Below are 141,376 nucleotides of genomic sequence, written 5' to 3'. Positions count from 1 at the left end.
TTGGCGTCAGTTTCCATTTTCCTCCTGGCTAATCGTGCTGGGCGTTGTCCCAGCACCTGTTTGTCAACCCCAGAACCTCTCTGGTGAGGCGTCTGCTCAAACCCCGTGCCTAATTTTAAAACTGAGTTGTTTGTTTGATTATTATGTAGATTTCAGAGTTCATGTTATATTGTGGATGTGAGCCCTTTGTCAGCTCTAGGATTTGAAAATACTTCCTTCTGGGTTGCAGCATGTCTTTTTATTCTCTTAACAATGTCTTCCAAAGAGCAGAAGTTATTTATTTTAAGGAAACTCATCTGTCTTTCTCGTATGGGTTGTGTTTTTAGTATTTTATGCAGGAAATCTTTGTTTTACCCAGGGTCACGAAGATTTTCTCCCAAGTTTTCTTCTAGAGTTTCACAGTTTTCAGTTTTATACCTAGGTCCATGTCTCAGTCAATTTAGGCCACTATAATAAAGTCCCACAGACTGGGTGGCTTATAAACAACAGACATGTATTTCTCACAGGAGGCTGAAAGTCTGAGGTCAGGGAACCAGCGTGATCAGGTTTTGGTGAGGATCCTTCTCAGGCTGCAGGTTGCCAACTTCTTTTTTTTTTTTTTTGAGATGGAGTCTCGCTCTGTCGCCCAGGCTGGAGTGCAGTGGCCGGATCTCAGCTCACTGCAAGCTCCGCCTCCCGGGTTTACGCCATTCTCCTGCCTCAGCCTCCCGAGTAGCTGGGACTACAGGCGCCCGCCACCTCGCCCGGCTAGTTTTTTTTTTTTGTATTTTTTAGTAGAGACGGGGTTTCACCGTGTTAGCCAGGATGGTCTCGATCTCCTGACCTCGTGATCCGCCCGTCTCAGCCTCCCAAAGTGCTGGGATTACAGGCTTGAGCCACCGCGCCCGGCCGCCAACTTCTTGTAGCCCCCAAGGAAGGAAAAGGGCCATAGAGCTCTTTGGGGCCCCTTTCATTAGGGCACTAACCCCACCAATGAGGGCTCCACCCTCATGGCCTCACCGTCTCCCAGACCCCGCTTCCTGATGGCCTCACCACCTCCCAGACCTCGCTTCCTGATACCATCACACTGCAGGTAGGACTTCAGCATGGGAGCTTGGGGGTGGAGAGAAATAGTCAGTCTATGACAGCCCATGGTCTATTCTGAATTCATTTTATATGGTGTATTATATGGAGTACTACATACAGATACTCAGTTGTTCCAGAACCACTTGATGGAAAGGTCATCCTTTCTAGGCTCAACTACCTCTGTGCTTTTGTCAAAATTCAACTGGGCATGTATCCATGGTTCTATTTCGAATCTCTTCATTATTTCCCACTGGTCTACTTGTCTATCTTTATGCCAATATCACACTGTCTTGAGGACCATAGTGTCTCAGTCCATTTTCTGTTGCTATAACAAAATACCCGAGACTGGGTAACTGATAAAGAAAAAGGGTCTATGTCGCTCATGGCTCTGGAGGCTGGAAGTCCAAGATGGGACAGCCTCAACTGGCAGAGGCCTTGCACGTATCATAACATGGCTGAGGACATCCCACAGTGGGAACGGGTGTGAGCCTGGTAAACGGCTGTGTGAAAAGCAGACAAAACACAAGGGGCTACCTTGATTTATAGTAGCCTGCTCTACTAGTAGCTAATCCAGCCCAGTGAGAGTGAGAAGTCACACCTTCCTGGGAGATGGCATGAATCCCTTCATGAAGGTGGGTCCCTCATAACCCAAATGCCTCTTACAGGTCCTACTACCTCTCAACACTGTGACACTGGGGACTAAGCATCAACATGAGTTTTGGTGGGGACAAGCCAGCTGCGCGGGCCTGTGGTATGGTTTGGATCTGTGTCTCCACCCAAATCTCATGTTGAAATGTAATCCGCATTGCTGGAGGTAGATCTCTGTCCCCACCCAAATCTCATGTTGAAATGTAACCTGCATTGCTGGAAGTGGATCTGTGTCCCCACCCAAATCTCCCGTTGAAATGTAATCCACACTGCTGGAGGTGTGGTCTGGTGGGAGGTGATTGGATCATGGGGTCAGCTTCTAATGGCTTAGCACCACCCCCCTAGTGCTGTTCTAGTGAGTGAGTTCTCACGAGATCTGGTTGTGTAGCACCTCCCCCACCTCTTCCTCCTGCTGTGGACCTGTAAGATGTGCCTGGTCCCCCTTTGCCTTCTGCCATGATTGTAAGTTTCCTGAGGCTTCCCCAGAAGCAGAAGCTGCCATGCTTCCTGTACAGCCTGCAGAGTCATGAGCCAATCAACTCCCTTATCTTCATAAATTCCCAGTCTCAGGTATTTCTTTAAAGCAATGTGAGAGCTGACTAACACAGCCTCTGCCCAACGGGAGGGCAAGAGAGAAGAGGGCAGGGTCTGAGTGCCTGGGTGGAGCCCTGGGTCACCCTTGGATCTGGGGAAAGTGACTCTCCACCATCTCTTTGATGACTGTCCTTTCCCATGTCACTTGAATACATGGCCAACACACAGTCTCAAACTTGTTTAGATGCTTCCTTTTGTTCTCGGGTGTTCATTACTTGTTTTTGCCTCTCCAACTAGACTAGAATATTCTTATGATCAGGACCCAGGTCTGGTTCCTACCACACACCAGCCTTGCAGGTGGGGAGTACAGTATGTGCTAGGAAATATCCATCCAGGAAGAGAGTGATTCGTGGCTAGTGGACTGTCACTGACAGAGGCCATTGTCCTCCTCGCTCTGTCGCGTCAACAGCATGTGCTGTCTCCACTGAACTTCAGGATGTTTGGTCTTAGGTGGCCAAGGGCATAGACTGTGGTGCTGTGACACACGGGAGCAGCTGTGGTTCATTCCTTTGGTCAGGATTTGAGGAGATGCCGTGGTGTTTCCTATATTTTGCAAGGATTTTCACAGCACCAAATGACATTAACTCCCTGTTTATTCATCCCACAGTCTCCAAGCACCCCCCACTGCTGAGCAACACACTGGATTCTCACCCACCAGGCTGGCAAGCCCTGGGCACAAGCCTGAGGGGTCTGCGGGGGCTTTGGACCCATTGACTTCTGAATATCTGAGGACATCAGCCAAAAACTGTTCCCAGGGAGAATAAAGAGGGTGAAAAGGAAAGAGCACAGGCCACCCCAAGGGAGAGCAGCATCAAAGGGACAGCAGAGGACAAAGGGCAGCCCCAGAGGTGGGGGGCGGGAAGTGGGAGGAAAGTGAGGGGGGCCGTCTGAGAACCGAGGGCAGGGCAGTGCACCACACTGTGCTCCCCTGGGCTGGCTTCAGCTCATTGCTCGGTGGCCCCCACAGCTCCCCCGTGGTGTGCAGGCAGCTCTCACCACCCCCAGTGGTTATCACCTGCAGAGAGCAGCTGCTGCGGGCACTGTCTGTCCTCACACACTAGAGCTGGCCCATGGTAGACAAGGTGACCGGCCCGAGGCCTTGCAGTGAGGAGTGGTCTGGCCCTCCTCCCAGTTTTGCAGGTGCCTTGTGAGGGATGGATGAGCACATCTTTCTGCGAGGGCAGTGGAGCTGGCAGGCTGACCCTCGACTGTGCAACACGCTGTGGCCATCTTCCTCTGTTAGGTGCTGTACGAGAAGGCCACGTGCACCCTGGACCTGCTGCTTCAGAGCTTCCTCTCTGAGAAAAAGAGCATGGACGAGGTTTCCTTCCTCCTGCAGGTAAGGGGCAGGGAGGGGAGGTGGAGGCCGGGTGCATACATACGTACGTACATACATACGTACATACATACATACATACATACGTACAGACATACATACATACGTACATAACGGTGTGGTGGTGCACGCCTATAGTCCCAGGTGTTTGGAAGGCTGAGGTAGAAGGATGTCTTGAGCCCAGGAGGTCGAGGCTGCAGTGAGCTGTGATTGCACCACTGCACCCCACCCTGGGGAGAGTGAGACCCTGTGTGAAAAAACACATTTTTACAAAGGCACCCTAACTTCTGCCTTCCACGTGCAACACTTGATGGCTGTCTCGAGGGCCTCCTGTGTCTCGCCCTCTGTCTCCCGTGGCGTACATGCTGACTCTCCCTGGCTGCCGTCATTGACTAGTGAGCTAACTGTGCTGACTCTCCTCAGTTTCTCAGCGGCCCGGAGGTCTCCCAGTGTGCATCTCGGAGAACTGTGACAACATCCTGAGCATGGGCCTGAATCATCCCAGCCAGCTGGTGCAGGTCAGGAGCCTGAGGGGCCTCAGCAGTGCCTCAGTGCACCCTAAGAAGGTGAGAGGAGACGGGGTGCTCCAGGAGGACACGCACTTCTATCCTAGGAAGCGGGGAGGAGGTGGCGCTGGGAACAGTCTCCACTGCAGGCATCGCATTGGAAGAAATGGGTGGGGAAGGCAACCCCTACAGCACCGCACAGGGCTGGGGAGCCCAGAATCTCTGAGCTGAGGGGAGCCCTAAGGTCAGTGCCTCTGGCCTCCTTTGTGGGTGGGAAGGAACCCCCAATGAGCAGCCTCCTGCTGGGGCTGGGGCTCAGCTGGGGCTGAGGTTCCCAGGCGTTTCTTCCCTCTGATAAGCGGTGTGAAAGGAGGCACGGAGTGGCCGGCAGCCAATCTCTGCTGGGGGCTCAATCGTCCACCCTCTGCCCACTCAGCCACCTCTGAGGCAGTGCACTGTGGGCTGGGCTTGGGGCAGAGCAGATACAGTCCCCGCTCAGGAAGCTCACAGCCCGCTGGGAATCAGAAGAGCCCTGTGGCCAGCAGGCAGGGAGCCGCCCCGCTAGGGGAAGCCTGGGGAGGGTTCCTGCACAGAGCAGCTGAACAGGGGTCCCACGTGCAGGGCCGGGTCTCCCGTAGGTGGTCCTGCTCCGGGCCCAGCTGATGGGGCTGCCAGACAGCTTCCTGAAGCCTGAGTCCGAGGACCTCACAGACCTGACGGAGATCCTGGGTGACATTCTGCACCATCTGGGCACCCAGGGCTTTGGCGCTGCCAGTGTCACGATGGCCCAGCACCTGCTGCCCTTGTTCAAGGACGTGAGCAGGCCTGTCCTGGGCAGGGGTGGTGGGTGGGCCCCAGGGGACCTCAGGCCCTTTGACCCCTGGCTGTCCCGGCTGAGGGGGACCCCCTGACAGCAGGGTGCTTACATGGCCTCACCCAAGCCCACCCCTGGAAGAAGCCAGAGCTGCCCACGGGCTGGTGGAGCTGCTGGGCGGGGACCATGGGAAGGAAGGGGGTTTCTGCCGCCGGCGGGGCTAATGCACTCCCACTCTAGAGGAACGCTGGGGGCCAAGGGGCGGGTCCTCCAGCTGGGAGGACGAGTGGGCTGGGGTTTAGAAAGACCCTTGGGTCGACCAGGTAAGAATGGATGGGGGCTTTGAATCACTTAGGGGAGGTACGGAATGAAGGGCAGAGGGCTGAGCCAGGGTCGGGCAGCCGCATAAGGGGGTCGTGAGCCCACAGCTGCCAGGGACTGACCAGACCCTAGGGAGGTGGAGATCTGGGAGCGGCCCCAGGTGGGGTTTAAGAGCCAGGAGGGGCCCTAGGTGGGATCTGAGAGCCGGGAGTGGCCCCAGGTGGGGTCTGAGAGCCGGGAGTGGCCCCAGGTGGGGTCTGAGAGCCGGGAGTGGCCCCAGGTGGGGTCTGAGAGCCGGGAGTGGCCCCAGGTGGGATCTGAGAGCTGGGAGTGGCCCCAGGTGGGGTCTGAGAGCTGGGAGTGGCCCCAGGTGGGGTCTGAGAGCGGGGAGTGGCCTCAGGTGGGGTCCGCAGGTGGGAGATGGTTGCTGCCTTCCAGAGCTGGATCCCACGTGGGGAAGTCAAGCTGCTGCCTTTTGCAGAGTTGTCTGGGGGTGTCGGATACAGAGTGACGAGGATATAACGAAATGGGAAACTGAGGGATGCAGCCATACGTTCAGAAGGAAGAGATGGCTGAGGTCACCAGGGTACCCTGCTGGGGGAGGCTGACCCCTATCCAGACCTCAGTTAAAAAGTTGCGCGGAGGCCGATGTCCACTGCATTCTCTGAGCAGATGGGCAAAGGCAGGACGGCGAGGCTGAGGCCTGGCAGGGAGCAGAAAATCCCCCTTGCTCTGTTGATATCCATGGATTTGTCAAGCACCTGCTGTGAGTGGGGCCTCCTCGTGGGTGTGGAGAGGAGGCAGCCCCTCCCCATGAGGAGCACAGTGCTATGGGGACAGATGTGTGAGCCCCAGAGCACCAGGCAGGGGCCCTGGCAGAGTGGACTCGGGAGGAGGCTGAGGGTTTTGGAGAATGAAAACCCGATGGGCCAAGTCCTCCCAGCTCAGCAAGGGGCGGGGAAGCCAGGCCTGGGATGGGGACTGCGAGGATGGCCAGGGCCACCTGTGGGCGGGCGGAGGGGGACAAAGCAGCAGGCATGTATTGTCTCTGAGTTCGGAAGCTCGGCGATAAGGCATCGAAGGGCTGGCTCCTCCTGGGGTCTCTCTCCCTGGCTTGCGGACGGGTGCCCTCTCCCCGTGTCCTCACGAGGCTGTCCCTCTGTGTGCCTGTATCCTACTCTCCTCCTCTCAGAAGGACACCAGGAATCCTGGATTGCGGCCCACTTTAATGACCTCATTTTACCTTAGTCACCTCCTTTTGTTTTGTTTGTTTGTTTGTTTTTGTTTTCGAGAAAGGGTCTCCCTCTGTCGCCCAGGCTGGAGTGCAGTGACACAATCTCAGCTCACTGCAACCTCCGCCTCCTGGGTTCAAGTGATTCTCCTGCCTCCGTCTCCCGAGTAGCTGGGACTATTTGCACATGCCACCACCCCCGGCTAATTTTTTTGTGTTTTTAGTAGAGACGGATTTTCACCGTGTTGGCCAGGCTGGTCTCAAACTCCTGACCTTGAGTGATCCACCCACCTCAGCCTCCCAAAGTGCTGGGATTGCAGGCGTGAGTCACTGCACCTGGCCCTTAATCACCTCTTTAAAGATCCTGTCCCCAGTCACAGTCGCCCCTGATAGCTCAGTACCAGGGTTCAGAGACTCAGCACATGGATCTGGTGGCCACAGCTCAGCCTACAGCAGGGGCTTTTCTAAGGGAGGCCTGAGCCTGGGCCAGCAGCTGTGGTGCTGGTGGCCTCTGGCCCTCCCTTGCACCCTTGTCCCTCATCCCTCTGGCCCTCGAGAGAGGCCCTCAGGTCCAGAAGGAGGCCTGCACAGCCAGGGTGACCACTGGCCTCCCTGGGAGCTCGGTGTGAATTACCTCAGGACACCCATGGGACTGGGGTGGACACAGTGCTGCGGGGCCTCCTCCTCCTCTGGCAGGCCAGCCCCTCCAGGGCACTGGCAGACTGTGCAGCCGGGGACAGCAGGGCTGTGGAGGCCCCTGGGCTCTTCGAGGGAGGGGAATGGTGATGGGGAGGGGAGCCCAGACCTCCTGGTCCTATCTTTCTGCTGTGCACCCACAGAAGACCAAGCTCACCTTCCCACGCCGCGCCATCTTGCTGAAGCGCATGTTCCGGGAGGAGCTGTTTAGCATGTTGGCGTGGGGCCACAGGCTGGGCGCCGAGAACCACATTTTTATCTTCGTGGTAAGATGTGGGCGCCCTCTCGGAGGAGGACCAGCAGGGCCGGGGAGGAGGGGAGGGCTGTGTGCGGGAGCCCAGCACCCTGAGGGGTGTCTATGTGAGGATGGAGCAGCTGCTGGAGGGTCCAGGCGGCAGTGGACACGGTGAGGGGAGCCTTGCGGGCCTCAAGTCCCAGGGCTGACCTGAGGAGGGCCCTGAGCTCACAGAAGCCCACCCCACAGACCCTGCTGAGCCCAGTTCTCTGGCCAGGAGCACGTCCTCGCAAGAGGCAGATGAAGGGGGAAGGGGCGAGTGAGAAACACCACTTCTCTATTTTCCAGCTGCCAATTTCATCTCTGACTGCAGTCTCTCATTCTGTCCTACAAGTGGGGAAGCCAGGGTGGCAGCGCCAGGCTCTTTAGCAGGGCCAAGGTCACTGGTGGGCCCAGCAGGCCTGATCTCCACCTGCACTGATCTCGGCCCACACGGGGTCCCTTTGTTTGGGTACTGGGTGCCGTGCCCAGTGCTGGCTGCGGGCCCTGCCTCATCCAGCTGCTGGGAGAACTCCTCTGCCTGAAAGCCCCACCAGGCTCCCAAAGGGCTGGGGAGGAGCCCGAAAGCTGGAAGGTTTGCTGTTGTCTGCATTCTTGACCCTGTCACCTCCTTCCTGCAAGGGGATGAAGGGAAGAGCCACTACCAGTTTGAATGCAGAGGGAGGGGAAATCCCAGGGGGAAGCTCCTGAGGCTGCCGCAGCCGCAGTGGCAGAGGTGAGCAGTTAGAGGTCAAAGAAGGCCATGTTTCTGTGGACAGGAGCAATCAGGGAGAGCTTCCTGGAGGAAGCAGAGGCTGGCGCTGGATGTGGGGAAAGGAACAAACATTTCCTGAGAGGGTGGGGATGTAATTCTCAAAGGCAGGGGAGGGCGGGAATCTGATGGAGCAAAGATTCCCAGGAAGAGATACATTTAGCTTCTGCCGGGAACCCTGAAAGCTGGTGAGCCAGAGCTGGCCGGGCCAGGCTCCTCTGCTGCGAGCTGCCTGTGCACATGCTCTCCGAGTCCTATATGAGGTTGTCTGTTTCACTTGGAAAAGTGTGGGAATTCTTTCTATGCTGTGCCTGCATCCTTAGCCAACTATTGGCGTTGCAAATATTTTTGCACAGTTAGTGACCTGTCCTTTGACCTTGCTTATGGTGTTACTGGTTGGACAGAAGTTTTTGGTTTTAATGGAGCCAAATGTATTCCTTTTCTGTGCTTCGTGCTTTGGAGTCTTTTTTATTCTTTTTGAGACAGGGTCTGTCTCTCTGCCCAGGCTGGAGTGCAGTAGCTATCCACAGGCACAATCCTAGCTCACTGCACCCTCAAACTCCTGGGCTCAAGCAATCCTCTCACCTCAGCCTCCTGAGTAGCTGGGACCCCAGGGGCCCGCCACCACACCCAGATGATTTTTGTACTTTTTGTGGAGACAGGGTTTTGCGATGTTGGCCAGGCTGGTCTTGAACTGCTGAGCTCAAGTGACCCTCCTGCCTCAGCCTCGCAAAGTGCTGGGATTAGAGACGTGAGCCACCGCGCCCGGCCGGGATCTTATTGAGAACTTCCTCCTTGCTCTGTGGAATTGTGCTGGTACTGGGAGGGGTCCAGGAGATGGATCAGCAGTGACAGGCTCGGGGCTGGGAGGGGCTATGCCTTAGGATGTGAGTGTGGGTGGCGCCAAGCTCCCTGCCGTGGGAACGGGATGCTGGCTGCCCACTGTGTGCCGTGGTGCCGTCTGTCCTCAGGCTGTCACCCCTGGCGGATGACAGTGACAGTGGAAACATTGACCTTGGGAGCCCAAGGTCTGCTGCCCTTAACCGCTAGAGCATAATTGGGACGTGAGTATTCTGTATCGCTCGGAGCCCATTCCTGAGATGGGCACCACACAGCAGTGTGAGCAGGCAAGTGCGGTGTGAAGAATGACTCAGTGCCACGGGGAATGAGAGTTCGAAGGGGCTGGCTGGTAAGAAGTAAAGAGCGCTCTGAAGAATGCAGCAGCGGCAGGAATGGCGCGTCTGTCGGACATTAGGTGTGTCCTGTCACGGAAGGCGGAAGAGCCCCTCCCTGGGCTGAGGCAAGTGCCCAAAGCAGACCTCCTCTCCTGGGCGACCGGCTCCTGTAGCAGAGATGCCAGCGGGTGCAGAGACTGCTGTACACGAGCCCTCTGAGGTGCAGGAGAAGTCGCTCACAGGGAGGCGTCGTGTGGGTGATACTCCCTTGCCAAACCGCCCCAGGGGGTTCGGGCACAGCTGCCCCTTCCCGTGGCTGGCTCCATGCTCTGCAGGAGCTGAGTGTTGGGGCAGTGGTCACAGTGCAGGAGCCTGGCCCTGGAGATCCTGCAGCTCACAGAGCAGAGGGGCTGCCTCCTGGGGTGCCTCTCACTGCTGTCTTCTGACCACACCCCAGGACCCACCAGCAGAGGAAGGTATTCAGGGGCTCACATCCATTTTCACACACCAGGCAAAACGGGTGAATTTGAAGAGGCAAAAGAACAAAAACCATGTGAGGGGCACAAAGGTCTCATACGTTTGCTGTGAGTGACCTTCTCAGCCTGTTCCAGTCCGTGTGTCTTAAGCCCGGTTTCACATTTTCCATCTCTTTTATCTCTCGATGGTGCATTTTGGGTTATTTTCCCCCGGGTTTATCTCCCAGTTCATTTTTTCTCTATCCCTGATTCACTCTTAAAACATCCGCCAACTTCATCGCATCAACAGTGATGGTCTTCACTTTGTCTCCTGCGCTGTGTTCCAGGTGCACCTGTTCTTTCTCTGTAGTGTCTTGCCTTTTTCTTAGGAGTTCCTGTTTCCCACAAATGTAATCATTTAAACAACACCTTGTCATCTCTTCTGCATGGCTCGCTTCTGGGACATTCTCAGGGTCTGGCCTTGCCGTTGCCTGTGCTTTCTGTCTCTTGCTCATGATGGCTTCTCCCCTGCTCACGTTGCTTCTATGTATCCTGAGCTTCTCTGTGAAGCCCTGGCATTGGGCTCAAGGCTATGCGGCCAGGGTCTTTGTGTTTGCTGCTGATATGGGATGAGTTTCTGCATTAACTCCCCAGCTCTGGGGTCCCCACTGAAAGCCGGCAGTGGAAACTGAAACCCTAAATCCTCCTGTGGGGCTTGACCATGGTTATCAACCCTGAAGAAAACATCTTTTTCCATAGGCCGAGACAGACACAAACCTTCTTTGGTTCTCTCTGCCTGCCCTCAGAGTCTTTCCGGTCCAGTTCTTAAGGTGCCTGCTTTAGGCCCGGGTCCCTCTTCCTCCCGACTCCTGGGCCTCCAGGCTGGTCCTTCCCCGGGATACCTGGGTGGTGGCCTTGACGTCTGGCCTCAGCCTGGGAGATTGCCTGGTGCCTGGGGCAGCTGGAGCTCAGTGTGCACCTGGGGCCCTGGCTCTGTCTCTCTGTCCAGCTCTGCCCTTTTATTTTAGTGGCTTCAGTTGAAGATTTTATGAGAAATTTGTTGTTAACAGATTCTTTCATTTTGGAGGTATTTTTGTGCGTGGAGAGGTATATGCACCACCATTTATATTTTATTTAAACTCAGTTTATAGGCTGGGCACGGTGGCTCATGCCTGTAATCCCAGTGCTTTAGGAGTCCGAGGTGGGCTGATCACCTGATGTCAGGAGTTCGAGACCAGCCTGACCAATATGGTGAAACCCCGTCTCTATTAGGAGGTCAGGAAATTGAGACCATTCTGGCTAACACGGTGAAACCCCATCTCTACTAAAAAAGATACAAAAAATCAGCTGGACGTGGTGGCAGCGCCTATAGTCCCAGCTACTCGGGAGGCTGAGGCAGGAGAATGGCGTGAACCTGGGAGGCGGAGCTTGCAGTGAGCCAAGATAGTGCCACTGCACTCCAGCCTAGGCGAGGAGCAAGACTCTGTCTCAAAAAATAAAATAAAATAAGATAAACCCAGTTTATTAATCTTATTAATTTATGAAACAGTCCACCTTCTAAAGCATTGAACAGCCAGCACTGCTAGCATTACAATTACCCTTACTAAGACAATTGATCCATGAAAACTTACAGAATTAACAAACTTCTCAACATTTACATATTGCTTACAACTCTAAAAGCTTAACTACAATCCTAGGTTTAAACATCACATCCTCCTGCGTTTCAGGCACTGCGGACGAGGAGCCGCACGGCGGCGTCGGGACTGTGCGGGTCATTGGGGTGTGCGCCTTCCTTGCCGGATATTTGCGTCCTCCTTCCTTATTATTATTCTTTCTTCCCTGCACAGGCCTTCCTGGGTTTTCAGGGACGTACCCATTTTCACACCTCCCTAGAATTTCCATAGCTTTAAAGATCAGACCCAACAGAAACCAGCTGCCCCCCTGGGCCATCGTGGGTGTTGGGAGCTGGTTGTCCACCAGTGCCCCTGGGTGAGCGTGCCACTAGGTGTCCCTGGCTGCAGGGGCCCTGACCACCTGACCATTCACCTGCCCCATCACATCAATTCTACTTCTCAAAAGTCAGCGTCTTTCCCTGACATCTCACCTTGTTTAAGTTTCGGCCGGCCGGCATCCCTTTCCGGATGGAATTCCATTCCTTTCATGGTGCTCAGGTGGCCCCTGACCCGCAGGTGTTACTGACAGCAGGTTATGTGTTCATGACCAGTATTTTAAAATAGGCAGCTCATCGCTGTCTAACGCCAGGCTGCTGTCTCATGCTGCACATGGGGGCCCTGCAGGCTGCTTGGGAACATGGGCTGAGCCTTGGCCACGGCCGACCACTCCCTCGAGTCCGCACAGCACCCCGAGGCCCCCACCCTAGCCCCCAGCCCCGGAGGCAGGGTGGTTTATTCTCAGCCCCGCCTTTATTCTTTCTTGACTCCACTGATGGGAGCAAGTTGATGTCATACCACGAGTAGAAGAAACACAAGACATGCATTTAAACTCTTCTGTTAGTACCCAATAGGTAGTTTTACAAAAGAACAAAAAATGCTTCCCTCCTTTTGAACACCAGTAGAAATTAATGTGTGTAGTGTGTAGTCTCCCTTCTCTGTGGTCTTCTCCTTCCTGTTTACTTCCTGTGAACCCCGCTCTTTGGAGTGATCTCGAGGTCAGGGCCTGCATGTGCTGGCCAGACCTCTGTCACCCAGAACCACATGCCTGGTGGCTCACATCATGAAGACGCACCCTCTCACGGTTCTGGAGGCCAGGAGTCCAGACGAAGGCACCAGCAGAACCCTGTCCTCGGGTGGCGCTGGGGTGGCATCTGCCCGCCTCTCTCCTTACTTTCGTAGGTCCTTGGCCTGGGGCGGCGCCGCTCCCATCTCCGCCTGGCGTCCTCCCTCCACGTGTCTGTGTCCCAAGCTCCTCTTCTTGTAAGCACACAAGTCCTGCTGGACCAGGGCCCACCCTGACAACCGCACTTCACCTTGATCACCTCTTCAAGACCCTACCCCAAATACAGTCACATCTGAAGTACTGGGGTCAAGGCTTCCACATTTGAGTTTGCGGGGACACAGCTTAGCTCATGAAGACTCAGCTTAGTCCCAGGAAGCGCCACCCCTATGGTGACCACCCCGGAGTGAATGTGCGGGGGCCACAGCCTGGCCAGCAGCCCCTGAAACCCACCCCTTCTTGCTGTGAGCATTGCTCCCGGACCTCAGTTTGTGCTTTTGCCCCTGGGCGTTTTTTAAAGCCTCCTTCCTTCTGGCAACATTAGAAGGTTCCAAATCCTTCCTAATTTTTTTTCCACTCCGAGACACAGGATCAGCACTTGCAGGGCCCCTGGAGCCTTTGAGTGGGAGGTGTCAAGGTAGGCCAGAGTCTGGGCCCCCAAGAACGTGTGAGGTCCGGTGGGGGCCAGCGCTGCCGTCCAGCCCCTAGAGCGGCCCAGAGCAGGGTTGTGGGTCTCTCTAAGGTCATGGGTTCCTGACCGAGTTTCCAGCGTGTGGGCTTGCTGGCGACTGGGATGCTCTTCTGCATGGACAGCAAATTGGATCTCGTGTGTCCGGAGTGTGGAGACCCCAGGGCACCTTGTGGCTGAAGCTGCAAGTCCAGGCTGCGTCTGGGGCTGTCCCCTGTGGAAGGAGAGTGGGAAGTAAGCAGGCTTGGGTGGGAAGGGCCACAGACCAGGCAGCTCTGAGCCAGCCTAGCAGCCGGAAGCAGGCAGGTGGGTCCCAGGTTGGGCAGGAATGGCCTGGTGTCAGTGTCCCCACTCTGGGAACAGCCCAGGAGCCCATGCCTGGGCATGGCAGTGGTAGTAGCCCAGGGGCCTGTCTGAACTGCAGGGGATGTGGTGGCCTGGGGGGTAAGGGCCAAAGTGAGGCGGGATTCCTGGTGTGCACGTGGCAGGAAAGCCAGTGCAAATAGGCTCAGACAACAAGACAAGCTCGTTTCTAAAACCCAAAAGCCTCAGAGGATGCCGGTCACTGAAGAGTTTGTTCTAGCAGGTCCCATGAAGCTCTCAGCACCCCTGCACGCCCACTGCCCCCTCCTTCAAGTTGGCTTTGTCCTCGGGGTTCCACGGTGCCCCCTGTCCTGGACGTGCTCTCCTCTATTGGAAACCTGGGGCCCAGTACACCCCAGGAGGGCGAGAAGCCAGTGAGCCACACCTGCTGTGGGGGCCAGTGTCCTAGGCCCCCCATGGGCTCTGACGGGGCTGCAGACCCAGCGTGGAGACAAGCGTGACCGCCGTGGGGTGCTATGGGCACAAGGCATGGGTGGAGGGTGGAGGCGACTCTCAGAAAGGATGACTGGGCCCAGCTCCCTTGACCCGGACTCCCACCCGGGGTGGGGCTGAGTCTTGAAGCTGGTCCTGCAGAGCTCAGCTCTTCCTGCCTCTGACCCCACAGCCTGCTGGAGCCCAGGTGCCAGCTCTGGCTCCTCATGTCCAGGCCATGATCAGTGAGAGGTAGGGGCTGCCAGGGGAGCCTAGGCAGAGCCAAGTCCCAGAGGTCAGGGAGCCCAGTGGGCCCCCAGCCTGGCCACAGACCATCTGTTCTCTCCTCCCCAGGTAGAGAGCAACTTCAACAACTACCACCAGTTTCTCATGCAGGCCTTACTTTACCTGGAGAGCCCCCACAGGAACGTGAAGCTGGTAGCCGTGAAGTTCATTGGTAGGTGCCGGGCCGATGGCCACGCTCACGTCCCCCGGGGCCTGCTCTTGGGATAAATGGCTCTAGGCCCAGCAAGGTGAACAAGGTTGACCCTCGAGTCAAGCACTGCTTTCCTAACCCCTTGAGCCAGCCCAGCTCCCCCAGTGGGCAAGGGACTTCCCCACCAGGCTCGGGGGAACAGGGCCCTGGTCCACCGCTGCTCCCCACAGTTCACCGCTGCTCCCCACAGTTATCCAGGGAGAATTCTGCAGGGCTACTTTTCCAACCTCTGCTTCTACCTGAACAAAGGCGACGTGAGAGTCTTTAGGAGACTTAAGCTGGGAACTCCACCCTGGCCCGCGGGCTGTATGGCCGAGGGGGGCTCCCCTGGCCAGCCTGTCCTGAGAACGGGACATTGTCCCCTCCTTCACACTGGAGGACGGGACAGGGCTGTGCTCCTCATCAGACGTGGCTCCCGGCACAGGGCAGTGACCCCTCCCCACCCCTCTCAGTGGGACGCCCGAGACAGGAGGGCCCCAGCTGGTTCTCAGCTCCAGGGCAGGTGCCCACCCCTCCCAGGCTGGGGCTGGGCAGGCTGTGGCCGTGCAGTCAGCCCCGAGGTCTCTACTGCAGACTCAGAGGCCCTCAGGCAGGACGAGAACGCCGTGTGCCGCGAGTTCTCCCTGACCTTCTTGGAAGACGTCATGGGATGTCCCAGTATGTAGCCTGAGCCCTGGGCTTGTTGCGGTTGTCAGCGGCTGGTCGTTGTGTTGATTTCTATCTTTATTAAATGCTGACAGAGTTCGCCACGGCCCCTCCTCGGTGTATCCAGGGCCCGGCTGGGCTCTCCCCTCCAGATTCACACAGCTGTGGGGGTTGGAAGGGCCCTGTCAACCCAGGGCTTCAGGAGCTGCTGGGATGGCTCTTTTGGCCAGTGTGAGCTGAGGGCTCACCTGCTGACACTGGGCCATAAACAAAAGGATCCCAGGACCTCGGGGCCATTCTCACAGCCCCTTCCCCACTCCTCCCTCCCCAGCAGGGCCGTTACCCTTCCTCCTGCATCCACAATCGTCCCTCCCACATGCCTGCCCTGCTCCAGGCTCCCCCTGCGTCCCCTCCACCCCGCATTCTTCTCCAAGCGATCTCAGGTCCCTCCCACCCTCGGGGCCTGTTTAAGCCTGGAGTGGCCCTGGGCCCTGTATCTGTGCCTGGCCTATATCTCCGCTCCAGCCATTGAGGGTACCCCTCACACTTGCCACATCCAGGCCTACAGAGACCCCCTCCCTGGCCACCCCGCCTCGCCTCCAAAGGGCTGCATCTGCTCTGCTGTCTGAGCTCCTGGTGCAGACGTCACTGCGCCCTCTGCAATGCCTTCCGTCCCTCCCCACGCCTTGCCCAGGGGGCTTTCAGCTGTGCCCATGGCCCTGCTGTCTGTGGTGGCTTTGGGGCCATCTCCGCGGAGGGCATCCAAGGCTCCTCCTAGAGTCTTTGGCCCATGGTCACCACTCAGGGAATGTGCATCGCATGCCGAGTGCAGGCGTTGCTGGGAATGCGGTGCTCGTCCTCGGGGCGCTCTGGGGAGAAGAGCAGATGCATCCTAGGCCGCAGGCCAGGGCATGGGGAGGGTCACCCGGAGACCTCCACCTCCCAGCCACTGCCCCAGGAAGGGAGCTTCCTGGAGAAGTGGTGCTTGAGCTCAACCCTGGAGGACATCAAGACTGAGATGGAGGTGGGAGAGGGAGGGCACCACACCCAGAGGCCATCTGGGCTGGAGGAGCTGCCCAGGCAAAGGCAAGAGGCCGGGGCATGGGAGGAAAGCCAGCTGAGGGGCCACCGGGGGCCCGGGCCTGAGCCTGCCCGGGCTGTGGAGCCAGTGGGCATGCCGGGCAGGAAAGCAAGAGGGAAGTGCCGTTTGTCCTGGGCCTTTCCCAGCAGGCTGAGGGTAGAGGCCTGAGGCCCGAGCTCTCCCCTGACAGCGCCCGCCTCTCAGTGCTCACCCGGCGCCCCCCGTCCCAGCTAAGCACTATATGATGGGAGGACAAGCGGCCAGGAGGAGGACAGGTCCGGGGACCAGGTGCATCTGGCCCAGTCAGAGAGGCCAAGGACAGCAGGTGTGGGCCTGGGCACAGGGTCGGCTGAGCCGTGGTGATGGGTGTGCAGCGTCAGCAGACAGAAGATGAGGAAGCCATGGTGTGGAGGAGGCTGCTGGGAGATGAGGGGGCCAAGGACTGCACCTTGAGGAATTCCAGCGTTTCATAGTTGGATGGAGGAGAATGTCCCAGCAAGGGATGCTTAGAAGCAGCAGCCGCCGAGAAGGGGGGCACTGGGGCGGTGTAGACTCACAGGAGCCAAGAGGGTTCAGCTGTGAGAAGGAAGGGGCGGCGGACTAGGTGGGGTGCTCCCCAGAGGCCCTGATGAGGAAGGTGGGAAGGGACCCACATCTGTCCTCAGAGTACTGTGGGAGTGGACAGGTGGACAGGGGTGGGGACGGAGGCAGCACTGTGGGAGTGGGCAGGTGGATAGAGGCTGGGACAGAGGTTTCCAACCTTTGCAGTGTGCAGGCTAGGTGCTCCAATGATCCCCCCACCAAAATACAACTAGGTCTTACATAAATGACAAGAAATGCAGCTTTTAATGTATCCCCAGCTCTCAGAAAAAGCAAGGGAAATCTCTAAAGGCTTAAAAATGAAAGACAAATGGAAGAGCCCAAAACAACTGACACTAGAATAGCGAGTGAAAAACAATGAAAAACTCGGGGTCACTGTTGGGAGCAGGAGCTGAAACTGGGGCTGGGTTGGAAGACAGGTCTTGGTTTCCCAAGAGGAGGGATGGTGAAAGCTGGACCCCAAGGCTGCAACAGGCCAGGACTCTGGAAGGGGCCTGCAGGGCAGTAGCACCCACTGATTCCAAGCAGAAGCAAGTACCAAGCGGCTCTGGAGGGGGCGCTCCCACCCAGGCCCTCTACAGCAGACAGGCTGGGTTAAACCACAGGTGAGCTCCCAGAAAAAGCTGGCAGACGTGAGCAAAGGAGCCCCCCAACTGAGAGTCAGCAAAGAAGTCACAATCACTTTCAGGGGCGGTGGCATGCATGGAGCTGTCCCCTCCTAGGGCAGCAATAGCGTTCCAGGAACTTCAGCTACTGGCATTCACAAATACAGCACACAAAATAGCCATGTATGAGCTCTTCAAAGAAGCAAAAGACAGACCCAAACAATGAGCAAGATGAGGAAATATCGGAAGTGACCAAGCAGATGTGAAAAAGCATCAAACAGGACTTCTAGATAGGAAAAATGCAAGTGGTAAATTTTAATGGCTAAATGAGATGGCATATTAGACACAGCTGAAGAGAGAATTAATTAGCTGAAGGCTAGATATGAAATTACCAGGAATTCTCCAAAATTGATAAAACACAGAAATTCAAGCACAACCTGTATCTAACAAGATAAACAGATTCCATATGCAGACATATTGTGTAGAACGCAAAAGAAAAATCTTAAAAATAGGCAAGAGGAAGAGATTCCCCCCACCCCACGCCCCCACCCAGGGATGACAAACCAGCAGTAGAATCAAGAATAGCAACCATGGAAGCCAGAAGAGGATGGAACGAGATTTCACAACTGTGTCTGATCCTGTCTCCTGGGTCAAAAGCCTGGGAGGTGGGCAGACTGCTAGAGGTGGCAATGAGAGGGCAGCTTGAGGCCAGCTTCTTAAGTTCCATTCATGCTGCCCCCACCGCTGCCACACACATCTTCCCTTGGGGGTAGTCAGTGTCTGCCCCTTCATTGAAGAACTTGGGGGCAGCAGCCCAGGTCCTAGTGCAGGGGTCCTTGGATGACACTGAGGACTAATGCAAGATGTTAATGATAGAGGAGACTCTGGGGGTAGGGCGAAGGTGTGTGTATGAAACATGATAAAAATAGAATTTAAAAAATGAAAAGTAAAAATGTAAAAAGGACCACATGGAAATTTTAGAACTGGAAAGTACAATAACTGAAATAAGAAAAATTCACTGGATGGTCTCAATAGCATACAATGGAGATAAGAGGAGAAGAGTGAACTTGAAAATCAATAGAAATTATCAGGTCTAAACAACAGAGAGAAAAGTGATGGACCAAAAATGAATGGAACCTTAGGACCCACAACACTAACATTCATATTAAGAGGAGACAGTGAATGGTTTGGGAAAATTCAATAAATAGGAGCTCAAATTGCTTGAATCTTAGCAAAGACAGAAACTTACAGATTCAGATATGAACACAAAACAGGATAAACGAAGAGAAATCCATGCCAAGAAACATCCTAATCAAGCTGCTGAAAGACAAAAACATCTTGCGGCCAGCCACAAAACAATGCCGTAGACATATGAAAGAGCAAGGATTTGAAATACAACGGATTTCTCACCAGAAACCATGGAAGTCAGGGAGCAATGGAGCAAAATTTTTTAAATGCCAAAGAAAAAGGAATGGTCAATATGAATTATCTATCTAGTGAAAACATTCTTTGGGAATTTAGCTGGAATAAAGGCATCCTCTGATGAAGGAGGACTTGGATGTAATTCTTATACCTTATATAAAAGCTAGCTCAGATGGGATGTAAACATAAAATGCAAACCTATCACACTTTTAGAATGAGAGAAAAATCCTTGTGACCTGGCAAAGAGGTCTTACATATGACACCAAAAACTCAATCAATGGGAAAACAACTTTGTTCTGCAAAAGACATTCTTGAAAGAATTAGAAGAACAGCTATGACAATAGCCAGCAAGGAATTCTTGAACCATTGTTGGTGAGAATGCAAAATAGAACAGCTGCTCTGGAAAATCGTTTGTCATTTTCTTACAAAGTTAGAGATACACTCACCATATGCCCTAGCAGTTCCACTCCTAGGCATTTGCCCTAGAGACATGGAGATATTTCTACACAAACTCAAGCATGAATGCTTGTGTCAGCTTTTTTCATAGTTGTCAAAAACTGGATATAACTCAAATGTCCTTCTATGGGTGAATAGATAAACTATAGTGTGCCCATACAATGGAATTCTACTCAAGAATAAGAAAGAAATAGGCTGACCATGGTGGTTCACGCCTGGAATCCCAGCTCTTTGGGAGGCCAAGGCAGGAGGACCGCTTGAGCCCAGAGGTTTGCGACCAGCCTAGGCAACATAGCAAGACCCCATGTCAAAACAAAACAGGCCAGGCACAGCTGCTCATCCCTATGATCCCAGCACTTCAGGAGGCTGAGCTGGGAGGATTGCTTGGGCCCAGGAGTTTGAGATCAGCCTGGGCAATAGAATGAGAGCTTGTCTCTACAAAAACCTTAAAAAAATAAGTTGGGCAGGGTGGTGTGTGTCTATAGTCCCAGATACTAGGGAGGCTGAAGTGGGAGGATCACTTGAGCCTGGGAAATAGAGGCTGTAGTGATCTGTGACTGTGCCACTGCACTCCAGCCTGGGCAACAGAGTGAGACCCTGTCTCAAAAAAAGGAAGGATTGGTGCACAGCACCGGGATGGATCTGAGCAGCGTGAATGCTGGGGGGAGGAGGTCATCCCAAGGGGCTGCAACCCTGTTAGTGATGGACCATGTGACATGGCACTCCCCTCACTGTTAAAGCGCAGTGCACGTACCATGTGCTGCATCCTCTCCTGTTAGCCAGTGATGGACCATGTGCTGCATCCCCTCCTGTTAGCCAGTGATGGACCATGTGCTGCCTCCCCTCCTGTTAGTGATGGACCATGTGCTGCATCCCCTCCTGTTAGCCAGTGATGGACCATGCGCTGCATCCCCTCTTGTTAGCCAGTGATGGACCATGTGCATGCATACCCTCCTGTTAGCCAGTGATGGACCGTGTGCTGCATCCCCTCCTGTTAGCCAGTGACGTACCATGTGCTGCATCCCCTGCCTGTTAGTGATGGACCATGTGCTGCATCCCCGCCTGTTAGCCGGTGATGGACCCCATGTACAACGGTGATCTCATAAGATTGTAACAGAGTTGAAAGTGTCTGTCACCTAGTGACATGCTAGTGGCCATTTCTCCCACGTGTGGTGACGCTAGTGTAAGCAACCCTACTGTGCTGCCAGTCTATAAAAGTCAAGTTCATACAGTTATGTACATTACATAATACTTAGTAATAAATGACTCTGTTACTGGCTTATGTGTACAATACTTTTGTTATTTTAGAGTGTACTCCTTCTACGTATATAGACAAAGGTGAACTGCAAAACAGCCCCAGGCAGGGCCTTCAGGAGGGGTCCAGAAGACGGTATTGCTGTCCTGGGAGGGGACAGCTCCATGCATGCCACCGCCCCAAGGACCTTCTAATGGGACAAGACTTGAAGGCAGAAGACAGTGAGGCGGGTGATCCTGACCCTGTGCAGGCCTAGGCTACTGTGTGTGTGTATGTTAGTTTTTAAGAAGAAAGTTTAAAAAGTAAAAATAAAAATAAAAATAAATTTTAAAATAGAATAAAGCTTATAGGATAAGGATACAATAAAGGAAAATATTTTTGTACAGCTGTACATGTTTGTGTTTTAAGGTAAATGTTATCACAAGAGAGTCAGAAAGTTATAAAAATTAAAAAGTTTATAAAGTAAAAACGTTACAGTAGGATATCGAGGAATGAAAATATTTTTAAACAAACTTGGTGAAGCCTACATGTACAGTGTTTATAAAGTCTCCAGTAGTGCACAGGGACATCCGAGGGCATCCCATTCACTCGCCACTCAGACACTGGCTCACCCAGAGTAACTGCCCGTCCTGCCAGCTCCACACATGCCAAGTGCCCTATGCAGATGGGTCATTTCTAATCTTTTATTTATTCTAAAAATACTGTATTTTTACTGTACCTTTTCTATGTTTAACTATACAAATTCTGTGCGTTTTTTTTTTTTTTTTTTTTTTTGAGATTGGGTCTTACTATGTTGCCCAAGGTGGTCTTGAACTCCTAAGCTCCAGTGATCCTCCCAAGTAGCTGAGACTATAGGTGCAGCCACTGCACCTGGTTTGGATACACAGTTTCCTACCATTGTGTTATAGTGGCCCACAGTATTCAGTACAGTCACAGGCTGAGCAGATTTGTAGCCTAGGGGCAACAGGCTGTACCATACAGGCTCAGTGCATCAGCTCGGCCAGCTAGACCTGTGTGAGTAGACTCTGTGATGTTCATGCAAGGAAGAACTCATGTAAGAACACATTTCTCAGAATGCATCCTTGTCGTGAAGTGACACACGATTGTACAGGGACGAAGCATACAGCAGTGGCTGCCCCAGGGGGAGGATGGGGAAAGGATTTCACTAGAAAGGGACCTGCTGAGGGGATGTTGGGGGCTGGTGGCACTGTCCCACTCATGGTGACAGTTGCATGGGTCTGCCAGAGCTGTGCACCGTCTGATGGTGGCAGTGGCTGAGTGTATACATATGGCCAAACTCATCCAACACTTAAAATGGACGAATCTTGGCCGGGCGCGGTGGCTCAAGCCTGTAATCTCAGCACTTTGGGAGGCCGAGACGGGCGGATCACAAGGTCAGGAGATCGAGACCATCCTGGCTAACACGGTGAAACCCCGTCTCTACTAAAAAATACAAAAAACTAGCCGGGCGCAGTGGCGGGCGCCTGTAGTCCCAGCTACTCGGGAGGCTGAGGCAGGAGAATGGCGTGAACCCGGGAGGCGGAGCTTGCAGTGAGCTGAGATCCGGCCACTGCACTCCAGCCTGGGCGGCAGAGCGAGACTCCGTCTCAAAAAAAAAAAAAAAAAAAAAAAAAAAAAAAAATGGACGAATCTTGGTATATTTAAGTTGTACCTCCAAGTTAAACCAAAAATGCAAAATTCAAGTACGCACACCAATATTAGTTGCCATACACAGAGAATGTCATTACATACGGCTTCGTCTCATCTGTGGTATACGTTTGGCTGTATTTTATATTAAAATAAAACACATCAAGAAAAAAATGAAAAAGAACAGATGAGATGCACACATAGCAACCCAGATGGATCTTTTTTTAAAAAAAAGTGCTTATGGAAAAAAGTAAAAAACAGATTGAGATCTATAACGATATAGTTTAAATAAATAGACACTTTGATAATTGTGCCATGGTTACATAAGATGTTAATGATGGGGGAAGCTTATAGGGGGTAGAGCAATGCTTTCTATAAAATCTTTGCAACTTTCTGTTGCCTGAAATTATTATCAAATAAAAAGAACACTTGCAAAAAAAAAAAAAAAAGACACATTAACTAAATTAGAGTAGCTGCTTATCAGTTGGGGGCGGATTATGGAGATTCAAGAGAATAAGTAAGCAAGAACGGGGCTTCCCATGGGCCAGCATGATGCCAGGCCATGAGTGGGATTAACTCGGCCTTCTCCATGTGGACGACAGAGTTACAGTCAACGGGTGTTTGCCAGCAGGACTTGGAAAGCCTGTACTTTGCGAAGAAGGACAGCATGAAGGAATGGTGACAAAGGAATGGCTAAACGCATAAGTACATATAACCAGGGCTGTCTCCTGACGAGAATAATCCTGTCTCACGCATAGGGTTGTACATACACAGCTCAAATCACAGAAGCCCAAAGATCATGAGTAAAGTCTTCCGAGGTCCTTGTACTGTTTGAAAGGGAGTTCATAGATTGACTCATTTTAGACCCAGTTAAATAATGGGTAAAATTTCAAAGGTAAGCTGAAAAGGAATAGAAAGAATCTGTAAGATTTCCATGTGAATAAAAGGTAAAACTGCATTAAAAATAAATACTTTAGGTCAGGCACGGTGGCTCATGCCTGTAATCCCAGCACATTGGGAGGCCGAGGCAGGAGGATCACTTAAACCCAGGAGTTCAAGACCAGCCTGGGCAACATAGTGAGACCCCCATCTCTGCTAACAAACAAATAAACAAACAAACAAATTATCCAGGTGTGGTGGTGCACACCTGTAGTCCCAGCTACTCAGGAGGCAAGGGCAGGAGGATCACTTGAGCTCAGGAGTTTGAGGCTGTAGTGAGTTATGACTGTGCTACTGCACTCAGCCTGGGTGACAGAGTGACCTCCTGCCTCTAAAATAAATAAAGAAAGAAATACTTTAAAAATGCAGTCACTTCAAAAAATCAAAACAGGAGTTTTGTGGTTCTCTGTTTTTTTTTTTTTTTTGGGAGACATGATCTCACTATGTTGCTCTATCTGGTCTCATACTTCTGGCCTCAAGCAACCTTCCCACCTCAGGCTCCCAAAGTGCTGAGATTACAGGTCTGAGCCACCACGCCCAGCTGAGAAAGGATCATTTTTTTAAATAAAAACAAGATGTTGATGGGGCACTAAGACAGAGTACCAGATCCAAATACAGCAGCCATCACCCAAAAATGGGAAAAAAAAGGGTAAAAGCCAGATTCTCTGATTGGATTATAAAAGTCCAGTTCTATGCCCTTACATGAGACATACCTAAAATTTGAGAATAAACCCACAACAATGTTATTTAATAAAGGATGATGAGGGTATTTATATTAATATCAAATGAGATAGACTTTAAGTCAAAAGCAAAAAACATTATTGTGTAGAGAAATGGTTACTTCAAAATGACAAAAATTCAAATATCCAGGAACATATAATAATTCTAAACTCATGTTCCTCAAAATATACAAAGCAAAATTGGGTAGAATTACGAAGAAAAAAGAGACAATCTGCTATCATAGTGGGAGATTTCAATACTTCTTTCCAATTCTTGACAGGTCAAGCAGATTCAAAATAATTGAAGGTTGTAAGAGATGAGAAATCCGAACTGAAGTGCTTCTCTTCCTCCCTCTCACATACTCAATATGGCACAGGGCACTTCTGTGACCAGCTGCGAGGTCGCTTCCCCACACACTGAGCGACACTGCAGAGGACACCGGCTGGGTGTCCTCAATTCAATTCCAACGCCATCCACCTGATCCCGCAAGTAGGGGCTCAGTCTCACGCGACGGCCCCACCTTCAATGCTAGTGCTTCTGACCAACCTGCCATGAATCAGGGTTCCTATGACCCCCTCCTCGGGTTTGATGATTTGCTGGAGCAGCTCACAGGACTCAGGGACACACTGACCTGCATTTACCCATTTATGGCACAGGCTGTGATGAAGGTATGGATGCACAGCAGGTGGAGGAGACGCGGGGGGCAGGCATAGGGAGGGGCACGGAGCTCCCAGGCCCTCCCAGCAGCATCCCCAGGCACCTGCATGTGTTCAGCTATCTGAGGACTCCCTGAACCCTGTCCTTTTGGGGTTTTGTGGAAGCTTTATTAGGAATGCATGATTGATTACATCATTGGCCATTGGTGATCAACCTTCAGCCTCTCTCCCCTGCCCGGAGGAGGGGAGTGGGGCTGAAAGTCCCAACCCTCTACTGCTTCCTTGGTCTTTCCAGTGACCAGCCCCATCTTGAAGCTATTTCAGGGCCACCAGTCATCTCATTAACATACATAAGAAATGCTTGTCACTCTGAAGATTCCAAGAGTTTCAGGAGCTGTACGTCAGGAAATGGAGATGAAGATTAAATATACATTTCACAATATCACAATGAGGTAGGAAGCGGGACTCAACTCTGGAGGTGGGGCTCAGGCACAGGACCAAGTTGAGGACTAGCTAAAATAGGGGCAGGGTAGAAAGACCTTTCCAGAACACACACACACCAGGGTGCCTAACGGTTTACTATTGCCATGGCAACACCAGAAGTCAGTGCCCCTTTCCATGGCAGTGACCCACTGACCTGGAATTTACCACTCTTTTTCTTGAAACTTCTGCATAATCTGCCCCTTAATTTGCATACAATTAAAAGCGGGTATAACTATGACTGCGGGAGTGCCTCTGAGCTGCTTCTCTGGGCTCACTGCCTACGGGGTAGCCCTGCTCTGCAAGGAGCAGTCCCTCTGCTGTTGCTGTACACGGCCACTTCAATCTAAGGTGCTTCTAACACCACCAGCTTGCCTTCAAATTATTTGCTGAACAAAGCCAAGAACCCTTCCAGGCTAAGCCCCGCTTTGGGGGTCACCTTCCCTGCATCCACAAGGGTACAGAGGATTTGAGCAATAGAATTGACCAGCTTGGTTTAACTAACATATAAATAACTATGCACTCAGCAATTGTAAAAGAGGTGTGAAATATTTATAAAAATTGGTCACATACTATGCAACAAAGCAATTCACATACAGATTACATTTTATGACAACATAATTAGAAATCACAAAAAGACAAGTTTCTTAAATCCCATGGTTTGGAACTTTAAAAACACATATAAAACAACATATATCCAAGAAAGCAATCATAATGGAAATTTAAAAACCAATACAACTGAATGGTAATGAAAATAATACATACAGAAACCTTCAGCGTGGAGCTAAAGTAATGCTTTGAGGGAAATTTGTAGCCTAAAATGCTTATATTAGACAATAGCAAGGGCTAAAAATGAGTATGTTCAGCATTCAGCATAAAAAGTTATCTTCATTCCTAATAAAACCAAAGAAGAAGGAAGGAGGTTATAAAGATAGGAGCAGGAATGAGTGAAGTGGGGGGCATAACACAGGGGAACCACAAAGGCAAAAGTTTGTTCTTTGAAGTGAATGATAAAATAAACAAGTTGAATAACATAAAGAGAAAAGGCACAATTCAAACGGTGTTAGGGGTGACAAAGGGGACCCGACTACAGACACATCAGAAATAAGAGAACGTTAGGAGCAATGTGATTCCAACACATTCGAAAACTTAGTTGAAGTAGTTGGATTTCAGAAAAGCACAATGCACTAGAAGTGACTCAAGAAGAAATAAAAAGCCTGAATAGCTCCATAGTTAGTTGCTAATGAGAAGGACTCTTAAGGAGAAAGGCTGGAGAGTGTGGAGAGAGAGAGGGAAAGGCCTCGTGTAAAAGACCCTACGAGGAGCTGATGGGGAGGGAGGTAGGCTGGGGCTGGAGGTGCTGGACCCAGCAGAAGCAGAGAGCACAGCTTCTCCACTACGAGCTCTAGGAGAATGTGAGAGGTGGGGCACGTGGAGCCAGCGCAGCTTTGAAGACGCTGTAGGTGCCTCCCACCTGAAATCTGTGTCAGGGCCTGGTCTGCACTTAAAATTTATTTGACCAGCACTTCGAATAGTCCAGGCCCAGATAATACATCAACATGGGGTCTTACTTCTTGCTTTGTTTTTGGAAATGGAAATTGCTCTATTTTTTCCCTGATAATACTCCTTCGTTACAAATACGTCATGCACAGGTGCTCAGTGTAGACCAAAAATAAAATTCTAAGTCCCCCAACCGACTGAATGGACTGCGCTCTTAGCCAAGGAGATTCCAAAGAAACCTAAAAAGAAAAAACGAGTTCAGGTTATGATGAGAAGGAGGGATCAGACATGCCTCATTATACTCTCCTTTCTTGGGAATTCAGACACAAAATTGATCAGCATTAACATTAAACAGAAATCTTAAGACAGACCAAACAGACTTTTTGTAGAAAAAACATACCAAATTCCAACCTGATCCCAGCAGAGCATCACATGATACTAGGCTCTGAAAGAAATCAAAGGATTTTACCCCAAAGTGTATTTCTTTGACATGTTTTGAAGTGGCCCTGCAAGGCTGTCTCTTGTGGGGGAAATTTACATTCCATAGAGAATCCTCTTCCATTTCCAGGTCTTTTTCTGACCTTGAAGAGATTAGCTGAGAGTGTAGCCTAACATCTTTTAAAGGTTGAATAGCAAACATTTGCCATCTACTGCCTCTAAAGGTGGCCACCTATGAGACTTCATCTACAAACTAACTTTGCTCTCCACAACCTCTTATCTAACTTAAACACCGTTTCTATTGATTCCAGGTCTTTAGAAAATAACTCTTCCAACCAATTGTGAATCGGAAAATCTTTAAATCCACCTATGACCTGGAAGCTTCTGTTTCAGGGTGTCCCACCTTTCTAGAACCAATATATATGTCGTATGTATTGATTGATGTCTTAAGTGTCCCTAAAATGTATAAAATCAAGCTGTACCCCAATGACTTTGGGCACAGGTCCTCAGGCCCTCCTGAGGCTGTGTCATGGGTCATAATCCTTAAACCTGGCGAAGTAAACCTCGAATGATGACGCCTAAGTACACCACCACGACAGCCTGGATACCTGGGTTTGAATCCCACCACTGGTTTAGCTCTGTGACTGGGCAAGTCACCTACTCGCTCTGTGCCTCAGTTTCCTCTTCTGTGCTGGGTGGTTGTTACAAAGGCCTGCATCACTGTCCCTCATCCCCTTCATCAGTGCCATGGGTAAGGGCACGTGTCATTCTGTGCTTCTCTGGTCTTCACTGAGGTCCCTTCTCTGGGAGCTTCCACTAGGAGTCCCTGAGCCACCAGCATAATCTCTACAAGCCTGGCGCATACCCGGGAGGTGCTGCATCGAGACCTGTGGGCCACGAAGACCAACGGGACCCATGAGATGTGAACAGCCACTGCCCTCCACACATGGCTGCTGTTCCTCAGCCTGGACCCCTGGCCTGGCCTCCACCTCGCCCCCCCTCACCAGGCCTGCTCGGCTCAATCTGCCCTCTTCTCCTCCTACGGCTGCCTGTTCCTGGTGCATTGCAGGCACGCACCTGGAGGCAGGGGCAGGTGGCCCCTTCCCAGAACACTCTGGGGCCTCTTTCCCAAGCCCCTCAGACCTCTCAGCAGTCAGATGCTGACAAGCGCCTCCTCTGAGCACACCCCATGTGCATGCCAGGTTCGGGGGAACCGCTGTCCTGCAGGAAACTGCCTGCCTCCCCGCCAAAGCCTGCTATAAGGCACATGGCTTTGGGGAGACTCAGAGGCAGGGGTGTTGTGAGGCCAGGACAGTGGAGAGGGAGGCACCACCGAGGTTTGGGGCCAGGAGTGCTTCTGGCAGCCACAGGCACAGATTGCCTGGAGGATGGCAACAGTCGGGTGGGGGAAGGGGTTGGCCAAGCGGTGGTCCAGGCCTGAGCTGTGTGACCCTGGCCACACCCCATCCTAGTGACCTGTTAGTGACCTGGGGTGGGCCCAGAAAGAAATCCCCCGCAGCAGCCCCAGGGTGGGGCCTGAGCGCTGAGCCCCTCTCTCCACACCAGCAGGCAGTGGGCTCTGGCGGCAAGCCTGAACCTCCTGAACCTCCTAAACCTTCAAGGGGTACAGGCCCTGGCCCATGCTGCCCATGCTCCCCATGCCGCCAGCCTTGGCTCTGCAGCCACTGGTGACATCAGCAGCCTCCAAGGCTGGCCCTACATGGGTGCCGACCACCGTCCGCCTCTGCTACCTCCGGGCTCAGCCAGGTCCCTGCCTCCAGGAAGCCTTCAAGAGTGGGAGGTCCAGTCCCTGCCCTGCACCCTCCCTGCCTACCCTCAGGGTCCTGTCACCAGACTGTGCCCACCCCTCTCCTCCAATAAAGCAGCCCCTGCAGACCTGTCCCTCCCTCCTCTTCCCTGCCCCGGTGCCCAAGGCACACCCTTGTCCTTCAGGAGGTTAAGCGTTACCCAGTGGAGGAACGGGGCGGAGTCCATCAGAAGCTTCCCCTCTAGGGGTGGGGGTCCCTCGGCTTCAGCAGGGGCAGGGAAAGATCAAGAAGGACACGGAGGAGAGGTCGGGGGCGTGCAGCGAAGGACCACCTCACCCCTGTGCACACTGCAAGGCAGGAGGGGATGGGTTCCTGGGGTCCCCAGCACCTGAGCAGCCCTGGAACCCGGGCTTGTAGCCCACCCTCACCCCGGAACTCCTGGGAGGGGCTGAGGAGGTTGCTGCTGGGGGTGCTGTCTCCTGCCTCCCCCCACCTCTCCTTCCTGGACAGGGTCCATATGGTGTTCCCAGAGAGCCATATTGAGCCCAGCGACACCGCCTCTGCCTTCCTGGGAGAGCTGGGAGCCATCCGCCATTCCCCCAGAGGCTGGCCGAGAGGCCACCATGCTGCCCCTAGCCCCAGGGGGGGTCCCTGCTTCTCCTGGGGGCTGGGCAGGGCTTTGGAGCCAATGTCTTCTGCGATTTGGGGGAAGGGTCTGAATTTGATTATCCTAAGATTGCGTACGTTTAAATACAAGTTTCTAGGCTGGGAAATGCTTCAATTCTGTAATTATAAATTTCAGGACCTCTAATGGGAAGGGCTGCCATCTCTTAATGGGCTCTGGGTGCCTAGAATGATTCAGGCTGCCCAGGCCTCTGATCCGGCTGCCGGCCCTCTGGGAGAGACCCTGTGGCTCTGGGAGGGAAGGTTCTGGAACACAGCTGACATGAGTGGTGATGGTTCAGGCTTCCGGCTCTGCCAAGGCCTTATTTGGAGGAGTTTCCGCTGTGCATGGGGTGGGCGGCTCGCACGTTCACCAGCTATTCGTAGACGTTCCTCCCTCCCGATTATTTTTAGGACCTGACAAGATACTCCAGAGCCCGCTGCTTCCGACACCTTGAGAAGCGCCAAGTCACAGACTGCTGGCCCTGGAAGGACCCTCAGCTGGCACCCGTGGGGAAACTGAGGCCCAGACAGGGAGGGTCCGAGGCAGGGCCAGGAGCGGGCCTGGGCAGCCAGGCACCCTGGGAAGAGTCTCACCTGTGTTCAGGTCCCTTCAGGGGCTGCTCTGAGCTGACCCGGCCAGAGACATAGGATACCTGGCGGGCAGAGGTGTGCTGCTCAGGGTCTTCAGAGGGGCCTGCGTCATCACTGCAGGGGTCTGAGAGCTCCCCGGGCCACAGGGAGCAGACGGCAGAGCAGGGCTGTGGTGGAGGCCCACTGGCCCCTCCCACTTATGCACTCCTAGGTCTGGGCCTCCAGGGAGGTGCTCGGCCCTCCCCAGGACCATGCCTCAGAGCCAAGAAGCTTGTGGGGCTGTAGCAGGGCTGGGGAGATGGCGCTGGTCAGAAAAGTCTGCCTGGTCCCTCCTGACCCTGCTTACCTCCCAGGGTGGTGAGCAGCTAGAGGGGGGTGGGCAGTGCCTGGGTGAGACACCAGCTGCTCTGTCACCTCAGGGGCACTTCAGAACCCTTGCCAGGGGCCCTCCAGACCCTGCACTCCAGACACAGCCCCCACCAGGCCCAGGCCTCTCCAGGCCCTGCACTCCCCCTCCAGGCCCAGGCCTCTCCAGGCCCTGCACTCCTGCTCCAGGCTCAGGCCCCTCCAGGCCCTGCACTCCTACGCAGATGCCTCCCCTGCTTCCTGTTTCAGGACAGATCACAGGGAGCTGGGGGTGGGGGCAGCAGGGCTGAAAAGGGAACTCCTGGCTAATGGAAGGTTCTGGAACAAATTCTGGAGTAGGGCACACACTATGCAATTGCTCCTCTGGAGTTGAGCCTTCTGGGAAGCAGGGCCTGGGGAGGTGGGTGGACCCAGCAGGAGGGTCTGGCCTTCATCTTGAATGAGACCAATAGAGGTTAGGGGACAGCCCCACTGAATGGTCATGATGCAGCCCACACAGTGGTGAGGGGGTGGGGTCAGTCAGGATGGAGAAGGGGAAGAGGGCGAACCAAAGAGCAGAGTCTGCTGAGGGGAAAAGGGGCCCTCACGTTGCAGCACAAGGCATGCAGGTTAGACTCGAGGAAGGACTTCCTGACAGCAAGCTCTATTACTGCTGGATTGGGGCCAGGGAAGGGGGGTGAGAGAGGTGGTTGTGAAGGGCCTTGCCGGAAAAAGCCTCTGGCCTGCCTAGAGACACAGCCGCTTGGTGCAGGGGGTGGGGAAAACTTCTTAGGCTTCCTCCCCTTCTGGCATTGTTTGTTCGGTGACAGGAAGGGGAATGAGCAGATAGGAGTTAGGTGTGAAGGAGCTTCCTCCTCATCTCAGGAGTGTGGGTGCTGACGAGACGCACAGCGCCTGGGTGGCTGCCACTCCTGTCTGCTCCACCTCCAGGTGACTCAGAGACTCTAGTCATTGTCCTTATGTATCCTTTCTTCCATCTACCCATCCATCCTCCATCCATCCATCCATCCGTCCATCCATCCACCATCCATCCATCCACCCACTCATCCACCCACCTGTCCATCCACCCACTCATCCACCCATCCATTTATCTACCCATTCATCCATCCACACGTCCATCTATCCATCTGTTCATCACCATCCGTCCATCCGTCCATCCGTCCATCCCCCATTTGTCCATCCTTTCATCCATCCATCTATCCGTCTATCCACCCATCCATCCTTCCACCCATCCATCCTCCAGACACTCCCAGTTTATGGGAGTGAGGAACAGAGTAAGCTGGCAAGATAATAATTTCCAAACCTGGCCGGGCACGGTGGCTCAAGCCTGTAATCCCAGCACTTTGGGAGGCTGAGACGGGCGGATCACGAGGTCAGGAGATCGAGACCATCCTGGCTAACACGGTGAAACCCCGTCTCTACTAAAAAAAGTACAAAAAACTAGCTGGGTGTGGTGGCGGACACCTGTAGTCCCAGCTACTTGGGAGGCTGAGGCAGGAGAATGGCATGAACCGGGAGGCGGAGCTTGCAGTGAGCTGAGATCCGGCCACTGCACCCCAGCCTGAGCGACAGAGCGAGACTCCGTTTAAAAAATAAATAAATAAATAAAAAATAATTTCCAAACCTATAAGCACCATCATTACAACAGAGATCGTGGTGTCTGCTGTCTTGGGCATCACCAGCACCCAAAATCACTCTCCAATATCATCACCATCACCACCATCATCATCATCATCATCATCATCATCACCATCATCACCACTATCACCGTCACAACCATCACCACCATTATCACCATCAGCACTACTGTCACCATCATTATCACCATCATCATCACAACCACCAATATCTCCAGCCCCAGATCTGTCCACAAAACTGTCACCCCCACCTTTGGCCCCCACAGTGCTCCTGCCTATCACAGTGGCCTCCACCATTCTCAGTCCAGCAGTTCTCCCAAGGGCAGGTGCTGCTGATGGCGACAGATGGAGGGTGTCAGAGGAGGTGGTCTCAACTTCACCAGTGACATGTTGCTGAGGAGGGTGGCACTTGTACAAGGAGGCCAAGACAATAGAGTAAACACAAGGCCCATGAAGATCTTTCTGGCAAACTGGTCAGCCCTGGACTCCACAGGAAAGGAGTAGCTTCAGGTGGAGGGAGTGGCAGATGGATGTGCCACTGGTACTCTCAGGAAAGCACCCCGTTGTGGGGAGGGTCAGGGAATTTGAGGTGGGGGCGCTGCATTGTGGGTATAGCCTTGCTCTCAACGCCTGTGGGACGCCAGCCAGCCTGAGTCTGGGTATCCTCTCCTACAGACAGAATCGTGGTCCCTGCCTTGCTCAGTGCCAAGAGCACATCACTGCGAGCAGCTGGATGAAGCAGAGGGAAACCAGCAGAAGTTTGGGAAGAGGCGCCTGTTCCAGCTTGGGGCATCTCCATGGCCTCGGGCCCAAAGCACTGACCAGCACACGGCTCACCACAAGAAGGTGCCTGGGGCAGACCCAAGGGTTTGATGAATCTCCAGGGATGATCCCTGGCCAGCTTCCTGCTCTGAGAGACAGGGGAAGAGAGCAATTTCTGTGATGCGTCGTTGTGAACGCTGGGGCCAGGGCAGGACATGGGATATAGCTTCTCCTGGCACAGACATGGCCTTCTGGGAGGGGCGGACCACAGTGAAGGAGAAACGGGACTCTGGCTGCCACTTAGTCTTGACCATGGGGACACTGAGCCCTGCCCCAATCACACGTTGAGCCTGACCTTGGCCACACTCTGAGCCCTGATCCCGGCCACAGGCTGAACCCTTATTCTGGTCACAGGCTAATCCCTGACCTGGGCACACTGTGAGCCCTGACCTTGGTCACTCTGTGTGTCTGACCCCAGCAGCTCACACTGTCCTGAGTTGCTTCTGCTCCTGGTCACTCTGCGTGTCTGACGCCAGTGGCTCACACTGTCCTTAGTTGCTCCTGCTCCTGGTCACTCTGTGTGTCTGACCCCAGCAGCTCACACTGTCCTGAGTTGCTTCTGCTCCTGGTCACTCTGTATGTCTGACCCCAGCGGCTCACACTGTCCTGAGTTGCTTCCCTTGCATGCAGGGCTGTGTGGCTTGGGTCCCTTCTTGTTATTCGTTGTTTTGTTTTGTTGCAGCTTCTCCTGTCACTGGGTGTGAACATGGGGCCAGCAGGTCAGGGAGCTGGCCAAGAACCTGCTCTGGCCCCTCTACAAGGATGGGGTGACCTGAGTGGAAGCCCCACCTCCAAAACCTGCCCCAGGCTCTGTGCTGCCTTCTGCAGGCGGGGAGCTGGGCGCTCAGCGCTTTCTCCACCTGCTCCCAGGAGCCATCCTTAGTTTCTTTCCGTAACTAAGGATGAGGAAGGGACCACAGTCCACAGCCTCTTATCTGAAACCCCGGTGCCAAGTGGAAACTGTTTGGGTTAAGAAAGAAGGTGTGATGTGTGTGATATTTCACTTAGTATCCTGGGAGGAGCATAATAAAATGCATTAGCATCCCTGCTGCAGAACATACACGCGTGTGCATGCAGCGGTTCAAAGGAGCTTTAGAGATATAGTGTGACTCGGTTTTCATCGGGTTTTGTTGTCCAATCTCGCCAAAACATTCTGGTTTTCTGGGGGTGCTCAGATCTGCGACTCGGGGACTGTGCTTCTCAACTGCTGGAACCCAGGGACTTTGCACCATCTCCTCTGGGTCACTGCAGACACACCGCCCCGTTCCCAGACATCCACTCCACGTCCACCCACTCAGTGCAGTCAGTCATGGCCACACGTGACCATCTGTGATCACCCACGGTCACTGCGGTCACCGCACCCACAAGCACCTCCCCCGTCCCGCCTTCTCTGCTGGTGAGGACTCTGGGGTCAGGAGGCGTGACAAGGCACAGTTGAGCCTACAGGGGGGCGAGGGGGATGCCAGGCTGTAGCCCCCTCTGCAGCTTGGGGCGGCATTGCTCTCACAGCCCAGCCTCTGTGCAATTTTCTCCTGGTCCTGGGGCCCTGCAGGGTGGAGTGCACAGTCTGAGGGGGGCCCCTCCTTCCCCGCTACTGTCCCTGCCAGCCTTGTGGCTTCCCCCAACCAGCCTCCCTTCGGGGGCTCAGGCTGCCCCCTGCCGGAGACACAGAGGAAGGCAGGACGTGCATCTCAAAGCTCCTGGGGTGGGAGGAGGGTGCAGGGAAGGAGGGGCCTCCGTTTGGGCTGGTGGGGGAGGGCCTAGGAGTGTTCACATGTGCTCCCCATTCCCCCCCGGGCAGACAGGACCCAGGCCTGGGGACAGGAAGTGCTCCCAGCAATGAAGAGGGGACCCAGAACTGTGCCTGCCCCAGGGCAGAGGCAGGAGCAGAGAAGGGCAGGGCCCCAGGTGGGCGGGAAGGAGGGGGGAGCACTGAGAGGGAGGCTTCCTCCCTCCCTTGGAGTCCCTGCCCCCACATGCATTTCCACTGTGTCAGACTATTTTAAAGAATTGGTGTGTTCATTCTGTCCCTCCTGAAAATGACTAAAGGAACAAGGAGAGTCGAATGTGTCCCCACTGAGGGGCCTCAGAGCTGTGTGAAGCTCATGTGCTGAGAAGGGTCAGGAGGGAGCCAAGGGCACCAGCACTTGGGGCTCCCTGAATATTCCCAGAGCCCCAGGGAGAGGGGACACCTTGGGAGCCACACGGCCGCTGGCCTGGGAGCCCAAGGCCCAGACGTCCAGGCCCAGGGCAAGGCAGGAGCTGCAGGGCCCACCTGGCCTCCCCAGTCCTCCTGGCCCAGGGATGAGGGGACACCAAGGCCAGGCAGGACTTCACCCCAGCAGCCAGGGCTGGGCCAGGACACCGGGCCACACAGAGGGAGACCACACAGAGAGGACATGGGTTTTTAATTCTTTTTATTGAAGAAAAGAAAAGGAGAGAAAAAATAGATTCCCCCCTGCTTCTTCCTCGAGGGGGCTCAGTCCTGCCCCTGGGGGCCGTGAGGGTCGGAGGGCTGTGCTCTCCACCTGGGTCTAGGAGGGGCCCAGGGCCCTGGAAGGTGTAGGGGGCTGGCTGCTTCCCAAGGGATGGGGGTGTTTAAAAAACGGTGCCAGGCCGGCCGGGCCAAGCAGGCTGGTCCTCCGCAGCAGGAGCTCAGGTGGGCACCCTGGGACGCTGGCCGCACTGGGCCTGTCCATGGTCCACAGCCGTCTGCCCATCTGCCCGCCGGGCCTCGGCCCGAGGAGGGCAGAGTCTGAGGCACCTTCAGCCTCTGGTGCCCTGTGCCTGCTGGCCGGGCTGCCTCCTGTCCTGCATCTGGCTCTGGTCCCAGCACTGCGGGCCCTGTGCCTGGCCGCCGTCTGAGCGCCCTGAGGCCGGGGCGCGGGCCTGGCCCGCCGCCCGCGAGCGTGTCTGTGCCCGTCTGTGGCAGGAGCGGGCGGAGCAGCATCCCTCCTCCATGGCCCGGTGCGTGGCCGCCGCCCACCCGCTCAGACCTCGGTCTGGAGGTCGATGATGTCCTGGCCCACCAGCGGGATCGTGGCGCCCGACCTCTCCCACTCCACGCTGCGAAGCTCCAGCGGCGACGGCTGCAGCGGCTCCAGCTCCTTCTTCACCCACGTGGGCGTCCCGTGGGCTTTCCGGAGGCTCTCCCAGGGCCTCTTGTTGGGCGTCTGCTGCTTTTCCGGCTGCTGGGTGGCCCAGTAGTGCAGGAGGGGTGGGGGCCCGGAGGGAGAGCCATGAGCCCGAGGAGCGGGGGGAGGAGGCAGACACGAATCAGTGAGGAAGGGACGGGAGGTGGGGGACAGACAGGGGACAGGATGAGGCTTTCAGGACAAGAGCCCAGAACAGAGCTGGGCAGCGGCAGGCGCAGATCCTCTCCCCAGCCTTGGCAGAGGTTGCGAACCCCATGGTCGGGTCAGGCTATGGGGGCCCTGCGCTGGATTGGCTCCACCCTAATCCAGACCCCTGGCCCCAGGAGCAGGCTCATGACCGCTCAGCTCCCAGCATGGCCATGGCCTCCAGAATCTGGCATCGCAGGGTCAGGCCGGCCCTCAGGGACAGGCAAATGAATGAATGAATGAGTGGATGAAGTGGGCAAAGCCAGGGAAGAAGGGAGACGAGGCTTGACCTAAGGGCTCTCCCCACCCCGCCCCTCCCTGCCCTTCAGACCTTGCTGTCCGGGCCCAGCACCTCCTTGTCCTTCTCCGCTGCGTGCTGCAGCTTCCGGTTCAGGTCCTGGAACATGTCTTGGTGCCGCTTCCGGGTGTGCATGATCTTCTGCAGGCGGGGTCTGGACAGTGAGTCCTGGGCCAGGAGCCCACCCTGCCCGCCCTGCCTGTCCCCTGGCTCCTGGGGGGCTGCCTGGCCGTGTGGGAGCTCAGAGCACATCTGGCCCTAAGTGTCTGGGGGAGGGGACACCAGGACTCACCTCAAAGTCCAGTTCCGCATACCGCGACTTCCGCCGCTGCAGGGAAAAGGGGTTCGTGAACATTCGCCAAGGGCCCCTAAAATCTCCTGACAAGTCCACGCCTCTCCCTGCCTGACACCGAGGGCATCAGGGACTCACTCATCTCATCCCTGCCTTCAGGGACCAGGCCAGACCTGGGGGACACGCCTGGGGACGCACGGAGGCAGCTCCTCCAGCTATGCGCTGGGTGCCAGCGAGCAGCCCCAGGGTGGGGCTGGGGTGTTCAGCTCGCCTGCTCACGACTCACTCCCCAGGATCAAGGAGACCTGAACTTGGGGCCACATGGCTGGGTTCCCCGACAGAGAACTCGGGGCCACATGGCTGGGTCCCCCGACAGAGAACTCAGGGACACATGGCTGGGTCCCCCAACAGAGAACTCAGGGACACAGGGCAGCATCACCAGAGGCCAGGAGCCAGGTGGTGGGGACAGGCTCCCCTAAAAACCACATCCTGCAGGCCGACTGAGGCCAGGTCAGCTGCAGGCTCCAGGCTGACCTAGGCAGGTATGTGCTGCCAGGCTGCCCCACGGGCTGGACTAGCGACTGTGCAAGGTGCAGGTCCTGCTTCGTGGGTACAGACTGTGGATCCCTGAGCCCCTTTGAAACGGGGTGAGACCACGCTGCCAAGCCTAGGGTGGGGACCACATGGCAGACATACTCAGCACACCCAGCAGGGCCAGGGGTGGGGGGTGCAGCTGGGAGGCAGAGCCAGCACGCCTGGGTCCCAACACAGTCCGCCCCGCTGATGGCATGGGGGTCCCACCCAGCAGGGGTGACCCAGCTGCTGCCATCGCTGGCTGGGGTGCAGCCCACCCCTGCCCCCTCACCTCCAGGGAGCTCACAGACAAGGTGGCAACATTCTCGTTCTTGGTGCTGGGCCCCGTGCTGGGTCCCGGATGGGCCGCAGGCTCCCCGGGCTCCCCCAGGCTGGGGGGTGCTGGCTCCAGACTGGGCGGTGGGGGCAGGGGTTGCTGGGGAGGTGGGGGAGGTGGGGGCGGGGGCGGGGGGGGCGGGGCAGGGGGCGGTGGGGGCTGGGCAGGGGGCGCCTCAGGGGGCCCGCCACTGGGGGCCTGGCGGGAGGGTGGGCTGCGGGCAGGGAGGCTGGCCTCGGGTGCCGTGCTGAGGTGGATGAGGCGGGTCTGCGGCATCTGGTCAATGTGGATGCTGTACTTGGGCTCCTCCTTGGGCTTGGGCCGCAGCGTGGCCGTGGCCGTGGGTAAGATCACGTAGCTCGTGTCCAGAGCCTTCTCCTGGGCCCGGCTCAGCTCCGAGTCCAGCTTCTTGAAGATGTCCCCGTCACCGACGAAGGAGGACTTGGGCGCCTTGTCCCTCTTGAGGGTCAGTGAGTGGTTGGGGAAGTCGGGCAGGGGCCCGCCGGGATAGCGGGGTGAGCCGTGCAGGTGCAGCTTGGACACGTTGGCCGGCAGGCTGTTGAAATTGGTAGGCGGCCCCTTGGCATGGGCCAGCTTCAGCTTCTCCTCCTCGGGCAGAGACGGCCGCTTCAGTGTGCCCGTGATGGTGGCTGTACGGCAGGCCGCGATGTCCTTGTTCAGCACTGCAGGGGCCGCGGGGGAGACAGCGGGGACAGGTGTGGGGGTGAGGACAGCGTAGGACGGTCCCCAGCAGGAAAGCGGCCCAGTCTGCCCTGTGAGGCTGCCACCTCCTGGGAGACCCCGGCCAGGTCCTGCTGGGTCCCGATCTCAGGGCCGACTGCAGGTACCACCCTACCCAGGCCTGGTGCTACACCCCCTAGGGTTCCTGTGTCCTCAGATGAGGCTGCCACACAGGGTGTCCCTCTCCGCCAGCCCCAAGACGACAAATGGCTGCCACCCACACACTGCCCTCCCCAGCGCTGAGAAGAGCAGGCGAGGGCGGCCTCAACTCCCGGAAGCACAGGGACACAGGCAGAATGGCCTGTTCTTGTGGCAGAGCCCAGCCGAACCCCAGTGCTCCCAACGCCCATGGCCCTGGGCCTGGTGTGGTTGGGGGACAGTGTGGGGGAGCCCAGTGGTACTGAGTGCAGCCGTGAGGCCCTGGCCCTCTGTCACAGCCCTTCCTGCATTGCTGCCCCTGGGGCCTGCAAGCCTCCCCACTCTGCCCTGAGGGCCTCCCAGTCCCTGGAGAAAAGTCCCCATACCCAGACACCTCTCGATTCTGTCTCTGGTCAGCTGCAAGGACCCCAGCTGCCCTGACCTCTGAGTGGGGCTCCAGTTTGCCCCCGACCTCCTGTCAATGAATCCAGCCCCTCCTGGTCGGCAGAGAGCCCCAGGCTGACCCTCACCCAGCCGCCTGCCCCTGCCAGAGGGGTGCCCACCCTCCACATCCCTCCTTTCTCCAAGCCCCAGTCTCCAAAGATCCAGACCCTGGGACCCTTCCTGGGAAGCCTGGCCTGGCCCGTGTCCTGCCCTGTGCAGGCTGTCAGATGGTTACCCACACACCAAGCCAGCCCTGGATGCCTGTGTTCAGCAGCTGCTCCCTTCAGCCACCTTGCTAGGCACACAGGCCCCAGGGTCACCTGCCAGGGGGCACTCACTCTCCCAAACACAGGCTTCCCTCTCCCCCTCAGAGCTCGGCAGGGTGTGCTCCTGGCCCCGTCCTCTCCTCCACCCTCTGGACGGCAACACCCTGCGCCCATCTTCAGCCCTGCCCCCACCATCCCCACCCGAGAGCAACCCGTCATCCTCTCCGTCAACCCACAGGCCCCACCCGGACGGCCGCAGCACTCTCAGGACACACGTCCCCAAGGCCGCCCCACCCCGCACAGACCCTGGGGCTCCCGACCTCCCCCACACCTCACGCTTTGCTTCCCACAAGGCAGAATGAGCGCCTGGCCTGTGAGGGATCTGGATGCCTCCCTCGCATCTGTCCAGCTCAGGGCAGAATAAAAGCCAAGCTCCCCCCAGGCCCAGACCCCTCGCTGGTGCCCCGCCCACCCTCCTCCTTTGAGGAAGCTCCCAGACACTCAGCACCAGTTGCTCATGGCACATCCACTAGCTGCGTGTGATCCAGAAGGCACCGCACACAGCGCACGAATGAGAGGGAACCAGGGGCCCAGAGAGGCCCCCACACACCAAAGCCACCTGAGGCTCCAAGTCCTGGGGCCACCCCGTGGAGAGGCTGTGGGACTGGATCACAGGAGACCCCAAGGGGGCAGAAGGTGCTTTTTGTCCAGCTCCCATTCAGCCCAGCCCTGATGTCACCTCCGCCAGGAAGCCCTCCTGGGGCCCAACTGGTACCAGCACACACTCCCCACCTGGGGCTGTCCCAGCTCCTCTGCCAGGGCTGTCTTTAGAGAACGTGCTCCTCAAATATCTAAATGACCAGAGGGTGCATGGTCCATTGGCCTCTCCACAGCCCAGAAAGCCACCGCCTGTCACTGCCTCAGGACCTGGTTCACAGAACAGTGGTGGGGGCAGAAACAGACCCTCCCAGTCTGATGCTTGGGGATGGGCGGCAGAGCTTCCTTTATTGGGCAGTCATTCCCTTTTTGCACTTGGTTCCAGGAAGCTCAGCACCGGCCGAGGGCTCCATGGTGGGTCCTTCTCCCCGCCTTCCTCTTGCTCCCCATTGTCGCTCTAGCCCGAAAGCCCCACTCACTTCTCCCCCTGCTGGGACTGGTAATGAGGAAATGAAGGTGGCACAGAACACAGGTGCTAGAGGGGGGGCAGGCAGGAGGTGGGTGGGGGGAGGGGCATTGGGGTGGGGCTGTGCTCCAAGCTGGAGCCACGACAGAGGAAGAGGAGATGCCAGGTGGGCAGGGGAGGCAGCCAGGGGCTACACGGGCACCTACCCCGTAGGAATGCCAGGGCGGTGTTCTGGAAGCTTCTGATCATGCCCCGTGGACCCTCCTTCGGCCTTGGGGCGTGGGCGGGGGTGGGAGGCAAGGTGGCCAAGGTCGCTGCCTCGGCTGGGCCCCCAGGGCAGGTCCCCTGGGTCCGGGTGGGCCTGATGGTGTGGCTGGGTGTGGGTGGGGGCGGCAGGGGTGGACAGGGATGAGTGATGTGGGTGATGCACAGGTGGAGGCATGGAGTGGGGCTGTGCAGGGGATCGGGCTGGCACTGTCCTCTCACCTGTCGGGCGCTCACCTGATCTACAGGCCAGATCCACATCCTTCTCGAAGTCGGTCTGTAGGACAGAGACGGCAGGGCAGGGTGAGCGCCTCTGGGAGCGGGGCTGTGTGCACGCGTGCACAGATCGCTCAGGAGGGCCACGGTGCTTCGGCTGCCCCAAGGAACCCCCATCCACGTTCACAGCCCAGTGCCCACGTGGGCGACCGCGCCTCCCTATGCGCTTGCCTGTGTGGCGGGCGTTTGCGTCTCTGGATGGATGCATGTGTGAGTGTGAGCGCGCATGCGTGCTTATAGATATGTCTGTGTATAAGTGGTGAATTTGTGTCCCCGTGTTTACGTGTGGATTTATGTGTTTGTAAATGTGAGAGAATGCGTCTCAGTGTTTGGTGCATGTACGTGTGTGTATATCTCTGTATGTGGCTCTGTGTGTTTCTGAGGTTGTGTGCGTGCACGCACGTACGTGTGTGAGCCTGTTTGTATAGCACACGTGTGCTCTCTGCAAGGCGTCTGGGGAGCTGAGGACCTCCTGCCTCCTCCGGTCTCATCTCTCCCCCTAGGCGTGGGCCTGTGGCACCAGAACTCTCACCCTTGGTCCGCCACATCCCTCCAAGGGGGTCCTACCCACGGGCTGGGGAGAGGCGGTGGAGGGGGGTTAAACATGCAATTCAGGGCCAAGGCCAGCACCCACCGCCTCAGGCAGCCACAGCAGGCTGACAGTCAGCTGGGGAAGCAGCAGTGGGCGGCCCAGGCACACCCTCAGGGAGCTCAGGGCCTGCCCAGGCCTGGGGCTGTCCTTCTCCAGGGGCCCTGGGGCTCCAGGGGACAGGCCTGCCCTTCATCGAAAACCTGGGGGTTTCTTCCCTGCAAATGCAGGGGTTGGGTTGGCTGGAGACAGTGAAATCTTCCCCCTGCGATCAGAGGTCAGGCCAGGAGAAACACGGGGGGGGGAGGCTGTGTCCCAAAGTGACAAGCTAGCCACTGGCGGACACCTGCGCCCTGGCCGATGGAGATACTGTGGCATGGAGCCGTGAGGGGCCTGCCTGGACGTCACCTGAGAGCTGAGGTGGCCGTCTCACCAAAGGACCTCACCCTCACCCGGGGCTGGACGTGCCATCTGTCCAGGACAGGCCCTGCCTGTGAGCTTCACGACCACCATGAGATGGCCAGGCACCCCGGGACCCTGGGAGCACCTCCCGCATGCCAGCCGTGCAGAGTTCACCTGGGGTGTGGCCTAAGCCCAAACAGGTGGCCCGACAGGGCAAGAGTCAGGGAGAACTCCCTGGAGGAGGGACCCATGGGAGCGTGCAGGGTGGGAAACCCCTGGGGTGGAAGCTTGGAGGACTCCCTGGAGGAGGGACCCACAGGAGCCTGCAGGGTGGGCAACCCCTAGGGTGGAAGCTTGTATGAAGGACACAGGGGCAGGAGCAAGACCAGCACAGCTGCGGGTTCTGCTTAGCACCAGGCCAGGGAGTGGATGTTGTTCTGAGGCCTGGAGGGTGGAGAAGGGGGCCCGGCTCCACCCCGTGTGCCAGCCCCCGGGTGCTGAGGCAGGAGGTCTAGTGACGGGTGTGGGTGGGAGCAGACTTGGTGACTAAGAGCCCACCACGGTCCTGGCTGGGCCCCGGGGGCACAGGGCTGCAGGAAGAAGATGCTGAGGTCAAGGTGTGAAGAGTTGAGGCTCCATGGGGGGCTGCTGGGGGCCCTTATGTAGGAGCCGCCACTCGGGCCGCCCTCCCAGGGCCTGTGCGTGTCCTGGGAATGCTGTGCTGTAGAGAGGCGGGCCCCAGGCGCGGGCAGGGGTGCAGAACACAGGGCTGAGGACACCAGGACGGGCAGGGCGAGGGCAGAGAGCCCATAGAGGGTGAAGGCAGGATGCCCAGGGGCCACCAGGGAGGGCCACCACCCCTGCAGGGGCTGAGGCCTGGGCAGCACCCAGGGAGCACCAGGGAGGCAGCAGGTGAGAATACGCAGGGTAGGGGCAGGGGATGGGCGGGCTAGGCTGGACTCCTAGGTGGCAGCTGAGCAGGACACTCCTGGGTGGCGATGGAGGGCGATGAGGGTGGGCCTGGGAGGCGTGAGGATGGGGACCTTGAGATGAGGGCTGGGATGCTCAGAGGGCGGTGTCCAGCCAGACAGGCACCGCTGCCAGCGGGGGTGAGTGTGGGGTGGACGCAGCCTCCGCTGAGACCTCCAAACTCAGCTCAGCCCTTCCCAGCTGGAAACCCCGGACCAGGGGTTCCACTTGGCGACCCTCAGTTTTCCCAGCTGCACACTGGGTTCAGAGCTCCTCTCAGCAGGGCTGCTGGGGCCTAGGGGAGCTTGGGGCACGGTGAGGGCCTGGAGGCACCCGGCAGGGGTACAAGGTGGGTGGGGCAGCCTGAGTCCCCGGGCCCTGAGTCCTACCATGAGCTGTGCGTGGCCGTTCTGGAAGGAGCCTCCCGAGTCCCCGTTGCCCTCCTCCTGCCGGTCAACCACACGGCATTTCACAGCGTCCTGGACCTGGAGAGGGAGAGCCGCGCACCTCAGTGGTAGCCACGCCCCTACCCTGCGCCAGCGCCAGATCAGGTGAGCAGGATCTCCGGGGTGGGGGATGGGGGGGCGGGCATCTCAGGGAAGGGCAGGGCCCCCCAGCGGGAGGCCTCCTCACAGGGACACCTCTGGTCTGCAGGGTCATGACCCACTGGGTGGAGAAGGGGAAACGAGACCCCAGGAGGGGAAGAGCCTACCCCTCCCCTGAGATTCTCTCTACCGAGCTCCCAGCCGCCGAGAGCTGCTGCAGGCCCTCGGGCCAGGGTCCGCCTGAGAGAACCTGCAATGACCTGCGGGGGGCCGAAGATGTCCCTGGGCCCGGTCTGCATCTCCAGCAGTCTCAGCGTCGTTGCCGCCTCTGAGCCAGTGGAAAGCCTGGCCCTCAGTGCCCTGGGAGTGTCCGCTGGGGGCGTGGGGTGCTGTGCCAGGGACCGTGAGCCTGGCCCTTCCCCACAGCCACCCCACTGGGAACGGCACACTCTGTCAGGGGGATTTCACCCTTCACGGCCACCCACTCTTCGGGGGGACAGTGGTGATGACGGCAGCAGGCTCTGTAGGATGGGCTACAGAGGAAGACCTACCCAGCGGCCAGCACAGAGCTTATGGACAGGGAGCTCCCAAGGAGGTAAAGACATCATCTAGGAATGTCAACTGTCCCTCCCCTGGGGCCAGCAGCCACCTCCTGCTGGCTGCTCTGGGCAGCACACTGACACTCCGTCCGGTGGTAACAGTGTATAAAGGAATCCTTGGGGGTGGGGGGGTGGGGGGGGCATGAAAGCACAGAGGGCTTCCTGGAGGAGGCATCCAAATAGAAGTTGGCAGAAGCAGAAAGAGGGCAAGCTGGAGCTCCTGGTTTCCAGGCACCCACCTACCTACCCACTCAACCACGGACCTGTGGCCCCGTTCCCTCACCCAGTGCTCTGCTTCATGCTGCTGGGGGGCTGAGGACACCCAGCCCACCCCTCTCATCAGGCAGATGGGGACCGAGGCCCAGAGTGGGCGAGAGAATTGTCCATGGCTTCACAGCTGGTCAGAGGCAGGGCCAGGCCTGGAAGCCAGGGTCTCGCTGGCCTCTGACCCCTGGACACCAGCTAAGGACTCCAGGCCGCCACGGCAGGTGTGCCTTCCTGCCATCCTCTCCCTCACGGACTTGCCCTGCAAATGCCTACTGGGCACCTACCATCTGCCCGGTCCCACAGGCAAGTAGGGAAGTGTTCTTTGTGGGCGAGCAGAGGAGCTGGGGCTCCCCAAGTCCCTCCAGTACCCTCTCCGGGAACGCCCGAGCCAGCCTTAGCCCAGGAGGCCCCGGCTTCATTGGTAGACAAGGGACTGACTTGCCCATCTGCAGGAGTGTCCCAGGCCACAGGGCTGGCTGGGCTGCCTGGCATGGCCTCCACCTGGCCCAGCCTCCTCAGCACGCCCTGCAGCCCTGGCCACCACCCTTGAGGCTGAGGACCAGGGTAGGGCTCGAGGCCCCTTGCTACCAGGCCCAGGCGGAAGCCCTCTCTGGCCAGGACCTTGAAGGCCCTGCAGCATGCAAGCCACACGCAGGGGCTGGGAGCTCACTGGGGGCTTCAGGGAAGTCTGGCCCTGGTGTCCTCTGTCCCCAGCCACCATGGGAGCATGCCGGGTCCCCTCCTTCTCCGACCCCATGTGACAACCATGAGGCTTCTTGCACATCTGAGACCCCCAGCGCCAGCTCTCTGCTCCAGGTGGCCCCGGGCTCTGCCTGCCTGGAGCTCCTCCTTTCCACTGTCTCCTTTGCAGCTCCCATCACCGGTCAGTTGGTCCTTGGGGATTCGCCTAGTTGCTTGAGAAATCTCTCCAATTTCCATCTTTTCTATTTTGTGAAACATTTTGCCTCCATTTTCCTTCTACTGAGTTTTGAGCTGCTCTCTGTTTTTAATTTCCACAAGTCTCTTCTTGTTCCTTTTTCATAGGCTACTGTTCTTGTTTCACAGAAGCCAGGTGCTGAGGGCCAGGAGTGTGGCCTCAGAGAACTGCCTGGCCTCAAATCCCAGCCATGGTGACAAGCTCCCATGATGAGCTCCCTGGAGCTGTCCTGTCTGTGGAACGGAGCAGATGGCACCTGCTTTAGGAGGTGTCGTGAGATTCACTAACATGAGTTCATTGCTGGGGCCAGGGCCTGGCCCATGTGTTGCTCACCAGGGTGAGCGACTTCTCCCAGGTGAGGATAAGGAGGGGTCAGTGAGGTTTCTCCTTCCTGGGCTGCCTCTGTCCCCACGCTGTTTTCCTGCTTGTCTGGGTGGATTGCAGCTCTAACAGGAGCTCTGCTGTCCTCATGAGGAGCCGCTGGGATGTAAGTGTGGAGCACTGTCCAGCTGGTGGCTGGCTGGTATGGGAGCCATTTCACTGCTGGACATCAGAACTCCGGCTCTTCCTCCCATCTTTCCTCGAAATCAGATTGCCTCGAGAGGGGTGTTCACACCTCCCTGCAGAGGTTTGGGTCTGGGAGGCCAGAGCTGACACGTGACCCAGGCTCAGCGTGTCCACTTCCCCACTTGTCTCCAGGTGGCACCCCCATCTTCAGCTGTGCCGGCTGCCCCAGGCCAGAGCCCCTCTGTTCACTCTGCCCAGAGAGTGAGGCCCAGGCTGGGGAGGCCAAGCAGGGCAGCCCTGCCCTTCCAGGCTGGGATGGAAATCGCCACCTAAGGCCTGGAAAACCAGGGCACCCACGCCTGACGTTCCTGTGGCTGCCAGAGATCCTGGGGAGGCAGCGGGTCCCACTCCTGCCACCCTGTCTGGCTCCCTACAGCTGGCCGAGGCCTGAGCTGTCTCCAGTCAGCTGGGGCTGCACTTCTCATCCTGCTTCTCCACCTGCCAGCTCCCCTGCTGTCGGCTTCTCCCGAATTCTTCATCCTTGGGAACCTGTGTACTTTTCAATAGTCCCTCTGTGGTCTCTCCAGGGGGAGCCAGGAAGAGGGAGGTGGCCACCCCGCTCCTGGGCCTTCCGCCGTTCTGGTGCTGATCTGGAAGCTGGTGTCCTCGTCCACTGAGGTCGACATGCAGCTTTCCCACACTCCAGCCTCCGCAAGAGCATCCTGATTATGGCCACCAGGTGGTAGCTGGGATGTAGTTTGGTGAAAACCTTCTAGTGACACCTTCTGGAAAGATCCAGAAAACGCCAGAAGCAGGAGTCTCTATTGCCCTGGAAGCTGTCTACTTCTGCTGCTGGCTTCCTTGCTCCTGTAGGCCCCTTGAGGATGGGGGCCCCATGTCCTCCACGCCCCTAAGCCAGGTGCAGGGCATCCTTGGGAAGGTGCTGCACTGCCTGGGCCGCTCCCAGGGACAGTAGGGGGGACACGCTCACCTGCAGACCCCGCTCTGTGGACCACCGAGGCCTGCAGATGCATCAGGGCCATGGACACTGCACCTACCCACAATCTCCCTGCCAAAGTCCTCAGGGAAGGAGGAGGCCACCCGGCAGCCCCAGGACCCTACAGGAACCCGGCCCGACAGAGGCTGTCCTACCCACCTCTCTACGGAGGATACAGTGCACCATGACGATGACAAAGCCCTCCAGCGAGTCGAAGACGGCGAAGAGGATCTGGAAGAGGGCGGAGCGGCGGTCGGTGACGGCGAGCACGGCCGACATCCAGGTCAGCGCCAGCAGCGGCAGCACCACACAGGAGCTCCACAGGGAGGCCCTGGGGATGGAGGGCGTCAGCGCTGCCGCCCCAGCCCCTGCCCCCAGGAACACCCTGCCCTGAACCCTGCATCTCCAGGCCTTGGTGGGGACCCAGCCCTAAGGCCCAGTCTCTGTCTCTGGGGGCCTGGGTCAAGCAGTACATCTTCTCTGGGGTGAGTCTCCCTAGGGGTCCTCCACCGCCCAGACTGCGTCTGCACCTTCTCTCCTCCCTAGGGCTCCCCCAATCCTGTCCCACGCTCTGCCCCTTCCCTCTGGAGCCCATCCCCCAGGCTGGGGAGGAGCCCACCATCAACACTGAGGTCCCAGAACCCCCCCTCTAAGCCCGAGGTCTCTGAGGGGACCCAGGGACTCAGGAGGGAGGTCCTGGGAAGCTGGGCAAGGGGGAAGGGCTCTTTGGGGAAGATCCAGGTTCCTGACAGTCTAGGAGGTGACAGGGGAGGGGAGACAGGCTGGAGGGAGATGGGCTGTCTGGTGTGGGGTGGGCCAAGTAGGATCCCCTGGTCCAGGACCCTCAGACAGCCCACAGGCCCCAGGCGAGGGGTCCAGGCCCTGAAGGGCAGAGTAAGATGGCCATGGTGGGGAGGGAGGGTGGAGTCCAGAACTCAGAGACCTGGAGGGAGGGAGAAGCTTGGAGGGAATGAGATAGAGGACAGACGGACGGACAAAGCCAGCAGGGGAGGAGCAGAGGAGAGACAGAGACAGGCGACAACAGACAGACGGGCAGGCGCCTCCTCCTCTTCGCGGGCCAGCTCCGCCCATGCCTCCTGAGCCCCAGCGGCCACCTGCCTGTAGACCTGTCCTGCTGCCTCTGCCCCTCAGTGCCACCCCCTCTCCCAGGGAGTCCTCCAGGAGCCCCACAGCAGCCCTCGCCCCTGCCCCTGCAGCCCAGCCTCGCTGGGAGCAGTGAAGACCTGGGCCCCTTCCCACATCCACCCACTGGGTTCTGTGGTGGCCTCTGAGCCTGTGCTCTCCTCCTCACAGTGGGGACACCAAGCTGCTTCCCAGGGCTGTGGGACACCGACAGAGGCCAGCAGGACCCCGGCCGTGGCAAGTGCTCAGGAGGTGGTCCTGTGCCTGCCCGTAGGGGGCCCCACAGCCTGCAGGACTGTCATCGCCACCAGGAATGGGTGCTGGCGCCAGCTTCCCTCCTTCCCTCCTCCCCTCCTCCTGCACAGGATTGCCCTGCAGGCAGGGGGAGCTGGGGCAGGAGGACTGAATAGGGAGTAGGGGATCCATTCTGGGTGAGAATGCCAGGCGGGAGCTGGCATATGAGGGCTGGCAGGAGAGATGCTGGAATGACCTGGAGTCTGCCAAGACAAGGGCCCCCAAAACCGCATGCTCTGCTCCTCAGCCCTCTCCAGTGTAGCTTGGCCACCAGTGATGCTCCCACCCCTAGTGCGGGACATCCGTGCAGGGCCCAGCCCCCAAGGGAAATGTGTCCCCATCTCTTGGGACCTCCCAGCAGGCCCAGCCCCCCATGCCACCTCCTGGACTCTCTTCCTCCCCTCCTCCGCCCAGCCCTCTACCCCAGGCCTGGGCCTGCTTTTCTTCAGTGATGCTGTCTGGTGGTGATCTGTCTGGCCCCAGCCTCAGGTGTTACCACAAACCCATGGCTAGGACACGTGCAGGCCCAGAGCCCGGAGCAGCACCAGGACAGAGGGCCTGGTCTTGCACAGCCAGTGGCTCCCAGGTCTCAGGGTACGGTGGCCCTGGCCACACAGCTGCCCCTCCTGCTCTTGGGCATAGGATGGGCTCTAACAGCCTCATGGGACTCCCTGTTCCTACACAGCTTTGGAGTCTGCTAGAGGCCCCCAACCTCCTTCGCCCTTCCTCTGGCCCTGGAGAGCCTACCCCTGCACCCCCCGCACTCCCTGCCTGGGAACTTAGGCGGCCGGAGAGGCCTCCCTTGCCCATGATGGTGCCACTCCCTCCAGGCTGCAGCAGCAGACAGGGCCCCGGCTGTCACTCACTGCTGTGTCCCTGCACCTGGCACAGAGCCTGTGATGAGGAGGCCCTCCATCAATATTCACAGAGCCAAGGAATGACTCACTGACACAGAGTAGGACCCCTCGGCTGGGGCCCTGGTTTTCCCATGGCTATAAGCTGGAGAATCTCTCTTCTCCCTTCCAAAGCTGGTATTCTTTGAGCCAGGACCCTGGACTCCTCTCCTCACCCAAGTTCTGAGAGGAGGTGCAGGGCCTCGCTCCCCATGGAGACTTCTTTGCCTGCTGCCAGTCACCCCTGCTGCTGCCCAACAGGGGGCTGGGTCTCCAGGCCTGACATTTACAGCCTGATCCGCCGCCGTTGGCAGGCGGCCTGGGGTCTGGGGCCCCGTAAATGACTCCCACACCGCAGCTCGGCCTCTGTAGCTTGGAAACATTTCTGCGGAGCGCGGTGGGAAGGAAGCAGAAGGGCCCGGGAGCCGCTGAAGGGGAGGCCAGGAGTGCCCAGCTGCACCGCACCTGCTCCCGGCTGGAGAGGCAGGTGCCCGGGGTGTGGGGAGAGGCTCTGAGTAACTTTAAAGGGAACATCTGTGTGGCCTCCGCTTCTCTCTGATGGAATGAGACAGGGCGGATCTCACAGCCTCCGCCCCAACCCTGATGTTGAGACAAAGCAAGTGCAAACTAGCCCCAAAGAACCGGAGCTTCCCAGGGCCTGGCAGGCCAGTGTGGACGCTGCCCCAACTCCGAGCTTACTCCTCCCACCCAGGCTAGCCTCACCCCGACTCGCATCTGCACAGCACCAGGGCCCAGAGCTCTTTCTCCCATGGCTCCTAAAACCCTGGGCCCCTAGTGCCTGGCTCAGGGAGCAAAGCAGGAGGGTTACAGGGGTATGCGCCTGGGGGTGCGGCCGTGAAGGCTCACCTTGGGTTGAGGGAGGCAGGGCATGGACAAGATGACCCCTCAGGCTGGAAAGCCCAGACACTCTAGGCCAACTGGCCCCACCCACCTGAGCCCAAACCGCCCTCCCTACACACAGCCCCTAAGGCTGCCCAAGCCAGCAGAGCAGCCACTGACTCTGAGCACTTCCTTCCCTGTTCCCTTGGCCCTGGTTGCTTCTTGCTCTCAGGCACACATGCGCGCGCACACACACACACGCATTCACACACTCACCTATAAACACACTCCCACATACACAATACTCACATGCAGACCCACATGCACACACTTGCACACACAGGCACATGCCCGATTATATACACACACATATACACACATGCCCACACAAAATACCAGGTTGCACTCACACACCATGCACACCCACACATACACACACTGGGTTGCACTCACACACAGATGCACGCTCACAGGTACACACACAGATGCACGCTCACACATACGCATAGATGCACGCTCACATGCACATATAGATGCTCATACGTAGGCACACCAGTTGCGCTCACACAGATGCACGCTCACACATACACACACTGGGCCGCACTCACACACACAGATGCATGCTCATAGGTACACACACAGATGCACGCTCACACGTACGCACACATACATGCACGCTCACACATATGCCACATAGATGCACGCTCACATGTACGCACACCAGGTTGCACTCACACAGATGATGCTTGCACACATCCAGGCACATTCTCACACCTGTACACACACTTGCACACTTGTGGCCCCAGAGGTGGCAGCAGCAGAGAACTCCACACTCAGTACACCTGAGGGCGTGCCCAAGGGGGTACTGGGGCAGTAGGCTACAAGCGAAATTAAAAGCCTGGAACAAAAGTAAGTGCTCTCACATGGGCGTGCGTGCATACACACACCTGGTCATGCTCTCCCACATGAACGCACACCCATGTACACTCACATACGCACTCATACACACGCACACACCTGGTGACACTCTTGCATAGGCGCACACACACCTACTGGCACGCATGCACACTCACATGCGTGCACACACACCTGGCCATGCTCTCACATGCGTGCTCACGTGCACTCACAGGGAGGGAGGCTTCCCATTAGGCAAGCCAGGGCCAGTCTCCTCACCCCACCACAGAGCTGCGGGGCTGTCGGGCGCAGACCCCTGCCCAAGCATCAGCCATCCTGGGCTCCATGCCAGCAGCACCACGGGTGGGGGTGGGGGTTCAACTCCAGAACCAACAAACCACAGCTTGCAGCCTGGCACACACTCGGGCCCTGGAAGGACAGGACTGACTGCTCCTTCCCAACTGCAGCCCGGCCCACAGCTGCACTCCACCCGTGCCCAGGCCCGGCCCCACGCCCTGCACCCGCGGTGCCTTGTGCTGCCAGGCCTAGAGCAGGCCTATGGGCAGGACGGAAGGAGGAGCTGGGGGCAGTGGGTCGGGGGACAGGAGTGGCCTAGAAACCCAGAGTGGACGGCAGAAAAGGAAGAAATGAAAGATAAACATAAAACAAACAAAAAGTGACTCAGAGAGCGCAGAGCCCCAAGGGTGGGCCTAGGAGGGAGGTGGCAGCAGAGGCACTAACATGGCGTTACTGGTGGCGTCGGAGGTGGCATCGGCGGCAGAGAGGACTCCACACTCGGCACACTTGAGGGTGCACCCGAGGGGGTGCGGGGGCGGCTGACTGCAAGTGAAATTAAAAGGCTGAAACAAAGGCAAGCGCTCTGCTCTCTGAACCCAGGCGGGAGGGGCGGGGCCAAAGTGCAAAACCAGCCACTCAGGAGTCCAGCCTGGGCTCCGACAGGGATGGTCCTGGGGGCTCTCGGCCACTTCACGAACTCAGGCCTTGGGCGTGGGCGCTGTGGTGGGCAGGGCTGTGAGCTGCACGTGGCGGGCGTCGGGGGAGGCAGCATGGCGCTCCTGTGCTCAACTGAGGGTAGACCCTGACTCCGTCTGCACAAAGTGGCAAAATTTCCAAAACGAGGCCACTGCACCTTCCGCTCCCCTTCCCGTGTGTCTGAGAGGGAGCTGACCTGGGCAGGGACCTCGTGCAGGTCCTCCTGGCATGTGTATGCCCACGTGTGTGCGCCCATGTGTGTGGGCGTGCGTGCACACATAGACCAGTGTACTGGGCACCCCTCCACCCCAACCTCCATCCCCGTCTACGTGGGCAGCGAATCCCACACGGCCACACAGGCGAGTCTGGGTGTGCTCCCAGGATGTGTGCGCCTCACGCAGCTGGCCCGTTGCACACACAGGGCGAGGTGGGCAGAGTACGGGCCACCTGGGCTTGGCTCTAGTGTGTGCCCACCTGGGCTGGAAGCTCAGCTCCACCAGTCACTCACCCTCCCTAAACCTCCATTTACTCAGCTGTAAGATGGGAACATAACCACAGAATCTGCCACCATGGTTATTCTAAGCAGCAAACAAAACATCCACACTGGGTGAGCACCCGAGATCACTGCTGCTTTTACGACCAGGTAACGGCAGGCAGTCTGCCATGCTCAGACCCCGGATGTGCAGCCCTGGGGACCTCTTCTGAGTGTGACCGCTGTCTCGGGAGCAGTGTGGGACAGGGTGTTACGGGGGCAGGTGGGGCAAAGCCTTAGAGAAATCTGTTCCAGCCTCCATTTCCCAGGCCAGGAGACAAAGCACCAGGACTCCCACCCCGAGTGACAGACCCCAGGGCCACTCCACATACTCAGCATCAGAGGCCAACTCGGCTGGTTCCTAACCAGGACCAGAACCCACAGGCACCCAAGGGGAAGGCTTCCTGAAGCTTCTGTTCACTGGGGACAGGAGGAGCCAAGAAGAGACAGAGACAGGAACAGAGAGAGAGACAGAGAGAGACCGAGCATCCAAGCAAGACGGGCACGGAGGGGAGGGACCCACACAGACACCAGCCAGGGCTGGAAGACGCAGAGAAGCAGGCAGAGGTGAGGGGCGGGAGGACAAAGAGGGGCTCGTCCGCCCTAGTCAGCTCCCCACACCCCGCAGCTTCCCCCCTGTGCCCAGGACCTTGTCCCTGTCCCTGAAAGGTGGGCGCAGCCAAACATCCCAAGCGCCTCCACTCTGCTCCTGGGCCCTGTCAGCTGCTGTGCTGAGAGCACTCCCTGGGCTTGGGTTCCCCGGAGGGAGGAGCATCAGCTCCACCTGTCTCCTGCACCGTCCTCCTCATGATGCAGATCCCACAAGGACAGGGAGTCTCTGCATGGACAGGTGGCATCCTCCCCCGGCCATGGTGCAAACCTTGTGGTAGGGGAGTGGGAGGCCAGGGACCCCCAGCACCCAGCATTGGGGGTGCCCTGCTGCCACCCTGTGAGCCGGGCAGAGGTGGGGTGTCCCTGCACAATCAGTTTCACCGCTTCTTTACGGGGACTTTACGGGGTCCACCCTGCCCAGGTCAGATGGAGCAACCGTGGCACAGTGAGAGGGGCTGGCTCAGCCTAAGGGGCCTCTGTACTCAGTGCCTCCGTTTCCCCACCCACTCCAGGGTCCCTGGACATGCAGTCTCGGACTGGGCATGGAGCATCCTCCATCCCCCGGGAGCCCGGGGCTGGGTGGGCAAGGAGCCGCGTGGCCCTGGTCCTACCCTGCCCGCTCCTTCAGCTTCTTGTCCGTGATGCCGTCTTTGGACACGAGCTTGTTGAACACCAGGATCCCAATGACCATGTTCACCTGCCGGGTAGAGAGGGGTGGCAGTGTGGGGGTGGGGGCCGCCGTAGGCTCAGGGCCGACACTGGATGGACTGACGATGGCTATGCTGACCATGACCCCCTACCACACTCAGGGTCACCTCCCGTGCCTCCATCACAGGAACCCCAGTGCCTGACGTGATGTCAGGTGACCTCCAGCCCAGCTGCCAACCATGCAGGGCCCTCTGTGTGTGTCACCCCCACCGTCAGCACCTCTGCTGTGCTCCTCGCATCCCTTCCACCAGGGAGTTCCGCACCCACAGGGTCCAGAGGCCCTTGCCAGCCTGCAGCTGAAACCTGCCTAAGGGACACCAATCCTGGCTCTCCCTGGGGCCACACGCCTCCTGGCTCTCTGCTCTGGGCAGGCCACCTCCTCTCTCTAGACTTCCTTCCTGATCTCCCTCTTTTCATCAAACTAACTGCCCACCCCGTAAGGGCCCCGGCTGGGCGCCTGCACCCAGGGAGGCTCTTCTTGGGCTCCAATATGAGTCTCCCATGCCTGCCACTGTCCAGGTTACCACTCAAGACAAGAGCTGTTCCCGGAGCACCCCGGGGAAGCCACTGGCCCTGAGCATCTGGGGGTCTCCTCCTGTCTCCCGGCCTCCTCTGCTAAGGGGAAGGAGGAGTCTCAGGCCATATTCTCTGCTCCCCAACTGCCAGAGGCTCCCTGAGGCCCTCCTCCTGCATCCCCACTCTGCAGAAAGATGCTGCCAGGACCCCGAGGGGCAAGGCCTGACTTCCTCAGGCCCAGGTTCCAGAAGCTGGAGGCTGGGAGACCCCAGGACTCCATGGACCCCTGGACTAGGCATTTCACGTCCAGAAGACCAGGGTGGTAGACTGTGCAGCCCTCCAGCTCAGGGCTCACGACCACACACCCGGCCTGCTTTCCACAATGGATGCAGTTCCCAGACACCCACACCACAGCCTTGGCCAGCCTGATGGGCGGTGGCCTCTTTCCTGGGCAACCTAGTTTTCTGATGGGGCCGGAGCAGAGAAGAGAGGATGGGCACCAGTGACGGGCCACTGCCTGCAGCAGGCTCTGTCTGGCCTGCACCACGTGGTCCCAAGGACAGGAGGGGCTGCAGGGGCTCAGGTCCCACAGCCGCCTGAGTTAGACTGCCTTCCTGACACATCCTGAGGAGGGGTGTACGGGGGTAGGGCTCCTGTCTCTGTCCCCTTTCCCACAACCTCCATCCCCAGGTGCCTGGGGCACTGCCCAGCTGGCACTGAGGCCAGCTCTAGAGGTGCTGACAGGTACCACACTCCTCCCCTGCCTCCTGGCTGGAGGAAGGAATAAAGAAGGTGGGATTCCACAGCCAGGACTGTGAGGAGGGGTCTGGGGCTGCCCAGGGATGGCGCCCCACTGCCCCCCAACCCCTACTAGGCTCCCCAACTGCCCCTACAGGGCTAGCACCCCCTCACCCCCCATGCACGTTGCTCTGCTGGGCCCAGCCTGTGCCTGAGTCCCCACTAGAAGGGGGTGTGGCCCTACAGAGACACCGCTCATGATGGCAGGAATTACTGGACAAGGATGGCCTCTCCTGGGGGGGGAGGGGAGGTGATGCTGGGTGTGAACCCTGGTGCTCCGCCAGAGTAGAGGGACGGGGACTGGCTAAGCAGGCTCAGAGCTGGACCCAGTAGAGGCCAGTGACCCCAGGCAGGTCCCCCAGTCTGCTGCTCATCTGTGACCCCGGGACAGTGACCCTGCATGCCACCTGCCACAGTCTTGCCTTCCTCCACACAAAGGTGGGAGAAGAGTGGGAAGGAAAGTCCAAGGACCCACATAGGGAAGGTCCTCACTGGGGCCCCCAAAGGGGCAAGCAGCCCTGGTCACCAGCCTCACATCTGGCGCTCTGGGGCCAGACACCCACCACCCAGGTCTAGCCTGTAGCTCCCCGCTGCTCGCATCACTTGTCCATCCCCAGCTTCCTCCCATGCCACTCACCACACCCGCGGGGATCTCCTGGCAGGTACACAGCTGGCGCCCAATAATCAGGCAAGCTGAGACTCACAGGTGTGAAGGGTCACTACCCTGGCCCAGCCCCTACACCGCACGCTGAGGGCAGGTCAGAGCGGGGCTGTGGGCACCCCCACCCCCTGGTGATGAGGGCCGTCCTGAAGGGACAGCAGGTGCACAGCCTGGGGCAGGAGAGAGCACCGAGGCCCAGGAGGCAGGTGGGGGGCCCGGGCAGGGTTGCAGGGAGTGGGGTCCAGGCGGGTCAGTACCAGCACAACGGCAGCAGCCGGTCCCACGAAGGCATAGAGCAGTCCTCCCTCCAGGGAGAGCCAGCAGCTGGGGAGGAGACAGGCCATCAGCACCGCCCACGTGCAGAGGGGCGTGCAGAGGGGCACTACCGGCCTCTCAGGAGTAGGGGAGGTGAGCTGGGAAGTGGCAGAAGAAAACTAGCACTTATTAAGCGCCTTCTGCGTGCAGGGCAGGTCACACCCGCTCTTTAGACTTAGAATCCTCAGGACCCCTAGGCAGTCATCGTCACTCCCATTTTATAGATGGGGATAGTACCAGAGTGGGGGACCCATCTGCTTAGAGCCACACAGCAGGGGCACCAGGCTGGCAGGGCAAAGGTCACCTGACTGTCCCTCCTTCCCCAGGCCTGGACCCTTCCTGGCTCTTCTCTTGGGGTCTCTGGCAGACCTTCCTTCCTGACGTGATACTCGAATGCCGGGGCTAGGTCCCTGGCCCACAAGGCTCAGGCCCCGTGGCCTCAACACCTGGTCCTATGCTCACACATCTGGTCTGCATCCTCCCCACCACCCACCCAGTCAGTAGCCCCACATTCCCCAGATCTCTGGACACCACCTGTGGTGCCCATGGAAATCTGAAACCCAATAAGGACTGTTCCCTCTGCCCTGAGCAGCCTACCCCATGTCGTCTGTCAAACAAACTCCTCTTCATCCTTCAGAACCCCACTTCAATGTCCCCATCCCCTCCTGATCCATCCCTGGCTCTGGCAGGCCAGGTGTTTGCTTCTCTCATCTCTGGAGACAGTGTTGGGATTTCCCTCTCAGCACTCACCCCCTGGGCCCTCAGCTATGTCTACTCCCTATGGCCACTCAGGGCAGGGCTCCAGGGGGTGCCACATCCTGTTCCCAGGGGCTCCAGAGTGAGCCAGGCCTGCTCCAGTCCTCCCACTCAGCCAGCATCGGTCACTTCCTCCTGCCTCTCACTTCCCACTGCTCCTCTCCCTGTAGCCAGGCCCTCCCTCCAAGCCTCAGTTCCCCTCCCCCACCCCAGTTCTTCTGCCCATCCTGAGCCCCAGACCCTCTCTCCCCACCTTGGGAACCACACTGCTTTTAGGATGACAGCAAGCTTCCTGGCTTGCCATTTAAGGCCCCAAGGACCTGGTCGAGCTGACCCTTCAGGGTCTCAGTGATGTCATCTGGGAAATAAGCCTCCGACCCCTGCCCTGCCTGCCACAGGCCTGCTGTAGGGGTGTGCCCACTGTGCCCAGAGCGCTTGTGTCTCAAATAGCCCTCCCTCTCATCAGCACCATGCAGAGGTGGCCTCCCCACTGAGCAGATGGGGAAACTGAGGCTCAGAGTGGCTAATGGACCAACTGACCGAGGGGGGCCCTGTGAGCCTGGTTTCTTTCAGTGCCACTGCCCACTGCTTGCTGCCAGGGTGAAGCTGGCTGACCAACAGGGAGGGGCTGCCCAGGGGGCTCAGCCTCCAGCCCCTGGGGCTCCACCCTCCCTGAGCCTCTGTGAGATGGTCAGGGTCACACAGGGGGAGGGCATGGCCAGCCCTCACCCTCCAGGGCAGCAGAAGGCTCTGGGGGCCATGCGGCCATCCACCACACCCCCAATGCCCCGACTCACTAGTTCATGGTGCTGTACCCTTTGGCCTTGGTGAATCCCACGGAAATGGCCACAACCAGTGCAGGGAGCCCTGAAGGAGCAGAGAAAGGGCGTTGGCCCCACCCAAGTCCCCAGCCAGCCTCCACCTCCTCCCAGCCCTGCCTTGGAGGGCAGGGGCCAGGCTTTTGAAGCCCCCAACAGAGGATGGGGCTGAGCAAGAGATGGGGCAGGAGATGAACAAGGCAAGGGCCTGGGGAGCTGGGCGCGGGGCGGTCCCATGAGCACAGAACGCACAGGGTGCCCGGCACAGCTGACTCGAAGAGAAATCAGGAATCATCTTTTTGTATATGTAAGTCCCAAACAGTGCACCGGACATACTCGTGCTAGAAATGTTTCTGTTATCTAGACATGAAAGGGAACTGGGTGTCCTGTGCTTTACCTGGCGACTCCATGGAGGAACGAGGGCCCAGAGGGAGAAGAGGGAGAAGCCCACCCAAGCAGCAACTGAGGCCCCAGGGGTCCACAGGGCATGGGGAGAGGAGGGGCTGCCAGGGCAGAACAAGCAGTCGGGGCCAAGAGGAAGAACATCTGCCCAGGAGGGTCAGGGAGGCCGCGGCTCACCCCAACCCAGGCAGAGGAAGCGCTTGCGGATGAGGCGGTTCCGGAGGTGGCCCGTCACGGCCATGTAGGACTGCCAGGCCTCGGTGAGCACCCAGCAGAAGGAGGACAGGAAGAAGAAGTGCAGGAAGGCGGCCACCAGCGTGCACACCACCTGCGTGGGGCCGAGGGCAGGACAGGCTGGGCAGGTGCTCCCCGGCCCCACACCTGCCCCCACTGAGTGCCTGTCTGCAGCTGGAGGCCCAGCACCCAGCACCCTCGCTGGGACCCGACCAGGTCCCCAGGCAGAAGGCAATCCAGAGATCACCTAGTCCCTACCCTGAGATGGGTTGTTGACCGTCTAAGCCCCCTTGGGACAAACAGACCCTCCCTCTCCGTCTTCCTCAGCACCATTCATAGCCACACCAAATGCTAAGCAGGGGCCTTTTAAAGTCCAGGTGCCTGCCCATGCATTCAGGAGGTAGTAAGCCCAAGGCCCAGGGAGGGCATGTCACACCCCGAGGACACACAGCAAGTGGCAGGCAACCTCACCCACGCTGCGGCCCTGAGCTTCTGCCACAGCACACGGCAGGCCCTGGGCCCAGGCCTTCTCCGTCTCCCTGCAGGCCTCTTGCTTTATTTTCTCTCCTACACTGTCAGTGTGGCCCCTTGAGGAAGCAGAGGCCCCCAGCCAAAGGCTGTGCCTGCCACATTTAGTGGGATGGGGCATGGAGACCACAGGGTAGGAACCAGGGATGGCAGGTCTGGGGAGGGCAGGCAGGGGCCCATCATGAGCTGCCAGCTTCAAGGCTGGCGAGGGTGGGGGTGAGAGGGTGGACCATGGGAGCCTCTGTCACCATAGTGCCACTCTTCTTGGGTGCCACTCCCCAGCCCTAAGGCAGCTTGAGCTGAGGCCGAGTCCACCGCCCACAGCAGGCTGGGCAGGGCTGAAGCAGGCTCATCCTGAAGGGCAAGTCCAACAGAAACACTGGGATACAAGCTGCCCTTCCAGCCGGCTGACCAGCCCCTGACAGGCTCCTGCAGCCACAGCAGAGGGCGGGAACTCCCTGTAGCTGGGGCAGCCTCCTCCTGCCCCACACCCGCCTGCCTGAGTTTCCCAGGAATCCCACGGCCCAGGCCCCTCCTGGGGTTCATCCTCACTGCCCGAGGATGCTGGGAGGTGCATGACAGGACACAAGGCTGCCTACCTTGTTGCGGGTCTGGGTCTGCCCGATGAGGATGAGGGCATTGGAGGAGATGATGGACAGGCAGAAGTTGATGAGGATGACAGAACGCTCCGAGCGGATGTACCTGTGGAGAGTGTGGGGTCCCAAGGTCAGCACCCAACAGAACCCCATCTGCACAGGAGCTGTGGTCCTGTGGCATCAAGACCAGGGCCCCACCCATTTCCTGCAGGCATTGTCAACAACAGCACCACCACCATCACCATCATCATCACCATTATACCATCACCACCATCACTACACAATTACCATCATCACCAACACAACCATCACCATAATCACCACTATCACCACCATCACAATCAGTACCACCATCACCACCATCAGCATAATCACCATCATCACACAATCACTACCACCATCACCACCACCATCACCGCCGTCACCATCACACCACCACCATTATCATACAATTATTATCACCATCACCATTATCAACACAAGCATCACCACCATCACCATCACAATCGTTACCACCATCACCCATCCACATCACCACCACCACCATCACCACCATCACCACACCATCACCATAATCACCAGCACCACCAACACCATCCACCATTCCATCCTTCCATCCACCATCCACCATCCATTCCACTGCCACCATCACTGCCATATCCACCACCGTCACCAGACCGGCCGCCACCGTTGTCTGACCACCACCATCTGGCCAGTTGCCACCATCATCACCGTCACTGCCACTGCATCACCACCATCGCCATCACAATGCACCACTGGCGCCATCTGCGTCAGGATCACTGCCACCACCACCCCATCCACCAGCCACCACTACCACCATCCTGATCCACTTCACCACCACCACCACCGCCGCCATCCGCCACCTGATGGCCTGCACCATCACTGTCATCCGTCACCCGCCGCCGTCACTGCCATCCGCCATCCACCCGGCCGTCACCATCACCAAATCCGCCTGACCGCCACGCCATCGCCACCGTCACCTGCACCAAATCCGCCACCATCCTGACCGGTGCCATAAATCAACCATCCACTATCCACCACCATCCTTCCACCATCCTTCCTTCCACCACCATCCACCACCATCTGTCCATGTTCCATCCATCCATCCACCACTACCATCCACTATCACCATCCTTCCATTCCTAATCCATTTCCCTTTCCTTTCCTGTTTCCTTCCTTCCACCATCCACTACTATCATCCATCCTTCCACCACCATCCACGATCCATCCACCACCACCATCCACTACCATCACTATCACCACCACCATCTGACCACCACTGCCTATCACCTGCCAGCACCTGATCCGCCATTTTCCAGCACCACCAACACCATGACAACCATCACTATCACCATCACCATCACTACTATCATCACCACCACCACCACCAGCACCACCAGCACCACCACCACTACCATCACCATCACCACAATCACCACCACCACCATCATCACTATCACCACAATCACCAGCACCGTTACCACCATCATCACCATAAACACCACCACCAGGACCCCTTGGGGACTGAGGTCCACCCAGGTGGAGAGTAGAGGGCACAGGGCTGAGCCTCAGGGGCTCTGACATGACCCTGATGTGCTGCATGATCTTGGGCATGTCATGTTCTCTCTCTGGGTCCCCACTTCCTCATGGGGACCACAGAACAATCCCTGCCGGCAGCTCACAGGGCACAGGGATGGCCAAGAGAGCTCACCAAGGGAGATGCTTTGAAAACTGTCGGCAGCAAACCTCCTCAGAACTCAGGACATCAGAGCTGAGTTCAGAGGCCCTGAACCCAATTCCCCAGATGTTTTGTGAAATCAAGGCCCTAGGCGAAGGCAGGTCCCAGGAAGAGGAAACACCATGGTCCCCCTAGAGCCCAGTGGATGCTGTCCCATCAGGCAGGACAGTGGAGGGCTCCTGCCACTACTCACAACCCGGTCACTGTCTCCAGGAAAGCTCAGCCACCCTTCCCCCGCCAGCCACATCGACCTCCCAGTGCCCGACCTTGGGCAGCAGCCAGGCAGTCAGTTCCGATTACTGGCTGACATCGCGCTGCCTGCAGAGTCCCCACTCAGCTCCATGGGCAGTGAGTGACCTTGAGTCCTTGCTCCCTGTTCCACACTTCTACTCAATGGGACAGGAGCAGATAGTGGGGAGTGCCTGGAGGCGCGTCCACACACTCAACAGGCATGTTACTGCTCAAACATGAGCTCTCCTCCACATCTCGCCACACCTGCCCAGGTGGCCTCAAAAACCCACTGGCCACAATCAGAATGGACAGCAGGCTGGGAGCCCTGTGGCCTTGGGGAAAGGGAATTTGGGGTGGAGAGTGAGCAGGGATTTGGGGCCTTAAGGCCTGACAGGGGGTCTGGGGAAGGCTGTGGCCTGGCCTGCAGGCCTGAGGGTAGACAAGGAAGCCAGGAAGCGCAGGCAGAGGGGGCACACACAGCTGGGGAGGGAACTCAGGCTGGTATTGCCAGGGAACACGTTCAGGGGAGGGACAGCAGGAACCGGGCCCCACCCCCTGTGTTTGTGCAGCATGGACACAGCATGAGTGTGTGGGGTGGCCTCAGGAACCTGTGGTGGCCTTGGAGGGGCCACAGCAGGGCTGGGTCTGTGGCAAAGGCGGAGGTGACTGGGAAGGTGAGGACAAAGGGAGGGAGGGGCTCCCGCGACCCCATCCGTGACCTCAAGGGGAAGAGGCGTGGGACGCAGGAGCCATGGCCACCCGTGCCCAGCACCTGCGCGGCACCCACCTCCACACGGACACGTAGATGATGACCAGCATGAGCAGGGTGAGAGAGGACACGCCACAGCCCACGATGAGCGTCACGGACGGCAGAGTCGCCTTCTCCATGTTCTGCGAGGAGCGGGAAGAGACCGCGGGGAGTGAGGCAGCCCACATGCCTACTCGGCAGACCCAAAGACTGAGGCCTGAGAGCCCGCAGCCCTGGGTCACACCCCCAGCGTCCAACCCAGCCCCTCCTCCACCTCCCCGCCCGCCCCCTGCAGAGGAGGGGTTTCCTCTCCAGCCCAGGCCCTCGAGAACTCCCTTTCAGGGCTGTGCTCCGTGAGGATGGGCCCTTTGCCCATGCCCCACAGTCATATGCCAAGCCCGATGGCAGATAAGCCTTTGCTGCCATCATGGCAGGCGCCAGCCCCGCACTGCAGACGGGCCAGGGAGGTGCCAGGTCCAGGCCCACCCACACACACAGTCCTCTCAGGCCCAGGCTTTGAGAAACCCAGGGGCAGCAGCCACTTTGGCTCTGGCCCACCCCATCCGAGATGCCATCCAGCCAGGCCCTGACACCCCACACCCACCCGTCCCTCCACAGCCCCGACACAACCCAACCAGCTTCCTTGCACCGAAGCCCTCCCCCCCACTCCCCCCCTCTGCTCCACAGGTGACTCTGTGTCACCTCCATAGCCCCTCAGTCCCCTGCAGCCTCTAGGCCCAGCCGCCAGCTCTGGCCCCAGTCTTCCCCACCTCTAGCCCTGCCCTGTGAGCTCTTCTCCAGCCACGGCAGGGTTGGGGAGGTTATCAGCGCACTGGAGGGCACCTCTGCCCTGCTCAGAGGCAGGAGAGTATGGGAGCTGGGGTGTCATCCGGGTGCTGGGGTGACCCGAATAAAGTGGGCCCTTCCTCCTCACCACCTGGGGGGGTAGTTTAGGTGACTGCCCCTCCCTAGGGAGGGCCCCCATTCCTCACTGACTCTTCTGCCCTGGGCATTGTCCAAATGCCCCACCCAGCTCTGCAAAGGCCACTGGACTGGCCCTGGCCCTGCCCCTGGCCAGCCTCCCTTTCCTGAAGAGAATGACCCTAGCCCCCGAGGCCCCCTGGTTCCCCTCAGGGCTCTTCCCCAGCGGTGCCCCCAGAAGACCCTTCCCCACTTCACATGACTGTGCCTCTGGCCACTGCACTCAGCTCATCCCCTCCTCAAAAGGGCCTGGGCCGGTGACAGATCCCGCCATTCCTGACTCCGTGGCCCTGCACAGCCCCAGTACGCCAGGCCTGAGGACAGACAGGGAAGTCAGGTGGCTGAAGGGCATGCACAGGTGGGGAGGGGCCTCAGGCTGGCATCGCTTCTGTGTGGATGAATTCACCCTGAGCAACTGCTCAACCCATGGCCCAAGTCATAAGCCAGGCTGAACCACCATGCCTGGGGCTTGCTGGCACACGGCAGGTGGGTGTACGCCTCGGGGGCATGAACAAAGGCTCCCTGCACACAGAGCTTCCAGACGACTGGAGAATTCAGGAGAAAGGGGGTGCAGTCCGTCTCCAGGCCCTCGGAAGGAGGCAGAGGTGGTCAACTGGGCAGGAAGGCGAGGCCTGGGGAGAAGGGGGCGATTCGGGCACCCCTCACCCTGAAGCTGACGCCTTCCTGGCCCCCGCCCCAAGTCTGCTGACCCTGGCATGTTGCACTGTCTCCTAAAGCCCCGCGCAGCCCTTCTTGCCCTTCAAAGTGCTCAATGTCCCCTGAGCCAGCCCAGCTGCCCTGTGGCCCCACTCACCCCAGCCTGGGCTCCCCCTTCCCCTCAGTCCCCACACTGCTCTGTGCCCTCCATCATGAACATACTGTTCCTGCAGCCTGTACTGCCCTTCTCTGCGTTGCCTCCTCCAGGCAGCCTTCCCTGCCTCCCAGGCCCTGCTGGCATCCCCCTGATCCAGTCCAAAGCTAGATGTGGCTACTATCCCCACAGCCGAGTGTCCTCCATGTCCCCGAGCCCCCGAGGGCCCTGCCCAGCAGAGATGCTCAGTCGACATCATGAGCCAGATGAATGAAGATGGGGAAGGCAGAATCCTGAAAAACGGGGGAACTTGTCCAAGATCATCAGGTGGCACAGCAGAGGGTCCGGCTCAAACACAAACCTTGGTTTCCAGACTCAGAGCAGGGCCCCGGGGATCGGGGGCTCAGCATCTTTGCCAGGACTCCTGGCTCAGCCTAGCTTGCCTCTGCCCTGGCTGGGTAACCTCAGGGTCCCACCTGCCCCAGCCTTGTTCTCTGCGGGCTGCCTCGCTGCCATCTCCCTGGGCCAACCCCGTCCTCCTGCCCTCCTGGGCATGCCTGCCCCAGCTCCCAGCAGTCTGCACTTCTGCCTCCATGAAGCCAGCCGCCTGCTGGTCTGCGAGGCCGAGGGCTGCAGCAGCCTTACCTGAATCAGAGTGTGATGGTGGAGCCCTGGGGAGTGCCATTCGAAGCCCCTGTCTGGTGAGGGTCTTGCCCTTCGAGGACTCCCTATCCCCCACACCCCCTTGCTCCTCCCACCCCTAGCTCCTCCGAACGCCACTCCAGGCCAAAATGAGGCCTAAGTTCGCCCACTTGAGGCTCTGTCCTTGGGATGGTACAGGCCACACCCCTGATGTGCACAGACACACGCACCTGGGACCCACACACACACACACCCCTGGGGCCTGTACACACACACCTGGGGCCCCCACACCTATACAACACACACCTGGGGCCCGCACACATGCACGCACCTGGGGCCTGCACAGACACATGACTGATACCTCCCACACCTGGCACTTGCCTCCAGGGCCAAGCTGTGCTGCCCAAGCATGCCAGGTGCCACAGCTCCAGCTGTGCCTCCCCGGAATGAGAGTCGCCTTCTCTTCGTGTGCAGAAGTACTTCCAACCCACTAGGCTTTCAAAAGCCACTGCCTCCAGACAGGCCCCTTGAACTACCCCAGGTAGCGTTGCTCACCTCGGTTGTCTAAACTACGCTCTGGGAGGGCAAGATGGGGACGGTGATGCCGTGCCCGGCAGGGAGCTCTGCTCAGCACCACTCCTGCATGCCACAGCCTGGAGCTCAGGCCTCAAACCGGTGGCCCTCTGGGATTGAAGTCCCATCACCCGATCACCCAGTAATTCTCCCATCAAAACTCACCTGCCAGTTCTCCCCCCGGCCCGCCTGATCCCTCCCAGCCTGGCCCATCAGTCACCAGTAATTTTACCAGTGCAGAGCTGAAGCCCAGGGCCAGGAGGCCAGCTGGATAGGGGCAGGTGGGAGACAGGGTGACCCCAGTAAATATTTCCAAGACACTGGGCTGGCCTGAGGCTGGCCAGCCACGAAGATCACAGGCGGCCGAGGAAGTGTCTTGCGCCTGCTCTGAGGCTGGCTCGGGCCCAGGCCTCTGTGGCCATCTGCTTCCGCCTGCCCTCGTTAGGCCTGGCAGCCGCAAGCCCGCCAGCTCTCCCACTGGTCCACCTGATCCCTCTCCTCCCTGCCTGGCTCATCGGTCACTCCTGACGGCCCTTGCTCAGCAGGTTCCAGGCGATGGAGAAGGGATGGGTGGTGGCCTGGGGAGGCCCAGGGGTCCCAGGCCTTGCTAGGAGGGGTAGACCAAGACTGGCCTCAACTCACGCCAAGGGGATGCAGAGCCAGGCTGGGCCTCCGCCGGAGACTGGCCCAAGCCAGGCACAGCTCAGCCCAGGCCCTTGCACATGCCAGGTCCCCTGCCCTGCAAGCCTTCCCTGAACTTCAGGCGCCTGGCTCTCCTCTCAGCAGAGAAGTCACCACTTCACAGAAGCCCTCCCTGCACACTAGGTCTGAACCAGCCGGCCCCTCTCACCAGTGGTTTTTCCTGGGGTGATGGAGTGTCTGCCAGTTTCCACCACATGAACTCCCACTCCTAATCTTCTCCTGAACCCAATATCCACACTATGCCCCCTAAGGACTCATTTCTACCCACAGTACCACCTTCGTCCTGCCACTGCCCCAACACCATCTATGGCTCCCAAATGCCCACAAAACTAATTCCTGTCTCTAGTCATAGACTAAACCCTGAACCCCATCATACTGACCCCGACCCAGATCATACCCCGAGCCCCAATTCTCATCACACCCTGGGCCCTGAACCCAGCCTCACACTAAACCCTGACCCAAGTATATTCTGAGCCTTGATCTCAGTCATACTCTAAGCCCTGATCCCGGTCATATCCTGAGCCCTGAGCCCAGTCACACCCTGAGCCTTGATCCCAGTCAGGCTGTGAGTCTTGATCTTGGGCACACACTGAGCCCTGATTCAGGTCACGTGCTGAAACCTGACCATGATCACACCCTGAAACCTGACCCTGGTCATACACTGAGCCCGAACCTGGTTGCAAATGAACTGTGACCCTAGTCACAACCTTCCAATACAGTCTGAAGCACATCACAGAAGTAATACCAACAACAACTGTCCTTTTCAGACTGTTTACTACATGCCAGACTATGTCAAGTGCCATAAATATATCACCTAGTTCAGTCCCCACCACTCCGAGACAGGTGGCATCATCCGCCTCACAGGTGTGACTCAGAGTGGTTACTCAACCTTCCGGCCGTCATAGGCCTGCAGCGGCAGAGCCCGCATCTGCGCAGTCCGCATCTGCACCGACACCCTGGCTCCAGGCCAGCTCTTGAGGAGGACTCCTGGGTCTCATCTCCCCTTGATCTACCACCCTGGCCGGATCTCATCCCACCCTGGCTCCCAGGGTGCTCACGTACCCGCCTCTACCACCATCTCAGGCCCCTGTCCTGGTCAGCAGCCCCTGCAGGCCACTCTGAACCCCCAATGCCAGAGCCTCTGCCCACTCAGACCAGAGTCCCCATGCCCAACGTGTCCATCCAACTCCAGCAAGGCCAAGCTGGGCAGCACCCCTCTCTCTCCCTGCCCAGCCAAGCTCACTTCTGGCCACCTCCCCAGCTGCCAGCTGGGCTCACATTCCTCACTCCTCCTGGGACCCCTGGGTAGCCAAGCCTGACTGTTCTCTTACTTCCCAGCCTGCCATCAGTCCATTCTGTACCTGGCTCCTGGAGGAAGCTCAGGCTTCCCCCAGCCCCGCAGGCCTTGCTGGCTACCGGTCTCTCTGCCTCTCCTGCCTGCTGAGCCCACGCCTGTATCCACTTCCCCGCAGCTTCATGCCTTCCTCATCCTGCAATGGCTGCTACTCACCCTACAATGCTCGGCTGGCAAACTCCTGCACATCCCTCAGGACCCCACTCCAAGCCTCAGCCCCGTGCACTTCTCCCCTACTACACTCAGGAGGGGAGGAGGCTGTGGCCATGCACCCAGAGCCCACCCACAGCCTTCCTCCTTTCCGCCTGGGTGGCTGCAGACCTCTGTGTACGCACACCTGCTTCCCATGTCAGCCCACCCCATATCCACCCCAGCCCACAGCCCTCAAAGGGGTCAGCACGGTGGACACAGGAACACGCCAGGGACAGGCTGCACCCAGAGGGCAGTCTCCCTTCACTCTCGGCCTCTCCCTGCCCAGCATCAAAGGCACCAGCCCTTGCTGGAGCTGTGGTGTGGAAAGGAGAGGAAGACCCCAAGGGTATCTAGTGCCAGGGAGTACCTGCTGGAGGTTGCAGCCACCCTGGCTTCTTCCTGGTACTCCGGCTCTCAGCTCACACCCCTGCTGGTGCCCAGAGCCCAAACTGAGCCACACATAGTCTGCCCTTGCGGCAGAGCCAACCACCCTCCCATCGCACAGATGAGGACACTGAGGCTCCCAGGGTCCAGGCAGCCTGCCCTCAGTCCCGTGGCTCTGTGGACACTGTCAGCCCCTGTGCCCTGGCCTCAAGTGTCCTGTCTGGGATGGGGGACAGGGCACCCAACATGCCTGCTGGCATCCTGCCCTGTGAACACCAGCGTGGGAGGGCTGGGCTAACACTAGAAGCTTCCCCCGACAGCAGCCGCAAACCCCCTGCCAAACAATGCCCAGGACTGTGCATCTGGCTGCCTCCACCCCCGCCCCCCGCTGCCATCCCACAGAGAGGCCACTTCCTCTTCCTCATACACGGGTACATAGTGGGGCTCCTCCTGGAAAGGCCCCTCGGCATCAAGTCCCCCACTGCTGAAATTTCAGGAGCACCTCCTTCGGCCCATATACCCGCCCCTCTCTGAACAAGTTCCCTAAGCCAGGCCCACTCAGGAGCTCAGCCTGGTGACCGACTGGGAGGCCACCGCCTGGGGACTGCCCCATTCCTGGGACTCTCTCCGAGTCATCTGTGTCCCTCCTGACAGCCAGTCCTGGGCAGTCCAGGTCCCCTCCCTTCTACAGGTGAGGAAACTGAGGCTCAGAGGGACTTAAGGCAGAGCCAGCCCAGGGTCACAATGTGTCAGAGACAAGCCTATGTTTCCAGACTCCAACACTGACCTGCTGCAGGCCTGACACTGGGCTGGGAGAAGGGGCAGACGGGGCACACAGCACACCAGGGTCCCTCCTGCCCAGGTCCTCCTCGAACACCCACAGGAAGAGCAACACCTGGAGACCAGAGGCTGGGCTGTGTCTTGCCTGGTCCAGACTCGCAGGGGTCCAAAAAGGCCACCCAGTGGAAGCCATAATGTCTATGGCCTTCTACACAGAAGGCCGCCTCTTCCAGGGAGCCTCTGGGATGGCCCTTCGGACTGCTGCCTGCTGGGCTCTGTCTGCAGAACCAGCAGCATCAACAGTCTCGCTTGAGGGGACAGCCCGAGCAGAGGTGCACTAGGGTTAGGGACACAGACCCCTGTCCAGCCCAGACTCATCCAAGACCTTGAGTAAGGCCCTCTCTCTGGGCCTCAGTTTCCCTGTCTGTCAACGGAGAATTTTACTGGCAATGGCCTCGAGGGTCCCGTCTGGCTCTGGCACTGTGGGAGACCCCAGCTGCCAACATTACCTGCCCTCCACTTTCCAGAGAACACAGCTGGGAGGCCGAAGCGTCCTCCAAGAGGCTGGGCGCTACCTTCTACATCGAACCCAGGGTTCCCCAAGGGTCAGCAATGCCACCTCCAACACCCAGGAAGGACAGGCCCCCTCCGAGGGCATCCTCCACCCCTACGGCCCCCGAGGCTTCCACACGAGGTCTGGGCGGAGGTACCTGGTGAGCATACGCCCAAGGCCCTTTTCTGCTCTGTGGGCTGTCATGGGCCTGAGCCTGGGCTCCAGCAGAGGGCTGCGGCCCACCTCAGGCCAGGGGGTGCAACTTGGCCGGCCTGAAGCAGGAGAGCTCACCCACCCCAGCGAGCTGCGCCCAGCACCCAGGGCCCCTGCCAGCGGCTGGCCCCAGATGCCGTCTCCATAGAAACCGGCAACCCCCACAAGAATCACAGGAACAAAAAGGAGGCCCCGAGGTGCTGAGGCCTGGGGGGCGGTGGATCTGGGCCAGGGCCCCTGCCTGGGGCCACCGCCACCTCCAGGGACCAGGCTCTACTTGGGGTGGGTCGAAGGGCTCTGCCAAGGCGGCAGCTCCTCCTCCTCCCTCTCCCTGGCAGGCGGGGAGGACCAAGGGAAGGGGTAGCCCCTCCACAGGCGACGCCTCCCAGCCCCCCGGCTCAGAACCCAGCCTCTCCCCAGGCCTAGGCTCCCTTGGAGATCCCGGGCCTCCAGGCCAGGAGAGATGGGACCAACCCATCAGTCACTTTCCAGGGGTCCGGCTCCTCCCAGACCCGTCCCCAACTCCACACTGTCACCCGCTCGCTCGGCGCCCACCCACCCCATCCAGAGGCGCATGGACCCCGCCACCCGGGCCAGGCCACGGCGGCTGCGGGGCGCAACGACCCCTCCGGACCGGGTGCCTGGGCCCTCCCCACCCGCAGGCCTCCGGCAGCCCCCGCCCGCGCCCCTTCCCGCGCCCATGCCCGGCGCCCCTCCCGCCGGCCCGGCCGGGGTCTCACCGCGTCGGCGCTGAGCTGGGCTAAGATGGCGAGGTGGAGAGCCGGTCACAGAGGCAGCGCGTCCCGGGGAGGGCGTCGAGGGGCACCGTGCGGCAGCCGCTGCCGACCAGGGCCCCGAGGCTGCGGGGGGGGCGGAGGAGGAGGGTCTGGGGGCGGAGCGGGAGCACGGGAGGAAGACAGGCGGAGCGTCAGCGGCGGCGGGGACGCAGGCGCCCCGGCCCCGAGCCGGCGGCTCCGCGCCCGGCTGGCCGGGTCCGCCGCCCGCGCACCTGCGCCCGCAGCCGCGCCCGCCGCCCGCCGCCGCCGGCCAGCGGGCGCCCATGCGCTCTGCGCCCGCCGCCGCCGCCGCCGCCGAGGCCACGCGGGCCTGGCCGAGGAGCGCCGGGCGGGGGAGCCAAGCAGGCAGGGGCGGGGAGGCGGGGCAGGGGAGCAGGCTGGCGGGGCCCGGCAGCGCCCGCTCCGCGCCCCGCCGCCCTCCGGGGCCCGCGCCCCCGGCCCGCGCGGGAGGGAGGGGCAGGCCCGGAGGGGCGCGTGGGCGCACGTGGAGCGGGGAGGGTGCGAGCCGGGTGTGGCCTGGGGGCGCGGGGCGGGTAGAAGCGCGGCGAGGGGCAGCTCCGGAGCTCTCCGGCCCCGCGGCCCAGGGAGCCAGCTGGAGCTGACGACCTTGGGACCGCTCCATCCCCCACAGCCACCTCCCCCGGGCCTCATCACCCCTGGTGGCTGCGGCTCATCTCCTGGGACAGACACAGTCTTCCCCGCGGGGAGGTTTGCCGCTGGAAACTTCCCTCTGCGGTCTGACCCAGCCGCCCGCTGTCTACGGGCCGCGACTGCCCCGGTTTTCATCTAAGCACGCATTTAAGCACAGGACTTGTTACTTAGGGCACCAGGGACTGACCTGCTCTGCAAACCCCTCCTCCTCCTCTCCACCCCCAACCTCCTCCTCCTATTCTTCCTCCTCCACCTCCTCCTCTTCCTCCTCCGCCTCCTCTTCCTCCTCCTCCTGCTTTGGAGCCGAATTCCCCCACCACCTTTCAAGGCAGCCCTCCTGTCCGGAAGCCACCGTGTCTCTCCTTCACAGACCTGGCCCTGGAGCCGGGCCTGCCTTCCTACCTGCTGGGTCTTGGCTTCCAGAAAGTGCCCAGGGGGCCCTCTCTGAGGCTAAGTCCCCAGCCCCACCAGGGTCCTGCCTGCCTGGTGAAGGAGGGACTCCAGGCCTCCTGAAGAGATGAGCCCCAACAGCTTGTGGGTGCAGCTCTGCAGCTGCAGGAGCCCCAGCTGCTGGTCTCCTTCCAAACCCACGGCTGAAAAGGCCTCACCCCTCCCTAAGTAGCTGAGACCCAGCCCCTGCCCCCAGACTTCAGGAGAAAAGCCCAAGTCCAGGGTCTTCCTATGGTCTGCCCTAGAGCCTTCATGCTGCAGTTTTACCCCATTCCCCGCCCAGGAATGAGTGTGGCAAGGTGCCTTGCAGCTCACCTCTTCCATCCTGCCCCCACTGTACCAACGGGGGACTGAGGCTAGGAGCCAGAAGGGACCTGCCCCCGTGACCTGTGGACTGGCGCTGTCTCCAGCCTGCTATCCCTAGAGGAGCCTGCAGAGCCGCCCACACACGCAGCCCTGACCCCGAACACACAAAAAGCCTGGGCGAGCCGCCTCTGATCAGACACCTGGCTTTGAACTGTGCCTCGGCTGTGTCCTAGCTATGTGACCTTGGGGAGTTACCTATATCACCTCTTGCTTCAGTCTCCTCCTCTTTAAAATGGGGGTGGGGGTGTCCAGAGGGAAGCACCCAGTCCCCTCTGGACAGTGCTGAGCGGCACAGGGCCGGGCTCAGAGCATGCATGGGGGGGGGTAACCAGTGCCCATGTCTGATAGCCCAGAGCAGCCTCTATTGAATTGGGGCTGTAGCTCAATCTCCTTCAGCAGCAGCACTTCCTGAGATTTGGGCCCAGGGGAGAAGGGACATGCAGTGAGCTGGCCGGCCAGGGAGACCCCTGAGAATGCCCTCAGCATGTGCTTTTATTTCTTGCATCTTCTCCGCCTCCTGGGGGAAGGACCTGCTCCTGTTTTACAGAGAAGGAAAACTGTGGCGGAGATCACAGACAAGGCAAAGCTGAGAGGAGGCCTGGGAGCCGGCCTCAGGCTCTGCAGGGCTGGCTCTGGGCTGTGTGGCCCCGGGAAGACCCCTCCCCTCTCAAGTGCAGTGTGAGGCCAGGTTCTTGTTTCAGGGTGCTAGGGTTTAGAAGCACGAGGCTCACCCATCTCCAGGACCCTCTGTAAAAGGAAGCCACAGAGGCACGTGGGAGCCTGGAAGGGCCCTGCAGCACCTTCCAGAGTGCAGAGGCTCAGAGGATACCTCTGTCTGCGCCGGGGGGCCTCAGCCCATGTGACCTTCACAGGCTCCAAAGGGCAGCCACCCACCACACCTACCAGCCACTGCAATGGTGGCCAGGGACCCAGGCTGCTCTGCATCCCTAACACAGGATGGCCCAAAAATCACAGGCCTGGGGCAGAGACCCTTTCACCCTCTCCCTGAGCAGAGTGCAGATCCTGATAACCACAGGTGGGCTTTAGGGCTATGGAGGGAACAGGAAAGGGAGTATGGGGTCCCTGGAAAGTCCTGGTGCTCCAAGTGACACCCCAGATCCTACATCCTGACCAGAGGGTTTTCCAAGGTCTCATTCAGGTGCACAAGGAACATCCACTCACCACCTGTGTCCATCCCCCACCCCCTCCAGGGCAGAAGCCACTGTCGCCACGTTGCAGACGAGCAGGTGGGGCAGGGGCCTGAGACCCACGCTGGACACAGAGCCACTGAGCTCTGGCTGGTGGCTGTGCAGTAAGGGAAGCTTGGGTAACTCCCAGGAAGCCTGCATTGACTAAGTTTATTTCCTGGCTTGGGATGGGTCTCAGGTTGTACCTGACGGTCCCTTGCAGACCTGCAGTTCAAGTCAAGGTTCAGATGTAGGCCCTGGGTGGGAGAGGGCATGTAGCCAGACATAAAAACTGGAATCCAGACCCACTGCTGCCTTGCTGTGTGATGTTGGATAATCACTGCCTCCCTGAGCCTCCCTCTCTCACCGAGAGGGCCCATCCCTGTGCCTGGGGAAGGGTGTGCGGTTGTGGTCTATACCTGCCAGCCTTTGACCAGACACCAAGACGGCCGGCACAGTACAGGCCAGAGGGCACCCCAGGAAGAGTCCTGCAGACCAGACCACTTTTCTCTGTGCAGCTGATACTGGGTTCCAGTCACAGCTCCGCTTCTCACGGGCCAGGCACAGCACAACCCAGGCCAGGCACAGCACAACCTCAGCCCTCTGCTCTGAGCAGTGGGCCCTGGAACCCAGCTGCCCACCTGCCTGAGGGTTGCTGGGAGCACTTCGAGGGTGCAGGGAGCCGGGCTGGCTGGGGCCAGCAGCCTGGCTGGTTCCCAGCCGCACTGGCCAGTCTGCAGGGCGCCAGGCTGACAGCTGCCCGCCACTGCCTGGGAGAAGACCAGCCTAGCAGCCAGCGCCTGGCCCCCAGGGCTCCTGCTGTGGGTGCTGATTCGCTTATCAGCCTCTGGGGCAGGGAGAGAGATGGGCTGCTACCTACTCTGCTGAGGGTCAGGCCATGGAGGGCCCAAGAAGGCACTTGCCCCTGGCCCAGAGAGCCGGCTGGTCAGGCTGGCAGCTCTGGAAGCAGGCAGCTCCTGGCCATTCTGTAAGGGCCTGGATCCTGGGGTGGGGTTCACTGGGACCCTGCAGGCCTGCAATGCAGGTGCCCCCTCTCAGCCTCTCCACCTCCTCCATCCTCCTGGCTCCACAGGCCTTGGCAATGTGTGTCAGGGGAACAGCTTCCCAACACGCAGCCCAGGGACAGGGACCCTCTTCTCGCCCTTCCCTGCACCTCCACGATCATGGCTTCCACTCGGTGCTAAGGGCTTTCTGGCAGTTTATCATTTGATTTCTGCAGGAACCCTTAGGCTAGCTTTGTAGATAAAGAAACCAAGGCTCAGAGAGGCAGCGATTGTTCAAGGTCACACAGCAAGGCAGCAGTGGGCCTGGAATGCAGTTTTTGTGTGTCTGGCTGCATGCCCCCTCCCACCCAGGGCCTACAACATCTCAACCTTGACTGAACTGCAAGTCTGCAAGGGACTCTCAGAGGCAACCTGAGACCCATTCGAAGCCGGGAAATAAACTCAGCCAATGCAGGTTTCCTGGGAGTTACCCAAGCCTCCCTTGCTGCACTAGACCTCAGCCAAGGACTGGCCTTTAGCAGGACAGATGGCAGGGTGGGCCCTGACCTGAGACCCTTGTGTGCATCTTAGATACATGTTGACTTTGGAAAGGTGGGAAATTTGGCCTCAGACCTCCCTCTTTCAACAATATCTCTAGGATGCATCCTCTTGTACAAGATCCTGACTTACAACAGCTGGAAGTTCCCCTGAAAGTCTGACTGAAATCCTTCCTGCTGCATGGGGCACCTGTTCCCATCTCTGCAAACAGGCCAGTCATTCCCGTCTCGCACACAGCCACTGCTCCCGCACGTGGGAGACCATTTGCCATCTCTCGTCTAAGCTACAGAAACTTGGAATATCTGGGTCACAGAGCGAGGTCCCCTCCTGAGCCCAGGCCTGAGGAATCTGGGTCAGTTACACCTGCTCCCCACCCCCACGGGTCCAGGGTGAGAGCAGGAGCTGGGGCAGTGACACCACCCAGGACCAGCCGAACAGGGGCCTGGCTATAGCAGGCCCTCTTCCTGCCCAAGAGTGGGGACCTAGAGGGACCTGGGACCCTCAGACGGGAATCCCAGAGCAGGGCTGTGCCTTTGCCCTTAGATAGGGCCCCATGACAGGTCCAGCCACTGCCCACCCCTCTGCAGACCACCAGTGACCGCCACCATCAGGACTCCTCCCACTTGGCTCCTGCCAAGGTCGCCAAGGACCTCCATACCAAGAAACCCAAGGGACAAGTTCTGGTTCCGTTTACTCCACCTCGGAGTCGTCCAGGTGCTCATCAGCACTGTGCTTGCACATGTGGCCCCAGGGGCACATTCTGGTGCATGACAGTCCCACAGGAGCCCACAGCTGCACACTAAGGCAGGGCGCACAGCCAGGATGCCTGTGCGTGAATGAATGGGGAAGGCATGGCCAGCCCGCCATTGCTCACCTGGAGCCTTGGGTCCCCCTTCACCTCACCCACCTCCCTGCAGCTGCCCACCAGCAAATCCCACCAGCCTTTGTCTGAAAATGCATGGAGAGCCCCACAGTGCCCACCCTCCACGGCCACCACCCGTGCCTCTGGCTACTGTGGCTGCTGCCCCTTGCCCTTCTTCGCCTGGCTCCCCAGGGTGCCAGTCATTTGAAATATGTCAGGCCACATGGCCCTCAGCTTCGAGCCCTCCAGCGGTTCCCTCTTACCCAGAGCAAAGGCCACAGTGCTCTCAGGGCCCACAGGGACTGGCCCCAACCTCCCAACTCTCCCCTCCACCACAGTCCCGTCGGTAACCTCGGCTCCCAGCAGACCCCTCCAAACCCAGTAATGGCTGCAGCTCCCAGGCAGCCCCCAATCCAGTGTGGATCCCCACCTTATGTTGCCCTCAGCCCCAGTGCAGGGCCACAACCTTGTCCCCATGTCCTAGGGGAGGGTAGCTCAGAGAAGGCCTCCCCAGCTAGCTAGTGGGGAAGGGCCTGGGCCCAGCCCTGCTCGGGCAGCTCCCACAGGCACCTCCCCTGAGCCCAGGACAGGCAGGAGGCCTTGGGAGAGCCCACCGCGGCTCCTGTGCTCTTGGGGCCCCTGCCCTGCACCCCCGGCAAGTGCCTAGATGATGCTTGTCCAGCCCGGCAGGGGGTCCAGCAGCCAGGTCTATTCTCACCCTCGGAGCCCAGCTGCCTCTCCTGTGAAGTGTGCCCAGATCCTCACCCCACACCTGTCCATGGGATGGCAGAGGCACAGTGCCCGCACAGGGCCTACTCATTCACGGGACACCAGGGGACAGTGAGCCCACCTACCCACCCACCCACCAAGCCAGAGCCTTCACTGCATTCACGATGCCTCCTGCCGGCCCACGAAGCAGGTGCTATTATGGGACTGTGCGCTGTCGGGGTCCCCTTGGATTTGATGGGCTAATTCACACTCTAGTGTGAATGACTCACAGGGTGTCCTCCCACACAACAGAAAGAAGCCAGGAGTGGGCACAACACACTGCAGTGGGGGAGTTCAGGCGCTAGGCAGGGAGTGGAAATGGTGTCTCTGCAGGCAGGGTCTTTGGCTTCTAGGCCTGGCCTCAGGAGCCTTAATGAGCTGGCCTCCCCAGTGCCCCTTAAACCAACACGTGGCTTGGTTACACCTGGGTACAAGCCCCTTAGTCATGCTTCATCCGTCAGGAGTGCCTGCCTCCCACCTCTGCCCATTGACTTCTCGGCCATAGATCAAGACTGGCATTGCGTCCTCCTCCAGGAAGTCTACCTGGATAACCAGACTTCTCCCCTTCCCTTCCATGAGCTCCTGGGCATTGCTCCTGACCCTCAGCCAGACCCTTCCCTACTGCTGTGCTGGGCTCCCCTCCCTGTGTTCTACCTCCCCCAGCAGCCACAGCCGCCCGTGACCATCCCAGTGGGCCCTCCCTTGACCCTGGTGGCCTTGCCTGCACAGGCCAGCCCAGCAGGTAGCCCAGCAAGCACATGCCCTCTGCCGCCTCCAGGCCTTGGTCCTGGCTGGCCCCCTGGCCACAGGCCCCGGGTCCTCTGTGACTCAGCCTCTCTCTCCAGGCTCCCTGAGCCACTGCCTCCCCTGAGAAGCCTCCTTGACTCACCCCCCATTGCCCAGCCCCTGTCTGGCTGCCAGTCTGTGAGGATCTCCAGGGCAGGCCCGGGTCAGCTCTAGCCCCTCCCAGCTCAGGGCCTAGGGGCAATTGCCTGGGGTCCTGAGGGGATACTGGTCGCTGTGACCCATTGACTCTGGCATTTGAACACCTGCCTGACCTGGGCCTTACTGAGCCCAGCTTGCCAGATGACGCTGGAGCCTGCTCAGGCCAGGTGCCCTGCCTATGGGGCTGGCTGGGCTTCTCCCAGAGCTGCCCATGTCTGAGCCTCCCTCAGCACCGACAGGTCCACAACCAGGGCCTCCAGGCCTTCTCGTGTTCCTCACAATGCAAGATGCCAATCTCCTGGCTCCCACCCGGCACCGCCACACTGAGTCAGGGCTCCTGGCCACGGGCTACCCCTGGGCTGGAAACCCAGCCCTCCCCAGGGTCCGGCAGCTCTTCTCCTGACCTACTTACCCACCTGGGCAGAGGCACAGAGGCCCCAGGCTGTCTGCCAGGCAGAATGGGGCTCCTGAAGAGGGCAGGGTGCTGGCTGCCCAGTATGGCAGAGAAGTGACCTGGCACAGGAGGGCTGGGGTCCTGCAGGGCTGCTCAGCCTGCTGCCCCTCCCCAGCAGGAGGCTGGCACTCAGAAGCCTGCCCCGAGCCCTCTCCCCTCATGCAGACCCGCACCTGCTGCACCTGCAGCCCTGCTCTGCCTGGCCTGTCACCTACCCCTGCTGGCGGGGGGCCACTGCCCAGAACCTCACACCCTTTTACGCTCCAGCCATTGGTACCCAGTGGGAAGGTCAAAGGGCCAGCACAGTCCCTCACTCAGCAAGTGCCTCCCTGGCCTGGCCTGTGCCAGGCCCTGTACTGGGCACTGGGCACCCCTACGAGATCTGCCCTGGCTCTAGCAGATCCCAAACCTTCCCCCATTAGAGTCAGCCCAGCCTCATCTCCTCCCAGACCGCCATGACCTCGGAAGCGTTCCCTTGGCTCTCCTGCCTATTTCCTCACCCACCTGGCCTGCCATCTGCATGGCTGCTGGGCTCTGGCTCCTTAACTGTGTCGTGGGCGGGTCTCACTTCCCTTTGGGGGCTTGGGCTGCAAATTCACCTAAGAGCTGGGCCTACCACCACCACCACTTGTCACCACAGCCTCCACCCTCATAGCTACTGCTGAGGCCAATCACTATTAACACCATCAACAATAAAACCAGGACCACTACTGTCACCATCACCACCACCCCCCCATGTTGTCACCATCGCCACCACCATCCCCCATGTGTTATCAACACCATCATTACCACCAGGTCCCACCCCCACTACCAACAATACCATCAGCCGTCATCAGACCACAGTCCTTACCTCAAGACACGATCATCAGCATCATGCCATCAACAATACTGTCACTACCACCACCCACTCCATCATCATCAATAACACAACCATTGCTACCACACCTTCACCATCGATGACACCATCAACATCATAAATACCACTCTTTCTTCCACTACATCACAGTCACCACCACTACCAACCCCATCATCAGCACCAAAACCACGCACTACCAACAATGCCATCCTCACTACCACCAGCCCCAGCATCACCACCACCACCCCCATTTTCACTACAACCACCACCCCATCATCAAAACCACACAATCATCAGTACCACCACCCTGTCATCACCACCACCACCTCTGCCTCCATCCTCAAAACCACACAACCATCACTGACACCACCCCACCATCACCATCATCACTGTCATCATCAAAACCACACAATCATTACCACCATCCCATCATCACCACCACCACCATCACCACCACCACCACCACCACCATCACCATCACTGTCATTAAAACCACTCTACCATTACTACCACCACCCCATCATCACCACCACCGCCACCATCACCAAATCCCGCTGTGCCTTAATCACCGTTATGGTGATCGTCGTTTGCCATATTGCGTCGTCCGCCGCCGCCCCATCGTCGCCACCGCCAAATCGCCGTCATGCGCCGCCGCCGCCGTCACTGCCGCCGCCGTCGCCGCCGCCGTCGCTGCCTGCGTCTTCATCACTGCCGCCGCGTCGTCAGATCCGCCTGATAATTCTTTCTTATCAAATCTGATCGCCGCCGCCCATCAAGTCAGTCACTTCCGCCGCCTGCCTCCGTCATCAGGAATGCGCAGAATAGATTTAACCCATCGTAGTCGCCGCCGCCGCCAGTCATGCCCCCGCCGCATCCCGTCGTCGAGAGACCATGGTAAAATCGCTGTACGCAAGTCCACGCCGTTGCCGTCGCCGCTGTCATTTAAATTCAGACCGCACAGAGTCGATTGCCGCCGCTTACAAATCAAATCGCCGCCACCGTGGCGCATCGCCACGCCGCGGTCGTCGTCAGAGATGAGCGTGGTTGCCTGCCACTTATCATCGTCCGCCGCCACCATGATGCACCATCGCCGTCGCCGCCGCCGCTGATAAGTCGTCAAAGATCACTGGCAATCACTACCACCGTCCATCCGCCACCACCGTCCATCCACCACCGCCATCCGTCATCCGCCACCACCACCCCACCTCCATCATCAAATTACGGTAATCCGCCACCACCACCTCCGCCATGCGTAAATCGCCTTACCGCCATCCGCCACCACCACCCTCACCCTCACCATGACCACCATCACCACTGTCATCATCAAAACCACTGTCATCGTCAAGACCACTGACCGTCACCACCGTCCGTCAATCGCCGCCATGCCGCATCCGGTAATCAGGAACTGCATAGGCATCAATGCTGCCACCCATGATCACTCACCCCGCACTCCGTCGTCAAGACTGCGCGATAATCACTGCCACCGCCATCACTGTGATACGTCACCGCCACCGCCACTGTCGTCGTTCAGAATACCAGGTGTTGTTTGCGTGCACCTCCATCATCACTACCACCACCACCGCTGCCATTAACAGCACAGTCATTACCACCACTGCCACCACAACCGTCACCATTACTGTCCCCTTGCAGTCATCACAATGACCACCAGTCACCCATGGTCACCAACATCACCCTCCACTATGAGCACATTATCACTCTTGTCTCCAACATTGCCATTGTCTCATCAGAACCAGCTCCATCACTGTTCCTGGGACTGACACTAGCCTGATAATGACAACAAGCGTTTATCCCGTGCTCACCATGTCCAAGGCGCAGTGCAAGCAGAACCAGGCTGGCAGGAGGGACGGCCACCACCATCACCAGCAACAGGGCATCCACGCCATCACCACTGCCTGTCACAGCCGACACCCCTGCCCTCCAGGAATCTCCAGGCTGACCCCACTCCCAAAGGTGCAGTCCTCTCTGGTAACCTCCAGATTGTTCCACCATCCCCTTGCTTCCAGGCACCTCTGCACCAAGGCAAGGTCAGAGAATGGACACTCACAACCACTCTGCCCCCCCGCTCACGTGGAAGTCCTTCCTTTTGTCTACCTTATATCCTGCCTTCCCACATCCTTCAGAACAGTCAGTCACCACCCTCCCTCTCTGACCTCAGGGTAACACTGAGGGGCCTGGTAAGACGGGGCTTTGATGAAGCCTTTTCTGCTGCCCTAAATGAGCCATTGTGCTCCTGGGTAGAGGGACACAGGAAGAAGCTCACAGCCTTCCAGGCCCATCCCCATGGCTCGGACTCCTGCAGCCCCTCCACCTGCCCTCGCCCCAACGAGGCATGGCTGAGAGGAGCTCCCATGGTGGAGGAGGGCACGGGGGCGCGGTGGAGGAGCGGCACGGGGCGGAGGCGGAACACAAATGTCCAGTCTGCCTGCCCCGATCCCAGGCAGCGCCAGACGGGAGCCATGGGACTGGCGTCTTGCATTGTGAGGAACATGAGAAGCCCTGTGGGGCCCAGTCGCAGGCCTGTTGGTGCTGAGGGAAGCTCAGACATGGCCCAGGAGCCAGCCCCACCAGCAGGGCACCAGGCCTAGGGCCAGCTGAGATGGCTGCCGGGGGCCATCTGGGTGCAAAGGAGCCGGGTGGGCATTGAGGAGTTGCTCCCCCTGGGCCCAAACCCATAAGCCTGCTGTGACCCCATTCTGAGCGCCGGCTTCTGGTCTAGGTCTGGGCCTGTCTGGCTCCTCCAAGCTCCTGGCAGAAGGCCTGGTACGGAGCAGGCACCCAGGAAGTGGCAGCCCTCTCCTTGCACGCCCTCGCCACCCCCAGCTATTCCACCTCTGCTCACCTTCAGGGCCAGAGAGCTCACCTTGTCTGCTTCTAAAAGGCGGCATGGGGACGCAGGCAAGGGGCCCCTGGAGGCCCAGGGCCTGAGCAGACCCACCCACCCCAGCCGCTTCCAACCCCACATCTTGCAGACACCTTGCAGGCAGCCCTCCCACTGTGGCTCTCGGCCTCTGGGCCTTTGAGGCGCCTGGGGCCTGGAGTGGACTCCAGCTCCCTCTTCATAGCCGGTGCACGCTCCCTTCCTCTAGGAAGCCCACTCCCAGAACTGGCCCCAAATCCCAGCACACGGGTGGCCGTACCCCAAGTCTCCAGCTCCCAAGGGTGGCGCTCTGTTGAGCGGCTGCCTGCCGTCCTCTCAGAAGCCGTCCTGGACTTGGAGGGTAGGACGGTGCCCACCTGCTGAGTGGCCCCGTTCCTGTTCCTTAACAGTCACAGCAGCCTGGCTTTACAGACACAGAAGCCCAAGACTAGAGAAGGGGAAGTCACCCATGGCCACCCTGCCAGTGAGGAACAGGGCCGGGGCTGGATCCCTGCCCCTCCCAGCTGCCAAGCTACCCTGTGTGTGTGTGTGCCAGTGAGGGGCCTGCCTGGAGTGGGCATTCCCAGCCCACAGGCTCCCCCACTTGGCACAGCTGGGGCAGGTGGGGGATGGATGGCACTGCCCAGCAGGAACGGGGTGAGCAAAGGTCTAGCGCCTGTGGCTGGGGCAGGCCTGGGAGCCACAGTCAAGCTCCCAAGAGAGGGAGAGGGAGGCTGGGGCCCCGGGGAGGCAGTGGCACAGGGGTCTGGCAGGCAGCCTAGAGGGTCTGTTATGCCCACCAGTCCCCTCCTCCACTGCAGAAGCCCCTCCCAGCCATGTCTCATGGGAGCTGCCACAGGCCATGCATCTGGCAGACTTTCTCTAGAAGAAAAAGAATGGAGGCAGGAGGGGTAGTGTGGGCAGGGGAGGTGTCCGGGGAGTGGTAGGCAGGGGAGGTGCTGCAGCCCTGGGCCCTTGCTGGTAGCTGGCGGTCTCCAGTTGCCCAGGAAGCTCCCTGGATGGGGAGGAGGGCAGAGACTCTCACTGTAGTGGTCCCTCACCTCCTGTCCCATTGCATAGTTGAGGAAACTGAGGCCTGGGTGTGCACAGCCAGTGCGGTCAGATCCACGAATTCTGTGCTTGAGGGAGGGGCTGCCCTGGCTGCCAACCCTACCTGTAAGACTTGCATGCCCCCAGCCCTCAGGACACAGGGGCCCAAGCAGGCACCCGGGGCAACTCAGAGCTGTGTCTTGGGCAGCCTGGGCTCTGAACCTCGCTCCTCAGAGGGCCCCCTCCCCACCTCTCATGGAGTGGGGAGCAGGTGGACTTTCCAGGGCCAGGCATCTCTGGTGGATGTCCTGTTAGGTACACGGTGTGGCACCTTGACAGTGGGCCCTTGCTGCCGTGGTCAGATGTGTTCAGGGAATGAGTGCATGAGCCAATGAATGTGGAAGCCCCCAGCCCCAGAGAGGGAGTGACCCTGTTAAGTGGAGCACACTCGGACTCCCTGAACAAACACCTCCTGAGGGCTGCTGTGTGCCTGGAGCCACAGCAGAAACCCGGACCCTGCCCTGGGGGGCTCCTGCTCTGCTGGGGTAGGGCAGACAGAACACAAACACAGATCCAAGGATTCGCTGTGATCTGGGCCACTGCCAGGAAGAAAGAGACAGGGGTGGGGGGGGGGGGGGGGGGGGGGGGCAGGGCAGTGGGCGGAGAGAACTGGAGCAGGTGGAGAAGAGGGCACTGGGCAGGGACAGATGGGGTCCCAGAGTTCCCGAGCAGGCCCTGTGGGGGAGTAAGAGGGCCTGGGGAAGGGCAGCTGAGAGGCCCCTGGGCTGGGCAGAAGAGCTGGGTCCATTCCCAGCTGCAGAGACCTTGGGCAGGCCCAGGGGTCTGTCCTGGACTGGGAGGAGGCTGGCCCACTCCAAGTTCAGGCCATAGGGACTTGCCTGCAACCGTGACCTTATGACCTGGTCCATTCCCTCCAGCTCTGAAAGCTGCCAGGAGCCCCTGAGTGGGAGAGGACCCTGCACCCAGAAAGAACAGGCCCACACAGGCCTCTGCCAGCCCCTGCTGCCCCTACCCAAGTACCAAGCAAGAGGACATTCAGAGAAGGGGCTGGTGCCAGGCCCAAGCTGCTGCAGGGGCAGAAGCTAGGCCAGGGTGGGCTCATCTCTGAGAGCAGCACTCCACCCCTTCCCTGTTCCCCAGGCCCCACCCAAGCTGGGACAGGCTCATCCTCCTCCTCCCTTCTCGATCACGGTGCAGATACTGAGGCTCTTCCCAGGCCACCAAAGAGGCCTCTGTGTTGGGCGCGTCCCCTCCCCCTGCACCCCTCCCCCAGCCTCCTCTGCCCCCATCAGGAACCGGCCGGCGTGGGAGAGACTGAGCTGGGAACCGGCTGCTGACAGCGACCCGGGGACCCTGCCAAGTCTTCCTTCCGCTTCCCCCCCTTGGCCTGCCCCCTCACTGCCCTCTCCAAGGAAACCAGGAAAGGGGTGGGCGACGGAGAGGCTCTTAAAGGGACCAGGATGCTCCCTTGGGCAGGGGTCCCAGGGAGGAACCAGGGTCTGGGTGCCGAGCCAGGACAGCTGAACCTGGCGGGGGCCCCACACGAGGCAGGGCTGGAGGCCCCCACAGACCAGATGGGAACAACCCATGAGGTAGCCCTGGATCTGTCAGTGAGCACTCTGGGCCTCAGTCTCCTCAACTGTAAAATCGGTTAGTAAAGATGTGTGAGCCGAGAAAGCCTGTGTGCACTGAGTGAGGCAGCTCTCATGGTGCCTGGCCTGGGGCTGAGCTTCAGGAAAGGAGCCCAGCAAATATCCCTCTTACACGTCCTCCTTTCACACACACCTGCCAGGAGGGGACAATGTCCCGCAGGACAAGGGTTCTGACAGTCTGCAAAGTAGGGAAACTCCCAACCCAGTTGGACAGGAGTTTCCTACAGGACTTCTCAGGGTCATTATGGTCAATACGGACCTGGGAGCACATGGAACGCTGCCCTTCCTAGAGCCATGAGGATGGGCTGGCTGCCAGCAGAACACCCCATAAACGCTAGGGTAGCATGGCAAGGGCTTCACGCCGGTGGCCCGGCTTCTACTAACATCCCCGCTCTGGGACTCCACTGAACCATGTTTCGAGTAAAGACAGAGTGCATGATCTCTCAGGATCTTGCTAACTCTGACTTTTATACTCTGTAAAACTCTAGGTTATTTACATTTTTTAGAGGAGTTTTAAAAGACTGAAAGATATTTGCCAACTCTCACGTGTGAAACACCCAGGGAGCTGTCCTTTCAGAACCACAGAACCTAACTCCCAGTGTGTGCTACTGGCCGCCATCAACTTCCTGTCACCCACCAGCCCATCCTTTTCTCCACCCATCATTCACTCATCCACTCATGTATCCAGCCACCCACCCAGACATCCATACCTCCATCCACACATCCAGTCACCCGCACACCTATCCACCCACCTATTCACCCATCTACCCATCTACACATCCAGCCAGCCACCCACCCATACCTCTGTCCACACATCTAGTCACCCACACACCTATCCACCCACCCATCTATTCACCCATCCACCCATCTACCATCTATACATCCAGCCAGCCACTCATCCATCCATCCATCCATCCCTCCATCCACACATCCAGTCACCCGCACACCTATCCACCCACCTATTCACCCATCTACCCATCTACACATCCAGCCAGCCACCCACCCATACCTCCATCCACACATCCAGTCACCCACACACCTATCCACCCACCTATTCACCCATCTACCCATCTACACATCCAGCCAGCCACCCACCCATACCTCTGTCCACACATCTAGTCACCCACACACCTATCCACCCACCCATCTATTCACCCATCCACCCATCTACCATCTATACATCCAGCCAGCCACTCATCCATCCATCCATCCCTCCATCCACACATCCAGTCATTCATGTACCCATCCACCCACCCACCCACACACCATCCACCCATCCACCATCTGTCAATCCATCCATCCATCCATCCATCCATCCATCCATCCCTCTATCCACACATCCAGTCATTCACACACCCACCCATCCACCCACTCACCTATTCACTCATCCACCCATCTACCATTTACACATCCATCCAACCACCCACCCACCCACTCAGGCATTATTCTACCCATCCATCTACTGATCCATCCATCCATCACCCACTTCTCCCCAATATATGTCCAAGTCTAACCCCCAGAACCTACAAATATGATTTTATTTGGAAACATGGCTTCTGTAGATGTAATTGAGTTAGGGATCTTGACTGATACCACACTGGGTTTGGGGGGCATAGATCCATGACTGGGGTCCTTACAAGAAGAGGAAAGTACAGAGATACACAAGGCAGAAGGCCAGGACAAGATAGCAGCAGAGACTGGAGTGACGCCACCTCAAGCCAAGGAACACCAAGGATTTCCTAGAGCCACCAGAAGCTGGAAGAGGCAAGGAAGGAATCTTTCCTAGAGCCTTTGGAAGGAGCATGGCCCTACTAACACTTTGATTTCAAAATTCTGGCCATCAGAACTGGGAGATAATAGATATCTGTTTTAAACCACCCAGTTTGTGGTAATTTTGGCAGTTTGTTAGGGCAGCCCTAGGAAACTGATTCTCTATCCCTCCAGCCACCTTCCATCTTCTTTCCTTCTCTCAGTCCCATCCATCCACCCCTATCTCTAGCCTTCCATGCATGCTGTCATCCACAGTCCGCCCACCCACCCTTTCACATGCCATCCATCACTGGTCACTCACCCAGCCATGCGACTGTTCTTCCGCTGCCTCCCCATCCCCCAGCAACCCACAGCTGCACCCTGGGTGCATCTCTCTGGCAAACAGCCAGCTCCCACAGATTATCCACACCCCCGCTTGTCCACACTGCCTACCAAGAACCCCCTCGCACATCCATTTCTGCACTCAGCCACGTAATCACTGCCTTGCTCATAAACCACCGTTGATTCTCACTGGGTCAGCACTCATTCCTAGGGATACAGACATGACTATGACATAACTGCCACTGTCCCCCCCACCCCACTCCAGTAGAGACACATGTGGTCAAGGAACTATATAGGGATGGGCTACAGTAGAGGCAGTGTCTATGGCTTGGAACATTTGGGAACTCTGCAAGCCCCCACCCGCTCTGCTCCCCATTTTCCTCCGTAGCACCTCCAGTCCCCCGACCCTCACCACCACAAGCCAGGCTGGTGCAGGAGTGTGGGGGAACAGGAGCACTTGAGCCAGGCTGCCAGGCCAGTGTTGGGGACCAGATGATCCAGGATGTTAGGGCCTGGGAGGGTGGGGTTTGGTTACATATCTGGATGCTGGGGTGCAGGGACACCAGGTACTCTTAGGGCTCAAGGTTTAGAGCATGAGCAGACACCATGGGCTTGAGTGTTGAACCCATGGGTGCAAGTGTGTCTGCACACCCGGGGTAAGGCAGGCAAGTGATCCGCACTGCAGTGGAAGCCTGTAAGTCTTTCTAGGCTGCGCCGGTCACATGGTCAACTGCTGTATGTGGCTGGAAGAGGAGGTGGCCCTACAAGCACGTGACACACACAAGTCATTCCAGCTAAGACACCAGAGCAGGACTCAGCCTGTGACCAGGATCAGGGCCCAGTGTATGACCAAGGTCAGGACTATGTGTGGCTAAGATTTGGGCTCAGTATATGAACTGGACCAGGGCTCAGCCTGTGACCAGGATCAGGGCTTAGTATGAGACTAGGATCAGGGCTCCACCTATGATCAGGATCAGGGCTCAGTGAGTGAGTAGGATTAGAACTCAGTGTGTAAACAGGGTAAAAACAGTCTGAGTTTGGGATCTGGGCTCTATCTGTGACTAGTTCAGTTATGAATAATAATTATGGCTCTAAGAGTTCACTACTTCTCAGCTGATGGTGACTGATGGCTCTCACTCCCCTGCCGCTACAAACCACTGCACTGCCCACACACAGAACCCCTCCCCAGATGCATGAGATTCTTTCCCATCCAAGTGCACAACCGACACAGGCCCACACCAGCTTGGACCTAGTCCCCCTGGGCCCCTGCCCATGGTCTCCACTTCAGGTCAACTGGGAAACTCAGCTCCCCTGAGTTAGTTCACAGGGTGAAGAGTGGCCCCTGCAGCAGTCAAGGGAGGTGCCATCCAACTCAGAGCGGAGGGGAGGCGAGGGGCAGAAGGAAGGGGACCGAGATCAGCCCCAGTCCCTCCTCGCCAGCCTCGGCCCACCCTCTAGGGCTCCAGGCTGCCCAGTTCCAGTGCTTTCAGCGGGACTGCAGGAGTCTCACAGCCTCAACACCTCACAGACAGCAGGTGTGCAGCATGGCCTGGCTCCCGGGCAGGGTCAAGGACCCAAGAGGCAACCTGGGCACACTGCTGCCAGGCACTGCCTGGGCCACACTGGCACCTGCCTCCTGTCCTCCTATCCTGAAGCCCTGGACCCAGGCACCAAGACCTTAGCACTCAGCGCATCCAGCCAGTGGACCTGTGACTTTTAGGGTCGACTGAGGCCACGCAGACACCAAACACCCTGAGGCCTGGACCGCAGTCCTGCTGTCCCCGCCCCTGCCTAAAAGCAGGCAGACGCTGGCCACAGGGTCAGGAAGCCAAGGCTTCCAGGGTGCAGGCTCTGCCCAAGGCCACGCAGCATGTCCTCTTCCGCCACAGTCTGGGTCCTTGGGCCGGGTCCTTGTCCCGGCTCACTGGACAGTCCCCTCACAGCCTGCTGCCCTGGAGGACAAAGGGGATGCTTTCCTTTCTAAAAAGCAATTTACTATGCAGGCCCCCCAGGGGCCCACAACCTCCATCTGATAAGACTGCCTGGGGACTGATCGCCAGGGAGCAATCAGAAGTGCGGGTGGAGGTGTCCTCGCAAGGACGCTGGTCACGCTGGCATTTATGTTGGTGGAGAGGGAAGGCTCCTGAAGGCCACCAGCAGGGGCCGGTTGAGTGAGTGAACCAGGGTGCTGCCCCCCGAGAGCTGCAGCAGCCAGCGAACGGCCCGGAGGGAGGGTTTCTGCACCGTGGGAAGGGGCCTGTTCTGGTGGAAGTGGCTGCGGGGATGAGAGACCCACCTGCAGCCCCCGCACTGCCACCCCCTGAAAATGCAAAGCCCTGGGGTTGGCCCGGATAATGCAAGCAGGGGAGATTTTTTCTTGCATTTTATTTTTCCACCCTTACAAGAGCTAGAGGGCTGGCTCCCCAGGGCTGCAAGGCACCCAGCTCTCCCCAGCTCGGCTGCCAACCCCAGACCCAGGGCAGGAAGGACAGCAGAGTCCACCGTGTGGGGTGCAGAGAAGGCAGGAGCCTGGCGTGACCTGCCAATCCCACCTTGAGGCCTTTGCCTTGGCTGCTCCTTCCCCTGCGACGCTCATCCCCAGACGTTCACGTGCAGAGCCATGCTTGCCAGGCCTCTGCTGAAACCTCCCCTCCCCTCGGAGGCGTGCCTGACCCTGCTTGCAAAGGCCACTCCCCACCTGCATCCAGCCCCTGCTAGCTTCCCTTCCTGGCCCATGCACAGCCGGGCATCAGCACACTGCTCCGTCTGTCCCTGTTCCCCATCCCTCCTCACTGGGGAGAGGAGACTGAGGGCTGGGACCTGCCAGAATAGTGCCCGTCAGAGGGCAGTGACTGCTGGAGGAAGGGTGGTGGGCAATAGGTGATGGGCGGATGGATTAAAGAACAGGCAGATGGAGGAACGGGTGGATGGGTGGATGGGTGGTGGGTGGAGGGTGGTGGCAGTGGGTATAGATTAAAGAACAGGTGGACGGAGGAGTGGGTGGATGGCTGGTGGGTAGGTGGAGAATCATGACACCCGGCCCCCACTAACTGTCCTCACCCTGCCTCGGCCTCCCCTGAGCCCCTGCCTGCCTCTGCCTGCTCCTCCTGGCCGGCTCCCTGCTCCTCATGCCCCCAGCCTCCCTGCCCTTGCTCCAGCTGTCTCCTCCTGAGCCGCCTGCCTCCCTCTCCCTGCCAGGCAGCCTTTTCCTCCAACGCCTGCCACTCACGGAGCCTTCCCTTGCCTCTCAGGACACATACTTGTCACTGCACTACGCACCACGCAAGGGACCATCACATGTGCCACTGGCGCCCAGGTGGCCACGCAGACCACACACTCAGCCTGGGAAAGGGGTGCAGGGAGGCTTGAGGCTGGTGATGTTAGAGCAGCCAGGAGGGACAAGCTGAGGGAGCCAGAGGAACACCCTAGGAGGAGGCGGGTGGCAGGGCACACACACCCAGGTCCCTGACCACACACTGCAGACCCCTCAGGCTGGAGCCGCAAGTTCGGACCCGGCCGCCATCGCTCTATCCATCTCCCCATGTCCTGGCCTAGCTCAGCCCTGGGCGCTGGCACTTCGGGCCTTTACACAAACTCTTCCTCTGACTGGGCAAGGTTCTCTTCGCTGCCCTCGCCTTGCTGTCTGGGAAGATGGCCCCACTCTGGCACACCCACCAGGGCCTCGAGATGGCACCCCACAGCCCGACTGCTCCTCGTGGAACCCCACATGGGGCATGGAACTTGCTCCAGCTGTGCCACAGTACCTGGGCCAGCTGGCGCCCAACAAGTGCTTGGCCCGCAACTGCACAGGACACATGGCGACTGAAGACCCCAGGGGCCCACGCCCCCATCTGATGAGCCTGAAGTTCCAGTTCCACCTCCTGACGCCCAGGTCTGCCATGGCAGCTTCCGCAGCCCCTCAGCGCCTGGCACCCACTTGCAGACCTGAATGCCAGGATTCCACCTGCTCTGGGCATGGGGCTAGCAGTGGGGGTGGGGGGCAGGTCAGGACACCTGCCCATCACCTGGCCTGGGGTTGGACCTCCATGTCCGCTCCTCCCTGAACTGTGGACGTCCCTGGGAGGGGGTGGGAGGCAGCCTGGTGGGCTCCAGAGCCAGACAGTGAGTGACAGGTAGTGACAGGGAGGCCCATGTGGGTACACAGACAGCTGGGGGGCCAGCGGCCGAGACCTAAAACCTGCACCCCTCCCCTACTGAGTCAACCTCCCACGAACCCCACCCCAGACCCTCAAGGCCATGAAATCCAAGTGAACTTACACATCCGTCTCATCCCACAGGATACAGGTCTGGTTGGTGGTGCCCTGGGAGAGAGGAGAGAGGAGTCAGGCAGGGCCCCTGGCGGCCAGGACCAGCCCCCACCCTCGGGTCACCATGGGAACCACCTACAGGTGTGCTGCCAGGCATGCTGCCTGTGCGGGTCCTTAACAGACTGCGTTTTGTGAGGAGAGAACTGAGTCCAGGGTGGAGACAGCAGTGGCCCAAGGTCACCTGGCTTGGCACAAGTCTCCCAGAGCCCAGGTCCAGTGGCCAGGCTGGGCAGCAATGGCTGAAATCCGTCTCTGGTATGAAGTAGGGTGATGGGAAGACCCTTCTTCCGGGGCCTAGTGAGCAGGGGTCACCGGGCACACAGTGGGCCTCTGTAAGCGCCCTGCGCTGCTCTGACGTCCTACTAGCCTTCCTGGGACACAGCCTTGCCAGGCCTGCCACACACTAGCACTGCCAAAATGGGGCTGTGACAGCAGGGAGGGCCAGCGTTCCTGAGGCTGGATCTAGGGTGCGGCCTGCTCTGAGCAGCTGTGAGACTCAGTCCTCACCCAGCCCTATTGTTCCCACTTGATAAGGGAGGGAACCATGGCACAGAGAGGTTGAACAACTCTCCCAAGGTCACACAGCTAGAAAAGACAGGGCTGGGTTCTCCTGTAGCTTCCTACAGCCCTGGCCTGGGCTGGAGGCCTGGCACTGCTCAGTCCTGGTACGGTAACCCAGGCAACGTGTTCCCTGGGGGCCCTGGTTCTCAGCCCATCAGAAAGGCATCTCGGTCCCTACTCCTCTGAGGCCCGACAAAGAGCTCTATAGAGCTCCAAGGAGCAGGGTTGGGACCTGGCTGGGGTCACATAGCAGCTGTGGCCTGAGGCTGGGGCTTCCTGCAGGGGAGTGCTGGGAGGATGCTCCTGTGCTGAAATCCCAGGGCCCCTGTAGGCGAGGCCTGGCGTCAGCCCTGGCGGTGCCGGCAGAGGTGTACTTACACCCCCCGCTTCTCCGTGGACAGGCATCTGGGGGCCAGGAGTCATGGGACAGGCCCCACTTCTCAGAAGGGGAACAACCAGGCCAATGGTGGCTGGAGGGCAGAGCGGTTGGAGCCCAGGTGGGAAGTCAGGCACAGATGGAGTTTCAGCACCTCACCTCCTGTGTGACCCTGGGCAAGTCACCGCACCTCTCTGAGCCTGTTTCCCCACCATAATCAAGGGATAAAAGCAGCTCTTGCAGGTTAGAGCTGTTGTGAGGAGGCCTCAAAGGTTTACTGGCTGAGGAGTGGGACAGAATTCACGTATATGCGTTTCTGCAGGCATCAGAGTGCGCGCGGATGGCACTCACATTATACATGTGGGCAAACTCGATCTCCAAGGGTGTGCGCAGGGAGCGAGGCGGGGGCTTTACAGTCACGGAGATCACCTTGGAATTCAGGACGGTCGTGTTCCTGCAAGAGACAGAGGCACAGGTGTTGGGGGAGCCCTCCCAGCCCAGGCTCCCCCTGAGGGCCCCTGCACCCCTCGCCACCCTCTACCCCCAGCCCATCATCCACACCTCCAGGCCCCCTGGCCTCCCCGTTTACCTCCTGTGGCTGGGGTCCTGCCCACCCCACCTGCCCTGCGCTGCCCACCTCTGCAGGGCCAGGAAGCTGCCCAGGTTCCGGTAGAGCACGGTGCCCACCACAAACACAGATGCTTCGTCGGCCTCTGGAAGAAAGTGCACTGTCAACCCCAGTCCCCGTCCCCACAGTCAGGGCGGGACTTGGCAGCCTGACCCGGACCCCGCTGTTGCTGGCCTCTGCCGCCCATCTTCAAGGTCACGTCCAGGGCCCTGGTGGATGGTGAGGCCCACGCACCCGCGGACACAGTGCTGCAGCCGGGGAGCTGGGGCAACAGCCAAGTGCGAAGAGGGAGACCGGGCCATTCCCTGGGGCATCCTGAGAGCTGTGGGCAGGCAGGACGTGCCTCTCTTCCCAGTAACAGGGTCCTTGACATGTGACTCCCTGTCCCTCCCTGAAGTGAGGTGGCTCATCCTGACCCCTCTGCCTGGGCCTCAGGGTTGATCCACAGGCCCTGGCCCCAGAGAGGGCAAGGAGGGCTTCCTGGAAACGGGGAGCCCCTTGAGAACTGCCCAACTCTGAGGCAGCAGCTAGACTGCAGAGGGGTGGTGACCACCCGACTCTGGGGCCCACGTTCCCCATGAAGGTCCCCCGGCTCCCTGAGCCCCTCACCTGCCAGCCCCGTGGAGAAGACACTCTTGGACACAGTGACCCTGTCCTCCGGCACCTTGGCCCAGTCACCCGTGGCCCGCCAGCCCTTCATGGGGAAGCTGATGTCAGTGGCTCCGCTGGCTGGGAGCTTATGGATGCTGAGGACTGGGAGCAGGGTCAAAGGGGCGAGAGATAGAGAGAAGGGAAAGTCACAGATGCGGTGGGGCCTCAGCTGCAGGAGTTGAGGCGCAGGCCTGGCAGTGCAGGGTGATGCCACGGGGAGCCCATGGCTCAGAGGCAGGGGTGTGGGGGCCATCTGCCCCAGCCCCAGCCCCCAGGGTACAGACCCCAACTCCCTGCACCCTGGGCCCTGTGCAGGCTCCACACTCCCTGGGTGGGCCTTGTCCCCAGACCTTGGTGAGGTCCAGGAGCAGGGACAACAAGGAGCACCAGGCAGAGGCTGGGCCAGGTCTGGTCCTGCTGAGTTGGAGCCTTGGTGAGGGGCATGGGGCATGGGGCCTGCCCCTCCCACCCTCCATGGCCCAGAAGGTTGTCAAAGGCAGATTCTGGGGTCTGTCCTGTGGCCATGGAGGGATTCGCAGGGACCAGGCACCCCCTCAGCGACCCCCACTCCCTCCTGGGACAGGGGACCCCAGTTTCCCTCCAGCTCTGTGACCTGATCCCGCCTCCCCTCCCTCTGTAGAAGGGGGATGGGGGCTTCCCTGCTTCAGGGCTCAGGCAGCAAAGGGCAGCATGGGCCATGGTGAAAGAGGGGATCCAGTGTTCCCTCCCATTCTGCAAAGGAAGGCGTTGGGGGTGCAGAAAGGCCCTGAGCTCAAGGTGGAGGGGCATGGGGACAAGGCAGCAGGTTTGGGGCAACTGAACGGGAAGAGAGTTTGGGGAAGTGCTGCTGGGGTGGAAGCAGGTGCTGACAGGGACCCACCGCTCTAGGGGAACCTGGCCCTGGGGCTGTGGCCTCAGCCCTAGCAGGCCCCAGTGGAGCCTCAAGAATGCAGCCCAAGATGGGGCAGGGAGAGGAGGAGACGGCATGAGCATCAGTAGCGCCAAATGCAGTTGGGGGCATGGAGGCCCAAGAACAGGGTTTTGCACCATGGATGTCACTGGCAGCCTGAATGGAGGGCAGAGGGAATTCGGACTGGGTGGGCACCCAGTGACAGGAGGGGCAGGAGGGACCAGCAGAGAACCGGGGTTGAGGGCAAGAGGAAACATGCAAAGCACAAGTGGCCTGCACAAGGAGCTGCTGGGAAGCCGCAGTGGGGATGGGGGCAGATGGATGCTGGAGCAGTGCCCTGGAGCAGGTGAAGGGGTGGGAGGCTGGACACAGGGTCATCGAGGGGCGGTGGAGGGCTGGCGTGGGCACCAGGGTGGGCTGCAGCAGGTGTGCCCGGGTAAGGGGCAAGCTTTTAAATCTTTCATTAGAACAGGATGAAAAGTGGCAGAATTACTGAAATAGTAGCAATCAGTCATGTTGATGTTTCTAGTTGAAGCATTTCACTATGGAAAAAGCAGAACTTTGTCTTTCTTTGTTTCTTAATGAGACAGCCTATTGCTCAGGCTGAAGTGCAGTGGTGTGATCACGACTCACTGCAGCCTCGCCTCCTGGGTTCAAGCCATCCTCCCACCTCAGCCTCCCTAGTAGCAGGGGACTACAGGCGCACCACCATGCCTGGCTAATTTCTCAAAAAAATCTGTAGAGACAGGGTTTCACTGTGCTGCCCAGGCTGGTCTCAAACTCCTGGGCTCAAGCGATCCTCTTGCCTTGGCATCCTAAATAGCTGGGATTACAGGCATGAGCCACTGTGCCTAACCTCAGTCTTTAATTTAAAAGGTTAATGCTAGTTAGTCTCCCAAAGACATTGTAATAAGAATGTCGATCCGTCTTGGGCATGTTTTAGTGGGACTTGTTCGAGTACAATAGGCATGAAGCTATGGTTTCCACCAGACATGTCTGAGTGCTGCCTGCAGTACAGGCCTGGTCGCATGGAAGTTAGGGTTGCTTAATTTAAACGTTCTCGGACTGTTTTATGCCTGGGGATGGGACACCTCAGGAGTGCCAAGCACCTTCTGACGAGATGAATATTGAAATGAACATTTCTATTGGTGAAACCACTGGGTCATCAACCCGGTCATGGCAGGTCTCTGGGTTTAAGGCTGGCTGCAAGGATCAGAGTTCGAGCCTTCGTAGTCTGTCTACATGCAGCTTGTGTCACTGTGGCCTACAGCTCTGACGGTCAGGAGGGATTATTCCTTTCACCTGGTATGCATAAAGAGACGCCATGGGAAGCCGCTCTCGCTGGCGTCCAGTTCTTGGCAGCTGAGTGAGGGAGGGATGTAGGGGTGGGGGCCTGGGCAGAGGAGCAAGGTCCTGGGAGTGAGTGAGGCTGAGCACGAGTGAGTGGAGCGTATGGGATGCACAGGGCGTCTGCGGCGTGCTACAGCTTGAATGTGTCCTGTAAACGCTTACATGTTGGAAACTGAATTCCCAGTTTCTTTTTTTTTTTTCTTTGAGACGGAGTCTCGCTCTGTCGCCCAGGCTGGAGTGCAGTGGCCGGATCTCAGCACACTGCAAGCTCCGCCTCCCAAGTTCACGCCATTCTCCTGCCTCAGCCTCCCGAGTAGCTGGGACTACAGGTGCCCGCCACCTCGCCCGGCTAGTTTTTTGTATTTTTTAGTAGGGACGGGGTTTCACCGTGTTAGCCAGGATGGTCTCGATCTCCTGACCTCGTGATCTGCCCTTCTTGGCCTCCCAAAGTGCTGGGATTACAGGTTTGAGCCACCGTGCCCGGCCTGAATCCCCAATTTCATCTGCTAATGGAACTTAGGGGTAGGGCCTTTGGGAGGTCATGAGGGTGGCCCCCATGATGGCTTTAGTGGCATTATGGGAAGGGAGACTTCAGCGGGCATTCTTGTTCCATCTCTCATGGGCTGCCTCTGCCATGCCATGCTGCAGCAGGAGGGCACTCACTCACAGCTGGAGCTGTGATCTTGGACTTTCCGGCCTCCAGAACCTCTCATCTTTATAGATTACCCCTTCAGTGACAGCAACAGGAAACGGACTGAGACACGGTTATGAAGCATGTGGGGTAACCACAGTGCTCAGGGTTCGAAGTGTGTGCTGGCCATTCCAAGCACCCTGGGCCGTGCCGAGCACCCTGGAAGCTGGCCACCAGTTATGTCCTGGGCACCAGTGTAAGCACCAGGCAACGCTCCAGGGTGTGTGTGCTGACAAAGTTCAGCTGATCCTGGTCATATCACTAGAGGTTAAACATCCCCACAGGGGAGGTAACACTGTTCCTCCTTGGGGCTCTGTGGATCATAGCTGCGGCCAGCATCCACTCCTGGGTCCTTTGCTTTGAGAGACTCTCTGACCAAGGCAGGGAAAGTTTGGGAAATGTGGCTTTTGAGAGGTATCTGAGGGCACTGTATAACAGTCACTAAACAGAATTGCTGTGAGTGTTTGTAATGACAGTCACCTTTTACCCCGGGGTTCAGGCACTCACTTGCCTCATCAGTCTCTACCTCCCCGTGAGGTGGGCACTGTTATCATCGCATTTTAGAAACGAGGAAACCGCGGAGCTGGGTGGGGTCCCGGCCCCTCTGGGAAGGCACTGCTGGGACTGACAAGCGGGAAGGTGTGGGCTGCACAGCCCCTGCCTCTGAAGCTCCACAGGGAGGACACCGGGGGTGACAGGCAGAATGAGCCCCGGCTCCCGGTGGGTACATGCGAGGTGCTGGCTGGGGAATGGAGCTCCCAGGTCCACAGCCCCTGGGCTGTGTCTGATCCCCTCCCAGGTCACATCATCAACCCTCAGGAGACTGAAAACAGGACCTATCTGAGAAATTGGCTGGGAGAGCCCACAGAGGCTGTCTGGTCACTGCCTCTTTATACAGACGAGGACGCTGAGGCCCAGGGCTGCAGAGCAAGGCGTGGGGGGTGGCAACAGGCGGGCAGGCTTACCCAGGTTGTCTGTCACCTGGTATGCATCCCTCAGGTCCTTCATACGGAAGCCGATGACGTCCACAAAGTCCTCCACCAGCCGGAACAGCTCCTTGGCGTTGGGGCCCGCCTGGGGGGCAGGGGGGTGAGCAGCCCAGGGAGGAGGCCCCGCCATACCTCAGCCCCTGCCTCCTTCCCTTCCCTGTCCCTCCTTTTCTTATTGGCCATTTCCTAACATTTCGAGGAAGTGGGGCTGGTGACCTCTGAGTACTCCACTTTGGGGATGAGAACGCAGATGCCCAGAGGGGCTGCTGTGCCCCACCCATGGGAAGCCCAGGCTAAGGGAGAGTCTCTGGATACCCACAGCCCCCATGCCAGGTGGAGTGGCGGCTGCTGGAGGTCAGCTTGGGGGAGTGAGCACTGCCACTGCCCCCACGTGAGGAGGGCCCTATGTCCCAGCCGCCTCGGCGTTCCCATGTGCTCAGTGTTCTCCCGAACCTCCTCACTGAGCCCCATGAAATAAATGACTGTCCTCAGACAAACGAGGAAACAGGCTGGGAACGCTGAGCTTCCTCAGTGCCACCAACACCAACAAGAGGCCATCCTGGGATCCCAACCCCGAGCACCCAGCGGGACCCCACCCCAGGCCAGCTGGAGACCAGGGAGGCACCAGCTGTGCCTGCACCCCTCCTGAGGCTGCTGACTGTGGGGGCCCCAGGCCCTACCAGTTGGGCCTCCTCCCACTTGTCCCGATTCTCCTCTGCCAGCAGGTTGCTAAGGATCTGGACAAAGTTCTGGAAAGAAGAGGAAGAAGGGCCAGTGACAGAGAACAGGGCACAAAATCACCGTTCACTGTGACCAGGGTCAGGACTCAGTGTGTGATCAGGGTCAGGGTTCAGCATGTGACCAGGGTTAGGGTTCAGTATGTGACCAGTGTCCAGGCTCAGTGTGTGACCAGGATCAGGGCTCAGTGTGACCAGGGTCAGGGATCAGTGTGTGACCAGGGTCAGGGCTCAGTGTGACCAGGATCAGGGCTCAGCATGTGACCAGGGTCAGGGTTCAGCATGTGACCAGTGTCCGGGCTCAGTGTGTGACCAGGATCAGGGCTCAGTGTGACCAGGATCAGGACTCAGTGTATGACCAGGATCAGGGCTCAGTTTGTGACAAGGTTCAGAACTCAGAGTGTGACCAGAGTCAGGACATGGTGTGTGACCAGGGTCAGGGCTCAGCCTATGATCAGGGCTCAGTGTGTGACCAGGGTCAGGGTTCAGTGTGTGACCAGGGTCAGGGCTCAGCATGTGACCAGGATCAGGGCTCAGCTTATGACCAGAGCTCAGCATGTGACCAGGGTCAGGGCTCAGCCTATGATCAGGGCTCAGTGTGTGACCAGGGTCAGGACTCAATGTGTAACCGAGATTAGATGAGTGACAAAGGTCAGAATTCGACCTATGACATGGGTTAGGGCCCGGGCTGTGGTCAGGGTTGAGGATCCATCTCTAAGGTCCAGGAGGGCTCCCCAGACACCTTCCTGACACTCTCTTCCAAAATCTCCCTCGGGGAGCCCACCTGTACATCCCCAGGGGTGGGGCTGTAGTACGCCCTTCGGAAAATCTCTGTCATGTTCCTCAGGACATCGATGGTGGACAGCAGGTCCCCGCTGTAGCTGGTCCCGTCCTGAGAGATCTCCACCAGTGTCTGGATGACCTCTGAGACCCCCTCCCCCGGCAGCCCTCGCTGAGCCTTGGCCAGGTGCTCCCGGGTCTGCGGAAGACGGAGAAGGCGGGTGCCTTCACCTCTGTGGGACACATCCAGGCAGCCACCCAGGACCTCCCACGCCTAGGACCCTCTGCAGGATCCCAACCTGTGTGGCCGGGGTGGTTGGGGAGGGGTTGGGGACCCCCGGGAACTGGCCCTCACCATCATCTGGATGTTTCTGTAGTCAATGGAAACACAGCGGATGTAGGTGGGGGGCTCCCAGTAGGCGATGCCTTCCTCGTCCAGCTCACACCGTCGCAGGATGAGTCCTGGGGAGACCTCCCCCTTCTCAGGTGGACACCCATTGCCTGGCCCAGGAATCCCACCCTCGGCCCCTGGCAGCAGACCCTCTGGATGGGACCCTGTGGGCCCCAGAAACAGGGACTTGCCCCTGGCCTCACACGGAGAGCTGAGTCCACACAGGGACCTCATTCCCTTCAACACATTTCGAGCTGCTACCTGCCCCAAGGACTCAGGACCCAGCAAGAGCTAAGCCTTCAGGAACCCCGCCGCATGGAGGTGGAGCTCTCGGCCACGCAGGGGCTTCAGAGTTCAGCCATGAGCTCATTCGGAGCCCCTTCTAACTAACCCAGAGCCCTGGAGGGAGCCAGCACCCTGGGCCCCGGCCTGGCTGCATCCACCGGGCTACAGGGGCCTCAGCCTGGCCCAGAGACACGGGGGCAACCTTGGGGTGCTGCTGGGCATTAAGGGGGAAACAGCCTTAAACATGGCACACCCTGTGATACAGAGCTCACTCCCAGGACATCATCAGAGAAACAGGGACAGCTGAGTGTTTATAGGGAGGCGGCAGCCACAGAGAACTGTCACAAGACAAGTTCAACCCCCGACAAGAGCCGCGGGACTGGATGCAGAACCTGGTTTAGATGGGGCCAAAAATGAGGGGCACCGGGAGACCCAGCCATGCACGTGGACCAAAGGCCAGGGGAGGCACGCCACCGTGCGGCATTCACGTGCTTCATTTTGCTTCTCAGCATTTGCAATCTGCTACCAAGAACATGGTCTGTTCTGTAATCAGAAGAGCGAAGGAGGAGCAGCAGCTGCAGCTGGCAATACAGGGCCCCCGCCGCCGTCCCCCATACCTCCCCACAGCAGCTCCGAGCAGAGGAACCCCGACTGCTCTCATCCTACAGAGGAGAACACTGAGGCTCAGGGAGGTTAAGTCAGTTTCTGAATGTCACACAGCAAACAAGGGCAGAACCAGAGTTTGAACCTGGGCTCCCATCCTCCCTGCCTGCTGCCTGTCAGGGACATAAAGCACTTGTACTTATTCAAAAAGGAGGGGCGAAGGAGGCCCGCCCCTAGTGCAGTGAGCCCTTCCCCACGGAGCCCTGCTTTCTCCTTGAGGCTGGCATTCAACGGAGACCTCCTCTTCCTGTCCCTGCAAGCCCAGGGCAAGTGCATTCACTTCCCTGTGCCTCAGTTTCCCAGCTGTAAATGGTGGCGGCTTCTTGGGTTGCTGAGACTCCATGGATGTCTTGCATTAGGGCGGAGCATGGGTGCCAGCCCCTAGTGAGTGCTCGGAACAGCGGCTGCCACAGAGTTCTCACACGGTGCCCTGGGCTTGCGGCCCCACCACCCCGCGCCAGCGCACGCAGGCTGTCTGGGCTCTGTGCCTGGGCTGTGTCCCAGTGCTGACAGCACCTCAGCGTGGGCATCACCATGAGGGCAGGATGGGAGCCTCCATACACCACGTGCTCTCCAGCGCTCACCTGTGGCGTTGCGGGGACACCTGACGGCAGCCACCTCTCCCGCTGGGGTCTCCTTCCAGATCACAGCACCAAAGTTGTCCTCATCACAGATCTCATGGGGCTCTGCCAAGGAGCCCAGGACAGGGGTTCAGGAAGGGGTACTGAGAGCCAGCAGTTGGCTCTGGAAGGCCCAGACCCTTGCAAGGCGTCTAGAGTGGGCATCACTATGAGGACAGGACGGGAGCCCCCAACACACCACGTGGGTGACAGCTGAGCCCGAGCCTGCCCGATTGCCACCAGCCCTCCCCACCGCCCAGCCCAGGTGGGAGGGGCCTCACCAGGACACCGCTGGGTGCCGCACTGCCGGTACTCATCCTGGGGGCCCTGGCAGACTGCTCCCCCGAAGAAGGGCCCGGAGCAGACGCGCTCCCGTCGCTGGCTGCCAGCCCCACACGTGACGCTGCAACTGCCCCATGACGCCCAGGCCTGCCACTTGCCATCCACTGCAGGCACAGCCAGACACAGGGCACAGGCAACAAGGAGGGCAGGGTCCAGGAGCCACAGTGACACGAGGACACAGACAGGGACGCACACAGAGCCGTGCGGCAGTGAAACACAGGGACCCAGGGATGTGGGGCAGGAGGTCAGGAGAAGGGAAATTCAGACCAGGAGAGGAGAAACCAGTCATCAGCCTGATACAAAATAAAACAAACTCCCACATGCAGCCAACCCCACCACCCTCCACGCCTCATTGTACACCCCGCTACCCCACGGCCTCCCCACACTCTTCTTCGCCATGGACACCCCAAGTCCCACTGTACACCCTGCTACCCCACGGTCACCCCACACTCCACTTCCCCCACAGACACCCCAAGTCCCACTGTGCACCCTGCTACCTCACGGCCACCCCACACTCCACTTCCCCCACAGACACCCCAAGTCCCACTGTATATCCCGCTACCTCACGGCCACCCCACACTCCACTTCCCCCACTGTGCACCCCACTACTCCATGGTCACTCCACACGCCACTTCCCCATGGACACCCCAAATCCTACTGTGTACCTCGCTACCCCACAGTCACCCCATACTCCACTTCCCCCACAGACACCCCAAGTCCCACTGTAAACCTCACTACCCCACAGTCACTCCACCTCCCCATGGACACCCCAAGTCCCACTGTGCACCCCACTACCCCACGGCCACACTCTACTTCCCCCACAGACACCCCAAGTCCCACTGTGCACCCCACTCCTCTCCCCATGGCCACCCCATGCCCCACTCTCCTCATGGACCCCCCCCACCCCACAGTGCACCTCACTCACCCTGCAGCCACTCCACGCCCCATTTCCCCCACGGCCACCGCAGACCCCACTGTGCACCCCACTCCCTCCTCAGTCACATACCAGGGCCCATGGTTACCCCCACCCGCTGTGGGGCTTGTCCCCTCCCTAGAGGTTCCTGCTTGTTAGGTGCCCCCAACCCCAGCCCGGCGCACCCCTGACCTGGGCACTGCTGCAGGAAGCAGTCTCGGGTCTCAACCCAGTGGCCCTGGCACTCGGCGCCCCCATAGGAAGGCCCGTTGCATTCACGCGTGCGCTGCTGTCGGCCCTGGGAACAGCTGGCGGAGCAGGCGCTCCAGCTCGACCACTCATTCCAGTTTCCATCCACTGCCCGGCCCGGGGGAGGAAGGGGACACGAAGTGGGCGTGAACACCCGGCACCCCAATGCCTGGCTTGGGATGTGGGTGTGAGCACCCTGGAGGCTACTGCTTCACACTCAGACTAGGACATAGGTGAGAACACCCTGGGGGCCACTACCCACACCCAGCCTGTGACATGGGTGAGAACACCCTGGAGGCCACCACCCCACACCCAGCCTGTGACATGGGTGAGAATATCCAGGCTGGGACACGAGAGAGTAAACCCTGGGGGCCACCACCCCACACCCAGCCTGATATGGGTGTAAACACCTTGGGGGCCACCAGCCCACACCCAGACTGTGACATGGGTGTGAACACCCTGGGGGCCACCACCCACACCCAGCCTGTGACATGGGTGAGAACACCCTGGGGGCCAGCAGCCCTCACCCAGCCTGGGACATGGGTGTGAACACCCTGCGGGCCAGCAGCCCTCACCCAGCCTGGGACACAGGTGTGAACACCCTGGGGGTCACCACCCCACACCCAGCCTGGGACATAGGTGGGAAATACCCCAAGGTCACACGTCAGCCTGCTTCCTGAACCCAGTCTGAGGTTCCAACCTCTGAGCACCCTGAGGTGGGTCTGGAGTGGGCAAAGCTGGGTTCCCAGGCCTGGCCAGTGGCCTACTGTGACCTCTCCTTTCTTCCCTTCCTCCCTGCCCCCACGCCCTCCCTCTCACCTACCAGGGCACAGGGCGATGTTGCAAAACTTGGTTTGCTTCTCAGGGCCCTCACAGGGGTTGCCTCCAAACTGGGGGGGCCTGCAGGTGCGCGTGCGATCCCGAAAGCCACGGCCACAGGTGCTGGAGCAGAGGCTCCAGGGTGACCACTCGTCCCAGGCACCATGCACTGCAGAGGGACGGAAGGTGCTGCTGCCCTCTGCTGCCACGGTCCCTGAAGCCCTGGCCGCCCACTGCCCCAGCCCCCTGCTGCCCCGGCTGCCCGCTGCCCCAGCCGCCCGCTGCCGAAGCCCAAGTTCCCACCCACCTGGGCACACGGCGGAGTTGTTGCACAGCCGCTGCTCGCGCAGGGGTCCGCTGCACTGCGTGCTGTAGGAGGAGGACACGCAGAAGCGCGTGCGGGTCTGCCAGCCCTCGCCGCAGGTGCTGGAGCACACGCTCCACGGGGACCACTCCTCGGCTGCTGGGTCACCTGCAGGCCCCACTACAGCGTCACAGGCCTGCCGCCCACGGGGCTGCAGTCAGACCGGGGCCAGATCCCGCAGCAGGAGGGCTGCCCTGCTGGGGAGCAGGCAGCAGGGCTGGGGCAGAGCCCCTGGGCCTTCGAACCAGGCTGATCTCAAGAACTGGTCATTTCCCCTACAAGGCTGGAAGCCCTGAGAGCCGGCCTGTGCCATCCCTGGGCCTCTGGGGTCTGGCCAGGGACAGGTCTCCTCACCTTACACCAGTTCCCCTAATGCCAATCAGTCAGGAGACAAGAGCCCAGCACCTGACGGGTTAGTCTAGTTATTCAAGTTACTACCCATAACTAGTGGTGATTGTTAACTTACAGTATTTCCCAAAGCCCTAGTCCTGCCCACCCCCCTCCCGCCAGCTCACCGGTCTGGGGGGCTGGGAACCCAAACTGCTGCAGCTCGTCCCCCAGCTCCTCACGCCGCCGGGCATCTGTGGACCGCAGGGACTGGCTCCGGGAGCTGGTGCGCCCAGCGGCTGCAGGACGGGCTCAGGTCAGCACGGGAGCAGTGCTTTGCCCCCGTCCTCTCTCTCTGTGGCCACAGTGCTCTGAGCCCACCAGCACTGGGCCACCTGGCTCCACTGGGCAGTTGGGAAGCCAGGGACCAGAGCGCCCAGCCTGGCACCAGCCCTCATCTGGTCAACAGGGGACCCTTCCTGTGGGTCCTGTCTCCCGTACCCTGCGCCCACTCCCTCACTGCCTTCATTGCCCACAGGCCAGCATTCACCTGCAAGACGGCAGCCCGCACTAAGTGGTGGCTGCTTTCCCCTGCCTGGCACCCCAACAGCGCCCCTGCCTCCATCCCGCAGGCCAGCTGACACCCCAGGCCCCTCCCCAGGCTCCTGAGAGGAGCTCCTCTCCCCAGGAAAGTTCACCAAGGAAAAAACAGCCCAAAGACAGTCTCATTACAACGTGATTTAACTTCATGGAAGCAGCTAAAAAATGCATGGGGTCATTAGAGAGCCTTATTAGAGAAATACATTCTGGAGGCAGCATCCGGCTGGGGCAGGAGGGCTGGCTTGGCCAGAGCTCCCACAGCCAGCCTTCCGCACACCCTCCAAAACCCCCAATCCACAAATGGGAAGAAAGCCCCATCTAGGCCGGGTGCGGCGGCTCATGCTTGTAATCCCAGCACTTTGGGAGTCCGAGATGGGCGGATCACGAGGTCAGGAGATCGATACCATCTACCAAAAATACAAAAAACTAGCCGGGCGTGGTGTCGGGCGCCTGTAGTCCCAGCTACTCGGGAGGCTGAGGCAGGAGAATGGCGTGAACCCGGGAGGCGGAGTTCGCAGTGAGCCCAGATCTTACCACTGCACTCCAGCCTGGGTGACACAGCAAGACTCCCTCTCAAAAAAAAACACCAAAAAACAAAAAAAAGAAAGCCCCATCTAGTCCCACCCAGCCCCAAGCACCACACTCTTCGGGGCCCTCACCTCTGCTCCCCCGGCTAGGCCCCACTCCCACGGGCCAGCCCCGAGTTGAGGTCCTGCTTCTCAGAGCCCAGACTCACCCTATTCACTCTTCCTGCTGGCCCCGCCCAGCGTCTGCCAGGCCCAGGCCCCGCCCCTACCTGGTCCCGCCCTAAGCCCCTCCCTCCACCGGCCCTGTTGCTCTGGGCCCTACCCCTCCCTGCCCCCACCAGCCCCTTGTGCTCGAGGCCCCGCCCCGCCCCCACGGGCCCCTCCTCTCCAGGGCCCCGCCCCTCCCCCACAAGCCCCGCCTCCCCAGGGCTCTGGCTCCGCCCCGCCCCGCCCGCACTCACGGCCGCAGGCCTCGCGGTTGCACTGGCGACCCTCCTCCAGCACCCCCTCGCAGCCGCCGCCCTCCACTCCCGGCACGGGCAGGCAGGTGCGCGTCCGCGTCTGGAGGCCTCCCCCGCAGTCCCGCGTGCATTCGCCCCACAGGGACCACAGCTTCCAGCCGCCTGGGGGGAGACCAGAGGGCGGGGATCAGGGTAGGGCAGGGGCTCGTGGCCTGGACGGGGTAAATCATGGGGGTGCTAAGCCCGCCGAGGCTGGCCCGGGTCGGGAGGGGCCGCAGTGCCGGGGACGGCCTGGCCTGGGAGGACCTGGGGGTCCGGTGTCTACCCAGCTCCCGGGTCCACTCTGGAGAGCTCAGGTCACGCCTGAGCCGGAAGGGTCCCCGTGTGCCAGCCGCCGCTGGACAGGTTTGCTGCCAGGATGATGAAGGGATGACGACCTTCGCCCACTCGAGGGCTGCCTCACAACTCAGCGTCCTGATGGTGAGCAGAGGGTGGAGGGGCCTGGCCGCCAAAGCTCTCCTTCCTGGCACGCCTGGAAGCCCCCAGGCTCCATCCAGTTTCTGGCCAGGCCCTGCTCATCAGCGCCTCAGTTTCCTCATGGGCTCAGCGGAGGGTCGCCATCCTCATCACCAGGGCTCCACATTTCACACCCCAGCTGTGACCTGCAGCCGCTTCCTCACCCCACGCAGGGATACCAGTGGTGACCAAGGCCTCACACCTGGTATCCAACCAGGGCCTGGAACCCAGGGCACAGCCTGACTGAGCCTGCCCTGGACCTGGCCAGCTGGCCACACGAGGGAGCCTGGGACAAATGCCTGCAGGCCCCTCCCCACCACGCCCCTGCCCTGACCCCAGCCACTCTGTTCAGCTTCTCTGGTGGGTCTTCCTCCATCCCGGCCCTAACAGTGCCCACGGCCTTTATGGACCTGTGTTCCCCCAGCAAACCAGACCTCATGCCCCAGGAGTCTCTGCTCCCCGGGGGTCCTCGTGCTGCCAAGAACACTTTGGGCCACTTGGAGTGCCCATGGTCCTGGAGCACTGGGTAGCCATGGAGGAGCACAAAGCAGGAGACAGCCACTGCCATCTGTGGGCCAGAGAGGGGCAACGGCACCAGGGGGCCGGGAAGGGGCTGCCGCGTCCAGGCATCCCGCTTGGGCCTCCTGCCCAGCACTCTGGGCTAATGCACACCCAATGCAGCAGGGTCGGGGCGACTTGGAAAGGGCATTCAGCCCTTGCCAAGTGCCTGCTCCTGGCCAAGGTGGCGAGGAGACAGCTGGCGGCCACCACGAGGGGACCCACCATGAAGTTGGGGCCACTGCCCCATGCTGCCACTGGGGAGCACTGGGGGATCTGGCCTCTCGATCCCAGGCACAGCAAGGGAGGCCCCGGGGCAGCAATCAGGCCAAGCACAGGCCACCCTGACCCACCAGAAGGGCCCCAGGGCCTCTCGGAGCCTCAGGGAAGGGGCCCTGCCTTCCTCAGTGGGAGTGTGGACTGCAGGAGACCCCAGGGGAGCTCCAGCCGCCAGGTTCCCCCAGTGACTCTACCACCCACTGGCCTCACTCCCATCATTTACAACATGAGGATAGTGGCTGACCTCCCAGGACTGAGCAGTGGGAAGGCAAACAGCAAAAATGCATGTGGGGAGGATGGTGCGTGGGCATTGTCATTTGGGTCAGAGTTGATTCCTGGGGCCCCACTTTGATTTTCAGCAAACTCAGTGTCCAACCAGAGCGCCCCCCACCCTGCCCCACTTCCCCACACCTATGCCAGGAATGGCCAGCAGGGGGTGCCAGGGGCACGGGGATGAGACGCAAGAGAGGGACTTGACCTGCCACAGCTGTGTGAGGAGTGGGTGCCTCATTCTCCCTGCTGGGGACCATCAGGTGGGGGGAATCTTCCAGGCCCCCACGCCTGCTGCAGAACCCTCTCCCTTCCCTCACAGAGCCACACTCCCATAGGTCCCAGAGAGGAGAGCACCTGGCTGCTTCCTCCACAATGTGCTTGGCCCATGCCATGCCAGGGGAGGTAGGGGACCCAGCACAGCCTCCAGGGCACAAGGGCAGGACAGGGGGGCACGTGCCCACAGCACAGGAACAGGTGACAGGCCCTTCGTGGCTGCCCTGTCACATGCCCTAACTCAGGACAAGGAGAGGAATCTGGACTTGAACTGGTGGTCAGATTCCAAATGCCCCCCAATCCCCCAGACTACGGCCTCCTGCCAGGACTGACCGGGGCCCAGGCGCTCCAGGCCTCAGTGGTCTCCCCTGCTGAAGGCATCTCACCCCCCGATTATGAGGCAAAGGCATAGACAGGGTCCTGAGAGGTGGGCCTGGCAATGGGTCAGGGTGGCACGTACTGCAGCACCCCCCTCGCCATCCCAGCCCAACCCCCACGCGGAAGCCTGAGTGACGTGGAAACTGGCAGTGGGTGGGAGAGAGAGGGTGTCCAAGCCAGGCTCATCGGAGGATGCCACTCGGTTCCCATGGCAACTGCTGCAGCGCGCAGCCTTTCAGGATAGACCCAGGTTAGGCCTCAGCTGCCAAAACACCCACTCATTTCAGGGCTGGTTACCTTGGTGACCCAGGTGGTAAGGATGTGGTAGGGGGAGAAGGGGCAGGGGCACATCAGGAGAGGCTGTGCAGGGGGGACACTGGCCCAGAGGATGGATCACCCTGCCCCCACAAACCAAGCCCTGACCCTGGTCACATACTGAGCCCTGACTTTGGACCTGTGCTGAGCCCTGATCCAGGTCACAAGCTGACCCTGGACGCATACTGAGTCTGGATTCTAGTCACACTGATACCTGACCCTGGTCACATACTGAGCCTTGATCCTCATCACAGACTGACCTCTGGTCCTGGACACAGAATTCCTGATCCTGTCACATACTGAGCCCTGATCCCAGTCACAGACTGATCCTTCATCTTGGTCACACTCCTGCCACTAATAAACACTGAGAAAACGGTAGCTGCTATTTTTATTCTTGTTTTGTTTTCTATGTGTGTCCCCTCACATAGCTGACACTCAATAAGTGTTTGCCCAGTGAATGCATCAAAGCCAGGATGGAGCCCCTGGGGTCTGTAGTGCAGGGCGCAGAGGTGTTCAAGCCACCCTTTGCTGGGTGGCCAGTGTGTCTGAGCTGGGTGGGCAGTGAGGGGCAGCAGAGGAGCAGCAAGCAGGCTGGGGGGTGGGCTGCCCCTCCAGGCCCGGAAAGAAGCTGCCTTTCTTCCCCCACTCAATGCCAGCTCTGTCTGGAAGCCTCATTTCCATCTCATTAAGGGGATGAATAGAGCCAATTAACGGCCCTAGGCAGCCTGGCCACCCAGGGGAGAGGGTGCTTGGTGAGAGGCCTCCTGGTGTCCTTCCCACCCTGGCGCCCTAGACTGGAGGCTGTGAGCTCCCCACAGCCCGCACCCCGAGTTGGCTGGGATGGGGGTGCAGGGGGGCGCAGGGGGCGTCCCTCCCTCCAGCTGGGCCTCCCCAGCTTCCGGCCTCTCCTCTGGAGGGGAGCTGTGCACTTCTGTCTGTAGCCAGCAGAGGTCTCCCGAGTCCAGCAGGACGGGCAGCACCGGGGCTGGAGGGTCAGTTCTGCCATTCCCGCCCTGCTCTGCCACCAGGTCCTGGGCACCACTGTGTGTCCCAGGGATGACCCCACCCCCAGCCCAGGCTCTGAGTTAGGGTCTGTCCTGGGGCACCCAGACTCCTCCTCTGAGACCTGGACCAGGGCCCTCTGCACGGACATGGAAAGGAGGGCCCCAGAGGGCGGTGGGGCTCCCTGTGGCCTGACTTAGCCCACCTGCTGCCAGCAGCTCCTACAGGCGGGGCCCAAGTGGCCGGCCCTCATTCCTCCCGCCACAGAGGCGGGCACCAGTGGATCTCAGGATGGGACTGAGAAGCCGAGCCCACCATCCGGCAGGCCACTTCCCAGGTGAGCCAAGAAGAGTGATGAACCTTGTAGGGCAGTGGGGTTCCCCTAAACCTGTCAAGGCTCCATCTCCTGAAAGCCTCACATAGGCCCTGCAAGCAGGTAATGTCCTGTCTCCACCTCTCAGGAGGGAAACTGAGGCTCCCTGAGCTGGCCGAGTCTTGTTGCTTCCTTTTCTTGATCAGGCAGGTGCTCCCTGGCCTGAGAATGGTGCCCTGTTTACAAGCCTGAAAGCTCAGGGCCCATCCCGGAGACCTTGGACAAGTCTCTGCGCACCTCCCAGGCCCCGACCCCGGCTGTCTGCTGCCAGCTGCACATCCTTTCTCCCCATCTTTCTGGGAAGTGGAACCCAAACACAGGGCCCTGACTCAGCCTCTCTTGCAGCCGGGCGGGCGTGGGGTGTGTTCTGGTTCTGAGCGGAGGAGGTGAAGGGCTGAGGGCATGGTGGGCCCATGCATATCATTCCCAGCGGGCCCCATCCTACCATCCCCATCTGAAATGGGTGTTGTCTGTGATGGGGACTGAAGCCTTCTTGTTTTCTAGATTTTTCTAAATTGGCCCTTGTGCAAAAAGAGTGGCTCCCCTGTCCAAGCCAGAAACCCCTGACAGTGGAGGCCTTGGCACCTTCCCAAGTCCCTCAGTGCTCCCTGTCACCGTTAGACTACCTGGAGTCCCAAACTCCACTCCAGTCCTGACTCCCCTCCAAATTCCAGTCCAGCCTTTGCCGCTCCCTCTGCCCCTGCACAGCCCAGAGAGGCCTCCAGATGCCTCTTCCCAGGACTTCCCGGGCTCCCGCGGTTGGGGCTGAGCCTGACTCTGTCTCCAACAGCCTCAGGAGTGAGCGAGGTGTCACTGGACAGGTGGGCCTGGGCTGAGCCTGACTCACCCTGGAGGCAAGGCAGGGACAGGGAGGTCACCCTAGCTCCGTGGCCGGTCACAGCCCCTTGGCCAGCAGCACAGCCTCCCACTCCCCTGCGGGATCCAGGAGCCCAACAGAAGTGTGGGTTCACACTCCACACCCAGTTCCAGCCCAGCCTCTATACCCACTCCCTGTGGGTACACGAGGACACACACCACACACAGGATGCAGGGACACACACCACACAGGGACACACCACACAGGGACACACACAGGGACACACACACTACACAGGGACACATAGGGACACACACACAGGGACACACACACACACACACACAAGGGCACGCAGGGACACACACACTTGCTCCCAGGCCCCAGGACGCTGCTTTTTCATTATCTTCCATGTCGCTTCTGCAATAAAATTCTTTAATTAAAACATGAATATTTAAAACAACCCTTGAGAGAAACGGCCCCATCTCACCCAAGGCGGAAAAATGCAAAGGGAGGCAGTGGCGAGATGAGGGCCAGAGAGAGCCGGCAGGAGGAGCCTGGCAGCCTGGGGGGCCGTGGGGCGTGGGGAAGTGCAAGGTGGAGGGGAACAGTTGCTTGGCCTGAGGAGTGTTTGCAGAGTCTGATGCATGACGTGGCCATGTGGCATTTGGACAGGCCGTGTCGGGGGCAGGGCTGAAAATGGGCCACGGGCTGGCCTGGGCTCCCTGCTTGCTCCTGCACTTGGCTGTGTGTTGCCTGCTAGGGGCAGCGACGGATGGACAAGCCCGTCCCAGTGTCCCTGGGGCCCACAGCCAGGGCACAAAGCTCTCTGGGCACAGGTCTCAGCTGGCAGGATCTGGGGTCGACCCTGCCTCCACTCAGCTGTGTGTCTGCTGAATGGTCACCTGCCTCTCTGGTCCTCATGACACCCCATCCCCCACACGCACACGCACACGCACACACGGACACATACGCACTCACATACACTCACACATGCACTCACACATTCACACTCATACACATGTGCACGCACACACACATTCACACACATACATGCACGCACTCACATTCACACACATGCACGCACACTCACACAGTCACACACATGCACACACACATTCACACACAGGCACACACGCACACACATGCACACACACGCACAGCTCTGAGCAGAGCTCACTGCAGAAGCCCTAGTGTTACCACCCGGTGGCAGCATCAAGTAGCTCTGCCATCAGCCTACCACTTACAAGCCGTGTGGCCCTGGCCGCTGCCTTAACATGTCTGTGTCTGGTTTTCTCCAGCATGGACTGACTGAGTGCCTGCAGCTCCCAGGTACTGTTCTACACTCTGGGGGGCACATCAGGAAACCGGCAATGGCTGCTTTGTGTTGCTTACATCCTGGCCTGGACAATCAGAAGTGGACACAACAAATAAGGGAAATTATGCAGTATGTTGAGAGGTGACACATGCATGCAGAGACAGAGGCAGGATAAAGGGCCAGAGAGTGGGGCCAGAGCTGCTGCCATTTTAAACAGGATGGTCAGGGTAGCCTGCACTGAAAGGTCACATCTGCCTGAGGACGGGAAGGCGGGAGCCCCGCGGGTCTCTGGGAAAGACTGTTTCTGGCAGAGGGAACAGCCACGCGAAGGCCCTGAGGCAGAGGGTGCCTCCACGGAGCTTATCTCAAGGGCTGTTCAAATGCGGGTGCCTCTGGCACAAAGTAAACACTCAATAAATGACTATTACTACTGAGATCACTTTTGCTCCTGTGGTCCTGGAAGCATCAGGGCCTTCTGGGCACAGGGCATGGGCACTAGGGTCTGAACAGTCTCTGGGCCCGGGTGACCACATTCCACTCCCCGCTGCACAAGATGACAAGCTCCCTGCTTCATGTTGCCAGCAGCCGAGTCAATGTGCCCTCCAGCCATCTTTCCATAAGGCCAATGGCCCCTGCCCCACAGCCTTTACCTGTGTTCTGTCAAAATGGCTGCACAGAGCCCAGCCTCGACACACACATTCACACCATGCATGCATGTGGCGCACACAAGCACGTGTGTAATGTATGCACACATGCACACGCACTTGCACCCACACTTACATGGGTGCACACACACTACATATATGCACGAGCACATATGCACACACACGTATGCCATGCATGCAAACATGGGCACATGCCACACTTGCACACATACATGCGTGAACACACATGCACACACAACATACTTGCATGAATACATGCGTGAACGCACATCCTCCCACCTCCTTCTGAGCACCACTTCCAAACATTCCCTTTCTCAGAATCTCCGTGCACACCCCGAGCTGCTCGAATATCCCTGCCTCCCATCTGTCTCTGCTCCCTGAGCCCTCTAGAGTCCCCCTGCCTAAGAATACGAGAGGATATTGATATTTCATCGTCAACATCGCTTCTGCTCAGAAACACTTCACCCCTGTTCTCATTCCTCAGGGCAATCCAGGAGACAAGATATTTTTACTCTTTCTGTTTTAAAGATGAGGGGCCTGAGGGGATGAGAGAGCTGATGGAATTGGCCCAGGGACACAGCAAGCCGGGTCAGGCTGGGATTTGAACCCAGGCCCTGGGGCTTTGCATACGTGGCTCAGAAGCTATTTTCAAGCATCCTTTGCCCCTCCCTCGCCCTGTCCTGGTGCTCCAGGTGTCAGAGTTGCCTGTTCACGTGACACTGCCAGCTGGCTGCCTCACGGGCAGCTCACACTCAAGTCCCACTCTGACCTCCAGATCTTCTTCTCCCTGCCACCCCAGCCCCACTTCCTCAACTCAGCCGACATCCTCCTTTCTGGTGGGACACCTGGGAGGAGCTCCATGCCCATGTCCACATCCTTTCATCAGTAAGTCGATCATCAGCTGCACCCCCCAAGGACCTCCTCTTCCCTCCCGCTGCTGCTGCTACGTCCTGACCAGGCCAGTGGCAGTCCCCTCCCGAATGCCTGCACCGGCTGCCAGCCTGTCTCAGGCTTCCCCTTGGGGCTGGCGTCTGGTCTGCACTCACAGCCCAACCATCTGGCTCTTCTGCCCAAAGCCCTGCTAAGGCCCTTGGGTTCCCAAGATAACGTGGGATCTCCCACGGGAGGCCCGACCACCTTACACCCCAGGGTGCCTGCACTCAGTAGGTGCCCAGTGAGGAGTGAAGCTCGGCGCTCCCTCCGACACCCACGTCACACGGTGCCCCAGCCTCTCCATGCATCACATGCGTCTGTCCCGCCAGCTCTTTCCAACAAGCTCCACGCTGCTCCGAGCACTATTAGGAATGGCAGAGCTGCTGCCCCCTGAAGCTGCTAACAACCAGCTCTCCAGTAGTGGGTGTAATCTTGGGCCGGGCCCGAGACCCACCAATCGGAGGGAAACACCCTGCCAAGGAGTTGGTGTTCTGCCAAGGAAGGAACCAAGGCTCTGAGGGGTTAAGTGACCAGGAGTGGCAGAGCAAGATGCATGGCCAGGTGTGCCTGTGACCACTGGGCCCAGTCCTCCTGCAGCCTCCCACCTCCCAAACCATCCACCGCCCCATCTCTGCTCCCTGAAAGAGCCCTCCATACTCTGCTTTGTTCTCTCCCCAGTCCCTCTCAGGTGCTCATCCCTGCCATACCGTGGAAGCCGCCCTCGCCAAGGCCACAGTGACCTCCACTCTGCCCGGTGGGGGCTTGGTCCTCAGCCCCTCCCACCCAGCCGCTGGCGGCACCTGACACCGCTGATGTGCCCACCTGTCCCAACACGGGATGACCACTTGGCTTCCTGGCCCCCCACTGCCCAGGGGCACTGCCTCCCTCCTCCTCGGGCCACTGGAGGGGTGGGCCGAGCCTCATTCCTGTCCCTCCTTCCCCTGGCCCCTCTCTAGCCCCACTCACAGCCTCAGAGAGGCTTCTCATCTGGGATCCATTGCCCCGCGTCATGGGTAGAACCATGCTCCAGCATAGCTGGCTTCCTTTGTAGCCCTGTGTAGCCTGTTTTGTGCCTTTAAACACAAAATTCTGAGGAGGAGTCCACAGGCCTCACTGGCCCTAGAGAAGTCAAGGCCCCTGGATACCCCTAAGTGTCCCACTGCCCCAAGATGGCCCTCCAGCCTTGAGTACACAGCCTGGCCTCACCCCCAAACACTCGATGTACACAGTCAGCCCCCGCCTGGCATTGCAAACTCAAACCCCTCCAATCCCCCAATCCTCCCAGATGCTGCGACCAAAACCCTGGGCTTCTTTTTCTTTCTTGCACGTCACCCGTCAGCAAGGGGTCTCCATGCCTTAGGTGTGCACAGGACCCATCTCCTGCACTGAGGCCCACTGGGCCCCCACAAGGCTCTACCCCGAGGACCCTGCTCCTTTGCAGGTTCCTGCCTCATTAGCAGGAAAAGTCAGTGTCCCAGAGGCTGGCAGCCCCACAGGACTGGCCCCTGCCCCTCTGTGCTCTCTGGGCACAAAGCCACCCAGGCCTCTGCACTTGCCGTTCTCTCTTCCTGGCATGAGGTTCCCCTACCTGTCCCGAGCTTTGAACAAGGTCCCTGGTCCTCACAGCCTCCCTGACCTCCAGGTACAACAGCAACCCTGCCGTGAGAGGCTGGCCCTGCCTGGTTCTTGTGCAAGGTTCTCATCGCTGCCCGACGCCTGGCTGCTCGTGTCTTCTTGCTTAGGGCTTTCCTTCCTCCCTTATGCAGCTTCCTGAGAACAGGGATCTCAGGGTTTTCACTGCTGCAGCCCCGGCCCCAGCACCTAGAGCGCATGGCAGATGTGATTCATCCACCCAGACCATACTCAACCCAAAACCTCATCTCCTGACCACATCTCCACAGAGCCCACCTGCCCACCTTTCCACCCAGCCGGAGTCCCCAGGAGCATCATCCAGCCCCACAGGCTCCTGCCGCCCCCAGCCCCCGGCCCCTGCGGCCTCTGACTCATTAAAGTTGTCCTGCCGGAGAGAAAGGGTGGGCCCTCTCCCAGCCAGGAGGATGACCCTTTCCCATCCTGGAGGAAATTAGGCCTTCAACGCTCAACAAGCACCCACCGAGTGCCCGGGCTGGCCCTGCACACTTGCAGTGACCTTCACTCTTACTCTGTGCACAGGTGGATGGAGCAGGCGCCTGGGAGGGTGCCAGGGTGCATACTCCCCAGACAGCGGTGCTAACCAGGGCAGCCCTGCGGAAGAAGACCCTCACCCACCTCCCCTGCCCACCCACCTCCGCCTGTCCGCCCACCTCCTCTGTCCGCCCATTTCCTCCATCCACCCGCCTCCCCTGTCTGCTCACCTCCCCCTATCTGCCCATCTCCCCTGTCTGAAGGTTTCCCCGCCAGTCCCTCACCTGTGGCGCTGTGCCCGCCCCGGTCCTGGGTCAGGCTGGTGAGGCAGTTTTCAGGGCCACCAGCCACCGCATCTCTCAAGCAGACATCCCCGCGGGGGGTCAGGGGGCCCGCGGCAGGGCCGCCCGCCTCGCCGCCCAGGCAGGCACAGGGGGTCTGCATGATCCCGCAGGGGTGCGAGCTGCGGCTTCCGGCCAGACACGCGTCCAGCCAGCGGCACAGCATCTGACAGGCGGCACGGCTGGGGTTGCGGTTCCCCACCACTAGGTACTCCACGGAGAAGTCGTCGCTGGGGCCCGGCGGCCCAACCCGCGGCCCGAGTTCGTCGTCCTGGGGTGGCTGCTGGCGCCGCATCTGCAGGAACTGCTTGCTGGCCTGCAGGAAGGCCAGGGGTGCGGAGGGGTCGCAGAGCCGCAGCACCTCGTCGAAGCTCTCCACGCCCAGGTAGGTGCGCGTGGACTCGAGGAAGGAGTCGAACTGGTAGGTGCGGACGCGGCCGGGGCCGCTGCAGGGCACGGGCGCCTTGGCCACCTTCATGTACAGAGTGTAGCGCCGCGGATCCGGGTTGCGCAGCGTCCAGGAACAGCGCGAGGCGTTGGCTGGGAACACAGCGGCCGCTGAGAAGTAGCCGAAGAACTTTCCCTGCACCAGCGTGGCGCACGGCTCGGGCCCCGGCCCTGCGTCTGCTCCGGCGGCAGCCCGCGCGCGGCGCCCCAGCAGCAGCAGCAGCAGCAGCAGCGGGGCGAGGATCCAGACGGGGCCCGGGGCGGCGGCCTGGCCCCTCATCCTAGCTCGCGGGGCCGCCGGGGTTCCGCGGGCTGGGCAGGCAGGCACGGACCAGGCCTTGACATGCCAGGGTCCGGCGGCGGGCAGGGCCGGCCCGGCGGGGGCAGGGAGGCGGGGCAAGGGTGGGATGGGAGAGGGCCCCGCTTCAGGTGACAGAGAGAGCAGCAACGGCTTCTAAAGTCCAGGGCCCTGGTGCCAGCCTGTGGCCACCAGCAGCATCTGGAAGAGAAAGAGCAGAGGGTCAGAGTGAGCCCCTGGGGAGTCATGGGCTCTGGGAGGAGGGGGCTTTCTCAGAGGAGGCAGCTCAGCCGGCTCCCAAAGAGGGCAGGAGGACTTTGGGCCACAGACACAGGCCCTGGCACCCTCCCAGGCACCTGCTCCGTCCACCTGTCTGTCTGCCACCCACCAGCGTGACCACCTGCAGGGGCAGTGGCCCAGCTTGGGGAACAAAGTACCTCCGCCTCTACCCAAGCCTGAGCAGGGAGGGGCTGGCACTGCACCTGGGGCTTTTGGCGGTGCCCTTTTGCCCAGGCAGCCTGGCTTGGCTCCCGGGGGCCCTGGCCTGCCTGCCTGTCCGCTCCCCTCACTCTGCGTGGCTGCCCCTCTGTGAGTGAAGGGTGCAGCTCTCTCAGGCTCTCTCTCTCCTACTGACCTTGGTCCCTCCTCTCTCACCTTCCTCCTTGCCGGGAAGATTCTGCAAACCCCGTGGGAAGGGAAGTGGGCCCGGAGCATGGGAGAAAGGTTACTCGGGCCATTCCCCAGCCTTCAGTTTGGCCCCCGAGCCCCTTCTAAAGGCTTGGGGAGCAGGAAGGGGGTGTAGAGCCTCAACAACAGTGACTGGATCTTTGGGGTGAGAGGGGTTCAGATTTGGTGCCCCCCAGGACTGCCCTCTGCAGCCTCCAGCGTCCTGTACCCAGCTGGTGCTCCTGCCAGGAAGCTCTCTTTCGGCCCTCCCACGTGGCCCTTCATGCCCTAAAGCTACAGGCACAGGGCCTGGGGAGGGATGGAGAGGGGGATGGAGCCACCAGGAGCCACCTCACCTTCGCCCTTCCTCTGCAAGGCTAGCATTACTTCCCATCATTCATGATGGGAAAACTGAGACACAGAGAGAATGCATAATTTACCCCGTCACAGTGAGTGGGTGGGAGAACCTGTACATGAGCCCCAGGCTGACCCCAAATTTGTGCCACCAGGAGATACCTCCCCGCTCCAGGAGAGGGCCCAGGTTGAGTGACTGCCCACTCACACTGGCACAGGTGAGCAGAGGCGCAGCGAAGGCCCTGGATCGGGGGCTGCCCTGGGCCCAGCGGGCATTCACTTCGCTGTGGACCTTGGCAAGCTCCTTCTGCCTACAGACCTCAGTCTCCTCACCACCTCCAAGGCCTCTGGCCAGGCGGTCCATTCCACCCAGCAGCCGAGCCAGTGCGGGAGGGAGGGGAGCTGCAGCCAGTCTCCCTCCCCGAGGCCACCCGGCCTCCTGGTGGGGATGCCTCCACTCTGCTGACCACGCAAATGCTGGTTGCCCGCCCACGGGACTTGCTGCTTCCTGCTGCCCAGGCCCAGCTGGCCGGCAACACAAGGTCAGTCACTGCTCTGCAGTCCCCTCCTGGCGTCCTTCCTGCATAGCCTTGTAGGCAGAGCAGGGAGCTGGGCCCAGGCAGCCTCGAGGCCTGGTCCTGGCCTGAGCAGAGGCTCTGAGCCCATGGGAGCCAGGAGGCCGGAGGCTGGACTCAGGCTGTGCCCGGGACTGCAGAGTGGCCCCGGATAAGTCTCACCACAGAGCCTCAGTTTCCTTATCTGTAAAGTGGGATGGGTGCCCCACTGCTCTCAGCAAGAGATTAAGAGCTGGGTGGGGGAATTTTAGCCAGGGGGGTGCAGGAAGTGCTCCCAGCGGGGGAAGGAAGCTGGCTGGGGCTTCTGGATCCGGGGACAGACATGGCCCAACCTGCCCTCCATGGTCTTGTTCCTGGCAAACATTCCAGGCTCCCAAGAGAAAAGCTTTTTTTAAAGGGGCAAACCTACAACACAATCTTGCCATCCTGGCGCCTTTGTGGCAGACCTGGGAAGGCGCTGCCATGTCCCCTGCCTCCTGGAAGCCCTCCTCCAGTCCTGCCCCCAGACACGCTTGGCTGGGTGGGCTTGGACAAGGCATGGAAGAGCCGGGCTGTCGTGGGCGCCCCCCACCATCCCATGGAGAGACAGTGGCTGTGGGCAGGTCCCACCTGCCTGTGTGAATCCCACCCAGCCTCACCTCACGCTACAGTCCCAGGTAAGCCCAGTCCTGGGTGAGTATCCGTAGAGCCTGGCAGAGCACCAGTCCCAACTGGTGCTGACCCAGCATGACCCTGACCCCTCCACAGGCCAGCCAGCCTCACTGCCCCACATGCCCCTCCAAGTGCCAAGGAGGCCCCAGGCAATCCTGTTAGCCCTGACCCTGAGTTGGTGTCACCCCCAGATGCACCACCTTTCCCAAGAGGGACCCGCACAGCTCAAGATGCCGGGGCCCACCTCTCCCCTCCTCATCCCAGGCCCTGGCAGCTCCACCCCACAGCCTTTCTAGGGTGGGGCAGGTTCCTGGGGCCTGCGGTGCCAGGAGCGGGCACAGGAGCTGGGGTATACAAGGACCAGCCGCTGTGGGCCTTTGGCCGGGCATGGAGTCTTTAGTGCCTCGGTCATCCCATCTGGAAACTGGTACAACCTGGCAGCCTGGAAGGGGGGCATAGCCTTATAAGCCCAGCTGGCCACGATGCGGCTGGTGTCCGCAACGCCATGTGGACTGTGCAGGCCAGGGAGGGGTGTCCCAGGACAGGCTCCAGCTAGGTGAGAAAACACAGAAGAGTCCATCTCAGGTTCACAGGGATTCAGGGTGTGTGCCAGGCACTCTGTCGCTGAGGCAGCCTGTTACAGATCCAGTTTGCAGATGGGCACAGAGGGGCCGTGCCTTGGTGGAGGCTCACAGCCGGTATGGGGCACCTGAGCCTGGAATTCAGCTTGGGCCTGTGGGTCACCACCCATGCTCTCTGCACAGCATGGCCCAGCATGGCCCCAGAGCAGGTGGACCAGGGCCTACCCCTGCCACTTTCCCCGGGCCCTTGAGAGCTGAGCCGAGTGGAGGCCTCCTGGCATACCCTAGGGCCTTGGCATCACTGGTCACCCCTCATTGTCACCAGCTCACACCACTCCTTGAGCCCTCTTGTGGATGTGAGTCTCACCCTGTAGGCAAGAGGTGGCAGAGGGGATGAGAAGCAGCCGGTGCCCCTATCAGAACTGCCCCTTAGAAGGCCCACCCTGGCAGTGCTGGGGTCACCCTGGGGGTGATGACCCGAGGGAGGGGTGTGAGGGCCAGGAGTGGCCATGGGGAAGGAGAGTGCTCAGGAGGTGGAAGGAGGAGGCCCCAGCACCAGCCAGGCATGGAAACTGTGCATGGCCCACTTCTGGCCTGGAGAGGGAGGAGGTAGGAGGTACCTGCAGGGAGGAGGGGCTAAGGGTCTGGCAGGGCAACACCCAGTGCCCCGGCAGGGACATGGGACCTCAGCGGACTGTCTCGGGGTCAGGAGATGACCCAGAAGTGCCCATCCCTGGGATTCTTAAACCTTGAAGCCCTGGGGTTCCACAGGAGGGACCACAAGGGCCATCAGCAAGTCGAGGGGGGGTGTGGGGAAGGAGGGCTCAGGTTACTTCCTGGCTCCCCAGCGTCCCCTAAAACATCTCTGACTGAGCTGCTCCCCGCGCAGGCCTTGGGAGAAGCCCTATTGGCCAGAAGGCCGGCCCAGCTGACATGAATTTGAGACCCACAGAACTGGCCCGACCCTGCCTTTTCTGGTTGGGCCACTGGGCAACGCTGGGCAGGAGCTCAGGCCATTGTCTTGGCTGATAGCCCCTGAGCCTGCCAGTGGGCACGGGCTCCCCCCAACCTGCCACACTCACCCTCTGCCCTGCCCCCAGCAGACCCACCCATCCCTGAGCCATCCGAGGTCTCCTGCACCCCACCTGCCCACAACCTTCCAATGGGACCACTCCAAGACAGGCCCAGGCGGGCAGAGAGCTGGCCAAGGCCGGGGTAACCAGGGACCACCTCCTCAGGCTCCTGTCCCCCCATGCCAGGCCCGAGCCAGGCACTGCAGCCCAGCTCACATGGCTGCAGTTTCGGCTGACAGTCTAGCTGAGACGGGGTGGGGCATGCAGGGGAGGCTACTGATCCTTCCTGGCACCCAGGGTGGCATCCCAGAGGGGTCAGCACCTGAGTAGGGCCCTGAGGATGAGTGGGTCCCTCTGCCTGCTGGGGGCAGGAGTGGGCCTGTGTAGTGTCCAGGCCAGGAGGAAGGTTAATTCGGACAGGGTCACAGGAGACTTCCAGTGTGCAAGTGGAGGAGGGGCTGGTGGCCCTGGCTGAGATGTGGACGGGGAGAAGCAGATGTGTGTGTGTCAACGTGTGTGTGCACGAGTGCATGTGCATGTGTGCACACGTGTGCCTGTGTGTGCCCAAGTGCATATGTGTGTGCACATGTGTGCCTGTGAGTGTGCATATGTGAGCGTGAACACATACATGTGGCACATTTATACAAGGCCACGTGGCAGTGGGACAGCCTGGGCTTAGTGCTGTACTTGCTGGGATGCAGGGCCAGAGATGGGGCTGGGAGAGGAGGGCGTGCCCCACAGGGTATGTTTAGCGAGAACCACAGTCACAGCCTTGGAGAAAGGGGTCCAGGTCTGAGGCCAACAATGGCTCCACCCTGGGGTAGCTGCTGTGGTATCTGCACAGCCGCACCTCCGGCCTCGGCTCCCCTGGGCTGGCTCACCCTCCTCCCCTCGGCCACACAAGCTCCCAGGTCCCCTCGGTTGGGAGGATGCCCCGGGGCCCCGGGGGTTGGCCCTGGCCCCTCAAAATCCAAGCTCTGTGCTTCTCCAGCAGGTGCCTTGATTTCCCCAGCAGGCCTTTCCAGCCTCATCCTCCAAAGGCCTGCTCTATGCAGCAGTCAGGGACCCTGAAGGTTGAGGCCTGGCTGACCCCTGAGCCCACCCCACGCCAGGCCTCCACTATGAAGACAGAAAGCTCCGGGCATCCAGGCCACAGGTGACAGGGTGGGAGAGGCTCATGGGCTGCCCTCATTGCTGGGGGACCAGTGTGGGGGCTGGCCACTTCTGTCTCTAAGTGTTACAATTTAGTGGCAAAACCGTCATCAACTGTCTTGCAGAGAAGAGAGCAATTGTCTTTGTCCCCAAACCACAGGCCACTTCTCTGGTCATTGGTTTCCATATCTTGGCCTGGGTAACAGCAGTTCCCGCTACCCACTGCCCCTCAGCTTCCCAAGGACAGTGACCAATTACCAGCAAAGCCCTCACAGGTTCCTGCCTTTCTCGTCACCTTCTCCAGGGTCAAACTGCCCTTGTTGTCAGGAAGTTCTTTCTGCTGTCTAGCCCCCATCTCTTCTGCTGCAGAGGAGGCTGGCCAGCTTCTGCGAGGTGGCCTAAGGGCAGGGCGGGGAGTGCTGCTGGTCTCTGGGCAGAGGTGACAGGGAGAGGGCCTGGGCTGGCAGACAGGGGACCCAGAGAGGTGGGACAGCAGGAGCCAGCCACGCTGGGCCAGGGAGCAGAGTTGGGAGCCATGGTGAGGGGAAGAGGGCACCAGCGTTCACTACGCACTGACCGCAGGCCAGCAACGGGCCTGAGATTATACACGAACCCCTCCTTCAATCTCACAGCTTCTGCATGAGGTGGGCAAGGCAGTGACCCCCATCACAGACACCCTCAGACGAGAGGCACCGCAGCCGCCTCCCGCCGCCATCCTGTGCCTGTGCAAACTGCAGACACACACCCCACCCTGCCACCAGGCCTGGGTTCCAATCACACCCTGCACCTCGGTTTCTCCACCATCCCACCCGGGGCGGTGGATGCTGCCCAAGGCCCTTCTCTCGGGCACTGGGGCTCCTCCGTGAGGCTCAGCATCCCGAGCCCACTCTGGGCCCAGTCCACACCGGACAGACCCGACCCTGGGCCCAGGCCTCCTGCGTCCCCTCCCCGCCCACCCCAGGCCACCAATGGCATCCCCAGACGCCAGCCACAAAAGGCACTCTGTTGTCCTGCCGGCCGTCTGAACAGTGCCCGCCTGTGTGTCCTGAGAAAAGGCTGCACGGGGGGAGGGGTGGGGTGGGCACCCTCGGCACCGACTGCCCAGGGGGCTGGGAGGCAGACGGCTGGCCTTCCTCGTTCAGGGTGCCTACGGCTCCCATTCAAGCAGCCTGGTCACCGGAAGCAGAGGCAGCACCGTCCCCCGCCTGTGAGGTCCTGGCAGGGGCCCTGACACGGGCCCAGGACAACTTATTTGTGTGTCTCAGGGGTTCAGAGCCATGAGAAGTGGGCCAGAGAGTCAGGGACTAGACAAGCCAAGGAGGGGTGCCGAGATAGCCTCCCCGCCACAGGGTAACCCCCAGAAGCCACCTGCCCTACCCCAGCTTGTGCCAACTACACCCCCACTGGCCAACCTGCAGGGTAGCTAGGCCTGCCCATAGGGAGCCCAGGTCACGTGCCACCCACAGCAGAGGCAGGCCGGGGTGGGCAGGGCTGCCAGCAGGGTCGGACCCCCTGAGGGTGGGCCCCCCAAGGGCGTGGGAGTCCACCATGTTCACAGGGCCTGCCAGGCCCAGCCCCACCCAGCTGCCTGGGCACAGGGGTGCCCAAAGAATCTGGCCAGAGCCGCTGGCGGGGAGAGAAAGGCCCTTCCTACAGAGACCACTGCTGGAGCTGAGGCAGAAGGGGCCCTGTGCTGTGCCAAGCTCTGCTCTGGCTGGCCCCATGCTCTGCCCTGGCACACAGACCTTCATCTGACCCCCCACCCACAGAGGGCAAGGTGATCGCAGCCTGCAGTTCCCCAGACATGGATACAGGCCCAGAGGGACCAACCGGCCCCCAGTGACTCCAGGGGAAGATAGGAGCTGTGTTATCCCTCATCCCACCCAACTGTCCCAGACCACCTTGGCCCAGCGTCAGACACCAGCTTTCCAATGGCCCTCAGGCTCCAGGCCTCGCTGCACCTCCCCTAGTCTAGGGCTCATCACCCCAAGCCACCTGCGGGCCCTAAAGATGCTCCCTGTGCTGAAGCTCCTGGGCCTCTGTCCCCACCCTGCTGCACTGAGGTCCCAGGCACACTCCGGGGCTGGTCCGAGGCCAGAGTGAGGAGGGTTACCTTGCCTAGGAGTTGCCCTTTAGGGCAGGGCTGCCCAGCCAGGCGGTGAGCCGCTAGCAGCAGTATGGGGGCCCGAGAAGGAGGCTGCACTCAGCCTGGACTCCACAGTGGCTGGTCTCCTGGCTTGAGGACCCCTGAGAGAAGGCTGTACCCCGGGAGCAGGCCCCAACCCAGGCCTCCACCCCACCACGGCGGGCAGGCAGTTATGTGGCAATGGGGAGGAACAGCTGCAGCCAGGGTCCAGCATCTGGGAGGAGCGAGACCGAGGGAGAGAGCAGGTGTGTCCAGCAGGTGAGCAGCCTTGGCGCAAGGCGGGGTGGAGGATGCACGTGTGGCTGTGTGTGCTGCCCGTGTGTGTGCGTGTGTGCATGGGGTGCTGAGTCCAAGTGAAAGCTGTGCAGGTGTGAGTGGTGTGTGTGTGAGCGAGTGTGGGGAACAGAATGCGTGTTCCAGCTGAGCTACACACGTGAGTGTGCACATGTGGTGTGTGTGCTTCGGGGGGGTGAGGAAGTGTGTGCATGTGCAGGGTGAGTGCACGCTCCTTTTGTGAGTTACAAGTGTGTGTGCACTGTTGAAGGGCTGTGCACACGCATGTGTGTAGGTGTGTGAGCAAGTGTGTGCACACCGCGAGTTGCCAGCATGTGGGTCTGCACACGTCTTGCAGGTGTGCGAGGGGCAAGGCGGTTCTATGTGTGCATCTGGGTGCACGTGGTGGAGAGGAAGTCTTTCTGGAGGAGCTGCCCGTGAGATCTGGGCCCAGCACAGGGACGGGCTCTCTGGGACTGGGGAACAGGGAGCGGGTGCAGAGTGCAGGGGCCCTTCTCCTCCCTGAATCCCGTTCCTTTCCCCTGGAGCTCTGAAATCCTATTTAAATGCATTCCTCTGGGGTGGCCATTACCCCAGAGGAGCTGGAACTGGGGCCTCGCCAAGACTTGTCTGGACAGCCCTTCCTCTCCCTGGCACCTCACAGGGTGATGGTGTCCTGGACTCTCTGGCACTCTCCAGGACAGGCAGGTAGGGCCACCCACACTCCTGTCACAGAGATGCCAACTTAGCCTCAGAGAGGTGCTGGCCCAAAGTCGGCCTGCCAGCAGGCGGGAGTGAGATGCCACTGACCGTGTGCCCCCAGGGCCCGGGAGGATCTGCTGGGACGCATGGTGGTCGGGGGTGGGGTGTGGGCTTTGCAAGGCTCCTTCCCCGCCTCGCACCCAGGCCAATGCCCAGCCAGTGCCATCTTCTCAGCTCCTGGCCGCTCCTCTGTGTTTCTTATTTCAGGGACCCCTCAACCACACATCTCAGTCAAGAGTCAGCACCCCCAAAACTGGTCCATAGCTGAGTGAGGCGTGGAGGACAGGCACCAGGACATAGGGACTGTCTCATCTCAAGGTCCACCCCGGTCTCTGAGCTCCCAGTAATCCCCGGGTCCTCCTGACCTCAGCTGCGCTGGCCGGAACAGCTCCGTTGCTTGGTGGGTGCAGGGGAACAGCCTGCCGCATGCTCCTCTCCCAGGAAAGCAAGTAGCTGGGGGCCCAACAGTGAAGCTGCGGAGAGGACTTCTGCTGTGCCCTTCCCCTGACCAAGCCCCAGAGAGGGATGCCCTAGAGAACAGAACGCCACAAGCAGGAGGTGCTGGCAGCAGGGTGTGGCTGAGGTGGCCTGGGGGGCAATGGTCATGGGGGTGACAGGGTGGGGTGAGATGGTACGGGGGCAGTGAGGGTGCTAGTGTAAAAAATGAGGGTGCTACGGCTGTCGAGCAGGACAAGGGACAGAGGGTGGGTGTGTACATGTTTGCATTTGTGAAACCTATGCAGGGAAGGAGGGAGGAGGGGCAGAGGTCCCTACGGGTCCATCCAGGCAGGGTAGCCCCGGACAACAGAGCCTGTAACAGGGGTGGCAGGAGGCGAGGGGACCAGGGCTCTGCAGAGGAAGGAGACTAGTCCTTTGGTACTGATCCTATTTTTTGTTGCTTCCTCAATTAACAGAAACGAGTTAGTATGGAAAAAGGAGAGGGAGGGTGGGGCAGGAGTGGAGACGTCCGGAGTCCCTCCTCAGCGGCTGTGCTTTGTCTGTGGGGGAAGGGAGATCCTCACCATAACCCCGAGGAGCGGAGCACAGATGAGGAAAGGAGGCGCCGGGGCCTGATGAAGGTCACAGGGCAGAACACAGGGCTAGCACCCCCTGGGTCCCACTCCCAGTCCCTGCCTGCGGGGGCTTCCCTGCCCCATCCCTGGACATCAACATCCAGGCTGTGTCCTCCGGATCGTGTGGTCTGTAGGTCTGAACCTCCCCTCGTTCCCCTCTGCGTGTGTAGACAGGCACACATTGCGGGGCAGGGGTGCCGTGTGCACCCCTGTGTGCACCTCACGGCGTGCTCGTGCTGACGCGTGTTCTCGTGAGCCCACAACAGGGCGCAGGTTTTTGGGTGGTGGCACCCTGGCGTTCCGTGTTTCTTGCCTTTGTGGGGACACGTGTGCCTGCTCTGGGTGTTTGCCTGCGCCTCACACCGGGGTGTGTGTTGGTGTTGGGTCTGCTGGGTGGTGCTGGGGCTGGCTGCGGCCCACTGTGATGAATTTGGTGTGCGTTTTGTGCAGTGCAGCTATGGGTGTGGCAGCAGCACTCAACAGGCTGTGCACTCAGCCTCCTGACGGGTCCTATGACCTGCGGCCCATGGGGCACCCCATCTCTTCGCCATCCCATCAGGCCAAGCCACCTACCCAGTTCAAGACCCTCCTGTGGCTCCTGACAGCAGCTCCCAGGACATGGGCCAAGACCTTCACGGCTCAGGTCTGGCCCTGACCCCTCTGCAGCCCCCTGTCCTGCCTCCCACCTTCCTCTCCAGCTCTGGTCTATTTCTCACACCCACACTATGCCCTGCCCCAGGGCCTTTGCACAGCTGGCTCTTCCTTCTGCCCGGACCTCTGACCCCTTCATCACCCACCCACCTGCCCCTCCGTGGGATGCCTCCTGGCTGAGCTTCACTTCTAGGCCTCTGTAGGCTGCTTTCTTGCACTCCCCAGAGCCTCCTTGGCAGAGCTGGTCAGGGGCTCTTTCCTGCATATTCCCGCAGCCTCAGCGCTTGGGTTGGGGGGATTGCACAGGACCACGCCCTCCCCCTTGCCCCCTACCCTGCTCCCAGTGCGAGGGTGTACACGTGGGCACCCACGCGTCTAGTGAGTGCCACTTCCTCTGTGTGCACGCGGGCTGTCTACAGGGGGATCCCGGGCCTGTGCGTGTTTACCCAGAAGTCACAGCTCTGCCGATGGCGCAGCTGCAGCCAGGGAGGCCGGAGGCTTCCAGAGGACAAAGGGAGGGCGTGGGCTTGCGGGCCGGGAGGGGTTGACAACACCCTGCCGGTTCGGGGTCTTTGCTGAGGGTCGGGTGTTGGGGCTTTCCTCCCAGAGTCCATCCCGTGCACACACAGCAGACCCGGGGGCAGCCCAGAGCCAGAGCCGACGGTAAAACGGGGTTTGACTAAATCCTGCCATCCGGGGCCACACTGGCGTGAGACCCGCCCCCGCCACGCACACACATGTGCAAGTCTGCATGCCTGCACACACGTGCCCCCAGCCTCCCGGACGGGCACGCACATGCATGCGCGGCACACATGGACACAAGCACGCAAACGCGCGCTCACGCCAGCGCACCGCACACGGGGACCGGGCCCGGCCGGAGAGGGGGGCTCTGGCCGAGACGCCAGGCGCATCACGGGACCCGGCGGCGGGAGCGGATGGCGCGCGGGCTGGCGGGAGGGCGGGGGCGGCCGGGGCTGCCCAAGATGGGGCCAGAGCCGCGGGCCGGGCGCGGAGGAGACGGAAGGGCGGGCAGGGCCGCGCGGGCGCAGTGCGGGCGCCCTCTCCCGGCAGTCAGCGGCAGCGCGCCGGCCCTCCGCCCTCCGCCACTGCGGCCCCGCGCCGGCCGCCTGGGCCTGGAGGCCCGCGGCGTCCCCGGAGGACGGGCTCCGCGCCCCACGACCCACTCCCGGAGGCGGGGTCGGGCTGGTCCGGGGCGGAGGGCGCCGCGGGAGGCTGCCCGGACCCCGGGCGCTTGCTTGGCCCTGCCCGGGGCCCTTCATGCTCGGCCCCGCGGCTGTGTCCGCAAGCGCAGATGGTCTCGGGACCCGCGCCGCCCGGACGCCGCAGACCCAGCACGCTGCGGACCTGGCACGTTGGATCTCGGGACGAGCGCGGAGGGTCGGGGGCTGGAAGGTATCCGAGAGCAGTGCCCGCGCCCCCATTTCATGGTCGCGGTCACCGAGGTCCGAGAGGGGCCGGAGCCTGCGGGCAAGGGAAGGGCCTCGGAGGGCTCCGTAACTTGGCTGCGCCCCCTCCCTAGCCCAGGATCCGGAGGAGTGCTGCCTGAGGCCGAGGCGACGGATCGCCCCCTCTCCGCCCCCGCGCGGGACCCCGGCAGGAACAAGCGCCCTTCCCTGGGATCAGAGGCGGCAAACTCCCGGCTCGAGCCCCTAGCGCAGCGCCCGCCCGCGGAGCCGCGCGCCTCTCTGGCGCATCCCTGGACTTCGCGGCTCGGCCCTCAGCCGCCGGGGCTCCCGGGCCAGGCTTCTGCCCCCCAGATCGAGGCGCAACAAGTCTGAAAGCAGAGCCAAGGAGCAGCTAGCGAGCCGAGAGGGAGGGCGTGGGGCGCCGGGCGCTCCGGGATCCCCGAACGCGCGCAACGTCCGCCTCCGGGGACCGGGCGCGGGCGGCGGGCGCGCGGGACTGGCTGGGCCGGCTGCCCACACCCCCTTCCAAGGCCCCGACTGTGCGCGGACGGGGGCGCGCCCAGGAACCCCCGCCCCCTCCTTCGCCTGCTTGACCTTGCTGGGTACTCAAAGCCGGACCCGGCGGCACCCCGGCGTGCGGGCGCAGAGTTTCGCTGCCGCCCACGGGAGGGAGCGGCTCGACCTCCCTCGTTGCCTCCTGGGCAGCCGGGGTCGCAGAGGACTGGAAGACATGAGGGTTCTAGGAGACGTGATAGTCGCCTCCCCAGACCCCACACACCGTATACCACCTCCCTCCCAGATACGAAAACCGACCCAGCTCCCCTTTCCCCCGCCTCCGCCCGCGAGGCCTTTGCTGTTCCCCCGCGGCGGCTCTCGCTCCGAGGGGGCGTGTGTTTGTGTCTGTGGGGGAGAGTACTAAGGGTCTGCTTGGGTTCCCAGGGTGGAGCGGGAGAACTGACCTTCCAGCCCCCTCCCCAACACAAACGCCAAGCGGCTCCTCTGGGGCAGGAGTGCAGGCCCCCTACCCGCCCACACGCCTTCCTGCCTTTCAACTACTCCGGAGTTGCAGCCCAGGAATCTGCGCCCCAGACCCGGAGGAAGAATGGGGAGGTCGCGGCGGGAACGGATGCTAAAGGAGGGCTGGCTTAGGGCTCTTCGGGTCCCAGCCTGGGCGCCTGCGCTCCAAGAAACTTAGAAGCCCAAAATAAAAGTGGAAAGGGGTAAGGTGCCCAGCGGCCTGGGGCTGGGGTGCCAGGTTAGGCGTTCTCTTCAGGCTGCCGGGGAGTGGCCAAGCAGGAGCCGCCGCGGCCAGGAGGAGGGACCCGGGCTCGGAGCCGCAGCCTCCGTCAAGCCCTCCCGGTCACATCGCTTCGCGGTGATTCTCAGCTCCGCCGCCCCCTCCCGAGGCCGGAGGCGCTCTCTACCTTGCCCAGGGGGTCGCGGGAACCTGGGAAGAGGACTCCTGGCCGGGTCCAGAGCCCCCAACCTCCCCAGGAGGGGGCGGGGGCCATGCTCGTTCCTCGAGGCAGCTCTGCGCGGCTCCTAGCTAGCGCGGCGACGGCGGAGGGCCGGCGGCCTCCGCTCGCCGGGGACGCGGACCCGGGAGTGCTCGGCGCTTGGAGCGGAGAGGGCACAGGGCCGGCCCAAAGTTGAGAGTGGCTTATCTGCGCGGCCTGTCCGACCCAGTGCAAAGGTAGACAAGGAGGGAAGAGCGAGGGCGTTCGCGTGGGGGTGGGGGGCGCAAAAATAGCCCTCCGCCCGAAGTGGGGGAGAGAACCTCCAGGGAGTCTCCACCGCCAATGCCAGGTCTACAGGGGAGGGCTTCTACGGGCGAGGGCTTCGAGAAGGAGTCTGGGGTTTTCTCCTGCCTGCCCCAGGCTCTGTGCGTGGGGGGAGGACGTCTCGGGCCCCTACAATGTCTGTAGGGGCTCTGGACGTGATTAGCAGGAGGGGGACACGCTCAGGGGCTCTCCGGAGCCTCCTGCGTCTGTGTGTGGCTGTCGGGGGCCGTGGGGGCTCCCTTAGGCCCCCGCCAGCGTGTGTGTGTGCTGGGGGTACAGCGGGAACGCCCTCCCCGGCCTGCCCTGTGCATGTGATGAGGAGGGGTGCCAGGCTGTGGTGTGTGGATCGGGAGGAGGCAAGCAGAGCCGAGGAGCCTCTCCTGCGTCCAGGGTCGCCCCCTCCTCAGCCTGCCCAATGCGGGCTCGCGGGGACCTGCCACATTCCATCGCCACCGCTGGAGGAGGCAGGGGGCTGAGGGGGTAGGGCGTGGGGGTCCAAACTCCCGAGCTCTGAGCGCAAAACCTCGGAGCTGCGAAGCCCCAAACGGCGAAGTTAGGAAGTCTGGGCGCCCGCACCTTCCCCGGCCCCCTCCCACCCTCGCTGCGCCCCCACCCGCCGCGCCCCCAGCCCCCGCCAGAGCCTTCCTTACCTTCCCCAGCAGCAGCGGCCCCGCCGGCGACGACTCGATCCGGCGAGTTGCAAATCCCCGCGAGTGCCTAGCGTCGCCGGCGGCTAAGCCGGGTGCCCGACCGGAGGTGGGGGGGGCTCTTCCAGCCGCCGCCGCCCCCGGCCCGCCCGGGCCTCACGGGACGCCCCCTGGAGCGCACCCGCCGGCGCACGCAGGCCCCCTCCCCTTCCCCCGCGCCTGCTGGAGCCCCCCGGGCGCCCGGAGGGTCCGGATGCCCGCGCTGCGGGACGACGCGCGGCCCGGCCGGCCAGACGCGGCGCGGCCGCTCGTGCTCCCGGCTCGCCGCCGGCTCCGCGCTCGCCCGCCGGGGCCGCCGCCAACGCCGCGCCTCTCCGCCGCCGCCTGCGCCCGCTGCCCTCTCCCGGCTCGCCGCCGCTCCTGCTCTCTTCCCTGCCCCGCCCGGCTCTCTCGCCTTTTTCCTCCTGAGGCGGGGGGCGAGCTGAGCTGAGCCGGGGCGGGGCGGCGTGGGAGGAGGAGGAGGAGGCCGCAGGACGAGGAGAAGGAGGAGGAGAGGCGAAGTTGCTTCCCCACCTGGAGCGCCGGCGCTCCCACCTCTCGCTTCTCTGGAAACTGGATCCCGAATCGGTTTCAGAGACTGCATGACGGGATTACATCAGGCTTTATAGAGCCCAGATCACATGAGGGAGCGCAAGCGGGCAGCGTGGGGAGGGAGCGAGATAAGGGGGGCGGATAAAATGCACACACGCGCGCACACTCAGGAGAGCCCGTGCCTGCCCCGCAGCAGAGAAGCTAAGAGTTGGGTCCCTAAGCTGGCCTTCCAGGAGCAGGGAGTGGCCCCACTGGTTGCTGGATGATGGATGGTGGACAGCACGGACAATAATGATGAAATGGAGTGAAGGAAGTGAGGGGTTGTGCTCTAGGCAATGCAGGTGCGTGGGTGGGATAGATTGCACGGATGGATGAGGTAGGTGGGGTGTAGATGGAAGGGGTGGATTTGGATGGATGGACAGATGACTGGAGAGCTACAGAGAACGGTGGGGTGAAGGCATGAGAAGATATGGGGTGAGGACACGGAATAGGGTGCAAGGAATGGGCGGCACCAGGAGGGCTGTTTATTGAAGGCTGTGCAGGTGCAAGGACCAGGCATGGATGGGGGTGAGATGGGCTGAATGGGGATGGGCAGGGAGAGAGATTGAGGGGTATAGACTTGACCCTAATCCAAGAGGGTCAGAGGGAGGGGGTTGGCGGGGACTGCAGGCTGAAGAACTGCTCAGGTGGGGGCTTGTCCGCAGTTCTTCCTATGGACCCTGTGGCTGAGAGATGCTGAGGAGTGCCTGGGGAAAGAGCCTGTGAGGTGGATTTGAAGGTGAACGAGCCGAGCCGGGGGCGGGGCGGCGCGGGGAGGAGGAGGAGGAGGCCGAGGACGAGGAGAAGGAGGAGGAGAGAGGCGAGAGCTGCTTCCCCCCACCCGGCTGCCGGCGCTCCCCAATCTCTCGCTCTCTGAAACTGGATCCCGAATCGGGAGCCAGAGACTGCATGACGGATTACATCAGGCTTTATAGAGCTTCCAGATCACACATTAGAGGGGGAGCGCAAGCGGGGGGCGGGGGCGTGGGGGGAGGGGAGCGAGATAAGGGGGGGCGGATAAAATGCACACACGCGCGCACACCTAGGAGAGCCCGGTGCCTGCCCCGCGCAGCAGAGAAGCCAAGAGTTGGGTCCCTGCTTTCGGCCTTCTCCAGGAGCAGGGGAGTGGCCCCACTGGCTGGCTGGATGATGGATGGTGGACGGCAGGACGGACACACAGATGAATGGAGGGAAGGAAGTGAGGGGTTGTGCCTAGGCAATGCAGGTGCGTGGGTGGATAGACGGTGGACGGATGGATGAGGTAGGTGGGTGTAGATGGAAGTGGGGTGGACGGATGGATGGACAGATGACTGGAGAGCTGGCGAGAGAACGGTGGGGTAGAAGGATGGAGGGAAGAGATGGGTGAGGATGGACGGGATAGGTGGGTAAGTGAATGGGCGGCACCCAGTGGAGGGCTGCTTGGCTGAAGGCTGTGCAGGTGCAAGGACCAGGCATGGATGGGGGTGAGAGCGGGCTGAATGGGGGATGGGCAGGAGAGAGATTGGAGGCATAGACTCCTGACCCCATCCAAGAGGGTCAGAGGGAGGGGGCTGGGCGGGGACTGGGCAGGGCCAGTTGAACTGCTCAGGTGGGGGCTTGTCCAGTTCTTCCTCATGGACCCTGTGCTGAGAGATGCTGAGGGGAGTGCCTGGGGAAAGAGTCAGGAGGTGGATTTGAAGGTGAAGTCGAACCCATCACTGACCCTAGGTGGCTGTCCCCAGTCACTTCCTCCCATTGTCACCATCCATCCTCCTTTGACTCGGTGACATGGGGGACCTCCGAGCCCCATATTCAGGTTTTGTTCTTCATCAGCGGATGGAGACGGCCCCTTTGGCTGCCTTGGATCATCCACGGCCCCTCTTCTGCTTCCACGACCGCTGGCCAGGTACCCAGAGAGAGTCTTCCCAGAAGGAAACCAGGACGTTGGAGAAATGACTGCGGGATCCTTCTCCACCCAGACGCTTCTACCTCAACCCCTTTCTCCTAGCTCTCAACGTGTGGTCCACTCTGAGCGCAAGTCCTCCCGTGTGGATGTCCAGCACTCTGAGCGCAGGTCCTCCCGTGTGGATGTCCAGCACTCTGAGCGCAGGTCCTCCTGGGTGGATGTCCAGCACTCTGAGCGCAGGTCCTCCTGGGTGGATGTCCAGCACTCTGAGCGCAGGTCCTCCTGGGTGGATGTCCAGCACTCTGAGCGCAGGTCCTCCTGGGTGGATGTCCAGCACTCTGCCCAGTGAAACATCACAGCAGGTCACGCGGATGCTGCTACCCAGGCCCACTGTCAGCCTGGCTGCTTCTGTCAGCCCATTAGCCAGAGTCTCCATTGGGTACCACCACTGCCACCACCAACACGATTTCACAGGGACTGCCACCACCCCTACCTGAATGTCAGCACCAACCCCGCCCCAGCCTCCCGTGGCCCTCAATGGCAGTCACCACTGTCACAACACAGTCCTGGGATAGGAGGGAACTCAAACCCACTGAGCCCCTGGGCATGGCGCACTGCTCACCGGACACAGTTGTGTCCATATCAGTCCCCTCCGCAAGGTCGATCTGTGGCCAAGGCTCCTAGGGGTGTCCAGAGGGACTGGCCAGAAGGGGCCCAGAGACACAGGCCACAGGGCAGCCAGGAAAGGGGTGGGGAAGCGGTCAGCTCCAGTCCAACCTCTTGGGCATGGTCACACACTGAGCTCTGGCCACACGCTGAACCCTGATCCTGGTCGTACACTGAGCTCTGGCCACACGCTGAACCCTGAGATCCTGGTCACACACTGAGCTTGGTCACACACTGAAACCTGATCCTGGTCACACACTGAGCTTGGTCACATGCTGAACCCTGATCCTGGTCACACATTGAGCTCTGGCCACATGCTGAACCCTGATCCTGGTCACACACTGAGCTCTGGCCACACGCAGAACACTGATCCTGGTCACATACTGAGCTTGGTCACACACTGAACCCTGATCTTGGTCGTACACTGAGCTCTGGCCACACACTGAGCCCTGATCCTGGTCACACACTGAGCTCTGGCCACACGAGAGCTTCCATCCTGATGTAGACTGAACCCTGATCCCATGGCTGCTTTACACATCCAGAGCTTTGGTCCCAAGGCTAAGTGTAGACTCTAAGGCGTCCCTGATTGATGGGAAACAGAAAGGGGGACATGAGGCCTCAGAGGGGGGCAGCAGGAAGTGCCTCAAAGTCCTGTATTTCCAGCCATTTTCACATAGGATTATCCCATCCTCAGGGAGGGGAGTGTTTGTTTGAGGCCACAGTGGAGCCAGGGCAGTCTACAACCCAGCTCCCTGACTCCCGTTTCATGGTCCCCCAGAGCTGTCAGCGGGGACCCCCAGGGCAGAATGAGGGCTCTTTGTATCAGCCAGTGCTTCTCAGGGCTGAGGTCGTATGGGAGCGCAGGAGGAAGGGGACCCCTGGTCCTCTTGAGGTACTCAATGAACTTTGCCAGCCAGAGGCTGAAGGGCCTCTGTGTGGGGGTGACCAGCATGGTGAGTACTTAGCCGATCCATATGCAGAGTCGTTAACTGTGGATGCAGCAAGTCTCTATTAGCCTCCCAGTCAGGACCCTTGGAGCCCCTGCCTATCACCATACAGGACCCTGAGGCCCTGCCTTTGCCCAGCCTGTCCTGGTGTATCCCAGGACCCCCCACCCCCAGCTCAGCCTGAAGGTACCCCAAACTGTGCAGATGTTGAGGAAGGATGGGAAAAGGAGAGAGACTGTCAGAGAACAAGTGATAATGAGGGCAGCGGCTTCTGCTAACAAGGGTCCAACAGTGTGGTGCAGCCAGCCTCCTCTTCTGGGAAGCCTCTCCTGGTCTTCTGGTTGGCAGGCATGGCCCCTTCCTGTGTCCCAGGAACATTGCAGGTCCTCTGTCTCAGCACACCCGTCAGTCAGCAAAGGTAAACATGGCCAGGAACCTCCCTGGTTCCTCCGCCCAGAGGCCCCATCTCCTGCCTGGATTCAGAGGAGGACAGCAGCCAGTCCCTCCACCCAGGGCTCTGCATCCCAAGATGGGGGACAGAGACAAGGTACAAACTGGCTCCTGGGCAGATGCATAGCCAGCTTCAATTCTGTGATGTTCTGCAGTCCCTCTGTGGCTCTCAGCCTGTACCCAGGCCAGGTAGGGTGGGGACCCGTGGAGGTGACTCGGGCGTGGTCTGCTCTCCAGCCATCCCAGTTCAGGGTCTGAGTCATGGAGAGGAGTCACGAGGTGGCCTCCCGGCTGCCACCAGCCCAGGTTTCCAGGAAGACAGAGAGGACCCAGGGAGGCTGCCTTTCCCTTCCCCCATCCCGCATCTCCCATCCCCTTCCTCTCTTCCTCCGTGGCCTCCCCTCGCCTCTGTCCTGGACAGCCCACCCCTGGACAGGGGCCAGCAAAGGACAGAGAAAGCCCAACCCTTAGGCCCAGGCATCCAAGTCCAGAGCCAATCTCTGGATGCCTCTGTCCATGGAACTGCCTATGATGGTGGCAGCGTTCTGTGGCTGTGCTGTCCAGCATGGCCACCCCTGGCCTTAGTGCCTACCAAGGGCATGAAATGTGGCTTGTGGCCTGGGGAACTGAATTTTTTGATTTGACCGACTATAATACATTTCCAGTTAGATATAGCTACATGTGGCTGGTGCCTACTGTATTGGAGGGTATTCATTCCAGCCGGGTCCAGCCTCCACCCAGGTCCTGAGGCTTCCTCCAAGGCGGGGTTCCCAGGCAGGGGGTGCCTGACACTCATCACTGCCTGGACTCCAGCAAGTGCACCTCCTGTGGCTCCAGGTTGTGCCACCCAGCGCCCCTCCCCATACCAGGGACCCTGGGGGCGCCTTGAGAGGAATGGCTGGGTGCTGGCCCCTCCCTGCTCCGGCTATGAACTTCAGACCAGTGGTTCACTCTGCCTGCACCTTCCCTGTTTCACCTGTAAAGAGGAGGCAGCGACAGAACCTACCTAGGCAGTCTTTCTTATGATTAAATGAGCATCCATGATCCTGGCCTGGACCGTGGTCCTCGCCCTGCAGCCAGGGCCACCTGCCCTCCATGTGCACTTCCCCACCAGGCCCACTCCCAGCCCTGGCTCTCCTGCCTCACTCGCTCAGCCGGGCCCTGCTTCCCTCCCTCTGGGTTGGCAGGCATGCCTGTGCAGGTGGAGGCTTGACCTCATACACCTGGTCCCCCTTCTGCTCCGCGCCTTGAGCTCCGTACCCCCACCTGCCTCCAGTGCCGCAGAACTGCGATTTCCCGGGGACCCACTGTGCACCCCTCATCCAAACCCCACTCCAGCCCTATGGGCCCATCTGGTACAACCCACCCCTGTGGGAAGCCTGTGCTAGCTGACTGAGGGATGCCCCAGTCTCTGCTCCCTGGAAAGGCAGGGATCCAGCAGCCCCGTCAGATGCCAGCCCGTTCCAGCCCTCACCGCAGCACTCCTCCCTGCGCCTGCCCTTGGCCCTCCTGCTCCAGCCTCAGCCCAGGCATGTTTGGAAAAGTCTTCTCCAGGGCCTTACTCAGAAGCGGTGGGAACTGATGGGACATTGTTGCCCCAAAACTCAGGACAGCCGCCTCCTCTCACAGATTAAGGAAGCCATTTGGGAGATGCAGGCTGGAAAGGCTGAGGTCCCTGCAGCCCACGCAGGGCGTGTGCTTCCCGTGGGGGCCCTGGGAGGTGGGTGCCAGGGCCGGGCTTGCCTCCTGAGGGTTCCCGCAGGCTGGGACAGGGGCAGAGGCAAGGCCGGGGCGGGTTGGGGTTAGTGGGAGCCAGCGTCCAGGCCTGCTTTGTACTCTGCCAAGCCCGCCTGGGATGGTGGCTGCCCCACTGGCACTGGGCAGGGCCATTCCCTGTGCTTTCTGGGAAAGGTGCAGAGAAGTGCAGGCACTGGCCAAGGCCATGCGGCAGGCAGGTCTCGGTCTTGGGCACCCAGGCCCAGCACAGGCAGCTAGGGAGGGAAGGAGGGAAAGGCATCTCCACAGCAGGTGGTGGGGGCACTCAAGGCCAAGCATGCTGGGGACTTCCCTTGCCCTGTCCTCTGGGCCCCTGGAAAGTCTGCAAGTGCCCAGGCCTGCGCCAGGCAAGGACCTCTGGCTGTGGGGCAAGGTGGTGCCCAGGTTCCTCCTGGGCCTGGTGCTGACACTGATCCCTCAGCCTTCTCCTGAGGCCAAGGCCGAGCTTATGTAACCCAAGTGGCCCGGCCCACTCCGCAGGTGCCCTTCTCTGCCTGCCCTGCTCTCTCTGGTAGAGGAGGAGGCGGCGGGCGGGGGTATTTTCGGGCTATTTTCGACCACTCATTTTCACAGCTCTCCTTGTGAGAACCAGGCATGATTGGCGGGTTTTCCTAACACCCTTTTGGGGACTGTGCAGAGATGCAGGTCAGGGAGAGGCGACGTGGCACCAGCCAGGCAGCCACTAGGGCTACGGGGCTCCCGAGGCAGGGCTCCCTTGGGGCCTTCAAGACCCCTGCAAGTGGTAAACCTGGGTATGCCTTCTCCTGACATTTCCTCAGCAGCTGTGCTGACCAAACTGACTTCACTCGCTGTCCCCATCTGCCCTCACAGCCATTACCTGATGTGGCCAGGCGTGGTCCCATTCCATGGAAGAACCGCGGCTCAGAGGGGTCGTGTGTCTTGCTCAAGATCATGCATGACCAGGGGCCAGGATTGACACCAATGTTTGCACTCTGACCACAGCAGGGCCCGAGTCATGGACTTGTTCTTGGAGGAGAATCTTCAAGATTGACCAGGCAGAAAGGGAAGAAGAGGGGGAGTGTTGCCTGGGGAATGTAACCTCCTGGCCAAGAACAGCACAAAACACTTCAGAGCACTGTTTCCAGTCCCCACAACATCCTGGCTGAGGCCTGACCCTGTTCCTAGAAACCTCTGGTCTCTTGTCACCATCTGAGCCCTGGCCCTGGGCACATATTGATCCTGATCCCTGATCACTGAGTGAGCTTTGATTCTGGGCACATACTGGTCCTGATCCCTGATCCCAGACTGAGCTCCGATCCCTAATCACTGACTGAGCCCTGACTCTGGGCACATACTGGTCCCAATCCCTGATCACAGACTGAGCCCTGAGCCTCTGGGTATGCTGGTCAAACCCTGAAGATGGGCACCAACTGCCACCATTCATCCAGTATTTATCACACCCCTCTTTTAGGCTTGGCACTCTGCCCACACCAGCCAATCCTTCACCCCATCCCCACAGCCCTTGCTCCCAAAACAGAGGCTGTGTGGACTTCAGGGCCTGTGCAGGCCACTGCCCCAGCTTCCCCTTCAGGCTCTCATCTGGGCTTAGTGAGTCGTAGGAATAGGGGATGCCAAGCCAGCTCTGGGAGCTCTCAGTGGAGGGAGATGAAGCATTTAATAAACACTGCAGTGAAAATCAATGCAATCAGAGAGATCGAGGCTCCAATAGGAGTGGGGACTGGAGGTGGGGCTAGCCAGCCCTGCACTCTCACCTGCTCACACTCAGTGCATGTCAGGCTCCAAGTGGTATGGACAGCGAGTCAGGGGGAAGCTATGTTCTCTCCCAACTCAAGCTGTCTCAGGCCCATCACTCAACAGTGTGCACTCCTCCACAAAATATCCTGCGCCACGCTCAGCACAGAGACCCCGGGCATCCGAAGAAGACCCTCGGCCCCTCTTAGGTGTCCACACCCCAGGCCCTGATGTCCAAGCCCCACCAGGGCTTCAGCTGTCACTGGATGGAGTGACCGGTCTGGGTACCCTAGGACACAGCCCAGCCTGGGAGCTGGGTAGACAGAGGGCAGGAGACACACAATCCCATGCCAGAGCGTTTCAGAGGAAGGCCTCAGACTCCTTGGGAGGCATGGAGTGACATTCTGGGGGTGGGGCCCAGGGGGTCCTCATAGCCCTGAAGCCTGAGAGTGACTCAGGGGACGATGGGGCTGGGCCCGGGTCACATGAACAAAACCCTGTCCTCTAATGCCCTGAGCCTCCAAGGCAGTCCCTGGCCCTGCCGGGCTGTAGTCCTCTCTTCCTGTCCACTGTGCCAGCAGGGCCTCAGCGGAGGTGGTCCCACGTCCTCACTGGATCCCCACACTGTGTCAACAGTGCTGACACTGTTGTGCCCCGTGTGTGTTGACAGCACTGACACCAGAGCTGTCATCCGTCCCTCTTACAGAAAGGAGAGCCAAGGCTGGCCCTAGGGTCCCCAGCTGTAAGTGCTGGAGCCAGACTTTGAACTCTGCACCCACCCCCAGCTGACCCCTGCCTCCCCACCTGCCACAGAGGGGCTCGCTGGCTCCGTGCATACGTTCACTGGGGAGGTGGTGCCTGAGGAACCGCCCGTGATATAAGACCCACAGCTAACCCGTGTGCTTTGCAGAGCCCTGGAAGCCTGGAGGTAGAGACGAGGCCCCCATCGTGGAGGAAGCTGAGGCTCTGGGCCATGAGGTGACCTCCCTGAAGGTACATAGCAGTGAGTGGAGAATCCTAGACATGAGCCCAAGTCCCCAAGACCCCGTGAGCCCTGGGCATCTCTGCACCCTCCTCAGGTCAGGGAGGGAAGTCTTCAGTTCAGGGGCCTGGGGTGCTTTTTTCCCTTCCCAGGAAATGCAAAGGGAGGCAGTCTCAGGAGAAGCTCAGCTCCTCTGCATCCTGGGGCCCCTGGGACTCCCATCCGTCGTTCCCCTTTCCTCAGGTGGGTGGCACTGTGAGGGCAAAATGCTGCCAAGCTCCGGGCATCACATCTTCCCACAACCACCTCTAGAACAGGAAGAGAAGAAAGGAGGCAAAGGGGCTTCTACTTGCACATCTCCCACTTCTCAAGGGTGGCTGGGAGGAGCGTCGGGCCAGCTAGCAGGAAGGTGTGGGGACCCCACGAGAGGTGAGGTTATGGGTGAATCGCGCCCCTCAAAGATTCCTATGTTGAAGTCCCAACCCCCTGAACCTAAGAACATGACCTTATTCGGAAATAGAGTTGAGATGGGGTCACGCTGGAGTAGGGGAAGCCCCTAATGCAATGCGACTGTGTTTTTTTTTTTTCTTTTCTTTTCTGAGACAGGGTCTCACCCTATTACCTGGGCTGGAGTGCAGTGGTGCAATCTCAGCTCACTGCAGCCTTGACCTCTTGGGCTCAAGCCGTTCTCCCGCCTCAGTCCCGCAAGCAGCTGGGATCACAGGCATGTGCCACCTTGCCTGGCTAACTTTTTGTAGAGAGGGGTTTTGCCATGTTGGCCAGGCTGGTATCAAACTCCTGGGCTCAAGCAATCTGCCTGCCTCAGCCTCCCAAAGGTCTAAGATTACAGGCATGAGCCACTGCACCCAGCCAACTGATGTCTTTATAAAAAGAACATCACTTGGGGAGACAGGCACTCAGGGAAGCCACGTGAAGAGGCAGACACTCAGGGAAGCCACACATAATGACAGACACTCAGGAAAGCCACGTGGAAACATAGACACTCAGGGAGGCCACGCAGATAGACAGATGCACAGGGAGGCCTCATGGAGACAGACACTCAGAGACATGTAACTCAGGGAGGCCATGTGGAGAGACAGGGAGGCCACATGGAGTGACAGACACTCAGGGAGGCCACGTAGAGAGACCAACACTCAGGGAAGCCACATGGAGAGATGGACACTCAGGGAGGCCACGCAGAGAGACAGATGCTCAGGGAGGCCTCGTGGAGACAAAGACACTCAAAGACAGGTAACTCGGGGAGGCCATGTGGAGAGACAGACACTCAGGGAGGCCACATGGAGAGATAGACACACGGGGAAGCCACACAGAGAGACGGACACTCAGGGAAGCCACGTGGAAGACAGGTAATCGAGGAACCACATGGAGTGACAGGTAATCGGGGTGCCACGTGGAGTGACAGACACTCGGGGAGGCCATGTGGAGAGACAGACGCTCAGGGAGGCCACGTGGAGAGACAGATGCTCAGGAAGGCCATGTGGAGAGACAGACGCTCAGGGAGGCCACGTGGAGAGACAGATGCTCAGGGAGGCCACGTGGAGATGGAGGCAGAGGGTGAAATGATGCATCTGAAGCCATAGATCACAGAAGATTGCCAGCAACCTCCAGAAGTGAGAAGACAGGGAACACATCCTTCCTCAGAGCCTCCAGAAGGAGCCAACTCTGCTGACACCTGGATCTTGGGCTCAGGGCCGCCAGAGCAATGGGGGTGAATTTCTGAGCTTGCTACTCGGCCACAGCAGCCCTAGGAAAGCAAGGCAGGGAACAGGTCTCCCCCTACCCAGTCTCCCTCTTGCATCTCATTGGTCAGAAGGGGATCATGTGTTCCAAGCTGACCAATCATGGGAAAGGAAACAAGGGTTGCTTCTCTGGCTCAGATCAATCGTGGTTCATCCCCTGGGTGGGGGGTCCCTGCTGGAAAAGTCAGCCAGGTTCAGGGGGCAATGGCATGCAGGCAACCCCCAAAGACCACCCCCATGCCAGCAGACCAGGGCACCCTGAAACCCTTTTCTCTAGGGGACAAGAAGGCGCTTGTCAGAAGGGCAGGAGTTGTCCAGGGTTTGGGTAGCTGGAAACGTGGCAGATTGGGCTTTTCAGAAACGAGTGCAATGATAGCTCCCACGATGCTGACGCTACTCCACCCAGGGTGGAGTCTGCCTCTCCTTCCCGTGAATCTGGGTGGTCTTGGGACTGCCTGGCCTAGGTTCTTTAGCTCCCACCTGGTCGCTAGAGGACTCACTTTTGGAGTCCAGAGCTGCCATGTAAAAATTTGACTTCATTAAAATTAAAAACTGCTCTGCAAAAGACACTGTCGAGAGAATCAAGAGAGAAGCCACAGGCTAGGAGAAAATATTTGGAAAAGACACACCCAATAAAAGACATAATGAAAACATCCGAAGAACCCTTATAACTAAACAATAAGAAAACAAACCACCCAATTTAAAAACGGGCGGAAGATCTGAACAGACACCACCAAAGATACAAGATAGCACAGAAGTGCAAGAAAAAACATTCAATAGCATATATCATTAGGGAAATGCAAATTAAAGCCACAATGAGATACCACTACACACCTCTTCAGGTGGCCAAAACCTGGAACACCAACAGCACCAAATGCCGGCGAGGATGTGGAGCATCAGGAGCTCTCACGCGTTGCTGTTGGGAGCGCACGCTGAGCCAGCCACTGGGGAAGACGGTTCGGCGGTCTCTTACAAAACTAAACATGCTCTTACCTTATAATCTGGCAAGCATGCTCCTTGCCATTTCCTCACATGAATTGAAAAGCGAGGTCCACAGGAAACCCCCCATGTGGATGTTCATAGCAGACTTATTCATGCTGCTGAAACTTGGAAGCGACCAGCACGCCCGTCAATAGGTGAGTGGATGAGCAAACTGTGATACATCCACGTAGGGGAATATTCAGGCTAAACAAATGAGCTATCAAGCCATGAAAATACATGGAGGCAGCTTAAATGCATCTAACTAAGTGAAAGAAGCTGCTCAGAAAGGCTACATATTGCATGACTCCAGCTCTACGACATTCCGGAAAATGGAAGACTGTGCAACAGTAAACACATCAGTGGTCGCTGGGGTAGTGGGGAGGGAGAGGTGAATGGGCAGAGCACAGGGTTTTTTAAGGCAGTGAAGCTCCTCTGGGTGCTGGTATAAAGGTAGATACGT

The 141,376-nt window shown here is 59.8% G+C and overlaps 1 protein-coding gene across 1 annotated transcript; it reads right to left on the bottom strand.

Annotated features, from left to right (window-relative positions):
• Nucleotides 1–35,294: 35,294 nt before the first annotated feature.
• ADGRB1 (adhesion G protein-coupled receptor B1) lies at nucleotides 35,295–129,267 on the bottom strand. Its single transcript, XM_031669793.1, is given in 33 exon segments — nucleotides 35,295–36,082; nucleotides 36,567–36,674; nucleotides 36,826–36,861; nucleotides 37,691–38,418; nucleotides 40,949–40,988; nucleotides 43,337–43,432; nucleotides 46,959–47,130; nucleotides 53,612–53,697; nucleotides 55,941–56,007; nucleotides 57,552–57,621; nucleotides 58,152–58,302; nucleotides 59,336–59,438; nucleotides 62,110–62,213; nucleotides 69,996–70,027; nucleotides 70,030–70,098; nucleotides 70,101–70,141; nucleotides 90,124–90,167; nucleotides 91,462–91,564; nucleotides 91,748–91,823; nucleotides 92,348–92,491; nucleotides 96,306–96,414; nucleotides 97,010–97,078; nucleotides 97,851–98,045; nucleotides 98,202–98,308; nucleotides 99,770–99,871; nucleotides 100,087–100,251; nucleotides 101,253–101,417; nucleotides 102,133–102,297; nucleotides 102,436–102,600; nucleotides 103,008–103,118; nucleotides 104,408–104,569; nucleotides 114,513–115,515; nucleotides 129,130–129,267. Coding segments are annotated over 32 exon segments (4,767 nt in total). The 5' UTR covers nucleotides 115,297–115,515; nucleotides 129,130–129,267; the 3' UTR covers nucleotides 35,295–35,884.
• Nucleotides 129,268–141,376: the final 12,109 nt, after the last annotated feature.

This window comes from Papio anubis, chromosome 8 (assembly GCF_008728515.1).
Source record: "Papio anubis isolate 15944 chromosome 8, Panubis1.0, whole genome shotgun sequence".
Classification (NCBI taxonomy): domain Eukaryota; kingdom Metazoa; phylum Chordata; class Mammalia; order Primates; family Cercopithecidae; genus Papio; species Papio anubis.
The sequence above is the reverse complement of the archived record's forward strand: the minus strand, read 5'-3'. Positions and strand labels throughout refer to the sequence as shown.